General features: G+C 49.8%; 3 protein-coding genes across 3 annotated transcripts in view; all 3 read left to right on the top strand.

The window, feature by feature from the left end:
- CRIP2 (cysteine rich protein 2) overlaps nucleotides 1-7,169 on the top strand; it is a 15,060-nt gene extending 7,891 nt beyond the window's left edge. Inside the window, exons 2-8 of the mRNA XM_058030095.1 lie at nucleotides 1,240-1,334; nucleotides 4,015-4,072; nucleotides 4,537-4,677; nucleotides 4,854-4,922; nucleotides 5,951-6,045; nucleotides 6,298-6,355; nucleotides 6,921-7,169. Coding sequence (XP_057886078.1) covers nucleotides 1,240-1,334; nucleotides 4,015-4,072; nucleotides 4,537-4,677; nucleotides 4,854-4,922; nucleotides 5,951-6,045; nucleotides 6,298-6,355; nucleotides 6,921-6,988 — 584 coding nt within the window. The 3' untranslated portion in view covers nucleotides 6,989-7,169. The remainder of the gene's footprint in view (nucleotides 1-1,239; nucleotides 1,335-4,014; nucleotides 4,073-4,536; nucleotides 4,678-4,853; nucleotides 4,923-5,950; nucleotides 6,046-6,297; nucleotides 6,356-6,920) is intronic.
- Nucleotides 7,170-16,119: 8,950 nt separating this feature from the next.
- On the top strand, nucleotides 16,120-19,970 carry CRIP1 (cysteine rich protein 1). Its single transcript, XM_058030096.1, has 5 exons — nucleotides 16,120-16,200; nucleotides 18,840-18,934; nucleotides 19,028-19,085; nucleotides 19,245-19,292; nucleotides 19,620-19,970. The coding sequence occupies exons 1-4, from the start codon at nucleotides 16,161-16,163 to the stop codon at nucleotides 19,283-19,285; spliced, it is 234 nt and encodes a 77-aa protein (XP_057886079.1). The 5' UTR covers nucleotides 16,120-16,160; the 3' UTR covers nucleotides 19,286-19,292; nucleotides 19,620-19,970.
- A 7,877-nt stretch (nucleotides 19,971-27,847) lies between these two features.
- Nucleotides 27,848-98,276, top strand: TEDC1 (tubulin epsilon and delta complex 1). Its single transcript, XM_058030094.1, has 8 exons — nucleotides 27,848-28,027; nucleotides 28,967-29,045; nucleotides 34,728-34,930; nucleotides 47,481-47,639; nucleotides 53,523-53,621; nucleotides 73,850-73,936; nucleotides 77,053-77,265; nucleotides 97,036-98,276. Exons 1-8 carry the CDS (start codon nucleotides 27,848-27,850, stop codon nucleotides 97,390-97,392), a joined length of 1,377 nt encoding a protein of 458 aa, XP_057886077.1. The 3' UTR covers nucleotides 97,393-98,276.
- The last annotated feature ends 37,819 nt before the right edge of the window (nucleotides 98,277-136,095 follow it).

Genomic DNA, 136,095 nt, shown 5'->3' with positions numbered 1-136,095 from the left:
TGGCTTTGCACTGGGATGGAATTTTTGGGTGATGATGGCATTGTTTCGGCTTATCTTGGCCCTGTGACGTGCCCGGATGCAGCTGTTTGCCTTGGGAGGAGGGTGGCTCTAGAAGGCAGGAGCTGCCCTATGGGGAGCTCTTGACACCCATCTCAAGTGGATGCAGACAGGTGACATTTGCTGAGGTCTTGGGGGGAAACCCGACATCGCCGAGGAGGTCTTCTCATGGAGTGCAGCCAGCTCTGGTTGCACTTTTATTTGCTTGTTAAATATTTTATTTGGCTCTCCTGATTTAGTTTTACGGTGGCTTTAACGGGCTCACAGTGTTTTCCAGCTGTCTCTGCACATGTGCAGGGCAGAGGGAGGGCCAGCAGGAATCCGTGGGGGACACAAGGCAGCCCAGGAGCTGGGAGGGAGAGGGGATGGTGCAAGGCTGGGGATGCAAGAGGAGCACTGGCAGCCTATGCTGCCTCCCAGGGTGCTCCTGGACACCTACAGCTCAGGGCCAGATGGAAGGATTGTATTTGTATTCATACAACCAGCCTCAAAGCGTTTGCCTCGCCTGAATTTGCCCACTGGTGCTTTGTCACTGTTTTCAGTGCTGGCAGCCAGTTGCTCTGCAGGTTTGTGGCCGTGCAAGGAGGGTGGCTGCGTGCCCATCCACACATCGTGCCTGTTCCCAGGCTGGGTTGCAAGGGGCAGGTGTTTTCCAGGCCGCATGTCCATCCTGGGTGACCGTGGGGGCCATCTGCCATCCCCTCCTCCCGGGAGCATCTCTGGAGCTGCGGCTCCGAGCCCGGGGAGAGGCTGGCTGTGCGTGGGGGAGTGTGACTGCAGGGGCGGGGTGGGCATGGAAACGCCAAATATTTGAATGGAGTGAAGTCATTCCGGGTAACGTGGCGGGTAAAAATAGCCAGGGGAGCAGGGAAGAAAACGCTACCGTTGCTGGAGTGGCGCGTGGGAAAGCGCGGCTGTGGGACGGCAGCTGGGGACAGGGTTAATGTTCTTCTTCATGGCTGGTGCTGGGACACGGTTAATGTTCTTCCTCATAGCTGTGAGGGGTCAGAGACCCGGGTTTGTGCAGCAACCCTGGGGGCTGCAGTTCGGTGGCTCCTGTTCCTGCACAGTGTGAGCAGCCCCCCTTGAGTGGGTGCAGCCCCCCTGGTTCCCAGGCCTGGCTTCCCCCTGGCCTCCGCGGGTGCTGGGCAGTGGCTCACCCCTCTCTCGTGTCCCCTGCAGCCGAGAAGGTCTCTTCCCTGGGCAAGGACTGGCACAAGTTCTGCCTCAAGTGTGAGCGCTGCAACAAGACCCTGACCCCGGGCGGGCACGCCGAGGTAAGAGCTGCCAGGGCGGGCAGGGTGGGAGCCGTGCTGGCACTCGGGGGGGGCCTGGTGGGACGGAAATCCCAAAGCCAGGGCTGGGGCAGGTATCTGATGCCGTGTGGAGGCGCTGTCCCTGCGGCATGCAAGCCCAGGAGAACGCACTGTGGCTTCAAACGCTGCTGCTGCAACTCAGAGTGCTCTTGTGCACAGCCCTGGGCGAGCCACAGAGTGGTGCTGGCACCACGTGCGGTGACACTGCTCTGTCACCCTGGGCTCCCAGGCAGCTGTGGTGGGGCTTGGCGTGCCCCAGTAAGCCCTTGAAGCTCTGTGCACTGGGCAAACTTGTTTGGGCATCGCCCAGATTTGGGGAGATTTGTGTGCTGGGAGCCTGCGCTGACCTGTGGTTAAAAACACCAAGAATGGAGAATGCCTGGGTTTCCATGGCAATGAGAGCTCGGCACTGCTGCTCTCTGTGCTGGAGAGTGATGCCACTGCCCTGCACTGGGGAGTGTGAGGCGCCACGCTGCTGCCTGCAGCTGCTCGGGCTTAGGAGCTACTGTGTGTCTGCTGTGCAGTGTCCCGGTGTGACACCCCGGCCTTGCACAGCATCTGCCATTCCTCAGTGTCACCAGCTCCTTAGCTGGGCCCTGGCAGGCAGCACAGCTGGGCACCAGCAGGGACAGCCGTGCTGGTGGCCCCCAGCCCGTGGGGAAGCGGGGCCTGTCCTGCCAGCGAGGTGGATCTGTGCTCCAGGCCGGGTCAAGCCCAGATTTGCTGCTTCTCCATATAAGGTTGGATTCTGTTCCCATAGGGGATGGCAGCCAAGCCCCACTGACTCTGCTGAAGGCAGATTTGGCCCTTCCCTGCTTTTTCTCCCTCCTTTCGAGGAGGCTGGGGTGGAAAGGTGTCGCGGGGAGACCAGTTAAATGTTTACCCTCCCCTCTGGCATGGCAACGCTGTGAGCACGCTCATATTTATGCCTCGCAATATTCTGCAGCTGCCTTTGGCCAGCCCAGAGCCTTCTCCCTCCCTCAGCCTTACCTCTGCCTTTGGCACGGCCCCTCTGCTCAGCTGCCACCCTGCCCTGCCTGGGCAGCACCCCTTGCCTTGCAGCAGAGGGACGGAGGGCAGGAGCAGGGCTGAGTGGGGCTGAGCAGGCCATGGGGTGGGATCCTGCCCAAGCACGGGCTCCCAGTGGGTTTTCCACCCAGGGCAGTGTGTGTGGCAGCCCTGCTGCCCCCCCCCTGCTCCAGGCACAAACACTCTTTCTTTTCTCTTGGACTGGGTTCCAGCTGGCCCATGAGAAACGGGGAGTTGTGGGGCTTATCGCCTGCCTGCTGCCTTCCTGTGATAATCACCCCAGACGATAGCGGGGTCGATAGCAGCTGGGCTGGGACCAGAGCCCGTGCGGGGCCTCTGATCTTGGGCCAAGGCGAGGGGAGGGTGAAGCTGGGCTCCCACGGTGCTCTGAGCAGGAGAGCTGTGCACAGCATGCTCAGGGGCTGGGGCCATGCCTCGCTGGCTCCAGTGCCACGTGGCTGGGCTGGGGAGTGGAGGTGCCCATGGCTGAGCTGCCATGGCCACTGGTGCTCCAGCCCCAGGGCATGACCTGTGCACAGCAGCCTGAGTGCTTGATGCAGGCAAAACCCCCGAGGGTTTGATGCAGGTGAAACCCCTGAGTGCTTGATGCAGGTGAAACCCCTGACTGCTTGATGCAGGTGAAACCCCCCAGTGCTTGATGCAGGCAAAACCCCTGAGTGCTTGATACAGGTGAAACCCCTGAGTGCTTGATACAGGTGAAACCCCTGAGTGCTTGATGCAGGTGAAACCCCCCAGTGCTTGATGCAGGTGAAACCCCCCAGTGCTTGATGCAGGCAAAACCCCTGAGTGCTTGATACAGGTGAAACCCCTGAGTGCTTGATGCAGGTGAAACCCCCCAGTGCTTGATGCAGGTGAAACCCCCCAGTGCTTGATACAGGTGAAACCCCTGAGTGCTTGATACAGGTGAAACCCCTGAGTGCTTGATGCAGGTGAAACCCCTGAGGGTTTGATGCAGGTGAAACCCCCGAGGGTTTGATGCAGGTGAAACCTCTGAGTGCTTGATGCAGGTGAAACCCCTGAGTTGGAAGTGAAACCCCTGAGTGCTTGATGCAGGTGAAACCCCCGAGTGCTTGATGCAGGTGAAACCTCTGAGTGCTCGATGCAGGCGAAACCCCTGAGTGCTTGATGCAGGTGAAACCTCTGAGTGCTTGATGCAGGTGAAACCCCTGAGTTGGAAGTGAAACCTCTGAGTGCTCGATGCAGGCGAAACCCCCGAGTGCTTGATGCAGGTGAAACCTCTGAGTGCTCGATGCAGGTGAAACCCCCGAGTGCTTGATGCAGGTGAAACCTCTGAGTGTTTGATGCAGGCGAAACCCCTGAGGGTTTGATGCAGGTGAAACCCCCGAGTGCTTGATGCAGGCAAAACCCCTGAGTGCTTGATGCAGATGAAACCCCTGAGTGCTCGATGCAGGTGAAACCCCTGAGTACTTGATGCAGGTGAAACCCCCGAGTGCTCAGGCCAGGTTAGGCGGGTGCTGCGCACCCAGAACTGGGTGCATTTTAGGGTGCTGGCATGGCCATGGTGGTCTCTGAACAGCAGAGGATGAAGGGAACCGTGGTCACTGCTCCTAACACTGCCCTCTCTCCCCAGCACGATGGGAAGCCCTTCTGCCACAAGCCCTGTTATGCCACACTGTTTGGCCCCAAAGGTACGTCCCGGTGTGTCCCCTCTGCCTGGGTGCTGGGCTCGGGGCTGCAGGAGGGGCCAGGTCCCCTCATCCCCCAGCAACATCCCAGAAGCCAGCCTAGCCAGGGCTGAGCATCGAGCCAGGAAACTGCAGTCCCAGGCCAGCTGTCTGCTTGTGCAGAGGGAGAGAAGAGATGCTGGAGGGAAGGAAGGAGGGAGGGAGGGAGGAATCTATTCTGAGAGCTGCCTTTTTTTTTTCTTTTTTTTTTTTTTTTTTTTAATATTAAAAAAAACAAATTCCCATTCAAACAGAAGGTGGAGTTAGTCTCCTATCCCCTGGGTCAGGAGAAAGCAAGCTGGGGCTGAAGTGCAGCACTGGCCCCATGCCCAGCGGGGCTGGGGGAGGAGGGACAGGCGGCTGGGGGGACAGTGGAGACCCCGAGGGCTCCCAGGCCACCACTGCAGGCTCTCTGTGCCCCTCTGCAGGGGTGAACATCGGCGGGGCCGGCTCCTACATCTACGACAAGCCGCAGATCGAGGGGCAGACTGCCCCGGGGCCCATCGAGCACCCCGTGAAGGTGGAGGAGAGGAAGGTGAACGCTGCTCCTCCCAAGGGACCCAGCAAAGGTGAGGGGCAGGGCAGGACAGGCAGCCTGGCCCTTTGCCATGGGGCAGCCAGCGCAGAGCCACCGTGTGTGGTGACGGTGTGAGCGCAGGGTTTGTGTGTGGGGTCCACCCCACCCCGCTGTGTCCTGGCTGAGATGTCCCCCCACTTCCCAGACACATGTCCTCTTCTCTTCCAGCCTCCAGTGTCACCACCTTCACCGGGGAGCCCAACATGTGCCCGCGCTGCGGCCAGAGGGTCTACTTTGGTAAGGTGGCAAGGGGGCAGTGTGTGCTTGCCTTGGGGTGGCATGGCCCTGCAGGGTGACATGGCCCTGCAGGGTGACATGGCCCCACAGGGTGGCATGGCCCCACAGGGTATCATGGCCCTGCAGAGTGACATGGCCCTGCAGGGTGACATGGCCCCACAAGGTATCATGGCCCTGCAGAGTGGCATGGCCCCGCAGGGTGACATGGCCCCACAGGGTATCATGGCCCTGCAGGGTGACATGGCCCTGCAGAGTGACATGGCCTCACAGGGTATCATGGCCCCGCAGGGTGACGTGGCCCCACAGGGTATCATGGCCCTGCAGAGTGACATGGCACCACAGGGTATCATGGCCCTGCAGGGTGACATGGCCCCACAGGGTGGCATGGCCCCGCAGGGTGACATGGCCCCACAGGGTATCATGGCCCTGCAGAGTGACATGCCACCACAAGGTATCATGGCCCTGCAGGGTGACATGGCCCCACAGGGTATCATGGCCCTGCAGAGTGGCATGGCCCTGCAGGGTGACATGGCCCTGCAGGGTGGCATGGCCCTGCAGAGTGACATGGCACCACAGGGTATCATGGCCCCACAGGGTATCATGGCCCTGCAGAGTGACATGGCACCACAGGGTATCATGGCCCTGCAGGGTATCATGGCCCCAAGGGAATGGGCACTGTGCAGGAACCCTGGGGCATGTAGAGAGGCTGGGAGTGGGGTTTGGATCAGAGAGAGGTTTGTGGGTACAGAGGGATGTGCCTGAGGGGCCTTCAGGGATGGGTGCTCTTGGGTATACTCCTGGTGCAGGGCTTTATGTGCATTGCAGCCTCTGCTGTGTCACCTCCCGTGTGGTAATAGCTGTGCTCAGCCATCCCCTGTCACCTGTGAGGCACCAGAGGGGTGGGAGGGATGTGGGAGGCTGGAGATCCTGAGGGCTCTCCTGGGATTTTGTGATATCCCCGTGGGGAATGCTCCCCCTCAGCATGTTGCAGGGGGCTGCTGTGACCTTCTCTCCTTGTCCCACTCCAGCTGAGAAGGTGACTTCCCTGGGGAAGGACTGGCACCGTCCCTGCCTACGCTGTGAGCGCTGCAGCAAGACGCTGACCCCGGGGGGACACGCCGAGGTAAGGGGGTGCCAGCCTCAGAACCTGGCCTGCACTCCTGGGGATGCCAGCAGGGCAGGGCTGAGATGTCCCAGGCCACCCTGATGGCCTTTGCAGGAGGGCAGGGCTGGCAGGAGCAGCCCCTCAGCCTGGGGAAGCGCTGGGGTTGTCGGGGTGTCTGCAGGGGAAGGGCGTGAGAGGTGGGCATGCCCTGGGCACTGGATTTCCCCAGCCCCCAGCCCAGGTGACAGGTGTTTGTCTCTGCCCCCACAGCACGATGGACAGCCCTACTGCCACAAGCCCTGCTATGGGATCCTCTTTGGGCCAAAGGGTGAGTGAGAGCCTGGGGACACAGGGGGGACCCAGAGCAGGGACACGTGCCCCTGTTGCTGCTCGTGCCACCAGCCAGAGGGGACAGCTCCCTGGAGCATCCCTGTTATAGTAAACTCTTCCAGCCAGGTCTAACAAGCTCTCTGAGGTCTGTAACACACCCAAGATAGCTCAGCTACCCTTGGAGGCATGAAAATCAGCAGGATGGCTGCTGTTGCAGTGTTGGAAACAAAAAGGTTTATAAAAGGCAAAATAACAAACAGAAAAACCAAACCAGGTGCTAGACGTTCTTGCTCCTGGTAAAGCTCTTTACAAAAGCCTTTAGTTTCTTTGTTCACATCCTTTTCTGGTTAATTGCCCAGGTGGGACTTTCTGGCTTCTGTTCAATTTGCTGTCCTTAAGTTTGAGGTGAAGTCCCCCAAGTCCTATGAAGTGTCTCTTCACTTAATCGAGGAGAGAAAGTTCTGGGCTTCTTTCCTTTTAAGGGGACACAAGACAGTTTTGTCACTCCTACACCTGCCACCTTCCTGCCCTGTCCTCACCGTGCTGTTTCTCACCCCGTGCAGGTGTCAACACCGGAGCTGTGGGGAGCTACATCTACGACAAAGACCCTGAGGCAAAGAACCAGCCCTAGGCAGCATCCCTGCCCTGCTGCACGCTCTGTGCCCCTCCTGTACTAACCTGCTGCTCCCAGAGCCTCTCCAGGCTGCCCACGGAGCTGTGCCCTCTCTGCTGTCCCTACTCCTGGCAGGACAGCCCTGCCCTGGTTATTATCATGTCTCTAATATAAGCTTCAGTGTTTTAAGGCTAAGGTAGAAGGTGTCTCTGGTGGTTCCCAATGCGCTCTGCCCTCCCCAGCCCTCCCACAGCCCCCAGTGTGGGAGGCAGCAGGGCAGCTCTGGGGGTGTCCCCGTGGGCAGGGGATGGAGGGGGGCACCCAAAGGGCCGAGGATGGGGGAAGGTGGTGGCAGGAGTCCCACCACGGGAGGGTGCTCCAGGCTGTCCCACAGTGCTTGGGGTGAGGTTGCCCAGCCCTCCTCACCAGCAGCTGGAGATGTGTGACACCTGGCAGCACTGCCCTTCTCCTGGCCCTCCCCAGGCTCCATGCCCTGGCTCTGCCTGTCCCTGGGTCCCACTGTTGGGTCTGGCAGCTCCCTACATCCCTGTCTTTGAATCCCTGAGGGGCACCCAGGCAGGTGCCCCAGCCTGCTCTGCGGGCTGCTTTAGGTTGGTGTCCCCAGCCTGATCCCCCTGTGCCGGGGGCACCTGGCAGCTGCAGCCCTGGGGAGGGAGGGGGCTCTCCTCTCTCCTCTCTCCTCTCTCCTCTCTCCTCTCTCCTCTCTCCTCTCTCCTCTCTCCTCTCTCCTCTCTCCTCTCTCCTCTCTCCTCTCTCTCCTCTCCCCTCTCCCCTCTCCTCTCCCACCTTTGGAGGACAGAGCGCATTGGGCTGCTGGCCTGGGCAGCAGGACGCCCCCTGCTCCCAGAGCCTGAGGTTTCTCATTGTTGTTGTTTATTTATAAGCAGTGTAAATGTGCTCCTTGCTTTGGAGAATGACCCGTGCCCCCTCTCACCCATCCCCGTGCACGCCCAGCCCTGCTGCTGCCCAGGAGAGCAGGGGAGGCCGGGGCAGCGAGCCCTGGCTGCCAGCACCCGCTCTCCTCAGCCTCCCTGCGCTGCTGCAGGGCTGACTTTTGTTATTTGCTGACAATAAAGGTTTTGAGAGATGTGCTGTGCAGCTCAGCTCCGGGGGGAGGTGGGGGAGGCTGCGCACACCACGCAGCATCCCTCGGGCCCCATGACCAGGTTTAGGCATCCCTGCTGCCCCATCCCAGCTGGCTCCTCCTGGGGCCGGCCTGAGCAGCTCCAGCAGAGCCTGAGCTCCTCCCGAGGAGCTGTTCCTGTGCTCGGAGCACAGCAGCCCGGCAGGAAGCTGTGCTGGCCCTGCAGACAGCATGGGGCGGGGTGGAATGGGTCCTCCCCAGCTTTGGGGAGTGGGAAACCAGCGGAGAGAAGTTACAGAGCAGATGCCATTCTTCCTCCCCCGAGCCGGGCTTGCAGAGCAGGCACAGTGCCTGAGTGGGGCTGCCCTGGGGAAAGCTCAGCAGGGCAGGAATGCAGTGTGGGCATTGCCCAGCCCCTGGGGACCGCCCTGTCCCCAGCCGGATCGCAGCCCTGCTGCCAGGCCTGCTTTTAGACATTCCCCTCGGAGCTGGGGCTGCCAAGCCAAACCCCGGCTCTGGGAGCCGCTGCTGGGCCCGTCCCTTCTGTTACGTTCCTGCAGAGCCCCTGGGGCTCCCTGCTGGCCGTGCCCCTGGGGATGCCCCTGGCCCGTCTGCTGGGGAAAGCAGAGCCCCGGTGCCCGCCATGGAGCCAGCCCCAGCCCCGGAGCCGCTCCGTGCCCTGCAGGAGGGTTGGTTGGCAGCCTCGGGCACAGCACAGCTGGGACTGCAGCGGGCACAGCTGGGCAATGCAGCGGGCACAGCTGGGACATGCAGCGGGCACAGCACAGCTGGGACATGCAGCGGGCACAGCTGGCACATGCAGCGGGCACAGCACAGCTGGGGAATGCAGCGGGCACAGCTGGGGAATGCAGCGGGCACAGCACAGCTGGCACATGCAGCGGGCACAGCTGGGGGATGCAGCAGGCACAGCTGGGGGATGCAGCGGGCACAGCACAGCTGGCACATGCAGCGGGCACAGCTGGGACATGCAGCGGGCACAGCTGCGGGACGGGGCCCTCGGCAGCAGCGGCTTTTCCCTGCTGGCAGCATGCCGGGGCACGGAGCCCTTTCCCAGGCACGGAGGGCTGTGAGCGCAGCTCCCGGCTCGGGCACGGCTCCGTGTGTTCGTGTTTTGGGGCGGTTTCCATGGAGCCCTGACCCCGGCGTGCTTTGGGGACAAGGCTGCGGTGTAAATCGGAGCGGCGGCGCTCTCGGCTCCTCCCCTGGCCCGCGGCTCGGCCCTCGCTGCCGCAATTTGCCCGGTTCGCCCCGAGCAGCAGCAGCGGTGCGGAGCTGGCGGTGCCCATGGCTCCTCCGGGGCCCGGCAGAGCTGCCAGCAGCGCCCTCGGCACCGATCCATCTCCCCTTGCAACTCTTACTTCCCATCATTAATTAACGAGCTTAATAAGCCAGCCTCTCTGCTAGCCTGTGGCCGTGCCAGCAGGATCCCACCATGGGCTGGCTTCCCCCTCGATTCCTTTCTCTTCCTTTTTTTTTAATTTTATTTTTTATTTTTAATCCTTACATTTTCTTTTCCCCTTGAGACTGTTGCTGAAGGAATGCAATGAAATCAAAAATAGACCAAATCCAGCTCCGCTTCCCCACGGAGTGCTGGGAAGCCTGCAAGTATCACAGCACCCTGCTATGGCACAGGGCACAGCCTGGCTGCTCGGGCTCTGGGTGGGCAATGTCCCCACCCTCAGGTAGGTGGAGGGACACAAATTGTCCCCAGGGACAGCAGGTACCCCCAGGTGGGTGTTGAGAGCAGGAACCTGAAGGCTGTAGGAAGGCTTTGGGGTCTATATGGGATTATCTGCGTGTGCTGAGGGGCTGGGGCTGTCCCTGTGCTCGTGGGTCACTGTGGGGAGCAGGGCACAGTCACAGCAGGGTGGCACTTTGCTCAAGCAGGGAAAGCAGCTCTGGCCTCTGATCCTTGATGCATTTTTGTATTTATTTTTGGGAGGCCTATGTGAGCTTAAAGTGCTCCTTTACTTGAGGCTTGGAAAACATCCTTCCCCTCAGGGATGTCAAATATTTTATTTTTTTTTTCAGCTTGGACTTGCTAGTGGGATAAAAAAGTTACAGGGCCCTGGTGATTACAGACAAGCTCTCCAGGGTACAGATGAAAATAGAGAACAAAGTGAATGCAGCTTTGCTTGGAAATCCCCCGAGCCCTGTGAATTTGTCCCGGGCCATTTCACTTGCTGGCTCCCAGGTTTCCTGGTCAAACTATTCTGAGGACAGTGTGGGTGATGGGTGCCAGCCTGGGTGTCCCCAGGCTGCAGGAGGAGCAGGATTGTCACCTCCTGGCGCTTCTCAACACAAGGCTGAGGGTGCCCGTGGCACCAGAAACGGGGCTGCACAGCTTGTGCCATCCTTTCTGGCCCAGAAAAGGGATGGAGAGCGCACAAAGGCTGCTCCCAGAGAGGCACAGCACACATGGGAAACAGCAGGAAAGGAGCTGCTAGGGGTGGGAATGATGAGGGCAGCCCTGGGTACACCTGAGCCAGTCCATGAGGGAAGGGGATGCAGCCGTCAGGGTGTGGAGGGCTCCTGGGATGCAGGGACACAGCAGGACAGGATGGCTCGGGGACACCGGGGCCCAGAGCAGCACAGCCGGGCAGGGAAGCCAGACAGATTGAAAGCATTTGCTGGGAAGTCAATGAACAGGAGCCAAAGGGGATGAAGTGCTGGAAGATGTGATTTAAGATGGGATATTGAAAGTGACCCAGTAAGCACAGCTCGTTTCCACACGGCCCAGAGCTGCCTCAGCTGCTCCCTGGAGCCAGCACAGGGGCTCTCCTGAGCTTTGGCCTGGTCCCAGTGGGAGGGTGAAGAACTGGCTGTAAATACTGGAGAGGGTGTGGGTGGGCAGGCAGGGATGAAGAAGAAGGAATGGCACAAAACCAAGCAGGGGAGAAGGACTTGGGCTGTAAATCCCCTGCCAGTGCCCTGCAGTGTCACACAGGGAGAGCTGCAGGTGCAGGCTCTGGCTGTGGCCCCTGAGGGTGCTGCTGGCTCCCCCTCACCAGAGGGAACACCCCAGGATGCAGGAGGAGCTCTGCATCAGCCCTTAGGTTTTCAGCAGGGCGAGCAGCTGGGAACCATCCTGGGAGCTCAGGGGGCTCCGGGAGTGCCCAGGGGCAGGCTGCTGGGGGAGCAATACCTGTGCTGGGATGGAGGAGTGCAGGCTGCTAATGTGAGCAAACCTGTGACTCCTCCTCCTCTCTCCTGCTCTAGCCTGGCCCTCTGTCGTGCCTGGGAATGTCAGAGCACAGTAATCACATCCTTTTCACCTTCCTGCTCCACTGCCACGGCGTGACCACGCTGGGCTGCGTGCTCACGGAGAGAGCAAACACTTCTGCGCCCCTTTGCCTCACCTACAGTGAATTTTTAACCAGGAATAAAAGGTGTGGCATCAACAGTCTGGAGCCAGCCAGGGCAAGTGGTGCTGCCAGGGAGGCTGGGGAGGTGATCCCTGGCACAGATCCCCTGAGAGCAGCCCCTGAGTGCTGTCCACAGTCCCTGCCAGCCCCAGCACCCATGTGCATCTCCCTGGCAGGCAGAGAAAACCCCTCCTGGACACTGGGCAGCTTTCCAAAGCAGCAGACTTTGCTTCCTTGACAATCCTGGCCCCATTTGATAGCCACAATAGAAACAGGCAGGCCATGCCAGGAAAATGTACCAAATCCTCCCCCAGCAGGATTTAGCCAGGAGGTTTCCTTGGGCTGCCACTAATGGAAACTTGCAGAAAAGAGCAGATGGCAGCGGAGACTTTGGCCAGACTGTGCTCAGGGAGACTCAGGGAGCCTGGGTGGAATTGGAGGAGATTTTCCACATCTAGGCAGGGTTGGGAAGGCGGATGAGGGCTGCCACACCCTTTTGTCCCAGGGATGGAAGCTGCACCGTGTCCCTGCTGTCCCCACTGGGCAGCCCTGCGTGCTCCATCTGCGCTGAGGCGGGAGCAGCTCCGTGTTTGTTGTTGCTGGTGCAGTGTAACCTTAACCCCGTGGTGATAATTCACACCCTGCCTCCGAGGGTGAGAGCTGACCTGACACGGGGCTCTGGGGGCAGCCTGAGCTGGCCTGGAAGCGTTTTTACAGCCTCAGCTGGAAGCAGACATGTGAGTGCCCGTGCCCGAGGCAGGACAGCTCTGCACTGTGTCCCCAAGGGCACAGAGCACGGATTTTGGCGTGGCAGTGAGCACATTTGACAGGCTCAAGCCATTTGGGGCTTTAGAGCACAGTGGCAGTGTGCTGGTGTGCTGGTGGGTGTGCCTCAAACCCAGAGAGTGCCCCTTTCCAGCCCCTTCCCAAGCCCCCAAGGCCTCTCCTGCTGCCCACAGCTCCTCCCAGGCAGTGGTTGCCTGTCAGCTCCATGAAGATGTATCCCAGAGGTTTTCCTTCGGGGGTAATTTGCCCTGACAGCCGCCTCAGTGCCGTTGTTTTCCTGTCTGTCTGTAATGGGATTAGCCGTGTGCAGCTCCGAGGGGGTGGAGGGGAGCGGGGGCAGAGCCTGCCAGCCCCCGTTGCAGGGCACCCCGAGAGCTCCTCTTGGTGGCATCACGCGCCTGGCAGCTCCCCCAGCTTCTCCCAGGCTTGTTTTAAGCCACCCTATAATTTTCTTGTCAAATTAGAGTTCCACGCTGGGTTGTGTGGTGCATATTTTACAACAAATAAATGGCTGAGGGGGCCTTTGACATGCACAAGAGTGGGCTGAAGCGTGGCCAGGGAGGGAGATGTTGCAGGACTCGCAGTTGTGAGGGTGCTGGGACAATGCTGGACCGGGGTGTCACTGGTCCCTGGGTCACCCCTCACTGGTGCATCCTCTCCCCTCTGTGCAAGGCTGCTGGGGGCTGTGAGAACTGTGGGAGCCCCCACCCCAGTGCAGCAAGGTGGGGCAGGAGGGGGGGCCTGCAGCTGCTGCCTGGGCAGATGGACTGGTTTGCTACATGGATATAGCTGTTTTTTTCTTGCTGTGTTAGCAAAACAAACCCAAATTGGCTTATGTCACTGCCCTGCCTGCAAAAATGCCAGTGGCTTTCCCAATTGTTAGTGCAGCAGTCACCAGTGGCCAAGATGCTTGAGGGAGATACTTGGGCAGGCAGCTCTGGCACACCCAGGAGCTCTTGACTCGCAGCTCTGCCCTGGGAGCCCAAGAAACTCTTGGGGGCTGGAGGGACCTTTCACAAAATAGGGCACAGATGGAGCTGGGGAGCTGGTGCTGGCTCTTGCCAAGGGAGGGCATAGCCCTGGCCATAACAACACCACCCAAACAAACAGATGAGACAGCCCAGGTTTTCCAGGGCTGTTGCCATGCCATCGGGGAGCGCTGGCGCCTGATGCTTCAGGATAGAGCCTCACCCACAGATTCCTATCAGAGAGCATTGACAGCTGAGGCATGCTCAGTCTAATGGTTAAATTAGCTAGAACAAGGTCTGCAGATAAGATAAAGCTGTGCTTTGCTGAAGAGACTGCTCTCCTTGGCGCTGGCTGGGTGGTTTCCCTGTCAGTCTATGAACCTTGATTTGAGATGATGCTTTGGGTGGGACCTGGCTTTGCTGAAAATACCACCCCTGCCCTTCTCCTGCTGCTCCCTGATGCTGTCTCTGCCCAGCCCTGGAGCTGCCCACTGCATGACCTTGTCTGTGTGCGTGGGCACGGCACCATGGGCAGCGCCCCAGTGAAGAGGGATGAGCTGGCTGCTGCTCACTGCCACTCCAGGAATGCTCCCACGCGGTTGGTTTTGTGTCCTGGGGGGACCCTGGATGGCAGAAGGAGCAGTGTTCCCAAATGTCATCCTCTGCAGCATTTCCAGCCAGCCCCCTCCAGCACAGTGGGACTGCTCCAGCACAGAGCACTGGTGGGTTTTGAACACCAGCAATCCAAGTGTTTATGGACCTGCTCCCTGTAAAATGGGCCAGAGGCTGTATCCCATGGGCTCCCGAGATGCTGCTGTGCTCTGGGAGCACCTGTAGCCCTTCCTCCCTCCCTGGGACAGCAGCGGGCAGGGTGCAGGCACAGCTCCCATGGGGTGCAGGATCCAGGGCTGTGCCCCACAGCAGCCTTCCCACTGAGACGGGCCTGCTGGGATTCATGGAGGTTTGCAGGGCACACAGCTCCGTGCTTTGGCTCGCTCCTAGTGAAGCAGGCTGGATGTAGCCCAAGGTCCACGGGTTCTGGTAACCCAGCAGGGCCAGCCAGGACAGCCAAGAGCCACGAGGGGCCAGCAGGCACACAGCCCCATGCAGGCAGAGAGCACTGTGTGGCTCAGTGCTGCCTTCTTTGTGAGAGTGGCCCATGTCCTGTGCCTGCTCTCCTGAGTGAGCAGAACAATCTCCAGAGAGTCCTTGGGGACATGGAGAGGAGGGGACAGCCAGGCTGTGCTCCAGCCAGGTCACTTGGTGTGCGGTGCCGTGCACAGGCACCTGCTGCCCCAGCCGGGGTGGGAGCATTCCTGACACAGGAGGAGCTGGGCCAAGTGGTCCATGGGGACTGGCCACAGGGCTGGCCAGCTGGAGGGACATGCAGGAGGGCAGTTTTCAGCTGCTGGCCTGCCCAAAACCTGCCTTAAAAGGGATTGCAGCTGAAGGCATCTGTCTGAGGCAGAAAATGGCCCCAAAGCAGCCTGGCACCATCTAGGAGGGGGAGCAGGGCCACCAGAGGGGAGAGAGGACATCTCTTGTCCCCTGTGTTTCACCAGGGTGGGGGAAGAGTCCCGGCCTGGGTAACCCAGCGGGGTGCTCACTGAGTGTCTGGGTACAGGGGGATGTGGTGTGGCTGACATGTGGGTGCCAGCATGTACTGGTGCCTCAGGGCAGGGAGAATGGGGAGGAGGCAGGGTGGAGGCCCTTGCAGGACACTCTGCCTCCCCTCCCACACTGTAAGACACCGTCTCAGCATCTCAGCATGACTCAGGCCTCACGCCTCGCTGCTCCCGGTGACATCCTGCCCGTCCTGCCGAGCCCAGGGCTGCCCTCGGGGCAGGATGGTGCCCCCAGCCTGCAGTGGGGCTGCCACCCGTGGGCCCACAGACCAGGAACAGCGGCAGCAGCAGGCACCGTCACCAGGGGCATTGTGCTGGCTCCTGGAGCCAGGCTGGCTCCTAAAGCAGTCCCAGCTGAACAGGAACTTTGCCTCTGGGCACAGCTTGCCGCCTCTTTCCTGCACCCACGGGTGGATCCGGTGTCAGCAGGGCCCCGTTTGTGGCGGGAGGGATGCCTCGCATTTCGGGAGGCAGTCACCAGGCGTCCTGGCGCTGGCTTTCACAAGCCCTCATGACCTTTCCAGCACAGCAACGTGCCCTGGGGAGGATTGTTTCATACAAAACAGACCTTTGGATAGGCTTTTCATTTCCTTCACAGCCAAGCACAAAGGAACAACAAGTCCTCCCTCCCAATAAAATGACAAAGTCGGTGACACAGCTGGGCTGGCTCTCCACAGTGCCGCACCCACGCCATTCCCAATGTCCTGCAGGAGCAGGGTCACAGTCCTGAAGCTCCCGCCCGCTTCACCCCGCACCCCAAAATTCCCCACGGGCAGGAGACCCTGCCTGAGGCTCCACTTTTACACTCCCTTGGGAGAAAAACGTATTTGTGCTGGGAGGGGGCGAGCCTGGGTGGGCAGCACCCCGCGAATCTCTGTCTGGGAGTGGGGTTAATTCGTTAATGAGAGATGCCAACCACAGCTCCCACTCAGAGCGGGGCTCCCCCCACAGCCCACGCGTGGGCAGGGCCGGGGTGCGGAGGGACAGCGCTGGGTCTGGGGGCAGCGGGGCTCGGGGCGCCAGGGCTGTGGGGCTGTGGGGCTGTGGGTCTGTACCCTGCAAAGGGCGCTGGACGTGCAGCCGGAGGGGTGCAGGGGGTGCAGGGCTGGAGGGGGCGCAGGACCCCCGCCTCGGGAGTCCTCGCAGGGCCGCGCCCCGGGCTGTCCCCTCCAGCTGCGGGCGGGGTGCACATCTGGGCGGGGCGGAGCGCACATCTGGGCGGGGCGGGGCGGGGCGGGCGAGCAGTGACTTCGGCGGGGCCGGCGTGGAGCATCCCACAGGCGGTGCGAGCGGAGCCCCGAGCCCAGCCGAGCCGACAGCATGCCCAAGTGCCCCCGCTGCCAGAAGGAGGTCTACTTCGGTAAGGGCTTCCTGCCGGGCCCCAAGCCGCCCCCACCTCGGGGCACCTGTCGGGCACCGGTGCCAGGCTGGGCACCCTCTGGGCGCTCCGGCTTCTGGCCCCCGTGCTGCGCAGCCCATCTCTGCAGACTCCTGGGGTATCCCAGAACTGCTCAGCCCTGCGCTGGGGGACCCCGGGGTGCCCCGGGTGGGAGATCCTATAGATGCACCCCAAGGAGATGCCCGGCTGCAGAGGTGCTCTGGGTGCTTCCAGAGCAGAATGGAGCCCAGCCCCACTTCCTCCCCAGCACAGCCCGCAGCCCTGAGCCGCTCTGGAGCCCAAAGGGCCGGCTGGTAAAGCCCGCTGCTCTGAAAGCCCGGGCAGGTGAAGCAAGCACCTTCCCAATGGCAAATCGTGCCTTCGGGCAGGTGCCTGGGTCAGTGGGTGGCCCACACGTTGCTCTGTGTGGTTGAGCACAGCAGGATGACACCTCTGGGTGCTATTTTTAAGCTGCTGTTGTAGGGTAGGTGTGAGCCTCGTTGGGCTGCTGTCTGCTGCTGGGCTTCCCACAGATGTCTTCCCTCCAAACTGGGGCCCAAAGCTCCTGCCCCTTCTGGGGCCATGGACCTGCTGTCCTGTTTGAGCGTTTGTGGGGTTTGAGCTTCTCACTTTGCTATCAGCTTTGGGAAGGGGCAGGTTCCTCTGCCAGACCTCTCCACTTGCCTGGCATAGCTGAACTCGAGGGGGTTTGCTGGGAGCAGCTTAGAGACACTCCCTGCTCTCTGATTTACTCAAGATGAGGGATCTGGAACCCAGGTGCCATCACTGACTTCTTCCTCTGCTTTATTTCTGCTCTGCTTGTGCCTGTGCCCCAACGATTTGTGCTCAGCCAAGGAGCTGGAGGCTCAAACACAGGAGCTGCTCTCTGTGCGTGTCAGGGATGCCCACCCTGGGGAGCTGTGCTGGGGCTGGTGTGGGCGCTGCCCAGTGAGCTGAGGGGCTGTGGTTCCTGTGGCTGGGCAGCGCTGCCTTGCCCTGAACTCACTGCTCACAGCCAGGCTTTGGGACGGTGGTTCAGGCACAATGGAGTTTGTGGTTGATACCAGGAGGCACTGATGTGCTGGTGGCAGCGTGTGCCTTCCCTTGGTGTGGGTCAGTCAGCCAGAGCTGGGTTTGCTGTGCCCGCAGGTGTGGCCATGGAGCAGCTGGGACGGCACCGTTTGACCAAGGAGGGGTTTTGACCTTGCACTTATCACGCTTGCACTTATTACGAAATGTCTCCGTTGATGAGAGGCTGAGGAGGGTTCAAAAGCTGTTGGAAGACCAAGCTGGATGCGTGATTTCTGTGCCTGCAGATTATCCAGAGCGCTGGCAGAGGAGGCACAGCCAGCCTGGCTCTGGGGCACCCTGAGGCTTTGGTGCCTGGCGGTCCTGCTTGGGCGTGCCTCGGGCTGCTCTGGGCTAAATCGTGTCTGTAGAGAGCAGGGCTGGGGAGGAGGTGATGCTGAGGACCAGGGATGGCGTTTGCAGGAGTTTTGCCTTCATGCCTGAGTGCTGTAAGGAGCCTTAGCAGAGCTCCTGCCAAGTGCTGGTGCAAATGCATGTGCAGGAGGGGGGGAGGCTGTGCTCCTTGCAGAAACCTTGCAGCGACAGGAGGGTCCTGCCTCGGGCCAGGCTCAGGCTCCTGGGGGCACCCGGGGGAGGACACTTGCTGCTGCCAGGCTGCAGGCACAGGGGGCCCTTTGTGCCACTGGGGAATGGCAGCAGGGCTGCCTTGTGACATTTGGGCACTGCCCCCGCTGCCACCTCTGCAGCCACCAGCTTGCTCCTTGCAAAGGCTGTTGTGGACATATTTGGACTGCAAAAGGTGCTTCAGGTTGCCCAGGGCCCCCCAGGGCATGCACTACTCACACTGGCTTGGTCCCATTTGCAGGCATGGGGGACAGTGTTCAGACCTGGCTTTGACATGATTCTTGTGGACAGCTCTGTTTAATCACTTAATAAATTCCCAGGAGCTCGGCTGCCAACATGAAGAGCACACATGCCTGCAGAAAATACCCTTTTCCCCTGCTGAGCTCCAATTAAAAGGCCCCCTGTGCTCCCCCCTCTCTCCACAAACACGTCCTGGCTCCCATGCTGTCCCTCCCATGGCTGCCTGAACCCCTGCCAGGCTCCAGCTCTGCTCTGGTTTGCCATGGTGCCAGCAGAATCCGAGCTGTGGCTGGAAGGGACTGGTTTGTGTTGGCAGGGTGTGGCAATGGCTTTGCCTCCCCAGTCCTCGCCAGCATCCCCTTTCACCCCTGCCAGCTCTAGTGATTTCTTGGGCTCCAGCTCTCTGGGGAGGAATTAATCCCCTTGCAGGCTGATGTTGGAAGGAGGGAGGTCCTCAGGTCTTTGGAAGATGGGGTAGAAGCCAGTCCATCCTCATGGATGCAGCCCTGCTCACCCTGGGTGTGGCACCACTGCTGCAGATCCGCGTTCCTGCACGTGCACACTTGGGTCTGAGCACAGTGCCCTCTGTGCTGGACTGACAGACTTGAGAAAATGCCCAAGAATGTCCTCCCTAGGGCTGACAGCAAGGCAGCCAGTCTGCCCAAACTAACTTGTGCCTGTTCAGTGCCTGAACTCACCCACCTCCTTTCCTTTCCTTTCCATGGCAGCCGAGAAGGTGACTTCTCTGGGGAAGGACTGGCACCGGCCCTGCTTGAGATGTGAGAAGTGTAACAAGACCTTGACGTCTGGAGGCCATGCAGAGGTGAGGTTTGCTGCCCAGCAGCTCTGGGTTTGCTGCACCAGGGGGGCTGGGACAAGCAGAGGTGGGGCTGACGCTCTTTCTCTCTCCCTGCAGCACGATGGCAAACCCTACTGCAACCACCCCTGCTACGCTGCCTTGTTCGGGCCCAAAGGTGGGTGCCTGTGGTGGGGTTGTGGAAGGAGTGAGGGGGCTCGGGGCTGCTGTCTGGCTCAGGGCTGCTGTCTGGCTCAGGGCTGCTGTCTCCTGGCCAGCTCCAGCCTCATGTGCTCACCCTGCCATGGCAGTGCTGACCCCGCTCCGTCTCTTCCAGGGTTCGGCCGGGGAGGAGCTGAGAGCCACACGTTCAAATAAGCCTCAGGTTGGTCCTTCCCTCGGAGCTCCCCTCCTGTCTCTGGCTCCATGAGTCTGTCCTCCCTCAGGCCAGTGGGGAAGGCAGGCCTGCCACAGCATCCCTCTGGGCTGGCTGTGACTCCCAGCCCTTACAGCAGGGCTCAGGAGCTGGGTGCCAGCTGCTCATCTCCTCCAGCCCCAGCTGACTGGCAGCACCAGCTCCGGGTGCCAAAGGCTATTGCTTGGTGACCCCTTGGCAAAGCCAGCATCTGTCCTGGAGCACTGCTGTCCTTGGGATATCTCTGCTCCCAGCCCAGCCTGACTTCATCCGCTCCTCTCTTCCATCCCTCTCCAGGTCTGACGTCCAGGGTTCCCAGCACAACCTGAGGACAGCACAAACACACCACAGCAGATGCATTTTTGTTTTTAATTCACCCTGTACTAGACTAGCACGTTCAAAGCAATAAGTAACCAAGGCTGGGCTGGTGTGGAGAGAGGCTGTGCTCCAGATGGAGTGCAGCCAGGGTGGGGACGTTGGGTTGCCCTGCCGGCTAGGAAATTTGGCTGAAATTGCTGAAGGCTGCCTGGAGAGGAGACCGCGCCCTTCCAGCCCAAACCTAGCTCTGCTTCAGGCATCCAGCTCTCGTGGCCGGGCCACAGTTGTATTCTCAGTCTTTAATAAATGAAAAGATGCTTCCCTCCTGTAGCAGCTGTGTTCTCTGTAATGGGAGTCCCACGGGACATGCTTGTGAAGTGCTTGCCACCTGCTTGATGCCCCTGGCCTGGATTGAGGCCCACGCTGTGTGGTGGCCCCACGTGCCCTCAGCTGGGGCACAGAGGTGTCTTGCTGGGAGGGGAATGACTGTCACATCAAGACAACCTAGTATTTGCTGCTCCTGATCGGAGCAGCCACCTGAAAAGGCCAAGGGAAGCAGGAGGTTACTGCTGAGGCAGAGCCAGCCTCCCCCGGCAGGGACAGCAGAGCTGTGGTGTTAGAAAGCAGGAGCTGGCTCCAGAGCTTTGCTCTTTCTTGTTTCTATGGTTTTGCCCTCCTGGAAACACGGCACTGACAGATGTCAAAGATGTCAGCTTGAGGAATGTTTCTAAAATGATTTCTTAACCATGTCTTTCCCTAACCTGAACAACTGCATTTACATATTCAGAGATATCTCATCACCCACTGGGATATTTTTGTCTACAGTTTATGCATGCATTTCCTTAGAGGCTGCTCTGCATTTTACTGTGACATCAGCCTTCCTGGGACTTGGCCAAAACCCTCAGGGCTTAGAGACACATGTCCAGTGTCAAAATCCTTGGTGTCAGAAGCAGCCTGATCTGATAAGCATCTTAAAACTTCCAATTAAAACTTGCTTGGTGCTGCAAGGCGCCGCCTCGCCTCCCACCCTGACAGCACAACAAACACAGGAGTCTGTGTCAAAGGCAAACCCTGGCTATTGCTGCTCGGTGTCATCAGGCTTCCCAGCAGCCAGGACTCGTGGGGACCTCCTGCTCCCACTGCTGCCTTTGCCAGCAGCATCCCGGGGGTGCCAGCAGCATCCCGGGGGTGCCAGCAGCATCCCAAGTGTGCCAGCACCCATGGACCCGTGGCTCCTGGCCATCCACACCCTGTGTCTCTCTGCCAGCCTGCCTCTGGGCACTGGGACATGGCTTTCCCTGCCAGCTGAGCTTCAAAGGAAACTAGTGATAGGATCTCAGCAGCCTGGCGGTGCCACTGAGATAGTGTTTTCCCTCAGGCATTTAAAGAAATGGCAAACACAATCCCTGTCATGCTCAGGGTTGCATAATTGTGTCCAGTTGGGCAAAGGACCTGTGGATTTGGCCCAGGGTCCTTCCCAGCAGGGCCCTGCACTAAAATTTCAGAAGCAGCTTATTCCAAGTCCAAGGGGCCAGGCCAGCAGGGATGAGGAAGGAACCAGCGGAAGGAATGGAAAAGCAGGGCCTGCACAGGGGCAGGCTGGGCTGATCCAGCCCTTTTCAGTGGCAGTGGCTGCAGCTGGGGCAGGAGGCAGTGTTCTGCTGTTTGCTGTGTGCTGCTGTTTGCAGTGTGTGCTGCCCAGGGCTCCCTTTTGCTTCTGTCCCTGGCCATGGATTTGCAGAGTACTTGTGGTGCCTGGGGACATCTCTCCCTGTCCTGGGTGCACGCAGGGATGCAGGAACTGAGCTGTGCCAGGCCAGTGCAGCTGCAGCTAAGCCTGATCCTGCGGGTGCTTCACTCTGTGCTGCAGAGGGGAATATATGTGTGCATTAAAAAACAGGGGTTCCTCAAATATGGGCTGGGGACCAGCCCCTTGGCATGGATTGCCAAAATCTCCTTCTTAGAGTCCTGTTTTTCTGCTTGCCCCGCAGTAAGAGCTCCCACTGAGATGGTTTTTAGCCCCAGGACTTTCTGCTGGGATATTCTTTTCCAAGAGCCGTGCTTGTACAAGCCACACTCTCTGCCTGATCCAGCCTCAGGGCTGTGAGGTTGGGCAGTTCAGGCACAGGCCACATCCACAAGGAGCCTTGGTCAAAGAAAATATATGAGGAATTGATTTTTTCAAAAAACTCACTTTGGTCTCTGGAGAGGAAGCAGGAACAGCTGTATCTCATTTGATGGGAAATCCACAGCTCCCCCCTGGATGCTCAGTGAGGCTCGGCACGGCCGGCGCGCCGGGGAGGTGGGCTGTCAGCAGACACAATCCTTTCTCCTTTTGAACACTAAATCTCTGAGGCCTGAGTGTGACTGCACAGACAGGCAGCAGTGTGGTTTCCAGCGCCTCTCATCTGTGATACTTTTGGTTCTGAGCCTTGGTGGGAGCTTGGGACAGGCAGGAACGGTCCCTTCCCTCCCAGTGTGGTGATGCCCTGGCTGTGCTGCTCCTGCAGCAAGGACAGCAAGATGCTGAGGGCAAATCCCAGCTTCCTGCCCATCTGGGACAGCAAAAGTTGTTGGGTGATTTCCAGCATGGTGATGCCCAGCACAAAACTTGGCTGCTTTGGTGACCCGAAATGCCACCGTTGGTGACTCTGAGGAAAGGGGCCGTGCTTCCTCTGCCGTTATTTCCTAAGCTTGGGCTGAGATCAGTCTGTGGGCTGTGGAGTGATAGTTGCTATAAACACTTCATCACTGTGACAAAAAAACAAACAACATCAGAGTTCCTCTGGCAGCTGGGTGTGGGCGAGCCCCAACGCCCTGGGTAGGGAAGCAGAAGAGATTTTGGCAAAGACAGAAAACAGGATGGTTTAGAAACTTAACTGCTGCTGCTCCCCGTCCCAGCTTTGTGACTTTCTGTACAGAAGAGAAAAGGAGAGGGAGGAGAAAGAGGCCTGGGGGGCCCTTCAGCTGTGGGGGCACAGTGCAGGCAGGAGTGGCCAGTGAGGGTGATCTGACCTGTGTCCTCCTCTCAGCACAGACTGACAGACCTTCATCTGAAGCAGGGGACAGATGTTTCCCTGTGCCAGCAGTGGCAAGGGAGGTAGCTCAGGCTGGAAACCCTGCAGCAGGGCTCTCCTCAGGGTCATGCTAAGGAGGGCAGCAGGCTCAGCCCCTGGGCAGGGCTGTGTTCTGGCAGTGTGGCTGCAGCCCTCAGGTCACATCTGGACTAACATGTGCTGGGTGCCCCGGCCAGCACTGCCTGGCTGGGGCACCAATGGGGCCACTCACCCTCTCCTGCCAGCACTGATGGGGCACTGAGGTGACATTTCTACCACTTCCCTTGAGGTGGTTTGTGCAGCCTCTGGCTGGGGGAGAGTGGCCCAGGGGTTGTGGCTGCAGGAGCTTCCTGCTCTGTGCTGTGCAGAGCTCATGGCAATGAAGCCAGGCTGGAGCTGGGTGGTATCCAGTGCACCACTGCTTCGGGGATTTTTAAGGCTGATTTGTGTTAAGCTCAAAGAGCTCTGATATCTTTTAGGTCCAAAAAGTGTCTGCCCATGACCTAATGCCTCAGAAATCTGCCCTCTTCTGCAGACAGTGTGGTAAGAGAGGCTGTGCAGCGGATGTCAGGCAGCAGGAACTCTGCGGGGAGAGATGGGACTTCCCATCCAGAGCTGCAAAGCAGTGGTTTGGGGAACCCCCATCTCAGCAACGGAAACAGCTCTGCAGAGGTGAAAAAGGGGGGGGTCAAACCTTCTTCCTGATGGGGAACGACACCTCCAACAAACATTGACGATACTGAAGGCAGAGGGACTCTGGGTATGACAGCCAGGGGTGTAACTAGAAGTGAATGGGACTATGAACTGAGGCACTGGAACCTGAGGTCTAGCTAGGGAGCAGGGAGAGGAGGGCATAGGCTGCTCTACTCTCACCCCTTCCTGCTGCTGGTGATCCTGTGCTGGAGAGCAGCTGGGTGCAGAAAGCCTTGGGGTGTTTATCAGGTCCTGGGTGGCTTGCCCAAGCAGGGAGTGGAAGCAGAAAGGTTGACATCAAGCGCCTAGAGCTGAATTTTACTTTCACACTGACTTGTGTTATTTTCAACAAAAGAGGGAGAGTTTCCAAGAGGGAAGGGTGCAAGGACTTCTTCTCACTGAAGCCTCTGCCTTCTTTTGGGAAGACTTGTGTTAAAGGCGCTGGGGGAGGAGATCACAGGGAGTTTCCCTCTGTGCAGAGGAACTTGGCTATTAGAGTAAAAAGGCTGAAACTCCCAAGAAGAGAGTTGCCGTGACCTCAGACCTCCTTTCTAATTGTTCCCAATTCACTTATCATACTGAAAGCCCTGCATCAGAGGGCCTGAAACACCAACACCTTTCTTAATCATCCAACTGCAGGGAGCTGACCTTGAATTTTGTTGCTACAGCCCACACACAGGCCTGCTGCTGACTGACTGCCTGTGTCCAGGAAAAGCTGCACCAGAGCATTTGTGGGGTCATGGCAGCATTGCTGCAGCCCATCAATGTCCACAGCCCTGTGCTCGCTTGGCTCCATTCTGCCAGCACCATGGCCATGCCTTGTCCCACTCTGCTTAACCTGATGTCCCAGTGAGGGAAGAGCAAGTGTGTATGAAAGGGCCAGGAGGGCACGGGGAAGGAGCTGGAAATGTTCGCAGTGGAAAGTGGTACAGGTCAGGCAGACCTGCTCAGGGTGTGAAACGCTCTGGCCACCCAAGGCCTCCCTGGAGCAGGCAGGGAGGGAAGCTGTGCTCTGCTCTGACAGCTGCTCAGCAGATACCACTGCAGGAAGGAGAGGGGAAGGAGAGGAGAAGGAGAGAGGTGAGGAACTCTGGCCACCCGAGCTGGCGGTGGAGCATGGGAAGCGCTGATGCCTGGCTTGGGGGCCTGGCCAGGAGACAGGCTGGCTCCCGCCCACGCTTTCACGGGGATAAAAGCATTATGAATAAATCCCAAAAGACCAAAGGAGTTGTTTTTGCAGGAGGAGAGCTCCCACCTTGCCCTTGGCAGAGCGGGCTGAGGTGACATCAGGGAGCGGGCAGGGATGGCTGCTATCGCATACAATCGGCATGAGGCAATGGGACAGGAGCCATCCCCACCTCAGGCAGCCCTGTGCATGCAGCAGGGCCCTGTGTGTGGCGAGTTGCCATGGCACGGCTGCAAACAGGGCCCTCGGCCCACTGAGTCACCCGGCACCACAATGGCCGCGGCTGACACATGGCACTGAAATGGGCGGCTGTGGGGCTGTGTGGCACCACACGGGCCTGGAACCCAGAGAGGGCAAAGTCCAGTGGCCTCTCCCAGCTAAAGCATCCCTGGCTACTCAGTACGTGCCTGGACTTTCCCTTGCCATTGTTGTCCCTACTGCCATGCTCACCCTGAATCTGCCTCAGTGCCTGGGAGCCAGGGACCAGCTGATAAGCCAGCTCTGTCCTGCTTCCTTTCTACAGAGAGTGTCCTGGGGGCTTCCAGCCTCCATGATGACATCAGGGTTGTGTGCTGATGTCAGCCAGCCATGGCTGGTTTCCATCTGCCAGAATGCTATTGCCTGGGAGAGGGGAGTGAGGGCGGCCTGGATGAGCAGGGCTCTGCTGCCAGCAGGGTGCCATCGCCACAGCACGCTGGGGCTGTCACACTGTCACCTCCATCGCCTGTCCATAGCACAGGGGCCATGTCTGCAGCAGGAAATCATTGCCTTCCCCTGGGCCTCTCCCACGCTGGAGCACGGCCCAGGCAGAGCAGATAAGAGGGGCCTGGCGGGCCAGCAGCGAGCACCCGCTGTGCTGCTGGGGTGCTGGGAGCCTGGGATGCTCTGCCTGGCCTCCCGTGGCCTGGTGCCAGCCCTGCACAGTGCCAGCGTCCTGTGTCAGCTGTGCCCACGGGGCTGCGTGCCACGGGAGCCATGGCACAAGGGGACACTGGCCAGCATAGCGCCGGCCCTGTGCTGGGGCTGGTTTGGCCAGCGGGATGGAGGGTGGCACGGGGCTCTCGGTGTGAATCCCAGCTGCTGAGCGCGATGTTGGCTGGCCTGGGGGTTGGCTGGGGGACAGGAGCCCACAGGAGGGGTGATGGACAGAACCGCTCCCTGTGCGTGCACCGGGCCGTGCGGCAAGAGCCCTTGTCTCGGCAGCTGCCCTGGGGAGGAAAGGCCTAGACAGAGGAATGTGTGTGGGGACAGGGAAAGCTTTGAGCTGGGTTTATGGAGTGGTCAAGAAAACACAGGAAATTGGCTGCAGCTGAAGGTCCTCCTGCCTGGAGACTGCAGCAGGGACGGGAAAATAGACAAGCGATGTGTCATGGAGGGAGCAGACAGCGCCCGATAGCAGCAAGGCATGGGAAGCCAAGAAGGGTGCCAAAGACAGCACAGGATTGTCCCGGTTCGATAAGGCTCTGGGCAATAAAAAGGGACTTTATGGGCTGTGGGAAGCCAAAGGCAAGGAACAATGTAGAAATGCCAAGCCTGTAAGGAAGGAGAGCAAAGAAGTGGATAAAGATTGCTGAGCTAGAACTGGACAAGGGATAAGGAAAATGCTTTCCAGGCCATTAGGAAAGGAGGATGTGAGACAACAGCTGCTAGAGAAGATATTTTAAAAATCCTTAAGCCTGGATAACTCACACCCAGGGGTCCTTTCAGGGCTGGCTGGAGCAGGAGCCAGGATCCACAGGATGGGGAGAGCTCTAAAGCAGCACTCAGCACTGGAAAGGGCTGTGCTCCCCAGCACAGGGGTGGGAGGCCGGAGAGGAGCAACCAGAGGGAAGGAGTGCAAACACAGTTCACGTTGGCTGGAGGACCCTTTGGACCACTGTGATTTCTCTCCTCATTGCAGGCAGCCATTTGGCTGCAAGAGCCTGCTCCGTAGCGGGAAGGAATTTCACATGTTGTTTCATGTTCAGATACTGGTGGAAAAAAAAGTAAAGGCATCACGCTAGATGCACAGTGAGCACATTAAATGGGCTATGAGCTGGGGAACTGGCCAAGAAACCATCAGTGGGGGCTTCCAGCAGGTCTCATGCCCAGGCACGGGCAGGATCCCCGCGGCGCTGGCGAAGCAGACTCGTGTCCCTGGCACGGACCAGCTGTGCTCCCTCTGCTAACCCACAGCAGGAATCCATCTCCGTGCCAGGTTCTGGTTCTGTGAACCCTGGCCACGGCCAGGCTTCTCTCAGGAGCTCAGGCTTCTCCCACAGAGCAGCTCCGTTTCTCCTCCCCCATGGTCCCTAAGGATTAGCAACTGGGATCACTTCATGTCGGGGGTTGAATGCCTGGGGACCCGGGCTGGCTGCAGCACAGCCTGCTGAGCAGGAGGCAGGCAGGAATATCGCAGGGATACCGCAGGAATATTGCAGGAATATCGCAGAGATATTGCAGGGATATTGCAGGGATATCACAGGGATGTCGCAGGAACATCGCAGAGCTGCTGCCCAGCGCTGCTCCCCGTGTCCCCGAGCTTTTGCCATAGCTCTGCCGGCTTTTGCAGCAGCTCTGACCGCCAGGAAGGGTGGGGGGAGCTCGCAGGGCTTCCCGGGTGTTTTCTGCCGGGGCAGGAGGCGCGTCCATGGCTCGGGGTGGGGGTGACACGTGTGGGTGACAGCCCGGGAGCGTCCTGTGCCCCCAGGCATGAGCGCAGGCCGAGGGAGCGTCGGGACCACCGGCGGTCCGGGAGGTGCGGGGACATCCAGGGATGTGCAGAGACATCCAGGGAGATGCAGGGACAACCAGGGCAATGCAGGGACATGCAGAGAGTTGCAGGGACATCCAAGGAGATGGAGGATGATGCAGGAACACGCAGGGAGATGCAGAGACATCCAGGGAGATGCAGGGCGGTGCAGGGACATGCAGAGACATCCAGGGCGATGCAGGGACATGCAGGGTGCTGCAGGGACATGCAGGGTGATGCAGGGACATGCAGAGACAGGCAGGGACATGCAAGGAGATGGAGGATGATGCAGGGAGATCCAGGGAGATGCAGGGCGGTGCAGAGACATGCAGGGAGATGCAGACACACCCAGGGAGATGCAGGGAGTTGCAGACACATCCAGGGAGATGCAGGGACGTGCAGGGAGCTGCAGACACATGCAGGGCGAGAGGCAGGGCTGGCGCGCCCGCAGTGCCCCCTCCCCGCGGCCAGGGGGCGCTGCCGCGGGCGGGCGGCCCGGAAGAGCGCTCCCGCTGGAGCCCGGGGCGGCGGGAGCGGCGTGATGCGCGGGCGGCAGCGGCAGCAGCCCCGGGAGCAGCAGCAGCAGCAGCCCCGGGAGGAGCCGCGGCAGCGGGGCCCGGCGCTGTCTGCCGCCGTCGGGGCGCTGTGCCGGGCCCTGCCGCCCCACGCCCGGCCCGCCCCCGACACCCTGCGCCGCGCCAGGTTCGATCGGCCGCAGGCGGTGAGCGCCGGCCGCTCCGCCCGGAGACCCTGCGGGGCACGGGGCAGCGGGGACCAGCGGGACCCCCGAGTGCGGCGGGGCCCGGGGACACGCTCGGCTCTGCACGGCAGCGCCACGGGCACTGAGCCTTGGGCAGGCCCTGCGTGAGGGGCCGCGGTGTGACCCCGGCTCGCTATGGCCCCGGCTCGGTGCGGCCCCGGTTCGCTCTCCGCCCAGCTGACACGTGTTAGGGAATCTCAGCAAACTCGCCGCTCTGGGAAGGGCTGTGCTTCACCGTGGCTGTAACTTGGTGTTTCACCCTGGTCTGCGACACCTCCTCGGTGTCGCCTGGGGTTGCTGCCCTTTGCCGTACCCAGCTGGGGTCTGGCTGCTTTGCCTCCGAGGCTGCCAGATCGCACCCAGGGTACCTCCCTTCCTCGGCTATTTTAAGGGTTTTACGAGTGTTGACTGAGATTCCAGCCGTAAGAATCACTGTTTGAGTTTGTCAGCATGCTGTCCTTGTGCAGCCAAGAAACCATTCCCAGTTCCAGCTCATTCTGTCATGCCTCTCTGAGTTTGGCGCTGGTCAGATGTGTTCAGGTGCCTGTTTGACTGCGGCTGAGCTGTGCCATATGTGGCTGTATCAGAGCAGATTTTGGGCTGCTCCACACATGGGTCTCTCTGCAGGAGTGCTGAGTGTTGCTGTACAACATTAGCCCTTTTCTTTCTGGGTGCTCCTTTCTATAGATTCTGTGTTCACCAGGCAGGAACGTGAACATACGTGAACAGGAGCATTGACATACATGAACCTGCCTGATCAGGTGCTGCTGGCTGGGTCAGCAGATATGCTGTTCCATCTGTGATGTTCAGATATGGGCTTAATTGCCTAATTAAGATTAAATAATTAATATGGCAGATATTTTTCCTGCTGATCTCCCCTTCCACCCCTCTCTTTTGCAGAGCCTGGACTTCTGGAAGCTGCTGTATGTGCTTCTGAAGCAGATCCACGGGGGCAGCTGGACAGAGTCTGATGCCATAGGTAAATAACATCATTCTGGCTGACTGCAGTTTCCATCTGTCCTGGGACTGGTTTTGTAGCACCTTTGGCTCCTTTCTCCCTGTAGTGAGTGCTCTGTTTTGCACACCTGTGTCCCTAACTTACCACACCTCAGGTTTAGTGATGAGGAAACGTGCTGTGAGGCAGGTTGCTGCTCTTTGATGTGCTTTGTCCTGGAAACTGGGATGTTCCACAGGCTCTTGCATCCCTTTGACATTTTATTGCAGGTAAATCTCTGCAGTGATGTTATGCATTTCCAGTATCTGCAAAGACAGAAGTAGATTTGGTGTTTTCCTTTGGTTCCTTCTTTTCCCATTCCCATCCATACCATGAGTCTGTTGGTCATTTTCTGTCCAGTCCTGTGTCAGAGCCAGGAATTGCAACGTGAGAACCATGAAGGCAATGTTTTGGATTGAAGTTCTAGACAAAACAAGAAATGGACTGTGTGTGATTATTTTAGGGGGACTGTGAATAATGTCTTTAAGGACAAGGCCACTGCTTCAGAGAGGAGCTGAATGCAGATTGGCTTCTCAAAGCAGCAGAAACACCATTTACTTCTTAAATGTACCACTACTCCCCACCTTCTCTCTTGAAACATGTCTATCTAGGGCCTTTTCATTGTATGAGAATTGTATTGTGATGAATCAAGGTCTCCTCATACCAACTCCATTAAATATTCACTTGTGCCCTTGAAAGCAAAACACCCTAAACAGCACTGCATGAGCCCCTGGTTGGCTGTGAGCCTGGTGGCTCTGTAAATGGAATTAAGAAAGGTTCAGCATTGTGGAATGCAGAGCAAAGCCACCAGCATAGTTCAGCTGGTAGCTCAGCAGGAAGTCCTGTTACTCGCAGGACTGCTATTTTTCATTTGGCTGTTTTTATTTTTCCACTCATCCACAGTCTGCTGTGTATGGCAAGTCTGTTTATTGACTGTCTCCCACAGCATTGTGGATGTGGTCCTGCACATTGCAGCCTTATTGGGTCCTGGCTGCTCCCATACTGATTGCCTGTAGCATCTGGGGACAGAATTTCCAAGTGCACGTGGCAGGCTCCTGGCTCTGGGGACAGCAAACACAGCCTCAGCTGGTACATTGTGAGGTACCAGTGTGTGGTTCTGCTGAGAACTGCTCAGCTGCTTTCTGAGAAACCTTTTTAGTCACAACTTGGTGATTAAAGCTGAAATTCGGGCTGGAGAGCTGTACTGTTTTTCAAATGACACTAATTACTTTTGCTTGGCAAGTGAATGGGTTGTCTGCTCTGAACACAATCGATACTTTACTGCTTTTCTTCTCTGCCCCAGCTCTGGTCTCTTGTGTATTTAATGCAAATGAAATAAGCCTTGGGCATAGGCACTAAATAACTTTCTCAGGTTTATGTAGGATCCTGTTACACAACAGAGAATTGAAACAGATTCCTCTAATCCAAGTCTAGTGCCTTAGTCCACAGATCAAGCTTTGCTTTTCTTTGCTCTTTTGTACAACCTCTTAATTACCTTGGTTAAAATAAGGAGGGCAGCAGTTGCCAGATCCCAGAGGAAGGCTGTGAAGACTCCTTTGGTCTCGGGGTTACTGTGAGCATAGAAACAGCTTTCTGGAAAAGAGAAGCCATTCTCCCGTGATCTTGTATCCTTTATTTTTCAAAAGGAAACACTGATCTTGGGCTAGTTCAGGAATCCCACTGAAGCCTACCAGTCAGTGGTTATAAAATTCTGCTGCTGCTGCCTCCTGGTTTCTTGTTCTGTGAGAATTTTTCCTTCCCACAGTGAAAAGCACTTAACTGTAAACTTTGGTGTAAACTTGCTGTAAAACCCAGCCCCTTAAACATGTCACAGCAGTGGGCCACTGGACAGTGGAGAGTCAGAGTAAGCTGTGTGAATACTCTGGGCATAACCTTGCTGATGAAATCATGATTAGTGCCTTCATGCTGCTTGTTCTTCCCAGAGGCTGATGGACTCGGTTAACAACCTGCCAGCCACACCAGGTAGCAGTGCCAAATGCATTTGGATAGTTGGAGGACACATTTATTTTCTGGGATTGCTGTTCAGTTTTTATGGCATGGGAAAGAGGTGTGGAGCTGCAGTAGATTGTTTGTTTGACAAAAGTAGCAGAAAATGTTTTTCTGAAGCAGTAGTTTCCCATAATACCACTGCCTGTGCAGGTGTTCCTTGTCTGAGTGCATGAAGTCATGTGTCTGTGTCTCTGCTTGTACTTGGTTTGTAATTCCTTTCCATTTTAGCCTGCCAGCCTAGTGCATAGCTCTTATTTGAATATCATCTTGTAAATCACTGAAAATATTTGTCAGGAGTGGAAGAGTATAGTTTTAAGTGAGCTGAACCCTGAGGTTCATCCCCAGCTTGGTCTTACTTGCTGAATATAGTTTTATAAATACTATCTGTGGAGAAGGGGATTAGTTGGGAGCCTTGTGAAGGTCTTTCAATATAAATTTCCCAATCCTAGTGCCATGAGAAGATGTCAGAGAGGTGCCTGGTGTGTCTTTTCTACCTGAGTGATGTTTTTTCCTCTCTCTTGGTCACACATTATGGGAGAATCCATCTTGGTCCTGGGTGCTCACATAACTGCTATTTATACTTTTGTTGCCATTTATACTTTTGCATTTTAACTTGAGCACTCTGGAGATGGGGAAAACTAAGGGACTTCTCTAAGGTTACAGGAAGGCTCCTTGAGCCTCAGATCCATGCCTTGACTGCTCATTCCCAATTCCTGCCTGGCACACCAGCTCTCCCCTCTCCTGTGACAGCAGTGTGTTGCAGAGGGAGAAAAAGGACCAGAACAACCCTGAAATTCAGGCGGTGAATTGCCTTGGTGGATGTGGCCTGAGTGATATATCAGAGCAGGGAAATGGTGATAGAAGAAAATAAAAGCCACCTGACCTGCTCTCCTTTCCTCCACTTTGATATGTGATTTTTTAAGGAGCTCCTTGAACTGCAGATGGCAGCATGTGATGCTTATTTGCTTTGAAAAAGGAGGAAAGCATGTACTGACCATCCTTCCTTTTGGAGGATTTCTTCCTTTATCTGTTATGGCAGTTCCTTTCTTGACAAATGGACACAGAAAAGGAAAGGATGTCATGAAAATCCTGCTCATGTAGGAATGTTCACAAGTGATCAAAATAAAATCTGAAATATCTCCATGCTCCTATTGTGCTTGAAGGATTGGAGAGCACATCTGCAGTAAGATTTTTAGCAAGCCATAGGCATTTCTGCCACCCTGACATGGGGAAGGGAAGCTGCTTGTTCTGTTTACAGGGTCTGTGAAAAGGGCAAATGGAGTGATTTAGGTCTTTGTAGGAATGCCTGAACTGCATGAAACTGTAGATTCCTCTAGCTCCACCCAGCTGTGACAGCTGTCAAAGGGAAAGAAAAGAGCAAATCCAGAAGGATGCTCTCATGGCATGGGGGATACTCCTTCAGCCTCCAACAGTTTCCATCTCAGACTTTGCAATCCAGAGAGGATATGTTTGTGTTTCATAAGTTTCCATGAACTGCTGTTCTGTGAATCCAGTTTCTCCTTGAGCCTGAGTGACTCTTAGGAGTCCATGGAGTCCCACAGTGAGCAATTTCAGAATTTTGCTGCGTGTGTGAAGAGCATCTCTTTTATCATGTTTTGACTCACATGCTTGCTAACTTTGTTGGCTCACAGTTCTTGTGTTGAGTGTTGTGCAAACAAATCATCCACTCTTCACCAATTGCGCAGCACTCAGGATTTTGAAGAGTTTTGTCATATCCATTCTTGCTCTTCTTGGCCTACTTCATCGCTTCTTACAGTGCAGCTGTTCTGTTCTTGTGGTTGTACTTGTCCTTTCTCTTCATTTCTTTCCAAATTTTCTGTAGCCTTAATGGGAGAGAAGAAATAATCACAGGGTCACAGTGGGTACTTGTGTTCTGTTCAGTGTCCTTGCTAGGTTTCTCACACTGAGCTTGCCTTTGGATGCCTGTCAGAACCAGTTGTGATACTGTCATTAAAAACCTTACCATCTGAGATGGTGTTCCTGAGCCCACAGAGCACTTCCAGGTCCAGTCTCATGTTGTAAGTCGGTAAAGTTAGGAACATTTCTTTCTTTGTGCACATAATTTTTCATTTTTTCTAAAAATACTTTTATCTGTCTTTTTAAAGCTTAGGCTCAAGGTTCTGCAGTCCTTCATGATCTGCCTGCATTCTTTACTACTAATATCACAGCAGCACCAAGTTTTCTGTCACTGTCACGTTGTCTAAGTGTCATTTTGAGTTGTTTGAACAGCAGCTGTTTAGCACAGAGCCCTCATGTGAAACCACTATTTGTTCCTGCCCTCTGGTTCTTGTCTGCTGGGTACTTGTCATTGATCCAAGGCTTTTCCTCTCCCCCCACTGCAGTGCCCTGGTTTCTTTGTGCAAGCTGAATCCCAGTGGGAAGTCTAAATGTCTTGCACTGGTTGAATCTTCCTTAATCACTTGCTTCTTGTAGCCCTCAGAGAACTTCAGAAACTTTCTGAGCAGGTCTTCCTTTTACAGCTGTTGGTTCTTAGCCAGTATGTGTTGTTTTCATGGTCCCCCTAATTATGTTCTTTATTCTGTTTTTGCCTTAGTACAGAGCCAAGGTTTATTGGGCAGAGCCTTTTTTAATAATAACTTTCTCTATGTTTCCTCAGTATTTTACAGCCGTGCAGTGCCTGTCTTGTAGCTGTCAGGTAACATTTGCTGGTGTGAAGGAATATGGATCAGAGCATTCCTGAGAATTTAATAGCCCATGTGCTGTGCTGCGTTATCTCTGCTCTCTGGCGCTCAGAGATTTGCAGCAGGCTGTGAAGCTCCTATCTCTAAATTCCAGTTTAGTTCAGGAGTAGAGTGGTTCAGAGTGTTTACTAATTCATAGCATGCTTGGTGACTCATAAAAAATGAATAGGTGAATTGGAGTCCCATTGTGGTGGGGGTGGCTAGTTGCCTTTGTTCCCTTTGTTAATTTCCAGGAGGCCATTACCTCCTGGAAATTCAAAGTTGGGTCTTGATCCCAACTTTGAATTTCTTCTCTTCCCTGAGCAGCAGTTCCTGCAATCAGAATGGGGCAGTATAACGAAGGCTTTTATCCTTTCCCTCCTGTCCTTCACCAGTTGTTGATTGTTGCTTATAGATAAAACCTTATAAAAGAAAAGCCTTATAAAACATGGTTCAAACCTTACTATTCTGGCTAAACTAACCTGAGGAAAAAAATTATAAAAATAAAAATCAGTTTACATAACAATCTATTCTTATGAGAAAAGAGTTCACAGCTACAAAAATAAAAAGTCTATCCTGTGAGTCCATGAAAAAATATAAACTATTGGAAAGAAAAAAATTTGATCAACATGTACATTAACCATTACCAACCAACCAACCGAGTTTCAGTAATTAGCCATCCAATTAAATTCAAACAGGGTACTTCTAACACCATATAAAAGTAAGCCGTGTACAATAAAGATTCAGCCATTCCACACAGAAGCCCAAGCATCTCATCCAGCCCATTTCCATCTCCAGCTCAAGGCTACAATGACCCTTGATAAAGACCAAGTCCCCCCTGCCCTCCTGAGGCTGGGTGACGGTGCTGCCCTCTGGGGAGGCAGGCAGCGCCGTGGGGCTGGGTGGGTGCATGCAGTGCTGCAGGGGGTCACTCTGTGGTATTTTCCTCCTCCAGGTGCCCAGGTGAGGTTTGTGCAGTGGGCTCTGTGGTACCGCGGCTACGGGCGGCCCCAGCTGCAGCGGCTGCCGGCCGATGGCTCCGCGGGCAGCCGGGAGCTGCTGCTGGCCTTCTCCTGGCTGCTGCACCGCCCCGGCCTCCTGGAGCAGCTGCTGGCCCACAGCAGAGTGCAGACTGGGGACCACACCTCCGTGTGCACGGTGAGCATGCTGTGTCCTCCCCCTCACCCTGTGCACGAGTGACGGCAGCTGTGTCACCAGCGGGGTGTCGTGGGTGCTGGCCTGGTGCCTTGGCAGGGAAGTGACTGCGGCTTCAAAAATGGCCGCTGCCTGTTTCCTTTCCCTTCTCTAAGCTTTCTGTGTGCAAAGCTTAGGGGTTCTTTGTCACAGACGCATTTTATGTGTTTTTTCTCCTGAGAAGCCTCAGGAAAAAGAAACACAATAATTATCTGCTGCTGTGGAATGCAACAGGTGCGTCTTTGATTGGTCCATGTGGTTGTTTTTAATTAATGGCCAATCACAGTCCAGCTGTCTCAGACTCTCTGGTCAGTCACAAGATTTTATTATCATTCCATTCCTTTCCTTTCTAGCTTTCTGAAGAAATCCTTTCTTCTGTTCTTTTAGTATAGTTTTAGTATATAATTTTCCTTTAATATAATATATATCATAAAATAATTAATCAGCCTTCTGAAACATGGAGTCAAGATTCTCATCTCTTCCCTCGTCCTGGGACCCCTTTTAACGCCACCACAGTTCTTTCTCTTTATCAAACCCTGCCTGAATTCCCTGATTTCTATTTCCAGTGTGGGTGAGGCCACTGTGGAGGTAAGTGAATCTCTTCAGTCTCTCTGCTTCTGGGTCTTGGGCTCCCAGACTGAGCTGTGAGTGGTTCTGCAGGGCAGGCAAACAGGTTAGCAGTGAATGCTGGCTGTGTTGGCACTGTTGGGTAGAGCAGGTAAGGCAAATAATACTTTTTGCAAACAACAAGGTCTCAAATGGCAGCTCCTGCCCTTGAGGTCACTAATGACCTTTGAGAACTCACTAGAGCATGTTGTTTTTTTCTGTTAGTAAAAGCTGTTAGTACATAGAAAGTCTGTTCTGAAGTAGCCATCATCTAGTCAGACACTAATTACTGCTCAGTCTGCTTCAAGATGACAGGCTCACAGAATTTCTTAGTTTTTTGGCAAAGGACTTTGTAGGTCAGAAGCCCTACCTGCTGATTATCTTGTGGTGTCTAAGATTATCTTGTGGTCTTTCTTGAACCTATATATGTTTTTCCCCTGGTTTTCTGGAGCCTTTTTAGGGGGCAGCAAAGCAGGAAAGCTGCAATATAAAAACAGTGTCTTCAGAAAGAAAACACTTGTACAAATGGAAAACAGTTCAAGGGAAAGAATCCTTTCTGTAACAACGTTACAAGAAGTATTTTGAGGAAAGGGACCACTCTTGCTGCACTACAATTATTTGCTGCACAGAAGAGGAAGCACAAGAGGCTGAGCTGTGAGTGGCAGTGCCATCTACTTATGTGAAGGGTGCCTTGAGATTTCAGAAAAAAACACACTGCTGGACAACTTTTTACTTTCAACTTCTCTTTTACCTTTTTCTTGTTTTTCATTTGCAGTAGCAGTTTGTTTTTTTTTTTTTTTTTTTTTTTTGTTAATTTTTTTTTTTTAATTTCTGTTACAAAAGAGTGACAAGTGAAATGTGACATGAATTCAGGGAGTGGGGCAGCACCTGTGTTATTTTCTCTGAAGGCTTCAAGTTTTGCAATTCCCAAAAAGGGATGAAAGAACTATGGTAATACAATGTTATCTCTCATGGCCACACATACTGGTGTGTCTTTCACTGCAATTCTCATCTGCTGTACTCATGTTTTTTCAAAAAGCATGGGATGCATATTAAATGTTTTTACTCCATAACTCTCCCAAACAGTGTTTGGAAAGGCTTGAGAGTCTGAATATTTTTTTAATGGACCAGACAAAAATTGTATAGACTGGAAGTTGGAGTTAGCTTGTGTATGTAAAGCTCATTGTATTAATGGAAACATTTCTTGTATGGTGTTCATCCAGCAGTTTTGATGCTCCAATAAAAATAGATATTTACAAGGGAAAAAAAAAGAATATAGTTATAGCATGACTAGTGAGTTTTGTGATTCTGCATCACAAGAAAGTTAAAGCAAATGGAATTTTGAGGGAGAGGTCTTACTTTTTATTTGATCAACTAGGCATTGCAAAACCAATAAATTCAGCCTTTAGGTGCAAAGCAAATGAAGATCTGGGAATGCACTGGCAAGGATGCAAGGAGGCAGTGGTGGGTGAGGAGGAGATGGGTGGGTCACACACCTCATTTTGGTCAGTGAATCAGCTCCTTGGTGAAAACCTGCTGCTTGTTTGTTTCATAAAAGTGTTAAGTTTTATTGCTGTTAGGTATTGGTATTTGCTGGCTGTTGTTATTTGGTTATTTTCGGTTATTTTTATTCATGTGGCAAAGCCTGCTCATCAGCCAGTGTTCAGCAATAAAACCCCAAAATCTCAGTAAGAGAGGGGGAGGGTGAAGTCGTCACTTTGCTACCTGACATCTTGTAAGTTAACACACCAGACGTGCAGTCTCTGCAGTCTTAACTCTCTTCTATTTCAGTAAAGTGAAGGAAAAAGGTAAAAGAAGAGGAAAAAACCTTCACTCAGGAAAGATCTGTCTCAAAAAATAGGAGAAAGAGAAGGGAATGCTCTTTAAAACAATTGAAATGAAATTCTCAGTTGAGAACTTGAACAATCTTCCACTGAATGAAATCTTTAATGATTACAAACAATTTTCCTGAAGTGAAAATGTTGCAAAACAAAAATCCATGAAATGCATTTAGTTCTGTGCATGGCTGAGATCTCTGCCAAAATGAGCAAAGTGTAAAAGCCAGTACTTGCTGGAAAAGTACATCTGTTGGTCTACCAGTGAGAATAAATTTGGAGAGAACCCTTTGACTTCATTTAAAATGAAAGGAGTCTCAGTAAAAGTATGCATAGCTTTAGTTCAAACCGATATTCATGTGATTTGCTTTTAAAATTTTGTCTGAAATCCACCAAGATGAACAGGGTCTGTTGTGTGAGAAGAGAGAATGGAGCTAATCCCTAAATTAAGTGTACAGTCATGTTCTGACTGTTCTTTCAGCCCAAGTTTGAAACAAAGCCTGTTGAATTGCTGATAATGTGCCAAATACCCAACATATCAACGGCCAATTAATTTAAATAATTTCATTTCAGGCTACCACACTCTGGCCTTTTTTCCTTTGCAGTTCCTTAGCAACACTGTTTTCTTTCCCTGCAAATTGAACACTTCCATCAGCTCTAAAGGATTTTCAGAGGTACAAGGGTATTCATGACACATGATGGACAAGGAGCTCAAGCTCTGCATGGAATTCTTAATCTTTTGAACCTGAGCTGGGAAAAGCTTCCACAAGCTGACTTTTGCATGTACTTACCGTTTTCAGAACCAAGAGTTGAGTGATTCCTGAAATGATGAACTCAGAGATGATGAAAGGTGGTGAGAGGTAGTGCTAATGTAGTCAGAACTAACTCACTGTGAGGTAGCTGTGGCAAGGACAGGCATGGTTGGTGGCCTGGGGTGGTTCTGGGGGTTGGCTGCTTTTGTGTGTTAGGTGAGAGATCCCTTCAGGGCGCCTCCAGCTCGTGGTTTTTGGCAGGGCAGAGCTGCCAAAGGATCCTGGGGCCTGTGGCAGGTCCTTCCCTGGCCATGTGAATTTATAAACTGGGAGGGGGAACAGCTAAAGGAGCAAACTGTGTTGCTGAGCAGGAGAAGGAGGAGGGGACCCATAATCTATGATAAACTGGGATCCATAATCCATGATAAACTTTATTCAGGTTCTCTGAATTTACTGTGCTCGTCTGTCAGCAGGTTGGTGACTCCAGAGGCAGTAAGTGAAAGTTCAAACCTTGCCCTGGCCAACTCTTTAGAACAAGTAATCACAAACTCTGTTAGATCTATAAAGACTTGAGAACAATCTGAATTGGAGGCTCACATCGATGCACTGAAGTGTCTGCTTGGGAATTCTCGCCTGTTAATTGCATTAAAGCACCGGGCCAGTAATTGATGGACAAGGTTTTCAAAGGCTTTTGACACCCCTTGTGAATTTCCATCTCAGATATTCACTGCTGTGATGTCTCAACGTCTGCTGTTGCTTTGGTGATCATGTACTGGCACATTATTCTCAAATGCCATTTATTGATTCTTATTCACACAGAACAAATCCAAGTGTACAAGACACAGCTGAAAACCTGTAGTTGAAGCTGTCTCCTTCGCTGAACTTGGGAGGCACACCTGGGGAGTTCTCATTCTCTCTGAGAAGGATATAATTGATATAAACTTCCCTTTTTAGCACATTCAATATTTGACTAATTCTTATTTACCTCGCATTTTAAATTTCAATGATACCGCCCCAGCTTTCTCCAAATCTGTGATGGTTTGCCCAGGTAATAGCAGTAATTTGTGAGCACAATATTCTTCCTGTTTCCAGGCAGGAATACTGCCTGTGCTTCTTTTATTTCTACAGCTGAAATTAATCTGTGTGCCCTGTAATTTGATTATGTGTGGAGGCTGTTGAGCTTTTTAAATGGGTGTAGTGATGTTATATCCCTCATGATCATCAGGAGATGTTGTACAAACACTGGTTCTTGTTTCCACTAATTCCCCCTGTCTGCTTCTGGGCCTCTGAGTGAAATTGGATGCCCCTCCCCTTTTTGTGAATTTGTAGTAATCAAACAAATAGAGCTGTTATGTCTCTTGTGCTTGGAATTCCTGCATGTGTCTCCAGCATGCCAAAATGAATTCAGTTTAATTACTTCTGGTGGGCAAAAATGAAGATAAACATGTCTTCTCACCCTTAGGTTTGCAATTTGATTAATCTTTTGCTTGTCATGGTCTAGTTTGGCTCACTGGCTATTTCCAGTACCGTGTAAGGCTCATGCTTGGTCTAATCTTGTTGCAATGCCTTCCTTTCACAGAAAACCTGACAGTCACTGCTGTTCCATAAACCATGTTATTGAGGGAAGTGTTAAAGTAGCAGCCCAGCTCGATGCTCCCCCTAGTAGAAAACCAGGAAACCTTGGGCACTAGTTTCAGTGAAAAGTAGTTTTCTGCATTTTTTCCCATGTCTTCATCAATTCCAGTGAGGACAGAGGAGGGAATTTTATTAACCTTATTGATTCTGACTCAGAGGCGTAATTACTTTCCAGATCTTTATGGGCTATATTAGTCTGTCAGCTTTCATTTTTTGGTTTTCCTCCCTTATTCCCTCAGCTTACACTTCTATTCTCTTTGTCCTCCTGTCTTCCTAGTAACTCTCACCATTTATGTTTTTGCCCTTTTTCTGCTATTACTGTTGCTGGATTCAGTAGCTGCTAAGGAACACTCATTTTTTATAAGCCATCTGCTAAACCTGAGCAGAGGGTGCAGCATCCCTGAGGTTTCTCCTGCAGAATTTTCCTCACCCCAGTGTGGCTGACAAGTCTGTTGTAGCATACTTTGAACTTGTCAGGGTGCCTTCTTCCTGTGCTACACTGGAAGATGTGCAGTTACCAACATTTGTCTTTGCTTGACACAGTGAATGCACAATTAAGAAGTGTTTTTTTTTTTTTTTCTAGACAGCATGTCAAAGTAAAACACTGTAAAAGACAAGTCTGAACTGATCAGAAAGGCTTATAATTTATTGAATCTGCTGTGTCTCTGGTAATGTCTGAATTGCAGAATTTCTTGAGCTTGACATTACAGCTGACGTGTTCTGGATGGGGCTCAGCAGACAGGCCCTTGAGCTGTGTGAGGAGCAAATGCTGAGGACTGGTGTGCTGCTAGGAAGGTTTACCATGGTCACACTGGTACTTGCTGAAATCCAGCACAGGGAGCTCCTTCCCGGGCTGTTGGGGAAACAGGAGGGATTTTGAGACGTTTCAGTGCCTCTCCTGCCCTCCAGTGCCAGGGAGCAGCCAGTGCCTTTGGTACGTTCTGATCATCTTTGCAGCCTTTGGAGTTAAATGTCAGCATCTGTTTGTGGTGTCCCACTGTCAGCAACCTGGGTCTGAGGTTGAGGGAATCCTCTGAAATAAAGCACTTTTTCCTCAGGAGGAGTTTTCCTTCAGGCATGTGGAGAGGGGCATGGCAGGCCCTTACCCAGAGCTCTGTCTCCTCTCTCCTGGAGGGCAGGTGCTGTTCCCTGTGTTCCCCTAGCTCCAGGTGTGCTGTTGCTGCAGGGAGCTGCATCTTTCTGCCTCCAGGGGCTCCTCTCTTGCCACCATGGAGCAAATGGGCAAGGGGAACTACAGCTGCAGGCAGGGGGAAAAAAGCAGGGCAAGGCATTGTCTGTGTGTTGCATTTCATGAGCCTTGCAGAACGCTCTCCCAGTTAAGGTCTGCCCTGTCACGTGCTGGTCTTAGGATGTTGAGTTTCCATGTTCTGTCTGAATATATATTGCAGTGAGCATTGGGATTTTAACATTCTTTTTTAAAACCTTGCAGCTCCAAAGATTAGGCAGCGCTGCCGAGCTCATTGAAAGGCCTCGTGCTTTTGCTGTATTGCAGAGCTCTTAAACAGCCTCCCAAATGAGTGGGGAGGGATGGGATAAAGGACTGATGTGCTCTAGTGCCTCAGGCCCGTGGCTACTGCCAGAGAGGCTTGTTTGAACATGGGTAAGAGCTGTGTTCACATTTTCTGTCTTCCCTCAGCACCTTCTCTTTTTCACTCTTTGCCAAGAGTAAGCTCTTGGGAGTGCTGTTGTGAGTAGTAATTCTTACAAGAGGCATAGAAATTTAAAAGCTAAAAGGCCTTGAGGAAACACAGGACTTCACTTTTTTTTTTTTTAATTTTAATTGCTGAATGCGATATGAGCGTAACTTCAATGTTGAGAACACTCATGTTTGTGGAAAACTGACATTCTATGCAAATATCTGGAGATTTAATTGGTATGTGCACCATTTGGGAATGGGTTTTTACACCATCTATCTTTCCCTGCATAAATCTAATCTGGATCCTGTCTTGTCTATGAGGAAATCCATTTAGTGTTGTTTATGGTGCTATTAATGAAAATAGTGCTGTCCCTTTTGCATTCATCTGCTCAGATTGTTCCTTTTCACATTTTCCCTCCTGCAGATAGATATATGGCTATATTAATTAAGAAAGCATGTCTGATGCTGTTATTTCTGGCTATGGTGTTTAATTAGGAAAAAAAAAAAAACAACCAAAAACTGTGTTCTGTTTAAAGATGTGTAATTACAGAAGTTAACATATGTTATGTCACATCAAAACCAATGTCTGAATTATGAGTGGCTCGGAACGAGCACTCAGTAAAAGCTGCAGAAGCACTTTATTGGCTTGATTTATGTGACTGCCTTGCCTTTCCTGAGCCCTGCAGTGAGGATCTAAATGTGCTCCTACCCACCTTTGTGATACCAGGCTGTGGGCTGAGAGTAGTTAAGATCTGAGTTGTGGGTGAGTAAATATTTTCTGTCTTGACCTGGAGTCAGTCCCGTGGGCTGGGAATGGGCACTGGAGGCTTCGGCTGGCAATTGCTTTGTGTTGCTCTGCTCAAGGATTAGTGTCAGGGAGTTGACCTAGTGCATCTATCCATGGGTGAAACATCTTATCCATGTTCCAGCAGGCTTGTTTCTCCACGGGTAGCGTGAGCAGCAGATGGTTTACTGGTTGTCCAGGTGTGGAGGCAGAGAGCTGGTGCTCGGAGGGATTTGGAAGATGCCTGGGCAAAGGCAGAGCTCGGTGGGGATGAGCTGGGCTCTGTCCTGGGCCGACAGGTGGCAGCTCACAGTCAGAAAAGAGCATCTCTGGGTGAGCAAGCCCTGCCATGGCTGTGTTTTACAGCAGTGCAGGCAGCACGGCCCTTTCTATTCCAGTGCCTGCCCAGAGCACAGTGAATTTATTAAGGTAAGGATTTATAAGCCTGAAAGATTCCTATATCAGTAGGAATAGTGTAGAAAGTCGAGATGAATTTGCACAGCAGAGTGTTTCCTCTGCAGTCCTGCTAATGGCATATCGCTGGATCTGCGAGGAATTTTTCATTAAATCAGTTTTTGGAGTTTTAGTAAATCAAAATGTATGAGCAGAGCAAAATCTTTTCCATATCAAGTCACTAAAATCCTCAAATAGAGCAAGCAGTGGAAAAAATGCTCCCTTCTCATATGTCTGTAAACACACTGGTGCCTGTGTTGTTCTTTGATGAAGTATTTATGTGATGAAGTACTTGTTTAATTTATCTCCATCCACTGTTGGTACACCTGCTCTCTGATTTCTGATAACATGGGATTGCTTTGTATTTCAAACCAAAAAAGAACAGCTTCATTTCTGCTGTTGAAGTTGAAACTTCTTAATCTTTAATTTCTCTCTAAGCACATTGCTTGCAAGTTGTTTCCTCAGATGTATGGAATGTGGCTGAAAATTGATAAAGCACCATGTCTTTTTCACACCCTCCTTTCTCACACCCCTTATTCTTTTCCTCTGAGCACTTTCACATCTGATGGCTTTTTTCAGTTCACTGTATTTCATGACTCTGACTTGTCTGCTCAGAACAATTCTGCCAGGAGGACTTTGGCAGTGTTGGGGGTTTTTTAATGCACTTGCTGCATTGTCTAACCACAAGCCAATTCACACTTTTTGGGAATGATCTGACACCTTTTTTTTTTATAATTTGTCTTGAAATAGATTGGGATGGAATGTTTAGGGCAAAATTTGTGTGTTAAAGACTGAATTCTAGGCTGCCTTGCAAAAATTGTTAAATATATGCTTTTGAGGCATAAACCACGTTTAGGTCTGACTAAGCCAGAGATGTATTTGTGAGCTTGGGGTAGGTTTTGTAGTTTGTGAGCTACCTTAGCTGGGATGGGGATGGGTGGTACCTTGGATGGTGTATTTGTTCTGGGGCTTAGCTGTTTGTTTCTCCTGGCTCTTTTACCACAGGAGAGGTGGTTCTGCTGGAGTGTGGGCAGGGTGATAGTTCAGAAACTGGCTTGGAGGGAGCTCGTGTGAATATATGCTTGTCACTTTGATCAGGCTTGTGCTTGCTTTTCTTAGTCTTGCCAGTGAGTGGATACTGAAAAATTCTAACAGCAGTGCTTGGAGCTTTTAGCATAGAAAGCTCCTTTGGGGTGAGTTATGGTGGGAGTGAAATGAGGAGTTTCATTCTATCTTCTGCTTAATCAGTTTTCCTAAGTTACACTGCTCAGGGGTGCTCTGGCAGGTCCACACCTCCCAGTGTGACCAGCCCAGCTCAGGTATCACAGTGATGGGAAGAGCCTCAGTGTGGTGATGAGGAGGGCACTGATGTTTGCTCATGTGGCTTTTGAACTGCAGGGCTGTGGCACCAACTCCTCGAGCTGATCCAGGCTCGTCCCTTCTCTGAAATGGAATCAGAGAGAAGCATTAATTGCAGCAAGCAGTTTGCAAGCAAAATGATTCTCTGGGAAGTGGCTGTGGAATGATCTCTTCCAGAAGTGGTGTGGAGCATCCCAAGTGTGGGAAGGCCATTGGGGTCCCTGGGTAGTTGCCTTGGCTGCTCTCTCTGTGAACTGGACTAAAAAAATATGCACTTCTGTATCTCAGAGTGAGTGTAGGTGTGTACCTGGGCTGCTGCATAGGTTAGATAAATTCACACTGATACACAAAGCAAAGCCTGTAGCTTGGGCCGGTGTTTTAGTGATTTTTCACCCCCTGGGAGAGCGGTAAATAGTCTTAGATTGTAAAGATGGGACTGGAAATTGAGGTCACAGTATAATATGCAAGACCTTTTTTTTTTTTACCTTGTTTACTTTATGCCGGGCTAAGTATTTCATATCAAAAGTAAATTTTTTGTGCAGTTTGTGAAATAAATAATGGAGAGATCCTGTTAAAAATGGATTGGCTGGCTTCCTTATTTTAATATTAATAAGGCAGGTTGCTACAATAAAATTAGCTCTGCTGCTGTTTGTCACTGTACTGCCAAAGCAATCGAGTCTAATGCCATTCCTTCCTGAAATAAATCCCCAGGAGAGCAGTATTTGTGCTGTTCTGAAACCTCTAACCAGGGAAGTTGGAGTAGGACTGTAAATTATGGACACTGCAGATTTTAATCTGGGATTCCCAAGTCTGTCTTTGGCCTTGTGGCTTTCTAGCTGCTTATGTGAGGTGTTTTAATGTTCTTTACACGTGGGTTTTCTCTGTTGCCATGACTAATGTCCAGCTGCTTGGCTACCATGCTAATGGGCAGCTTGGTGATCATATCTGCATGGTGTCCTGGTCCTGAAACCTTCCTGACTGGGGCAAAACATCTGAGCTGTGGAGGTGTTGGGAAGGATGAAAGTTTGACAAGAAGGTCTCACAGATATGGATGCTTGGCAGAAAGATTTTTGAATGTAAAATCTGAAGAAGGAATAGAGATGGAAGCAAGTTTTGATACAGAAGAAAAGAATTGCTGAGCCAGCCTTACTGGATAACCAAGGAGGCAAAGGGTGTGTTAGTTAGAAGGGGTTTTTATGGCTCAGAGCAAAGGATAAACCCACCCCAAACAAGAAGATGTTTTTACCAAGCAGAAAGCACAGGCAAACTAGCCTGCCAATGTTGCAAGTAGAAAAAAGGTCTCAGAATTTTCCACTGCACGACAACTGAAAACCAACTTCTAGCTTAAACTGTAATGTACTAACTTTTAGTGACTGGAGAACAGTAACATGAATATGGTAATTATAGCAGTTATGATAGGCTATAGATAATAGTTAAGGTATTGATTGGTTCTTCTGTATTAAGATGCTCAGCAAAGAAAAGCAAAATTATATAATGCAATGTGACCAAAACCAAAGGGTCTCCAGGCCTGCCTGCAGCTGGAGCTGACAGCTGTGGGCACAGCTCTGTCACCCATAACCCTGGACTGCTGTGACCTCTTGGATGTAATAAACTGCATTTTGGAGAGCCCCTGGAGTCCCACATCCCTCATTCAGGCTCTTACATGGAGCTACTTGGCTTGGGCTGCAGTGTCCTAGGACACAGTGCCTTGGTTTGGGAGCCTGGAGACAAAGGAGCAGAGGAAGAAGAGGGATGTTGGAGTTGACACAAACTCTTTTTTCTTTTTTTTTCCTCTTTTTTTTTTTTTTTTTTTTTTTTTTTTTGTTAAAGATGAATCTGTGCCTTTAAAGTAGAAGCCCTTTTCCAGCCCTGCACCTCTGTGATTTATAGCATTTGTTCATCTGAGCCACAGAGCAAAAGGGAACAGGCCTGTAATACTGATACAGTTTGGTATGTGACCAGAAAAGCATTTTTGTGCTTATGAATAATAGAGACACTCATTGTAATAGAGGCCCTGTCAGCTGGAGATATTTAGGTTAAAACAAGTGTTAGGGGGTTATTTGATCATGGTTGTAGACACACTTCTGTTGAAATCTTCATTTTAGGCAAGATTAAATCTCTTCATTTTACAGTTTGCATTGTTAGTTTAGGATCCAAATTGGAACTACATCCAAGCTTTGCCTGCCAACTGGATCTTTTGAAGATTTTCCTGAACGTGGAAATCTGTGAAGCAGGGAAGCACATATGCTTAAATACCATCAAGGTCTGTGGGTCCAAGTATCTGCCTAAGTGTTTTCTTGCAAACAGTCATGTTTCAAATAGGCTTTTAAAATTCCTACTTAAAAGAAATGTCTTGAGAGCCTAAGAACTGGGAGACACTTTCAGAATGGCAAACATCCATTCTGAATAACCAGGTCTTTGCAGTTCTGTGTTATTTCTACTTCTTATGACATGTTGTGGTAAAAATGTTTGGAATGATGGGTTGTGTTTATTGTGTGTAATTCCTATAGACTGCATGAAAAGGAAAGCTCTACTTTAAATGGTATTACTGGCATCAGAGGTAAAACTACCCATGTCTTCTTCCCCTCTTAATTTGCAATCTGCAGGAGTCTGGGCTGCAAACGGAGAGATCTGTCTGGACATGTGAATGATCTCTTTGTGCAAGGGGCTGGGGGAGGTGGAATTCCCCGTGTTCCTGGGAAAGAGATACAGCAAATGTGCTGCAGGAATTTCATGCAGAAGATGAAGGTGTTGGCTGGTGTTGGGTTTTCATCTGCAGCAGAAGGAAAGTGGGACAAGATGAACAAATGGAAGCTCTTGGCTTCTCTGTTCTTCCTTCCAAATTACTCTGGAAAAAGGCAAAACAAGCAAGACAGATGATACAACTGTAGCTGGGAGTGCCTCTGTGGAGTCCTGGTCTCTGCCAGCTGCAGGATTTTTTCTTTTCCTCAATCCTGCCAGACAGGAAATGCTGGATGGAGGAAAGAAAATAGCTGGGCAAGCACAGGCCCACTATTTTGTCCCTGTATAAGTTATTGATTTACAAAATGGGGTCTCAGGAAGACACTGCAGGAGCTAAATCTTATTTATGTTCTTTGACATATTAGAATGCAGTCAAAATACATTTTTTCCCATCTGAGTAAAAAACATGCTTGCTGTCTCAGGAACACTGTGTCTTCCTGGGTATGGAAAATGAAAGATGGGAGGGGAGACAGCTCACCACATCACAGCTGAGAAGCTGATATGTATTCCACACTTCTCTACTTGTTTAGGCTGTTCCCAGTCCTGTGTTCTAATTTCTCTGTGCTGCTGGAATTGACTTCATTTTAGGGTGATTTTCTTCTTTGGCCTGAATGTCTTGTATGTTCACTGATGGATGACTTGAAAATATTGAAACTAATTAAACCAGTCTGGTATCCTTTCCTGCTTTCAGTGTGGAGATGATGTGCCTGAGAGCCAGGAAGGCCCAGGTGAAGCAGGAGCTGAAGGCAGAGTGGATGTTCGCTACCTGCAGTGGTTGCACGGGAGGCTGAGGTTGCAGTGGTGCAGTTTGCACGCTCAGCACCAGGAGCAATGCAAACTTTTGCACAAGGTAAATGATTCTTCTAACTCACCGTGACATAGTTGATTATTTAAAAGCCTTGTCAGCTGGAGCTAAATGTACAAATTATTCTTGTTTGCTAGTTCTGCATTTTCTGTAGGTGAGAGTGAATCACTCTGAATATAAGCACCTCTGTCTTTCCCCAGTGTGGCAGAACCATGAGAAAATGTAGCATGTTCAGTGTTGGTAAGGCTGTAATTGTATAAAAGTCTCTTTTGCAGGTTGGCACATTAGTCACTTCTGCAACCAAAGGCTGCTGCTGTTTTTCTCAGAAAATGCCTGGTAGAAACAAGACAGAGCATTCTGGCTCCCCAGACAAGAAGTTGCAATGCAGAACTATAAGTTCACGGGAAATGTGGATTCAAAATGTTAAGCATAAATATTGAAAGTAATAGCAAAATAAAATGCAAAATCTCTCTCCAAAGTACCAGGGGACATCTCAGCAGAACCCAAAATTTACCTGCTTTTATATCAGGAATCAGTAATGGTCCCTACACTGCTAAGGTTCCAGTTATCTTCCTGTTCATGAGTGTTTAGATGCCTGTCTAATCACAGATATCTGGGAGCATTATATCTGTTTAGGATGGAACCAGCTTTCAGTCCCAAAGCCAACAGTGGTGGTGACTCCAGAAACAAATTAAAAAATTCTTAAGTTCTTAAGATAGTCCTAAAAGTTATTATGTAGTGCTTTCCCTAGGTTCCCCTTTTCCATTTATATCTCTTTAAATAACTTAAATTGAGACAGCTATTACTGCACTCAAAACCTTCAGAGAAAACCTTTTTTTGAGACTAAAAATGGTTTGGGGAAATTTCTTCCCAAAGTATACATCAAAAAGTTGTCAGAACCATCTTCACCTTTGAATGAAGATGCTTTCTTGGTTTTAATCCTGTGTCTGACAGCAGTGCTAAAAGCTATAATGAAGTTACATTTTTTTCTTTCCATGAGCTAGTTGCTAGGGCAGATGTCTGATAGACAACCCCAGTGAGTGTGTGCAGCATCCAAAATAACCTTTTGCTTCTCACTGACCACTGCTGATGTGCTTCCCTGGTGTGGGAACAAAGGGGGCAATTCCCTCCAAGTGCCCGTGCAGCCCTTGGCTTTGTGCACTGTGATCACAGACCCTGCTGGGGCTGGGAGAGCTGAATCTCACATGGAATGATTGGCATCTCCTCCCCCTGATAAACTACCTCTATTTAAGGTAGGCTGGTTTTTCCAGTAGGTGAGGCAAAGGCCTCCATAACTCATCATCAGTGCTCTGATTTATGTGAGACTTGACAGTAACAAATCATTAGGCAGCTCCAGTGCCTCAGCCTGCAGTTAATGAGGCTGAGGAAGAATTAAGAGCAGGTCAGACCTGGGGCTTGAGTACAAACAGAGATATTCTCAGCACTCCAAATGAGCCTCTGAGCTAATGGAGAGATGTGCTGATGGGGCAACATGCTAAAAACTTGTTGGCAGGGGAGATGAGAGATGATGGCCCTCCTGTGGAAGTTGCACTTTGAAATAAACTTGGACTTTTTTTGCCCCCTTTTGGCTATCTAAGGCAGAATGTGTGTGACGGTGTTCACAGGGGTTTTCAGGTGAGGGAAGAGACGAGAACGTTGACTCCATGTTCAGAAGGCTTGATTTATTATTTTATGATATATATATATATATATATATATATTACATTAAAACTATACTAAAAAGAATAGAAGGAAAAGTTTCATCTCAGAAGGCTAGCTAAGCTAAGAATAGAAAGGAATGAATAATAAAGGTTTGTGTCTCGGACAGAGAGTCCAAGCTAACTGGGCTGTGGTTGGCCGTTAATTACAAACATCCAAGATGGGCCAATCACAGATGCACCTGTTGCATTCCACAGCAGCAGATAATCAATGTTTACATTTTGTTCCTGAAGCCTCTCAGCTTCTCAGGAAGAAAAATCCTAAGAAAGGTTTTTAATGCAAAAAAAGATGTCTGCGACAAATGTGTGCTAAAGTTAGGACAGTCAGACAACTGCAAGAGGCAGGTTAGTTATGCTGCAGGTCCCTGGACCATGATTTCCAGAATCTGGAGGAATAAGCAGGAGGGAGGTGTGTGTCTCTGTTCATCCAGTTTCCCAAAGCTGTCATTACTGCCTTCTCCAGCTGTCACTGCTGGGTGAAGCTGAAGGCAGCAGTGGTGATTGTCACAGTCAGAGTGCCACCATGGGGGTGCACAGAGGAGGATGGAGCTGAGCCCAGCTCCTCCACATGTGAACCCACACTGGCATAATGTGTGCAGCTGTGGGAGTTCTGTTCAGAGCTGTAATAAAGTGCAGTGCTCTGATTTATACTTTAGTTTGAATTAAAAGCAGGAGAATGGAAAGGTAAATGTGGCTTTGGAAGGACATCATTACAGTGCCACATTAATGTTAGCATTTAGGGTAACAAAATATAAGATACTTGCACAATTTAACAGCTGTATAAACAATAGTTGATATTTCCTGACTCTTTCTAGAGAAATTGCTTTTACCACTGCATAAATTTCAAAACTTTTAAACTCTTCTATGTGTTAGAAGACTGAACTGACCCAGTATGACCTCTATATGAGTTGCTGCTTTCCTCTAATAAACCACAAACACAGTATGCAAAAGGCTAATGAGTGTTATGTTTTTTAATTATGTTGGCAGATTTACAGAGGGCTTTCTGTACAAAATGATAATTAGGCTTTTACTCTCTCTGTTTAATAACGTAGCAGGTTATGTGTCTCAGCTGTGGAACAATCTTATTTACTGCTCATCAGGAGCTAGAATTTTTGTCCACTGGTGGCGACACTTCTGCAGATTTCATTCTGTGACTCACACAAGCTCTAAAATGCCATTTTCTCTATTTGGGCCTTTCTGAGAAGAACACCACACAGCTGGAAAAAAATGTTCTTACTCAGAAGATGACTGCCCTTCCTTCCACTCTGCATTTTTTAGTATGAGTATTGCCGTGCCCTCTGTCTACTCCATCCTGCCTGCAGCCACCTGAGGTTGGTGGGCTGAAGTTGTGCAGTCCCCAAGAGAGGGAAACCTCCCTGGAGCTCCAGCTGCTCCTGTGCTGGGAGTTGCTTGTTAGGTGGCCTGCCTGGCTGTTCCTCTGTGCTGCTGTTCAGTGCCTTCAGCTCCCACCAGGCATGTTGGAGCTCACAGAAGCACACATGTCCTGCTGTAGGAGGGAGACTTCCTGAGGGAGATCTTCGCCTCTCAGTTTCTGAGGAGGTTTGCAGCCTGAGGCAATGAGCTGTTGAATAACATTTTAATGGCTTCTCAACATGGACAGGTTGGCTTGCTTTGAAAGTATAATGTAGTAATACCATTCTAATTCCCTGGAAATTCTCAGTGGTACATATTTACCTGGTGTGCCTTCAAATGCATGGGAACGTGGAGAATAAATTACTGTGTTCAGGCACGTCTCTTGGTTCCTTCTGTTCTCTTTCTTCTTTCTGTCAAATGCCAGAAGAATCTGTCTGCCTGAGTTTTGATCCCTCTTGAATTCATAGGAGAGAGCAGTTGTTTTTATTTGGTCTTTGAGTTGCCATTTTGCCTTAGAAAATGTCAATAAGAAGCCTTGCACGGTTTCAGCAAAACAGGAAGGAACCTGTATAGTTTAAAACTTTCATTTTTGGGGGGCTTGCTTAAATGCACTGTGCCACAATTGGCATGTTATAAAAAACAGAGGAACAGGTGAGTTTCTACAAAACTGATGGATATCCTGGGGATATTTTCCATCCTGAAGTAGTGAGGGTTAGATCAGGCTCAGAGATTTTTTTTTAAGGAGGTGGATATCTGATTGTGAGCTGTGCATATGGGTTAGTAAGAATAAAATAAGGTTAGATGGAATTCTCAATGATAGAGGAAGAGTTTAACATAACTGGAATTTTCAGATCATGGTAAAGCAACAAAAATGGTTTCAGTCTGCTTGGAAACTAAGAGCAAGAGTTGTATTGTTAGTAAGAATGCAGAGCAGCACTGGGAATTACTACCTACAAATGGAGTGGTTTCTTGTGCCTCTCTAAGGTATTAAAATATAAAATAATTTATCTGTTAACAATATAAAATAATATGTAGTGGAGTAGATTGAATGGGTTGTATCTGTGTATCTGAGGTAGAAAGAGTAAAGGACAAGGACAAAGTCTTGATCTCTGAATAATAGAGGGCAGGGACTGGTGCTGGGTAATTACCTCATTGTCAGTAATTTATGAGTGAGCTAAACTGCAATTGTTAGATGCATCTGTAGCTTGACATGAAAAATCTACCACATTGCTCTGGGAATTGCTTCCTTGTTTATTTATATATTTTTTGTCTGTTTGGTATGAAAATCTTTGCTTTTTTCCCCTAAGGTGAATTTGCCATTAGATCTCAGAAGCATATTCTTTAATGCAGTAGAATTAGAATTTTTTCCTCTCATGCAAACGTGTGTGAACCATGAGCAAGCCCCCTTTTCATCTTCTCTAGGTGAATTAGGCAACCCTGCAGGGACAGCAGCTTGAGTGAGCTCAAGGGCATTCAGGATTGGTGCTGAGTGTGGGGGCTGTGCCTGTGCTCCCTTGCAAAGGTTAACTCAGAGCTGCCTCCACCTCAGGGGATTCCAGTGCCCAGGAGCAACAGCTGGGCATGTTCTGCCTCTCACCCTCTCACCTCTGCTTCTGCTTTGGTGCTCTTTCCCTCTTTCAGCCTTGTTTATCTTCTGTTAGGCATCAGTTAGAGATAGCAAAAATATAAATACTGGATTATTTGGGTATCCATCCAGTGTGGTCTCAGGGGAGCACCCTACTCCTCTGTTGTTACAGCTTTCCTGTGTTTGCTTTGGGCTTCACCCAGGGATGCTGCTGCCTTGGAGAAGGGGCTGAAATTCCCTGCTGGGGCCGGGGCCCAAGGGTTTGGCAGCCAGAATTACACAAGAATGCAGCAGGGAGAGAGGAGTGGCAGTGGAAAGGAAGAACATTGTGTGGGGAGGTGCTCTTTTATTTTTAAACTCGCATAGCTCTGCACATGTGACAGATGGTTGTCACCAGCAGTGAGTTTTGGGAAAGGAATGCTAAAATATTCTGAAGTTTCATGGAAGGGTTGATAATTACCCAGTGCCTGTCAACTTTAAAATAGTTGTCAATACCCAAGTGTGTGATAAAGTTCGTATTAGAATAAAGGAAGAAAAGCAGGAAACATTCTCTGTCTTCTGGCAGAAATATTAATGAAATATGAGTGATTGTCTGACAAATGTGCACTGCTATCTTGTTTGGCAGCTGCAGTTATTACAGTTACAAAGGGATCAGCTCTGAATAGGAGGAATTGCTTTTTATTGTTCCCTTGACTAACTTGGGAAGCTTCTTCATCAAGTAATTGATGATCCTATCACCAGTGCAGCTGGGACAAGGTCTTGGTAAGCAAAAGCCAACAGTATAGAGCAGCAAAAGAGAACCTTACTGTAACTAGGTAGCATTTTCTACTTAAAAGAAAGAAATAAAAATTATTCTGAGGGTATACTTTAGCTCACTTCAGACTGCTGCTCTCTGTGTAAATGGTTTCTCCTCTCATGCCATGCGCCCAGCCGTGTGTGCTGTAAGGAAAAAGACTTCAAGACAGGATAAAGAGAGAAACCTTCAGTTTTCCTGTGGCAGCAGTGGTTGCAATTCCTGCCTGTGGTTCTGGCAGTGCTACCAGATGCAGCATTTTGTGAAGTGTTGTGGTGCCTGCTCCTCCTCTCCATTCTGTTGGTGGTGGCACTCACGCTTGTCCATGTCCACAGGAAAGGCTTTGTGAGCACTGGTCACATCACCCTGCCCACCCACACAGCTGTTGGGTGGTAGTTAATGACCTTGATGGTCTGCTCCTTGCACTGACAACTGTCTTTTAAATCAATCTGTTCCAGATCCATTCATTCACCAGTGGCTCCCACATGGACCAGAACCTTGGACATTTCTCTGTCACAGAAGCAGATCTCATTAGACATCCAGAGAACTACAAGCAGGTAATGCTTCTCCTGTAATTCTTGGATGCTCAGTATGCTTTACACAAACATTGTGAAGACTGCATTCCTTTTAACATTTTTTTAAACTTAGTTTCCAGCAGAAATAAGGGCTTATATGTTGAATTTTCAGTTTCTTCACTTATTTGTATTCACCAAATTTGGTTTGATAGAACACAAGCCCAAAGGTATCAGGGTAAGTTTTATAAAAGCTGATAGACAAGAAGTGGGAAGAGACCTGACTGAAAGTGCCACAGGAGAAAAATCTTGTAGAATAAAACACTCCAGATAAGTTGGCTGACTTGCTGTATCCTGCAGTAACCACAGTCAGGCACAGTGTCTGCCTGTGGCCCTGCCTGAGCAAGACAGAACCTCTTAGGAAAACATCATTTTCCCCAGTGTACTGTTTTTACCCTGAAGGATAAATTCCTACTGCTCTCAATTACTCAATTATCATTGGTGTTTCAGTTCATTATCTGAACTAGTTAATTCGCTTCTTTTAATGCAGTATAATACATTTGTTTTAAAAAATCACTTTCTAAAAGTTCATTCAGTATGAAACTGAAACAAGATGGAAATTTCAAGCTCATCCCTAACAAAATCAATATTTGGCAAATTTCTGCAGTCTGTCCACACCTGTTTGCTCAAAGGAGATATTCTTTCTGCTGTTTGCTTAAGAATGAAAGTGGGCATTGTAAATATTCTGCACAAAGAAATTCAGGAAAGTAGATTTGAAGGTGGGAGGATAGTTTTATGTTCAAAGCCCCTAAAGTAAAGTGCACGTTAATCTTTCATTGCTGAGTATTTCTTGCATGAACAGTTCATATCCAGCCTCTTGGTAAGATTCATCTGTTTAGAGCATTTTCCTGGAAAACTACTGTTTTTCTGGAGCAAGTGGCCTTAAGTCAGCTTGAGATTTCTTTTTCACTTGTGCTTCACTCCTGTGGTTGAATCAGCAGCTCAGAGCACACAGCAGCACCTTGCTCTGTGCTCTTCCAGATTTTAGCAAATGCCTGTAAAGGTCTGGCAGGCTGGTATTAGAAACTTCCAGCTCTGCAGAGGGACTTTGCAATGACCTTTTTCCCCAAAGCCTTACTCTGAGTGTGTCACTGATCTGTTGCAATGAAGCTTAATGGTACTCTTGGTATTTGGTTTTGACTGCTTTGGTAATGAATCAGTGCAGGAGCTTTTCCTTGCATTCTGCTCCCTTTCCTGGATGCCTGCTCCAGGTGTTCTGTTCAGGGCAGGCTCAGGATGAAGTGGAAGGAGTTTTTTTCTGTGTGGTGAGCATTGTGGTTAGGTAGAGTGCTGTAGTCAAGAAGGTTTAGTGGGCAGCTGTGTTGTTTAATTAAAATGAACAAAGTCTTCATTCCACCTCTCCCAGGCTCAAACAGCAAATACGTGAAACAAAACCAGGGTGATGACAGAGAGGCAGGGTGACAGAAGATGTTTTCTTTAAATAAACTACAGGTGGCCACAGTCTGTCTCCAGTTTCTGGGCTCTGACAGGTGCAGTCCCAAACAGCCTCAGCTCCAGTGTGTTGGAAATTCCTTTCTTATGTCCCTTATTGCTCGGGCTGATCCAAAATTGGAATTATTTGTCAGTATAATCAGCTGTGAAATTCTTAACCTCTTAAAGCTCTCAGACCTATTCAAGAAAGGTGTTGTAAGCTGCTCCCTTGAGCCTGATTTTAAAATAAACAGGAGAAATTGCAGGAAGTCATCCCAACACTTGAGTATAGATGCTTTTGAGAGCCTTATAATTGTTATGGCCACCATTTGAACATTCTTTGTTGATTTTGTCTCCCCTTACCCTTGTTTCCCAAGAGCAGCTTATGGAAGTCACATACTCAGCATGTATGAAGAGCCTGGTGCAGCAAGGTGGTATGGGCTTGAAAAGGCATTGTTGTTTTGAGTGTCACTTTTCCAGATGGATCTAATACTCCATATGCAAAGCGATCCTGCTTTGGTTGGAAAATGTAATAAAAAGCCTCTAATTTTCAAATATCTTGCTAAGATTAAGTAAATTATGAGTGTTTGAATGGCTTGGTTTTCAAATATTGGTGCAGATGGCAGCACTCCACCAAATGTTTTCTCCAACAACTGTGAAATTGTTTTTTTGTCTTTTCAAGTAAATGAGACATTTCTCTTAATGTTACCTCAAGTAAGAACCTGCTGCATGGATGAATAAAGAGTCAGTAAGCTTTACTATAATGCAGCCCTCTTGATGGAGGAGGTTATGAATTCCTTCTCATCCTGGGCATCCTTCAAAGCCCAGCAGTGCAAAGTGGATTGCAGCATCAGAAATTTGCTATCACAGAAGGGACTTGAGCTCTTCTTTTTTAAGCCTCAAGTTCATTTTAATCAAAAATACCCTGCGAGAGAAGTTGCTCTGTTTGCATCAAAACAAGAGATGTTTAGTCTGACAGGAAAAGTGTGATAGGATACAGATAGCTGTGAAGTCAAGCTTCACTTTATGAAATGTAAAAGTCACGCAGCTCCTTTTCTATAGAAGATGCATATTAACTTACTTAAAATGTTCTTTCCTTGGATTTTTGACTGTAAAACACTTTTAGTGCTTTTATGTACAGGGATTGTACTGGACATTATTATTCCTCTATCATCATAAACGTCTTTGTCAGATTCATAGGGCTGGAAGCCTTCCAAACCTAATGGTTTTAATTATGTTTTTCTCTAGTGAGGCATGATCAAGCTCCAGCTTCTCCCGTGGTTTGGCTGTGGTTGTGTGCCTGTGTGTGGCTGTGAGCTGCAGGTCACTGCAGAGTTTGGTTCCTGTGCTGCCTGGGGCTGGCACAGGAGGGGAGGTGCTGTTGTTTCAGCTGGAGCTCAGTTTCCACTGGAAGCTCAGAAGCTCCTTGGTCAGTGGGGATGGTTTTGGAGCTGTGGGCCTGAGCTTGTGCTGGACCACACAAGTTAGGGAGCTTGGGGGGGTCATTGCATCTTCTTGTGGAAATCTCCTGCGCTTATCACTTAGTCCAGAGCACCCTGAGTCTCTTGTGTTCTGATGCATTTTCCAAGCTGATGGATACTGCTTGTGCTCAAATGGCTCCCCCAGCAGCTGGGGTGAGGCAGGGGGCTGTTTGCCAGCCTGAAATATCTCCAGGGCAGGAATGGAGTTCTGGTCTCTGGCACTGCTGTTGATAGAGCTGGGAAGCACAACTGGGAGAGCACACAGGTGATGTGGCCACATCTGCCCCAAACTTTCCAGGGCAGTAATCCTTTCCAATGGTCTCATTCCTCTTTCTTGTCTATCAAGTCCACCTGTATTAACTCTGCACAGCAGTGTTGCCACTTCTGAAGTTTACCTTGGGCTCAGAAAAGTGTGTGTTGCACTTGAGTCATTAAATTAACTTTCTCACCCTATTGTTACTGTATAGAGATCAATGAACTTTAAATCAAAGCACCTTAGTCCTTCAGTTTCCTCTGTCTCTTCACATACTGCTTTGTATGTGGAATTCAATCTTAGGAGAGATTAGAAGTTGAAACTCGGGTCATTGGTGCAATGTTGGCAGCGCTGGAGTGATCACTGAAATTGTAATGAGTAAAGATGACACCTTTAAATGCCAGTAAATCAATTTACTGAGTGTGACAGCAAATAAATAATGCAGATGTCTGCCAGATGGACATGCAGTGAAATTTATAGAACTTGGATGTGAATAGCTAATAATTTTGTTTCAGAATTTTATGAAGAATGTTTATGTTTGTTGATCATTAACATGTTTTAAAGGTGATTTATTTGGCATAAGAAGCTAAGGTTCTTGGTAGCAAGTAAATGGGAGCAAACAAATAGTCTGTCTGACTTTGCATACATAATGTATGGTCAATTCCATGCCCATAAAAGATTCAAGTGAGCTTTAGCTCTCCAAGCAGCAGGGATTGGGTGGGATGGGGTAGGATGTGCAGGCACAGCACTGATCTGCTTTCTGGGCTGGTGATTTATCAGGAAAGGACACCAGTGTGAAGTTTCTGTATTGCTTCCTTCAGTCAGGTGGCACCCATAATTTCTTATTGGGTCATTTGAGGGATAACTGATCAAGATGTAAGGTAGGTTGTCAGGGAAGCCTAAATCTCGTTGCTGTTTCCATTTAAAACATCTGTCCCAGATGGCTGTTACAGATGGGTGACACAACAGGTTTATTCTCTGTGAGTAACAGGCCGTGGTTTGAATTCATGCAAAGCACTACAGAGCTGCTGTTCTTGCCAGAGCAAGTGCACTCACGTTGGAAGCATGAGGAGCTGACAGTCTTGGAATTCTCAGAAATGTTGAATGTGCATTTTACAGTTACTTTTTCATCAAAAAGTTGAGTCTTCAGTTGGTGTCATGGGCTCTGCACTTGCATAAAGTGCCCCTTATCTGCTGCAGTTTTTCTCTGCCAAAGAGACAAAGCAGGGATTTCAGTACATCCAAGGGACAGCACCACCTCCTGGAACGTGTGTGGGGGCAGAGCTGCCAAATCAGCTCTGTCAGCTGACACAAGGTGTTTGTCTGGCTGCTGAGCAATCACTGTGCTGCTGCATTATCTCCAGAAATGGACCCCAGGTTGTTCATCCCCTGGGATGAAAATGGAATAACTGTGGCAGGACAGTTCCAGCTGCTGTGTCCCAGGCTATATTTGGTGTCCTTGTGTTGGCTGCCTGGGGCTTCCTGGAATGTTCCTGGTGGTGACAGGCACTGCAGGCAGGTGCCAAATGAAAATAAACAGTTCAGCCCCTCTGATAAGCTTGACACCGTGTCACGGTATTGATTTGACACAGACCTGTGCTGGTATTTCTGTAATCAGCCCTGTTGTGGTCTTGTATGGTGAGGTGAAGGATATGTAACCTTATTTGAATTTCAAAGAGCCTGTTAGGGAGCCATCTGATATTTTAGAATGTCCTTCCATCTGTTGTACAAGAAGCAGTTCAAGCAACGCATTTCTCAGAGTGTAGATACCAATGGGAAAAAATGACATTCATTCTATAGGCTGTGATGCTGCTGGGCAGAAGATTTAAGGCAGGAAATGAGGGCTTGTGCTGCATGTAAATTCCAGAAAAAAGGTTTGGTGTTTAGTGAAAAAATGTCCTTGAGCTTCAAGGGCAAGCTGCCTTCACTGGTATAAATTGTCATAGATTCATGATCTTCTGTGGTGCTCTGGCAACTAATTCTGTTTGGTCTGGCCCTCAGCTGTTTATGTGTTCATTGTTTCATTCCCTTGGTAAAAGCCATAGTTCTGTCCTTTCTGTCCTTGGCTGGGATCAGTATTTTGTGTTGTAGCTCCTGGTCTAATTAAGGACAGCTTTGTCTATTTGTAAAAAAAAAATTGTGTTTTACTTTCCTAGAAGAAAAAAAAAAAAAAACAACCTGAAATTTCTCAATTGGCTCCTGCATAAAAAAATAAGATAGCATAAGAGTAGCTGCACTGGGGATTGTGAGTGTTTGTGAAAACCTGAGGTTTTCCTGGTTTGGTTTTCTTTTTGGGCCTGTTCTGTCCAAAATCCCTCCTTGGCCAGTCCTGATGTCTCAGAAATGTTCCTGGAGTTTCATTTTACCAGGAGCTGTGCCAGGCTCTGGGTGAGCTTTCCTCACAAAGAACCAGTTTCCAAGGTGGGCAGAGACTGTGTTGCTGCAGATGAGATTCTGAGGGTGGAGAACAGTTTTCCCCAAAGGAGCACAAAGGTCTGTGACAGTTCTTGGAGCAGTAGCTCAGAAGAGACAGCCAAGCCCTGGAGAATCTAAACACAATGAGATTTTAGACTTACTCTATAAACTGCTGGAATTAACTTAGTTTGAATCAGTAGTGACTTCTGACTGTTTACCAGATCTGCTTCCAGGGCTTCAGATGGACCTGAACCCTTGGATTTTGGCATTGTTAAATTTTCAGAACAACAACTAAACTGCTAGGTTCTGTAGCAACAACATTTTTAAAATTTTCTTTTACAGCTTTTTAAAGCTACAGGTTTTGCTGGTCCAATGCATCAAAATTTTTACCTGTTTCTAAGCAAGTTTGTTTTTCCTTGATGATTAGTGATGGCTGCATGTTAAATAAGTTCTTCAATGATTAAATGAAATTAAGTTTTAGAGCTGCTGACCTTTAATAAATTTCAAGGTTCACCAAAGAATTGTATGTTAGGCCCATGGACACACATGTTTTGAAAAGGTCAATTATGACAAGTTTTTTGAATTTGCATAATTATGCTCACTAGGACACTTGGAATAAAAATAGCAAATGCTTTGTCCTTTTAAAGTGTTTTCCTCTCTTCCTGTCATTAACTTGCTTTTACTAAGCCATTCCAACATTATTCATTGAAGGACACGGGGAATGTGGGCTGTGTTGGGAGCTGGAGCAGGACTCTGGGGAGGGATAGGATGGAGAGTGAAGAACCTTTTTGCTCTGGCCCTTGTCCAGTGAAGTCAGGAGCTGGGAGAGGCACATGGACAGGGATTTTGAATGAGGCATTTTGGAAGCAGGGTAGCTCTGATGTGAAAGAATTCAGATGATAGGGGTGAGAAGAAACCAAGTGAGGCATGAGGGGCTGAATATAAACAGGAAGACTGAGGTTGGAGAGGGGAATTAGGACAGGGAAATTACCCTTGATGCTGCTCAGTGAATGGGGAGGATCTGTCTAAAGCCTTGGCTCAGTGTGTTGCTCCTTGTGGGAGTCTGAGATGTCACCCTCTTGCAGGAAATGTCATCCCCCCTCCTGTGATGCTCTGAGTGTTCAACCTCCCCCTGATGCTGCAGGAGGAGTTTTCAGAAGTGTCTTTCCAAAACCATCAAAGTTAGCAGTGATCTGAAGGGGAGCACAGTTTTGGAGTGTGAGGTGTGCTTGTTAGGAGCCATGGTGAGAAATGCCTGTTTGTGTTCACCGCTGTGCTGAAGGAGGTGAGGAAGGGTGGGAGAGCCTTTGGGGGAGGAAGGAAGCCTCAGCAGCTGGGGCAGTTCTCCTCTGTCCTGGAGTGCTGCCAGACTCCTGTGCCTTTGGATTCTCAGGTTAACTAAACTTTACATGGTGTCAGAACCCAGGACATTCCTCTGGCTGCCCTGGGTGATTCCAGACCCTGGCAGGGGGCTCAGAGACCTTGGCACAGAGTCACAAACACCTGTGCCTTTGATTTTAGCCCATGGAAACAATTACCAACTTTGTGTGAAGAGTTACAAGCCACAAGGGCTTGAGCAGAATGATAGTGAATTTGTCACAGGGCGAAAAAGTAGAATTTTGGGGATTTACAATGGGGGTTCAAGGGGCAAGATGGAGGAATCTGGGCATGTCCTGTCCTTCTTGTCCTTCTTCTTGTCCTCCATCTTCTGCTGTGATGGTGACACTTCTGGATTAGTTTAGAGTAGAGACAGACTGTCTAACATAGGTGATAGATATTGGAAAATTATTGTAAATAAAGCACACATAGTTCTTAGTATAAAAAGCCAACACCACCCCAAGGGCAGGGACTATGCCACAACCCGACCTGCTGGACTGATCTCAGCAGGTCAGAGAGAGAATGGAACCGATCAGAGTGAATAAACAACCTTGAAAAGCAGAACTGAGGAACCTCCACTTCTTCCGTCGCGGGGCTGGGAAAAAAGAGACTTTTCAATACCTCAGGAGCACAGAAACCCAACACCATGCAGGGCTGAGCACGGGGTTGCAATTGTTGAGCTGTGCTGGGTAGATGTATCCATGAAATGCTTTATAGTAACTCCTAAATTTCCTGAAAATCACGTCTTGGAAGTCTCAGTTAAGGCATCCAAAAGCAATGGAAGCATTTTAGTTACATCTCCTTGTTTTCATTTCCCGTTTGCGGCCCAGCAGCGACGCTATTATCTTGTCTCACATGGGTCATTAGGGAAGATAACTTGTTTATCTTCAAGATAAAAATTCTGCCTTTAGAATGGGATTTGAATGATGTGTGACAAATAAGGCTGTGGTTTCCCTCTGAAGAACAAACAGAATAATGTGCCATTGGAAAGGAAAAGGAATAGCATGTGGAGTGAGCACCAGCCAGTCTGTGCCCTTGGTGAGACAGATTATGAAGGGAAACATTTTGGTTGCATAATGCTAGACCTTATACACATGGGAGGGTCAAATTGGTGCTGTTCAGGCAGCTTGAATTCTGGCACTTTTTAACTTTGAATGCTAGAGTTTCCAACTTTAGCATTTATCCTGCTGGGCTGTGCATTAGAGGTGTAAAACACGCTTCCTGCCATGTGCTCTGAGCAGCACTGCCAGTGAAAGGCAATGCTTTTTTCCCCCCTGTTAAATGACTTAATGTTTTGTGTTGCTCTTCCAACAACAGTTACTTTAGACATTTTACATGCATGGTAGTCAGGCTGGTGAGAAATAACATGGGAGCTGGCATTAATATTGCAGAGGAGAGCAGATCTGATGATGCATTGCATTATATATGGGGCTCCAGCACCTAAATGCAGGAGGCCTGGAGGCTCACACAGGAAAGCTTGAGGGAGCTGAATGATCCAGAGTGCTGGAATTGTGATGGTGGTTGCTCAGGAGGTTGAAAGGATGGGTTTAATATGAAGTGTACCCTTGATGCTGCTCTGTGGTGAGCAGGGTCAGGTGTGTGGGCAGCCCTTTTCTGACCCTGCCAGAGACTCCTGGACTGCTGCTTTCCCCTTGGTGCCCTGCCATCACCCAGATGGATGGTGGAGGAAGAATGGACTTTAAACATCCCTGGCTTCTGGTGGTTGAAAGGTTTATTCTCTCTCTCCAGCTGTCTCTGGTGTTTTGGTGGTGTCATGTCAGGAGCAGAATGGCTGCTGTGCTGCTGTGCACCAGAACTGCTGTGCTGTGGTGTTGTTGTGAGGGTCCCCAGGATGAGGTGAGAGATGAGAATTGACTCCCAAGTTCTCAGAAGGCTGATTTATTATTCTATTCTATTCTATTCTATTCTATTCTATTCTATTCTATTCTATTCTATTCTATTCTATTCTATTCTATTCTATTCTATTCTATTCTATTCTATTCTATTCTATTCTATTCTATTCTAAAACTATACTAAAGAAAGAGAAAGGAGACATCAGAAGGGCTAAACAAGAATGAATAATAAAAACTCGTGACTGACCAGAGAGTCTGACACAGCTGGGCTGTGATTGGCCATTAATTAAAAACAATTCACATGGAACCAATCAAAGATGCACCTGTTGGTGAGCAACCTCCAGAGCACATTCCAAGCAATCAGATAATTATTGTTTACGTTTCTTTTCTGAGGCTTCTCAGGAGAAAAATCCTGGCAAAGGGATATTTCAGAAAATATCATGGTGACTTTGCTGTGCTGGGATGGGTGGAGTTGCAGAGCCCCCAGGAAGGGGAAGCTCTGTTGGAAATCCACATTTACATGTGTGTGAAGATGCTCAACACAATCCCTTGAAGTGCTCTGTCTTCCTAGTGGGACTGCTTTGATGCCCTTTAAAATTCAGGATAGTTACTACTCGTTGCTTTTCTGTGAGAAGGCTCTGTTGGTTTGAAGCTTGGTGCACTGAAGGTTGTTGGGGTTGGAAACAGCTCTGGTGGATTTTGTTCCTTCTGCCTGTGTGCCTGGGAACCCTCCCCACCCTTCCTGGAGCAGCAGTGGGTGCTGTTTTACAAGAGGTGATTTGCTGGTTGTTCTGTATTTCCTGCAGAATGGGAGAGTGGCTACTGAGAAAACAATTTAAAGCAGAAATCCAAAGAACGCTGGGCAATTTAGAAATCATTTTTCTCCCTCACATTTCACTGCAAGGCAAGAGTAAGTGCTAGGAAAGCAAAGGAGCTGTCAGTGACAGCCTGTGCTGCCCACCCTGTGCTACATGGCAGGAACAAAGAATATTTTTCCTGCCTTTTATAATGATTCACTTTACAGGAGGAGAGGGTAGGCTGCCATGTCATTTTCCTTCCGAAATGCTGTGGGCAAATGGTTTTCAGTTCCTTTCCTGACATTTTAACATAAAACATGGTTTGCTGTAGGAGTTATTAAAACCTCTTGGAAACAGTGGATCTGGGTACTCATTTGCAAAACTGAGGCAGAACAGATTCCAGCCTTGTCATCCGTGTAAATTCAGGAAGAATTAGAGGTCAAATGGCTTCAAAGCTGCTTTTAGGCAGTGTCTGCTTGTAGCCAAGTTCCTGATCCTTCTTAAGAAAGGGAGGGCTTGGAAATCTCTGCCCTGCTGTGCACTGTGGAAGCAAGAGCAGTCAAATTGTGTGAGATAATTTATATTGGGAGTGTCTAAGGCAGACTGAAGTCGATTTTAGAAGGGAAGGCTGAAAATAAGTTTAATATAAATGACTTGCCTTTGAATCCTTTGTGTGGTCTCCTCTTGGGGCAGGCAGGGGACCAGCTGTCTTGGGTGAGGAATTCTCTCCTGAGTTCCCTGTTCATCCCTGTGGTGCTGCTGCTGCTGGTTTTACTCACCCTCCTGAAGTAGGGAGGCTTGGCTTCCAGATCCTGTCTGGAAAATGGACAAGCACTTTCCAGAGCCATGGAAAGGTGGAGGTCAGAGTGGAAGTTCAGGCTTGACAGGAGAAAGGAGAGTTAATTGAGGGAGAGTGAAGAAATGTATAAATGACTCTTCCTCATGCTGTAGGAAGAAAGAAGCGTCTGCAGGAGCTAAACTGCTCTAAATCTCAAAAGATGAATATGATCAAAACAATTCTCTTTCCCTGCAACTGGCTGTGGCATCAGATGGTTTCTGCTGCTCTGATGCCTGCTGTTCCCAGCTGGTTCAGTTCCACCTGCTCTGGGACAGGCACTTTCCACCTCTGCAGTGCCTCACACCCTGCTGCTGGTGGAGTGTCCCATCCCAGGAGGAGGCAGGGACAGGTCATTAAGGAGCTTTGAGGAAGGCAGGAGGCCCAGAGAATGAGCCTGTGTTTGTGTAGCACCGAAGGAAAATCCCAACATCCTTGTGGCCAAATTGGTTACAGGGCTGTGCATAAGGGAGCAGTGGGAAATTGTTTGGGCCACTGAGCTCAGATTGGTGTCTGGCTGTTTGTGGGCTCCCTCTGGGCTCAGCTGGTGGTCAGTACCCTTTACCAGTAGCTGGGGGCTCAGGAGTCAGCAGTGACAGCATCCTGAGCACTGCCAGCTGGAACGCTGGGAGGGCAAGGCAGGAATGCTGCCCCCCTGCCCATCCCTGTCAGGACAATGCAGGAATCCTGCCCCTCTGCCCACCCCTGTGATTGCAAGGCAGGAATCCTGTCCCTCTGCCCATCCCTGTCAGGACAATGCAGGAATCCTGCCCCTCTGCCCACCCTGCCCCTCTGCCCATCCCTGTCAGGACAATGCAGGAATCCTGCCCCTCTGCCCACCCTGCCCCTCTGCCCATCCCTGGCAGGACAATGCAGGAATCCTGCCCCTCTGCCCATCCCTGTGATTGCAAGGCAGGAATCCTGCCCCTCTGCCCATCCCTGTGATTGCAATGCAGGAATCCTGCGCCTCTGCCCATCCCTGGCAGGACAATGCAGGAATCCTGCCCCTCTGCCCATCCCTGTGATTGCAAGGCAGGAATCCTGCCCCTCTGCCCATCCTTGTGATTGCAATGCAGGAATCCTGCCCCTCTGCCCATCCCTGGCAGGACAATGCAGGAATCCTGCCCCTCTGCCCATCCCTGGCAGGACAATGCAGGAATCCTGCCCCTCTGCCCATCCCTGTGATTGCAAGGCAGGAATCCTGCCCCTCTGCCCACCCTGCCCCTCTGCCCATCCCTGGCAGGCCAAGGCAGGAATCCTGCCCCTCTGCCCATCCTGCCCCTCTGCCCACCCCTGGCAGGGCAATGCAGGAATCCTGCCCCTCTGCCCATCCTGCCCCTCTGCCCACCCCTGGCAGGGCAATGCAGGAATCCTGCCCCTCTGCCCACCCTGCCCCTCTGCCCACCCCTGGCAGGGCAGTGCAGGAATGCTGCCCCCCTGCCAGCCTGAGTGCTCAGTGTCCCTGTCCCAGCACAAAGACCAGGAACAAATCCAGTCAGCTCTCTGAGGTGGTCAGAGCTGGAGCATGGACCAAGCCCTTCTCAGAGGTGCTCTGTGACAGGAGAAGAGGCAGCAGGCACAAGTTGGAACATGAGAAATTCTGTCCAGGTAAAACAGGAAAAAATTGCTGTGAATTGATCAAACTCTGGAACCAGATCCTGCAGAAGGGGTGACATCTGTGCTGATGGTGTTCTGGACTTGCTGGGCAGAGCCCTGAGCACCTTGTTTTGAGCAGCAGACTGGATTAGAGACCTCCAGAGGTTCCTTCCCAGCTGTGTGGCTCAGCAGTGCTGGCATGGAACCATCTCCCTCAGCTCCCAGGCACTGGCTTATCATCAGCCATCAATCTCTTAGTTGTTGAACTTTTTACCCAATTTCACTTTCCTACTGCCCCTTCTTGGGAAGGATGCTCTGAGGTTTTTTTTTTTATTACTCCAGACAGGTTTAGTGCTAAAATATTTCTTTAGATATTTTTTTAAGCAAGGTGGCCTCTGGCTGCAGTTAGTGTCCAGTTGGAGGGAGCTGGCAGCATTATATAGCAACACTAAAGCAAATCATTCTACCTCATAGCATTATTACCTTGATCTGAAAATATCCCCAGGCTGCAATTTGTCACTAATATTGCTTTCAGCTAAACTTATCCATACAAAAAGAAAGGAGTTAATAGAGCTGCAGTTCTGTAGTTGCCATCACCATTTTTTTGGGGATGAGTTATTGCTTAGCACATTTTACTGACCAAGCTTATAGAGTTCTTGGACCTTGAAAAATGATGCAGTGGTTTATCACAGACTCCATAAATTGTTGGACTATGTAGCAGCAATATGTTAGACTCCTCCAGCACTGGAAAGGAAGGTGTCTCTGAGGCACATGAAGCACAGGATATCCATACTGCACTGGTGTGAACACGTGGTTGTGACTGCCAGCAGCAGAACTGATGGAATGGTACTGAGCTTCACTGCTGCTCCTGTGCTTTTGCTTGTTTTATGCCATACTCAACATAATTTGAATGCTGTGACAGTGACAATGACAGTGATATACTAGAATGTAATTCCACCTGAGACAATGCAGCTGGAATTAATAAGCTGGAGAGACAAGGCTGAGGTATTTTGTCATCACTTTTTTTCATTCCATTTTTTTTGTTCTTTTCCTGGTGGAAGTGCTGGCAAACCCAGGGTGAGGAGCAAGTGTCTAGCTCAGGGGATGCTCTGGGTCAGCACAGGGAGGACAGGCAGGCACCGTGGTCCCATGTGCTACAGCAAAGGTTGGAGCAGCACCATCCCTGATGCCTGTAAGCTGAAGATGAAACTGCCATGAGCAGCTGAAGCTGGTGTGGTGAGAGGAGTGTCCTGTTTCCACATCCAAATCCCCTGGTCATGCTGTGCTGCCTCGTGCCTTTCTGGCAGAGGAGACTCAGAGTGTCTTACTTGCTGATAGCTTTTGGTGATGGAGTCAGAAAGGATCTTGCTGGTGCAGCCTGGTGGATCTTATCTGGGGTATTGGACCCTGAAGGAGCAAATTCAGTATCAGGGGAAAAAAAGTTTGGGTGAGGAGCTTCAAAACTCCTGACTCATTTCTTGAATCGTGCCTTGAAGCTCACAGTAGTCACTAGAAAGGGCAGAGCTGCTTGAGGAGTCTACCCTGTTGTTTCATGCCAAAGAGAAATGAGTTATCAGCTTCTGACAGGAAAGAAGCTTCTCACTCTTCTTTTGTGCCAAAGTGCAGCTATTGATGAGGGCTGATCCTGAAGTGCCCCAGAACTATGATGATCTTGTGATCCCTAACTGGGGCCATTTAACCCATGCAGAAAGTCAAGGAGGACAGGACCACTCCTCTCTCCAGCCTCACTGCTCATTAAAGAAGCAGGCCACAGTTAAATTCATATATTGCAATGGCTCTGGCCACAGCTGAACTGCTGCTGGAAAGCTGAACTGAACTGTGCTGCTTTTCTGGGTGTGAGAATGCAGCTCAGATTGTGAGGAGACTGCTAGAGCTGTTTTTACAGCCTTGTAAAATTAAACTTTCTGTGCAATTGGCCCATAATGTTAACTCAGCTCTCCTGGCAGGTATTTTTGTTTTTTTTAAATAGCCAAGGAAAATAGAGTTATAAAATCAGCTGTTACTCATGTTTTGCGAGAGATTTGGATTTGTGGTTCTTTTTAAAGTTTGTTGCTTAATTTAAAGGAGTATGAAAGAGACTAGCGAGAGAAATTAATTGACATGAGGAACTCTAGCAGACTTTAAATTAGTAGTTTCTCTAGTCAGTAACACATTTTAAAATGTGTGAAAATACCTGCATGCACAAACAGTCTATGATGGCTTGTCAAAGAGCTAGGCTGCGAGAAACTGTACTCATATCAAGTGGCAATCTTAGACTAATCCACATCTTGAACACATTTTTAAATTAATTGTCTGTGGCCTGTTAAATTATATATATATATATATATATATATATATATATATATATATATATATATATATATATATACTGGGAAATGGGCAAGTATATGGGGGAGGGAAGGAAAAAAATGAGTATGGATAGATAATGCTTTGTTCTGTGTACAGAAACAGTCTGAATAAAAGCAGAAGAATAATGGTCTTTTTTTGACATCAGCTGCATGGGGGTTTTGGTTGGCAGTACAATAATAACAGCTGTCAGGCAGTGCTGTGATACAATTTGATGTTTTTCTTTGAAATCCTCTAGCTGAGATTCCTCTAAAGTAAATTGTGATTTTTGGTACCTACTGGATGTGCTTTAACTGAGCTACAGGTACTTGGTACTGCCTGAAAATTTGGCTTTTCAAGGATGCCAGGTTAGGCACCCAAAGTCATTGGTACCTTTAGGGAAGAAAATATGTACCTTTTTCATTCTTCCATTATTGATCTTGGCTGTTGAAGTGTAAAACTTCAGGCTTCTTTTTCCTGGTATTTTCCCCATGTTTTAATAGGTTTCCATGGGGAAAATGCCAAGTGGTCCCTTCATTGACCCATTCCTCTGCAAATGAATGTCATTGATACATCCCAGTTCACTGCCTATCAATGTGAAAGCCGTAATACAATTTTTATCTGCCAAATGCCTCATTCTGTTTGTTTTAAATAACGTTTTCTCTCAGTTGCATTTTAAACAGCTGTTTTCTGAATCCCTCCACAAATAGCAGTTGCATTTTATAATGATGGTCTTTGCCATTTAAGTTTTTAACTAGTGGTTTGATTTCCTGCTCTCTGAGATAGCTCAACTGGAGTTTGAGCTGTGGTGGTGTGATACTGGTGTTGGTGGGTTTAAAGGTCCCATATTTTGGTTTAAGTGTTGGAGATTTTGCACATATCTGGGCATCTGGAATTATACTCAGGCACCCAAAACTGCTGTGTTTTGTATTTTATGTATTGTGTCTTCTGCAAAAGATTGAAGTCCTGCTTCTGATCCACTTCTGTCCTCCAAGAGCCTTTCAGATCCGCTGCCTCGTGGTGCTTGAGCTGCACTGCTCCTCCTGCTCTGTCTTGGCTTTCAGTGGTATTCCACAGGCAGAGAAATTAGAGAAGGTCTTTATTGGCCTTGTGCCCAGAGGCTTCTTGTTGTTCTGTGGGTTTGTGCTCTTCAGCTGCTTGTATTTCACACTACTCTAGCGTGACTTTCTAGTTTTCAGGCCTATTTATTTTTGTTTTGGCCTTCAAGGGATATGTGGCAATGTCTTAAACCGGCTTTGCTTCTGGAAAATCACAGTGTGGAGCTGAAACTTGGAACACTGAGTGTGTCCACCTACAGTGGTGTTTGTTTGTCCCAGCCTGAGATGGCTGTGATACTGAGATTTGCTCAGTTTCTTTTGGTGAAACTTAGCCGTGCCAAAGTTCAATTTGGGTTGTGTGGGCCATTTTAAACCAAATTTAAACCTGAAAACCTGCTTGCTAAGAGGTTCTAAATTGTAAAGGTTTGCAGGTTTTTTCAGTTAAGGTAGTTTTGTATTGGTAGAGGAGAAAATGTGTTGAATTCTTTCTGTTTCATCTGATGCTTGGTTGGGTCTCTAAAGCTTTAATCCCAGTTATGGTTTATTTCTGGTACCATAAATGGTATAACTTCCATGAATATTGATCCCTTTTTGCATTTTTTTGGAACGGACTGCTCCACTTAGCTTCTCTCCTGTGCCTGTGAGATATTCAGAACTGGAATTCAGATTACCCAACTGCACATTGAATAAAGTCCTTCCCTATTAAACAATTATTGAATAGCCTCTGTAGCTTCCCGATACAAGCTTTCTTGCTAAGCCAAGCCTGTCTCAAGCCTTGAGTAATTCTCCAGAGATGTTGGCATTTGGGTGAGGTTTGCAGGGCTCAGGAGTGCAGTGCAAATTTTCTGTCTACAGACATATATGAACAGTGATGAATTAGCAGTGTTTTGTCTCTGAGCCAAGAAACAGAATTTATTGCTGAAAGACCATTTTTTTGTCTGTCTAACAATAAAATGATTTTCTGAACATTTAGGCAGGGCAATTTTTGATTAAAAATAGTTTTGCCAGTGCTATGGATGAGCTGTGGGCATCAGAGATTAAATACTTGTTGCGGGGAGCTCTCTGGAACTGAGCCTGTGAAAAGGGTGCATTATGCTGCAAATTTATGAAATATTGATTTCCATAACAGTCTACAGGCACTAATGATTTTTCTAATATGGTGGTAAATAATATGAAAGAGATTAATATCTCTACAGAAGAAGTAATTGCAAATATGTTTAAACAACATACGAATTACACTTGGGGATGCTGAGGAAGATTCAGCTTTGGCCTCTTGGGATGGGCAGGGCTGGAAAGGACCTCTGGAGGTACCTTGTCCAACCTCCCTGCTCAAGGAGGGAGCACAGGGCTGTGTGCAGAGTATCCAAAACCACCTCATTGTCCTTGTCACCTTCTGCTGCTGAAGCTCCCCCTGTTTCCTGAGGTCTGTGATCTGTGCTGAGGGCTGCACGTTTGGCTTTGGAAGTCACAGCCACGTGCTGGAGGAAGCAAGGCATGCTCTTCACAGAGTTAGCATCCTTCTGCATCACACTGGGGTTTCCTGGCAGCCTGCTCTGAGCCAGCTCAGCCAGGCACGCTTCACCCTCTGTAGCAAAGCTGTTGCTTGCACCAGGGGTGGTTTCTTTACAGAGGCTCAAGGAAGTTGTTCCTGCAAAGCTTGTGCTCTCGGCATTCATTATGGAATTGCCTCTCCACAGAGATTAGCAATTTGAATTTGTCGTTACTTTTTCAGTCAGTGTAAATATTTTAGAGCAATAACTTCCTCCAGAAGAATGAGGGAAATGGATTTGGTTGTCTTGATTTTGTGTAGAGGGAAACACAATTTTCAGGCATTATCCTTAAGCATCACTTAGATACCCACGTGAGGCACTTTTTTGACTCACTGCTTTGCTTTTCTTCATGAAACAAAATTGATGCTCTTCTACAGGCTTCAGTCTTTAAATTTCATTAGGAGGTGTGACATCAGGTCCTCAGTTCACTGAAAATGGGCTGGCAGCTTTAGTTACAGCTTGGGTGTTTGTTTTATGTTTTGAGAGGTTGGTGTAGCATCAGAGGTGGAACTGCTCATGGCATGTGTGTGAACTCCTGTAGGTAGTAAATGACCAAGAAGTGGTGTTGTAAACCACCATGGGTAAATGAACAAGGACTGGTGCTGTGTTTGGGGGTAAATGAGCAAGGAGTGGTGCTGTGTTTGGGGGGTAGATGAACAAGAAGTGGTGCTGTGTTTGGGGGTAAATGACCAAGAAGTGGTGCTGTGTTTGGGGGTAAATGACCAAGAAGTGGTGCTGTGTTTGGGGGTAAATGACCAAGAAGTGGTGCTGTAATTGGGGGGTAAATGAACAAGAAGTGGTGCTGTGTTTGGTCAGGATGCAGAGGCACAGTTTGGGCTTTGGTTTCTGAAATGCCAGCTCTGGGATGTGTGACCTAAGAAAACATGGACAGCTGTGGCCTCAAAGTCGCAAAAAGCAGAGTTTGTTAAAGAACACAAAATGCTCATGAGAAGCTCGTGCAAAGGATGAGCTTGGGGGAAGGAAGCTGCCTGACAGAAATATTCATTCCTAAGTGTAGGTAGGCATGTCTGAGTGAAAGCCTGTCACCCCTGGGGCATGTGGACCCTGTCTTTGTGACCAAATTCTGGGCACATGGACATACAATCCGTTGTCCCTTCCCAACCTTGAACATTTATTTGTTTTTGTGATTTTTGCTAAGGTATCTCAAGGATATTTGCAGTACATTATTTTTTTATTGCGTTCTGCTTTATTCTCCATGCTGCAATAACATCAAAGCCTTGCAAGGCCTGTGAAAAAACGATGGCAGAGGATATTGGCATTCAGGAGCAGTGCCTAAAGTCCCTCAGGGTGGAAACTCAAATGTTGGCTATTGCAGGCCTGCCTGAGGCTGCCACGGTGTATTGCAGCTCTGCTGGAAACTGTCCTCCAAGGACTGCTGGAGTCATCCCATTACTGATTTATGGCTCAAGCTTTCCAGCACACAGTGCTGGCCTGCTGTTTCTGAGGGTGTTAATACCTGAGTGAAAGGTGAGTTTGCTGTAAGTGGGTTAGTCAGATGGGTGAGTCGACTTTTGTATAACTAATGAAGCAGTTAAAAAAAAAAAGGCAAAACAGCACCCAAATGCAAAAGATCCCAAAGGGTTTGAGATTAGGAGAGTGCTGAGGGAGCTTTGATTGTTGTTAAGGTCAGTTAACTGCAGCAGATCCTGTAGAGGTTTGGTGAAGTTTCAGAACCATATCCTTTCAGTTGTGCTGTGAAAGCATGTGGCATATGGTGCTTCTAACATTCTGGTGAGAATAAAGATGATGAGTGTGTTTTTATTAAGATCACTCTTTTTTTGAAGGCTCAGAATGAAAAACTCCCCATCCCAACCTTCAGCCCTCTTCAGCTGCAATCGAGTATTCATACTGCAATCACACACAGCTCGTGACCACATTACAGAGCTACTTTAAAGTCAAGTAACTTCGCTGTTGCCTGAATATTTAATCAACTTTTTGGCTGGGTTTTCTTGCAAGCCTCAGATTCCATAATGTAAGCCATTTGTGCTGTAGATGTACCTATGGAAAAAAAAAAAGGAGAAAAGAAAAAAGGAGACAGAAAGCCATTCTTCCACCTTTTATATCCCAGCTGAGCTTGAAACTGGCAGAATCATTAAGCGTAATGCCAAGTGTCTGGTGTGTGAGCAAATGTGTAATAATTGTATTTTGGATCCAGCAGTGTTTTAGGGCAAACTGCATACAATTTCCAGCAGTTACTCTTGCAAAGTGGTTTCCTTTCTTTGGTTCCATTATCTTCAAGTAATATCTGCATAATAAAATTGCAAACTCAACTCATGCTTTGTACTTACTTAAATTATGTTATGTACTAGGTAACTACAGCAAACAAAGCTAGTAGAAGATAGTTGTCGGTATAAAATGTAATCCATAAAATGGATTTAGCTGGTACTGGTCTGGTCTTTATCATTCTCCTCAAGGCCCTACACTCTTTGTGGTCATCTTAAAAAGTTGCCCTTGGTGTCAGATTGGTGTTAAAATTGTTCGTTTCAAAAGTATGGTCAGGACCAAAATTGTTAAAGCTGGTGAGCTCTGACTTATAGCAAATTTGTTCACCACATTATTCTTTACAAGAGCTTTTTTTTTACTGATATGTAAATATTTAGTCTTGGAATGTCTCCTTCACCGTATGTGTGTGTGCATACATGTGTATCATGCATATATTTGTGAAAAAAAATATACTTTGTGTACCTATAATGCAGCATCTCTCCTTTGAGTGCTCTCAGACAAAGGGAGGGATTCCTCATGCAGCAGATGGTACAATTTATGAAATACATAACATTTTACAGGGAGTTCTTCTATGCTGTTTCAGAGTGAAGGGATGGATAGGGAAAAATACTTTTGGAGAAACAGCTTATTTTGGTGGTCAAGAAGCATGGAAGATTTGAAGCTGGTCATTCACGAAGCATGTCTATCAGAGCTGTGTCTCTTTGTTCCCTCAAAACAATAGGAAACTCACATTTATGTGTGGAAAGGCTGATGAAGTTGGTACATTTGGGGTGAGGGACAAATCAGTGCTACTGGGAGCAGTGTTTTACTTCACCTTTCCCCATCTGTTTTTAGAATGTTCTTGTAAAGCCACCCAGTGTTGTCCCATGTACCACCCACACTCTTTTTATACCTTTTTCAGGCTAAGCACACATTTCATGCAGTCCTCAAGAGGCCAAGGTTACCTGATTCCCTCTCTTTTGTCTCCTCTCCTGTAGCTGTTGCAGCTCCTGGAGTCTGAGACCACGCAGCTGGAAGCCTTTCTGGAATGGAAGCAACTGGAACCAGTTTACTGGCAGTGGATGGTAACAAATCAAACTGATTTTGAGGGGAACATCGTTTTTGACTTTACCATAGCTGGCTACTCCCAAAGGCCCTGAAGTCCCACAAAATTAAATGTTGCAAACTATCTGTTCAACAGCACTTGAGAGAAAGGAAAAAAAAACCTTGATAAAGTAAGGAATGTTTTCATAGTTCTGTGATAGATGAGTAATGTACTGATGGACTCTCACAATTAACAGACAGATATCATGTGTAGATGTTCAGAAAAGTTTTATAGATTTATAGTTCTGTTTTACCCCTTGCATTGTTATCAGGGGACAGCTGGGTTTGGGACATCTGGGAGGGTCAGCTTGTCACTGTGGCAGATCCTGACCTCCAGTCAGGACCTGAGGAGGTAAACTCCACAGTTCTCTTTCATTCCTGTTTTCTTCAGTGGGACTCACCCAGCTAAGTTGAGGAATTGCAGGGCAGAATGGCAGAATTTCATATAGTTAACACAAATGAAAAGGTCTGATCTTCATGTTTTTTAACAGTTTTTAAACATAGCAGTTGCACATTTTTGTAAAATTAAATGGCTTTTCAGAAGAGGGCCTCTAAGCTTTATTGCAGTCTTGAGAACAACTAAATTTGCTGGCAGCTGATATTGAAAACAACTTCATTTTTCCCCAGCCAAATAGTGTGTTGACATTGCTGATTTCCCCTTGAACTGTGTTGAATGATCATAAGAAAATCAATAACCCGTTCTCTGTGCATCTTAGGATTTCTCAAGTGAGTGCAAACGATGCCATCCATCTCACTTCTCTCTACCACTTTTGCCCATTCAGTGTTGCTGAAATAATTCTTTAGCACACCACATTAGCTCTATGAGCTTACAGAATTCTGAGAATCAGTTGAGCTGACTGCTAATTGCCCATGTGCCTTTTTCTACACTTAAAGCAGGGCAAAGGGCAGTGTGAAATTGCCTCACCTGTCTGGAAGAGTACTTCCAATTTCCATTAGTTCTCTAATGGTTTTTGCTTTACATGTTTACCATCTTAGGGTTTTTTGGAAAGCATCAACATTAGCACAGGCCTGGCTCCCAGGGGGAAAATATAACTGCAATTACTTCTGTGTATCCACCAAAACGTGGAAGAGTGTTGAAGAGTTTTAGCCTGATTCTTGGAGTTAAGTTCTAAAGAAATACTTGAAAACTGACCAGCAGGATCTTTTTAAGCTACTCAGTGTGCTGGATGGTGAATTTGCCTTTTTCTTTTGTTTCTCTGCTGATGGTGGTTGTTCCTGTGTGCAGTGGGATGTATGGGGATGAGGTGTGCCTGGAAAAGACAGTAGTTTTCTCTTTGTACCAAACTTGTGTTTTGCTTTGCTGATCTGATGGATGGGGTGGTTCTTGCACAGAGCATGGCATGAACTGCAGTAATCACAGAATATCCTCAGCTGGAAGGGATCCACTGAGTCCAACTCCTGGCCCTGCACCAGACAGCCCAAAAATCCCACCACGTGCCTGAGAACATTGTCTGAATGTTAATGTTACTTTACAATTCTGTCATTTAATCAAGTACAAAATAAGGCATAAACAGAAGAACCCCAAACAGCCAAAGGCCTTTGCTTTATCTCTTTGCAGGTTGTTATCCTGTCCATGTCCCTGCCACGTCTGTGTTCTCAGGAGCTGGGCCATGGCGCTGCTTTGTGCCAACTCCCAGCACCAGTGCTTGCCTAGAAAGGAGCTTCTGCAGGGTGTCCTGTGCCATTCTTAGCTGTCTTATGAAGCTTTTTCTTGCATGAGTCTAAGAATCTCTTGCTCTGAATTAAGCCAGTTTTTAACCCACCTTCTGAGAAAAGAGAGAAAGAGGAGAAAAAAATAAAATTTCCCATCCTCTTTATAGCAATCTTTTATGTAAGTGAAGGTTGTTAGCATGTCACTGCCTTCCCAGTCCCTGTTTCTAGGCTAAGCTGAAATTTTGATGTCTTTACATGTCCTTGTAGGCCATACATTCCAGCTTTTGATCTTTGTTGCTGCTTTCATCTGGGACTTCCCCTCCTGTTTGTCTGTGTTTAACTTCAAGTGCCTCACCTGCATGTCAGCATTACAGTCAGCACTCTTCTCTCCCTGGGACTTGTGGTTATGGTTTGTGACACGGTGCTTGACTTGAGCAGTGTGACATTGGTGGCTTTGGCTCTCTGACATCTCCTCCAGCAGTGCTAATGATGCACTTGGCTTTTCCTTGCTCGTGTACAGACCACGCTGCTCAACTGCTGAATTTCCTGCCAGTGTTTCTAAATTACCCCTTCAGTTGCTAAAGATAATTTTGGATGCAAATTATGTCCTTAAAAGAGATTATGACCTCTCCTATTGAATGTCTTCTTGATAACAGTATGGAAATAAATATTTGATATTCTGTGAGTGAGGCCTATGTCCTTTAGTTATGCTGTGCTATTCAGGCTTGAAAAATGTGTGTTTCTGCACAGTCTGTGCACCAGAGTGTATAGATGGGCTCTGAATGTTTTGTTTAAATGCTTTTGGGTTTTTCTGTGGGTTTTTTTTTCCCCCTTGAGTATTTGAAATAGCAGTCGCTACCTTGGAAGGCAATTGCACAGTTAATTATCAAACCTGCTCGATGGTCATGGTCAAGCAGAGCTGTCAGCTCCTGACCAGTCTGGAGCAGGGATCCCTGGGTGTTTCTCAGCTTGTGGAGTTTTCTATGGGCACAAGTGACCCTGTGGGTGTTAGAATGGGGGCTGTCCTGAACAGTGTGAACGTGTACCTCCCTGCTCATCACTTTGTTACCAAAAGCCCTAGGAGTGCATCCAAGCTCAGAATTTGAGAGGAAGGGCATGTCTAGAGCTGCTGCAGTGCTGATCACCTCCATCTCAGGAGTGTTACTTTATGCTTTAGTGCAGTGCAGAGTAGCTGACTGTGCAGTGCTTTCTAAAATAAGCTAGGTTAGCAACATAAGTTTTCTGTTAACTTGGAAATATGTTATAGTGAACTGAGGGGGTTCTCTCTTAAAATAACTCTGAAATTGTGGAGCAACTGTAGATTGAGATGGCAGCAGTGAATTCCTAGCTAAGAATTACCACAAGGATGGGGGGAACCATTTTAGCTCCCGCTGAAAAGTAACTTTTATTGTTTTTTGTTTAGGAAACTGTGTTGGATGACATGGCTGAGGAGGGAAATATGTGTGAGTCCCAGGATGCTGATGTGGAGAAAAGAAGGCTGCCAGAAGTGACCTCCTGCTGCCCCTGGGCTGCCAGGCTGGCTGGGCAAATGGACAGGTTATCCAGGGACCTGCTGGCTCTGCAGGAGCAGCTGCATCAGCTCGTGGCTCAGAGAAAGGCTGCCTGGTGGGAGAAGGTAAGGGCTGGGGTGCTGCTCATCATCCCTGCAGATGGTTTAATCCTGCACTTTTCAGCTCTCTGTCCATGGCCTGTGCAAGGACAGGGCCCTGTGGCTGCTCTGTGCCACCCTGGCTGCAGTCACAGTGCCAGGCTGCAGCTCCCTGGGGCTTTGTGCCCACAGCCTGCCCAAAGAGAGGACAAACAAAACCAGTGTTCTCCTGGAAGGGCAGGCTTCAAAGCACAGGCACTGCAGAGGAGAAAAGAGAAAGAAAAGAGGAGGAGTCATGGCAGCCCCCAGAGGGGATGGATGCAGCAGGCTGAAAGCAGTGCTGATGGTCACAGTGAGAAAATGAAGTCTTTACAGGGAAAGAGGCCAGGGCTTGTCATCTTTCATTGAATTAGGACTCTTTGAAATGTCTGATGGGGAAGGAAGAAGAGGAATTTGAAACCTGTGAAGTGAGGGAAGAGACTGAGCCCAAGATTTGATGGCAGAACAGCCTGGCTGTGGGAGGCTGGCTGTGGAGGAAAGCAGATGATATGAAGGAAGGGTGCCTGGTATTTGATGTACAAGGATGGGGAGACACTGGGAAGCACCCAGAGCTCTGGTGGGGCATAAATAAAGGAGGTTTAGGTAATGTAGATGTGGAAGGTGAATCTGAGTACCAACATCCTGGCACAAGAAGAACAATGAAGATGCAGGCATAAAAAACTCGTGATTCTTTCCAGGCAGCAAGGGGAGAGAAGGCTGCCAGAGAATCCACAATACCTGTGGGTGGAGAAAAAGTAAAAGAAACTGTTGGGATGACAGAGCAGTAATAAAATTGCTGTATCACCACTTTGTGTCTGTCTTAACTCAGGAGAAGGTTTTTTTGGCCCAGAGTATTTGATTTTTTTTTTCTTTTCAGGACAGAGGGGAGTGTGTGGTTTTAGATTGGGGTGTTGGTAGACAGGATTGCAGATCAGCTGACACAATGGAAAATGGCAGGTTGTCAGATCAAAAAGTATCTGCCCAAGAGTTCAAAAGGTGGCTGGAGTGGGAAAAGTGTGTGCAGAGCTAATTGCTCTCTTCCACCTTAAGCATAAGGAGCTAATTAGGATCAGTGGGACAGGGAGGGCGCCAGGAGCTGCTGCTTCACACAGAGTACAAAACTTCTTCCCACAGGGCACTGTGGGTATAAGCATTGTACATGGGTTTGAAATCTGCTGTACACGTTCTTGGGAGTTGAAATCCATCAAAGACTATAAAATATGCAGATACAAATTGCAACCTTATGAGTTAGTGGGAGAACAAATCATTGCAGGCTGGGGGAATATCCTGAGGAAGCATATCCATGTATTTACATTTGTCTCAGAGCCTTCTCTGGGCACTTGCTGTCACTCACTGTCAGTGATGGGATACTGGACTAGGCAGATCTCTAGAATCATCAGATTTGCTTGTTCCTGGGCAAAATGGACATGACTGTTGTGGGACCACTCAGACCTTGAATTCTAAAAATAAAATTTCCAGTGCATGATTTCTAAAGCAAGATATGCTCTGACTTCTCTTATATGTTACAATATATATGATGTTAGGTGTTACATAATATCACACTGATTTTTGTTTTTTTTAATAATTAAATTCAGGGTTTAAGTCCAGAAAGATTTAACTGATGATTTCTTCTTTGAAATAGATGCACTGATTGGATTTGAATAATGGTTGGTCTCGTTCCAGTGTTTCTGAGATTCTCTGGATGTCATATGAGTTTGTGACTGTGATAAATGGAGTGCATCTTAAGTGTGTTGTTAAAAGGCTGGTTTACCACAAATGCCTTCTCTTCTGCATATGCCCTGAAACAGAATTGTTTTGTAATGCTACATGACAGCATTTTTTGGAATGCTTGGGGTCAGATGACTCTCCATCAATCCACTTTATATCAAGCCTTGCTTTGCATAGTGCTGCTGCTTTTGTGATGCTTTCTTTCTGTGGTCTGTCCTTTTTTCCCACAGCCAGGATGCTTGCTGAATGCAGGCTCCTCTATCAAGTGCATGTTTCTGACCCTTTCTTTTCCCTGGAGAAATGAGCTTATCAAATCTTTCCTTCTATATTATTTTTTAATCAAACAAAGAGAAGGCACAGCAGTAGCTGAAGCCATTATCACTCACTTTGTATCTTGCAGTACTGAGACATCTGGAAATTATCTTGGCTCCTACAGGCATGCCCAGCTGAGGGCCAGCACAGTTTATTACAGCTCCTATGTCCACTACCTTGTACTTGACAAAGAACCTGATAATCCACAGAGAGTTTGTGTCTGTTGTTGCCAGTAGGGCTGATGTCTGTGCCAGGGCACTGGGTAGGAACTGTTCTGAGCACCAGAACTGAGGGCTGAAATGTCATGGGCAAGGGGAGAGACAGCACAATTCCTGCAGGGGGGATGGAGGCTGGGATCTGCTGAGTTCCTGAGGGAGGGAATGATGGCTGAGATCTGCTGAATTCCTGAGGGAGGAATGGTGGCTGGGATCTGCTGAGTTCCTGAGGGAGGAATGATGGCTGGGATCTGCTGAGTTCCTGAGGGGGGAATGATGGCTGGGATCTGCTGAGTTCCTGCAGGGAGGAATGGTGGCTGGGATCTGCTGAGTTCCTGAGGGAGGAATGGTGGCTGGGATCTGCTGAGTTCCTGAGGGAGGAATGATGGCTGGGATCTGCTGAGTTCCTGCAATAGGGAATGATGGCTGGGATCTGCTGAGTTCCTGCAATAGGGAATGATGGCTGGGATCTGCTGAGTTCCTGCAATAGGGAATGGTGGCTGGGATCTGCTGAGTTCCTGAGGGAGGAATGGTGGCTGGGATCTGCTGAGTTCCTGAGGGAGGAATGATGGCTGGGATCTGCTGAGTTCCTGCAATAGGGAATGGTGGCTGGGATCTGCTGAGTTCCTGAGGGAGGAATGATGGCTGGGATCTGCTGAGTTCCTGAGGGAGGAATGATGGCTGGGATCTGCTGAGTTCCTGAGGGAGGAATGATGGCTGGGATCTGCTGAGTTCCTGCAATAGGGAATGATGGCTGGGATCTGCTGAGTTCCTGCAATAGGGAATGATGGCTGGGATCTGCTGAGTTCCTGCAATAGGGAATGATGGCTGGGATCTGCTGAGTTCCTGCAGAGGGGAATGATGGCTGGGATCTGCTGAGTTCCTGAGGGAGGAATGGTGGCTGGGATCTGCTGAGTTCCTGCAATAGGGAATGGTGGCTGGGATCTGCTGAGTTCCTGCAGAGGGGAATGATGGCTGGGATCTGCTGAGTTCCTGCAGGGAGGAATGGTGGCTGGGATCTGCTGAGTTCCTGAGGGAGGAATGGTGGCTGGGATCTGCTGAGTTCCTGCAATAGGGAATGGTGGCTGAGATCTGCTGAGTTCCTGCAGGGGGGAATGGTGGCTGGGATCTGCCGAGTTCCTGCAGGAGGGAATGATGGCTGGGATCTGCTGAGTTCCTGCAATAGGGAATGGTGGCTGGGATCTGCTGAGTTCTTGAGGGAGGGAATGATGGCTGGGATCTGCTGAGTTCCTGAGGGAGGAATGGTGGCTGGCATCTGCTGAGTTCCTGCAGAGGGGAATGATGGCTGGGATCTGCTGAGTTCCTGAGGGAGGAATGGTGGCTGGGATCTGCTGAACTCTCTGCAGGGACCGGTGAGCATGTGGGCAGGAGTGGCTGCATTGGTGCCATTTGCAAATGGCGTTTGATGCAGGCCCTGTGTCCTGGGTTGACTATATGATGCTTTTATCCCAAATCATCTGTTCTCTTTATGCTGAATAATAAGTTTTGCACCTTTAAGACTTTTTCCAAAGAGTGAAGAAGCAGCAGTTTGTTTTCAGACACTGCTCTCACTCCTCCACATTCCTGCTCCTGTACTGTGGTGTCTGTGGATGGACAGACAGCGGGACAGAGCTCTTCTTTGCTTTAGTTAGTTTAGCTAGCTGAGGCAAAGAACTTCCCTGTGGATTGTGGGGCTGAATCCCTAAGAAGCAGCAGCAAAGGATTATTGAGGGTCCCTGTGCCGAGTAGGGAAGTGGTAAAACATCAGAAAAAGTGCCTGGAGATAAATCCAGGCTAACGCATCTGAAGGAAGCATTGTAATTTTACACGTGTTTCTTTGGATTGTCGTGGCACTTGAGTAAGCTCTGTGGAAGGGTCAGTGGTCAGAAACACTAAACTGGATCCTATAACTGTTAGGGAAGCAGAAAAAAAGCAAAACTTGAAACATTCCCCTCTCTTTCTGGAATGTGATGTGGTGGTGGTCCCATTCATAAATTAAAATAAAAGGTGTTTGAGCTGGAAAGGAGCAGGGAGGGGATGCAGAGATGACCTGAGTTGTGAAGGGTTTCTCTGAGGAAACTTACTGGGCTCCTTGCATAAGAAGAGGAGAGAATGCTGAGTGCATCACAATGGAGCAGCAGGAAGCATTTTTTATGTTCTTCTGATGCTCCTTGGTTTTTGTGTGGGTGAACCTAGAGGAAATTACTCCACCTGCTCCAAGACTGTGGTTTGGCCTTGAAAACCTGTTGAAGTGTCTTTCATTTAGGAAAGCCTGAAGTTGATTAATCTGTTTAGTTTGGACTGTGCAGAGGTGCTTCAGATGGGTTAAAGTCATTGCTGTGCCATGATGCCTGGTTTGCACCATTGAATGTGATTTATGATTCAGGATGTGGTTTCAGGGGGAATGAATCTATTTGTTGGAAGTTTGATCACTTGCACACTGTGATTCTGGTAGTTAAAACTATCAATCTTAAGTCTCTTAAAATTAAGAAAATTACTTTGCTTGTTTTTTTTATAATAAAATTCTTCATTTTCTTGTTTTCTTTTGTTTGTTTCTGCCTACCCCCAGCTGTTTCTTTGGTTATGTGCTTGGAATGACTCTGAAATGATTTAACCTTTCAGGGACATTCACTAGAAGACATTTGAATGCTGCCATGGGATTTGGGTGATTTGTGAAATCCTGATTAATAGGACATTTTAACTGATACCCATCTCTAGGCAGCAGTGTTGAGTGCCTTGGAGGAGAAAAGGCATATGACAGAGGTGTGATCTGAATATGGGGCTTTCTTTCTGTTAGCTTTGCTCTTTTCTGTGCAGTACTGGGCAAATAATCATTTCTTTGGTGACATTTTGGGGATCTGGAAATGAACAAAAAGGGGAGGGAAATGGTTAAGCTTTAAGAACATTTCTTCTCTCATAAACAAACTTAATTCTAAGAGATGAAATCTCCTAATCCCAGAAGAGAACTTGTTTGTTTGCTTTTTCCTTTCTGAATATTCTGTTACCTGCTCCTCTATTAGAGGGGAGGATTGGATTTCAGTCTGTGTTAATACATTTGGCATCCACAAGCTGAAATGCAGAGTGGTTGACTCCAAGTGGTAATTGTTTCAGTTTTTGTCACATAAATGCTGGTACCATTCCCAGCTTTTGCTGATACTTGGGATATTGTATGCTGGGAGCCTCTGTGTTCTCCTGCATTTAGAAGCAAGGCTCCTTTGGGATGGTGGGATGGAGCTTGCTCATGCATACATCTCTGAGGCACAGAGCAGGAAGGCTTGGAGCCATTCATCTGAGCTAGAGCAGGCTCTTTCCACAGCAGAATTCCACCCACAAGTTCTGGTGGCTGTGCTTGCTTGGCTGGTGGTGTGTCTGAGCAGCCAGGTGAGACTGCAGCCCTGACCTGGACCAGACCTCCATAGTCACCGTGGGAGGCCACTGGAACCTATATTTTGTCTCTCTGTTTTTCTCCTGATCCATCTCCTCCCCTCCATTCAGTAATCTCCAGCCTCCCCAAACCCTAGCAGCTGTGTCCTGGGTAGGGATGGGAGGGTGCAGGGCTGCCCTTTGAATTCTCCGTGGGCTGGGGAGGGGCTGGACAGGACAGGGATGTTTTGTTTTCTCCTCCTGGGGACAGGGTGGGATGCAGGGGTGGCAGGAGTGGCCAGGGGCACCCAGTCAGGTGAAACACAGAGGCACTTTCAGTCCATCCCAGGAGTTCTGTGGTTCACATAAATGTTTTGCCATTGCCAGCTCATTGCAGCACAGAGACCTTGAGAGTCTGCAAAGGAGAGATCTTTCTTCTAAGGTTCTTACATTTATAAAAGACTGAATGGTTTTTGATTCATTTTGATTTAAGGCTTCAATATTTAGAGTAGGGAAGCAGCTCCAGGAGCTGATGCTGCAACCTGATCTTACTTCTCTTTGTGGTTGGGGTTTTTTTTGTTTCTCTTACCAAGACTTAGTTGAATTTTATCAACTCAGAAAAATGCAGTTCCAAAGTTTTTCTTTATGCCTCATAATGATTGGGGGAGAGGGGGGTGAGGAGCTGTGGGTCCCTAGTAGCCACTGCTAGTAGAAGATAAATCTTGTTGCTGTCTGCAGCATGGGAATGGTGAGGGGCACCTGGGCTGGCTCCCTGGGCTGAGTTCCTTCCTGCACTGCTGCAGGGCTGGGTTGTGTTTCCCCTGCCTTAAACCAGGGATTTGTGGCAAAGCTGCAGCTGAGCTCTCGCTGAAGAACTCTCTGAGGCTTGTCAAAACCACCTTTTTTTTGGTGTGGGGGGGTTTTTCTGTTATTTTTCTGTGAGCAGGCTGTTCCCATTTCATCTTTGCTGTTGCTGCTGTTGATTCTGGTTCCCTGGGCTTTTTGCTAATATGAAGATGTTAGTGTAGTGAGCAGTTAATTATCCACGCTGTCTGGGGTGCAGGAAGTGGAGGAGTGCTGGGGAATGGCTCAGTGCTGGTGGATTTCCTCAGTCAGCACATTCCCTTTCCTGCTCCCAGAACGTTTTTGTGCTCCACTTTGTATTTGCGAAGCTCCATCTGGAGCCCTGAGCAGCTGTCAGTGGAGCTCCTCATGCGAGAAGGAATTGAAGAAGCAGCAAGACCACAAGAGCAGCTTTGGGAAGGGCATGGTTGGCTGGGCCCAGATGCCTGGGCAGGGGGGAACCCACAGAGATCAACCCAGACATCCATCAAAGGCAGCAGTGGGGGCACAGACAGGGGGACGGCAGCGAGGGACGCGTCTGCTGGCTCTCATGTGCAGCTCTTAGTTAAATGTAGGATTAAATCTGCTGCTGGTGGAATTGCTGTGGCTCTAGCAGATTTGGCCATTAGAAAACATGAAGCTGCTGTAAACAGTAGGGAGTAAATACTGATCTTTACGTTTGCTCTTTGCTCTTGGATTTCCTTGCATTGGCTTGTTCCTCACTCATCAATATTCCTGGCAGGAGATCTGAGGCTGCTTGTCTGTGCTAGGTGCCTGCAGAGATCCAGGTGGAAGGCAGAGTGCTCTCTCTCCTGATGGAAGGAGAAAGGGAATCACACCTGTGCACCTGGATCTCCTTTGACAGCAGGGTCTAAGATCTGCTTTAGACCTGAAGTCCCAGTTGGCCTGGTTTAGGGCTGGGGTGCATGTGAAAAGTTACTGTACAGAAGCAGAGCTGGAAGATTGTTTGAAGGACTCTTGCTTGCCAGGCTTGAATAGTCAACGTTGAGCTTGCAGCATACCAAGGGTTGGAAAGAGAAGTGTTTATTCTTCATTTGCAGATGCAACTTTTTGTGCAGATTGCTGACAGAGTGACGAGCTCTGAGTGCGAGCCACAGAGGCACTCTGTGTACCAGTGGCTAAATCAGCAAACTGATTTCAAACACACACAAAAACCATAACTGGAAATAAATTACCTAGCCTGACATTTTTCATGGGGCTTATGTAGGCTAAAAGACTGCAGCTCCTTGGGGAGGAGGGGATCATGAAAAACTCGAGTGCTGTCTCCTGGTCTGTGTGCAGAACTCTGGGGTTTGAAGGAAGCAAAGTGGGTGAAAGTTTTTCTTGCTTCCCAAAAGCTTTCCCTTCCTTGCCAAAATGCAGAATGTTTGCTCAGGTGACAGGATCAGTGAAAGTATAATAAATAACCAGGGTTAATATTTTACTTGCATTATTTACGAAGATGTTGGCTACTGACCAAGGCAATGAAACATGTAATAAATGCAGCTGGAGAATTATACTCCAGTAAATTTCAGATGAGCTTTATTTAATGATACAGTGTAAAAAACCCCATTGCAATGAGAGAAGCCACTGTTTTGTAGCCACTGTAAATGTTTTAGTGCATTTTTAAGAAATAAGTATAGCACTTAGGCTCCCACAGCTAAAGCACACAATAAAACAAGGATGAAGACTTGGAATGTCAGCAGGGCTCAGATGCACAAGACATGGAAGCACAACCCCCAGCACTGCTATTTTTTGAAAAGCTTCGACGCTGATGGGTGGGATTTGAGGCACCAGAAACCAGAGAGTTACTGGATTTTGTCTTGTATAAAAGAGCCACAAGGGCAGCATTTGGGGGGTCACAGCTAATTCTGGCTGGCAGAGGCTGGGTTAAACCCCAGGCAGGGGCTCATTGTAGCCAGCTCCACCTGGAGCTCTGTCAGGGTGTTTCACTGCCCCTTTAGGGTGGGTTTGCGTTTGCTGGGGTTTGTTTTGGGGTTTTGTTTTAGGTGAGTTCACAGAGGTGCTTTTAGAAGGATTATTTGCATCCAGGCATTCAAAGCTTAACTCTTGTTTCCTTTGTTCTTGAAACCTTGGCCTTGTTCTCTCAGTTGCCTGCCTGAAATCAAGGGTACTTGATCATAAGAGAAGAAAGCATCCACCTTGTTTGTGTCTTTGTCCCTTGTGCTTGGGGAAGAGCTGACATAAAAGTACATCTGTAATTTAGTGTTGTCACATATCTTCTCTCCAGCCAGAAATGCATTCAAATAAAGCCTTAGTACTCTTCTGAGCTCCAAGCTCAACAATTTCCCTGCAATTTAGTGGCTCTCTCAGCCCTGAGAGCTGTTTGATTGTCTCCCTTTGCAGGCTGGCTGTAGGACCTGGCCTTTGGCTGCTGTAGGAGTCCCAGGGGCCATCCAGGCAGCCTCACATCCACCTGCAGCTGCTGCTCACCCTCAGACTGGGAGGTAACAGACCCTGTGGATGCACTGTGAGAGCAGTGGCTTTAGAAAATATGCACTGAACCTCTGGAAGTGTTTTCTGTAGAAAATCTCCACCTGGGAGTTGAAGTTCCTTTTCCTTGTGCCATGGCTGTGGGTAGGCTGTGCTGCTGGAATGACCCTCACTGCTCTGGATCCCAAAAGTTTGGGATAGGAGCTGCAGGGCTGGCTGCTGGGGGAGGTTCTGCAGCGCCCCTGGAAGGGACAAGGGTGTATTTTCTAACTGGGAACAAAACCAGTTTGGGGATGAACAAATTCCCTATAAGTCATGGTGGTTTTTTTGGGCTTTGTTTTTGTTTGTAATTCTTGGCTAAGAAGAACCCTTTTCTGAAAATTTGTGTGACTAGGTGGTAATACCTTCCTCTCATCTGGGTATTTTAGGAGTGCTTTGTAGGAACATTGCTTTTGTTGGCTGTCCTTACAAGGACCCCATTGCTTGGATTTCAAGTTTCACATCCTGTTCTCTCGAAGCAGGATGATTCAGACAAGTGCAGGGCACAAGCAGCACTCTTTCTGAAGTGGCTACTTCCATGCTGTGCAGTGATAAAAGTGTTCTAAAAGCAAAGTGGGACCCTCCAAGCCTCTGCAGGCCACTTGGATCCGAGATGATCTATCATCAGTGTTTGTCTCTGCTGCCCAAGATAAAAGTTTGGTAGAACAAATTGAAAAGTAAGTGAGCAATTTATTATCCAAAGCAATCCTTGTCTGTTGCCTTCCTTTGTAATTTGTAGTTGTCAGGGTCTTTTTCAGAGTAGCACAGCAGCCTTTTTGCAAGTGTCTAAATTACTTACACTGACATATTCTGGTTTTCATATCATATATTTTAAGTATGTGCCTATTCCTGCTTTAATTTCTGTGATTTTCTAATGGAATTCAAGGGTTTGGGAAAGTCTAGAGATAAAACTGTAGTTAAAAAGAAGTGCATTTTGAAAGGCTGGAATGGTAGAATGGAACTTTTTAAATTACTGTAAAATGCTTGAGATTTCTAATTTGAAGAAGAAAAAGTTGCTGCAGTAATATAATTACATTTTTGACTCCTGTTTGGTTTTTTCCTTTGTTTTCAGTTGCTCTCCTCAAAAGTTAACCACTGGGAAGCAAAGTACATATGCCAAAAAATCAGAAACTGAGAGTACAGAAAATATTATGGAATAGGATCATGGAATTACAGAATCATTTAGATTGGAAAAAACTGCCAAGATCATGGAGTCAAAGCCAGCACTGACAAATCCAACGCTAAACCATGTCACTTAGTGCCACATCTACATGTCTTTTTAAATTCCTTGGGGATGGTGACTCAGCCATTTCCCTGGGCAGCCTGTTCCAGCATTTGCCAACCTTTTTAGGGAAGAAACTTTTCCTGATACCCAACCTAGACCTCCCCTGGCACAGCTTGAGGCCATCTTCTTTTTTCTATTGCTTCTTCCCTGGGAGAAGAGGCTGCCAGCCCCTGGCACCACCTCCTTTTGGGGAGTTTTGGAGAGTGAGGAGGTGTCCCCTGAGGCAGGACACCTTTCTGTGCCTCTGTGGGTGTATGGGGCTCTCAGCTGTGCCACACGGGCTCACAGAGCTCTCACAGGGCTCAGCTGCTCCCAGAGGATTCATCTCCCCTGGGCTCTGCCTGTGCTGCAGCTCTTTGCAGGCTGAGCACACAGGCAGGGCTTTTTATCAGCTGTGTGCCTTGTGTTGATATTTGGGGGGGCATTCTGGTAAAGACCCTTAAGAATATTAATGTTGTTGTCTTTCCTTAATCCTGGATCCTTTACCTTAAGCTAAATTAACTTTTCTGACTCCAGTTTAGAGACTTGAGTCTTAAGTACAGAGCCATTGGATTGTCTTAAAGAAAAACCAAAGTGAAAAGCTCCCAAAACAAGCCAAGCAAACCCCAAGAAAAATCTGTTACCCATCCTGACAAGATCAGGTCACTCCCTGTTATGAAATTATCTGAGTCAAATGGTTTAATTAGCATCTGGCTTCCCATTGCTGTGCTTCCTCACCACCTTTCCTTTGGAGAGAACAGTGTGGATCTGAAGGCTTTGGAAGTGCTCTGCAGTATGTGATGTTTAATTGAAGCAGGGAGCAGCAGTGCCAGCTCTTCTCCTCAGATGCAGCTAAGGGTGTTCTGGGTATTAAAATTGTATTTTTAGTTATCAGATCTGTTCCTAGGTAAGATAGGTAACCAGCTTCTCCCTGGTATTCCCATGTTTGGAATGACAATAGGTGCACCAGGAGCCAGCATTCTGATGGTGAATGTCTTGCTTCAAAATGCATAAGATTGGAGATGCATACATTCCAGATTCCTCCCTAATTGCAGGAAATTGCAGATCCCAGCAAAATTGGGAATGCAGCTGCTTATATAATTACATCTTCTGTCAGTTGCTATAGCTCAGCTTTACAGCCCTTCTAAAATATCTTCATAGTTTATGGGACAAATAATGCCCCTGTTAATGTTACTTTGGGATCACCCCTTTCATTTATTCACCACTAGTTCCAAAGGACTGGGATTTTTCCTCATGCTGAACTAAAAACAGTGTTAAAAATTAGTGATTATATTAAGGCGAGGTTTTGCTTTAGCTGCTGTAATTATTAAGCCAAAAGACATAATTGCAGTTTCTTCCTGTTGCTGGGCTTGGGTTTAGGAAGAAGTACCAATTCCTGCACCTCAGGTCAGTTTGATTTTGGTTACATGCAAACCTTTCCATTTTATGGCCTTTGGAAATAGAGGGTAATGGGTCATGGAAAAGTTGTTAGGTTATTGGCAGCTAAGTGTTGCTATCTGCCACTGGTCACTGAAGGACAGATAAGACAGAGATCACAATTCAGAGTTTAATGAAATGTGCTGGCACCACTTACACCACCATCACAGCTGGGAAATGGCTGAAAGGTTGGAAAGGATTAATGGAAGGGCAGTAAAGGAATGAATTTGGTCTGGCTTCTTGAGAAGTGAGAAGAGTGTAATTCAACCAAGGCCAAGTTCATAGCTGGACCGTGTTCTGCAAATTCCTGGGCAGAAGTGGAATTTTGAGGCTGTTAGGCTTTGGATGGAGCATGGTCTGAGCAGAGCCAGTGGCTGAGGTGGAGCTTGCTGGAAAGGGGTGTGTTTTGAACCATAACTGCATTTCACTGCTGGGGTGGTGCAGTGATAGGGCAGTGTTTTAATCTGCTGCAGTCTGTGTTTAGAAACCCAAAGCTGTACGTTTCTAGTTTACCAAAATGTAGCAGAACATTGCAGAAATTACCAGGTGAGAGACTGGAGCCTGTGCTTTGTGATAGATTAGACTATTCAAACACTTTATTATGACTTTAATCCTCCAGTGCATGAAAACTGGCATTAAATGGGCTATTTAAAGTCTCTTTGTGTACAATCAATGCTCTCACGAGAAGAAAGAAACCTCATTTAGGCAGGACAGTGTGGGAAGTCTTCAGCTATTAAAATAGAAAGCGATGGTTTCTAGCTTTTTAAACTGGTTAGTCTTGAATGTGTAGAAATTGCAGCTGAAAATTAAAACCCTTGAAAGCTGACAGCAGAGAAGCTTGATTCAATGAGACAAGGTTTATAGAGCTGCAGTACTAACTCTGTAACTTCCTTACAGGCTTGGAATTACATTTTGGGCAAGTTCCTATAAGACATGAATTTGAAATTAGGGTAAGGTGTTTTTTATAGTAGAACACCTGCTTACTCAGTGTTGTGGTGTTTCCAGAACAGCTGATTTCAGATATTGCTTTTGCTTTAAACTTGTGGGCTTTTGTATACAAGCAGCAAATGCCTTTAGATTATTTTCTGAAAGTTGGGGGTCTGATTTTCCTTCTCAGCAAAAGTCTGAACTTCATGGGCTCTGCAGGGTCCTGTCCCTCCTGCTCTATTACTTTTCCCAGCAGTAGGAGCTGCAGGATTTGATTTTCCATCAATTATGCATTCACAGCATCCCTTGAAATGGTGCCTTTCTCTGCTCCTCTGAGCCTGAATGGGTCACTGTGTGCAGCTAAGGAAGGAAAGCATTTGTCATACTCTCAACCATCATTGTTAAAAAAAAAAAAAAAAAAAAACAAACCAAACATTTTTGTTAAAAGAAACTGGTGCCCCCACCAAATTATTTTTTACTGATAAAGGAGGCTAAAGCCCTCACCTTATTTATGTGTGAAAAAAGCTTTGTTTTTATGGCTTTGGGGTCACACAGGCCCTCCTGGGTTATTGATTTTTGTTCTGTACATAGAGAAGCAGTGCTGGCATGTTCAGTTCCTGCTATCTCTGATGACATTTGAGACAAACTGTGCTTGAGCATCCCCTTTGGGTTCTGCCTTCATGGCCACTCTGTGTGCAGCAAGGTACAGAATGCATGTTGGACAGTGAGGAAATCCTTGGACAGGAGCACAAAGGGCTGGTGGGTGGGAGTTGTGGCATCCCTCTGGCTTTTTTGGTTACATTCTGCTTTCTGTTCATATCTACTGGTATTTCTCCTGGACTTAGAGGGGACTCTGCTCTTCCCCCTACTGTGTTATTGATACTTCAGCTTATTCTTTCCTTTTGCTCATTTCTTTTGTACTTGGTGCTGGTTTGTAAGTGCTTACAAGGAAGGCTTTCTTAAAAGTAGTCTGCAAATCCTTGTTTATCCCTTTTCCTGTGTCCTGTTTTCTGTATCCCACATAGACTGTCAGCTGGGATTGCAGCTCTGCAAGGCATTTCTTGGAGGGTGGTAGGGAAAAACCACTAAACTGTAGGGCAGCACAAGGTATAAATAATAATCCTTTATGAGGTGTTTGCACTGATTAAAGACAAGTGCCTGTAAGGCTCAGCCCCTGGGCTGATTTGGGTTCCACTCTGGAAAGGGAGAGCTCCTGAAGCAGTGTTAATTTGCCATTCCTGGTTTCCAGTGCCCAGCTGTCAGGATTTCTGCTCCATCCCAGTGATATCTCCATGCTTATCCTGCTTTCATTCCTCACTTGCAGATCTTTATCTAAAATTGATTCTTGTCTGTTGAATGAGAGTCTGCTCAGTTTGCAGGGAGGCTGAGAGCCCTGGGCAGCTCTCCAGGCTGGTGAAGCCATTGCTGGAGATGTTGTGATGTGCTGGGGAGTGTCTGACCCTTCATTGATCTTGTATTGCCCAGCATGGAATATTTCACTCCATCCTTATATTTCACTCCATCCTTTTCAGCTGCCCAGGCACAGGGACCTTCTTAGGCATGATGGGTTTAAAATAAAACTTGGAAATGAGCAGCCTTCAGGAATACAAAATTCTGCAAGTCAGATGCTGTTTGGTGTTTTCAGAGCTTATGAAATGTGTTGGGTTATTATGCCCTGATGGCAAAGGAGCCTGACTTGGTGGCTTGGATATTGTGTCTGTTTATATTTCCTAATTTCCTTTCACTCCTCAACCCCAAAAGACAAGATCTGAGATTTTTCTGTTTGTTCCTTGTGTCTGGGAGCACAAAGGAGGCTCATTGTGTTTTCTGGCAAAGGCAGTCATCACAGTCTGTAGTATCTGTGCAGCTTGGCAAGGATAATTTGCATTTCATCCTCTATGCATATGGGGTCTTCTCCCTGTTCATAAGGGAAATGTGAGAGGAGGAGTGGACAGATAGGACTGGAGACAGAAAATGTGCCATTCCTAGGCTTGTGCAGTGTGTTTTTTCTGAACAATACTGTTCTAGATGTTTCTGCAAAACTCCTAGAATAATGTGAAGGGATTGTGATTTAAAAGTAATGACATGATTCTGGTCTTTATCATCCCCTTCAAAAGAAATTCCAGCCACTTGTTTGCAATTCCTTCTTTGAAGCTGGCAGCAATACAATCAAAAAATGGAAATGCTCCTATGATTCCCCCTCCTGCTCCTGGAAATGGATGTTTGGACCTTTCCTTGCTGCTGCTTTTTAAACCTGCATCTCTATCTAGTGGCTTCCTTCAAGGGTGCAACTGTGAGGCTTTCAGGTTGCCATGTGAGGTTTCAACAAGCTGAAATGTTGACTTCCAGCATTTGGGAGATTGTCATTTCAGCTAGGCCATTACTGGGAATGATTTAAGGAACATGATGTGGTTATCCAGATCTCTCAGCATCTCTTTGGGATGTCTTGCGTGTTGGTTACATTCTCTCCAAATAAATTCACATTCAGCTTTCTTTTCAGCAGAAAAGCAAATAATTTGTGTGTAATTTTTACCGCATTTTTTTATTAGTGAGTTATTAAAAATGGGAGAGAGATCAGCCTCATTCCAGACCCTGTGGAATGAAACACAGAGCTCTGGGAAGCTCTTTACCAGAAAGGTGCGGCCAAATGTGAGGGAGCTGAGGGCTGGAAGGTCTCCTTTTGGGAGGGATCAGGTGAGCTGAGTGTGGCATCCAAGCAAGAGATGGAAGCAGAGCTTCAGTAGCAGGAGAGCTGGGGCTGTCCACAGGGCACATTGTGACATGGTCAGGAGAGGTCAATGTGGGTAACACTGCTGTGGCCTGAAAGCTGTGCAACATGCAAAGAAACTGGAAGGCAGCTCACTCAAAATATGCAATGTTACCTTTGCCACGACTTGCCCACTGAAGTCATTGTTACAAGATTTATTCAAAGCCAGAGGATGCCCAGGACTGAAAACAGGTGAGGTGGTACTGGCTGTTCTCTTCATCCAGCCAGCTGCCTTTGGGTAGGAGACATTTCAGAGCAGGCTGTGCTGAGGAGGTGCTGGAGGAGTTAATCATGTGTGTGGGTGTTTGCAGGCTCAAAGCCTCTCCTGTGCATTGGTGCAGGAGTTAATCCAGCACGGTGGATTGGCCAAGCTGCCTGCTCAGCCTGGTGTCTGGATGTGCCTCCCCTTTGGCTGTTCCCCTTTCCAGCTCCGTACTGGCCCATCCTTTTCTGCTTTGGCCATTTTCCTCAGTCAGATCAGCCTGGGTGCTTTGTGAAGGCAGCATCCCAGTGGTGTCCCAGGGAGGTGGTCAGTCCTTCCCACAGCTGCTGGATGTCCTGCCCTTGGTGCCACCGTGCCACCAGCTGTGTGCCCACCCTCAGCCCATGTTGCAGAGGTCTGTTTGATTGCAGTGCTGATTCCTGTGCACGTTCCTGCTTGTGGGCATGCCAGCAGGAGCTGTGCAGCCCTCAGCACCCTGGCAGCTCTGGGGAGCACAGCCCAGGCTGGCTGTCACTGTGGTCCCTGCTCAGCCTGCTCCCAGATGCAGCACTGCTCCCTGCAACTCCACTGGTTTGTTTGCTTCTTCTTAGAACATCTAAATTATTACAGTTTTCTTGTTAGTTTTTAGTTCCTAGTACCTTTTGAAGACTGAAGTTATCTTAAGGAGAGCATCTGGGACACTGAGGGCAGTTTGGCCGTTGTCGTGTGCCAAAGAGCAGCCATGAAATGAAGAGCTGGGGAGGGAGAGGCCAAGGCACTGCAGAGCAGGATGTGTGTCAGGGTGGAGATGCTGATTCTCCATCAGCTGATTCCCTCTGTGTTTGCAGTGGAATTTCTCCAAGTGCACCGGGTCCCTTTGGGATGAGGATGGCTCTGTGCAAGTGAAAAGATGATTATCATGTTGTTGTATTTATTTGGAGAGGATGTGCAGCGGTTTTCAGACAGCTCCACGCACCTAATTGGGAATTCAAATTCCAGCTGGTAGATTGAGGCTGAAAGGCAGAGCTGTGGGATGGAAGCGGGCAGGCACAAAATGCTGAGGCTCCTAATCTTTTACAGTATGTTTGTTTAATACAAAGTGGTCTATTGAGATTGTTTTGCAGAGTAGAATAATCATTGTGTGCTGACTAATGGGAGACAGCAAGCTGTTAAAGAGCATCAATTAACCATACAGGAGGAGATTATTGAGTATTTTCACAAGCATTTAGGGTGTGAAGAGTAAAGGATATTGCTTGAAGGTAACCCTCGGAGATTTTTAGCAGTTGAAATCTATAAACTGCAACAAGAGTATCTGTGGCCATGCATATGTTTGCAGAGCCTTCCAAGAACAGAACTGGAGTTCGCTTTGCAGTTCCAGATTGTGCTGATAGGAAATAAATAGTGCTTTGCTGAACTTATGTTATTTAATATTGAGAATTTTAAAGATTTCCCCTCTTAAATTTACATAATTTATCTCAGGAAACACTGGTCCTCTTTGTAGAAGCTAGCATGTGCAACATCCTTCTGATGCTTGGGTGCAGGTGCTGTTACACTCCTGTTCCCTGGCTCTAGGGCTGCTGTCCTGGTCCTTAGAACTGGTCCTGCTTGCCTGAGTAATTCCCATCCCTGCTGCTGCTGTGGGTCAGAGCTGGATGCACTCAGTGCTCAGAGGAGCATGCTGCTCCTCCATCATGTGCCTTGCTTAATGGATAATAAAATTCTCCAGTTTTGACTGGTGGAGAGTATGAAAACCTATGTTTCATTAAGAATGCTTTTATACAGCCTTACTGTGCTTCTGCTGGAGTTTAATGTGAAAAATAAATAACATCTTGTGGGCTCTGTTTGCTGAGTGATGTTGTTGTTTGTAACTGATGGGAAATTTTTCCCATCCTGGATTCCAGTGTTAAATCCACTTTGTGCAAACATCATTTTCCATTTATTCATTGGCTGCGGGGAGACCAAATAACATTGAATTCATTTTTTCAGTGTCGTTCTTTCTGAAGTGGTGTTAGAGGATTGCACCTCAGTTATTCTTACAGGCAACAGCGAGAGATGTCCCTGGGATTCCTTGGGGATTATGATAAAGAGGGACCCCTGGTTCTTGGACAAGGACAAAGATAGACTTCTCTCTGCTTCAATTCTCTGTTCAAATGCCTTAATCAACAGAGGTCTCCTTTAACAGATGGTTCTGCATCGATAAAGCCTTTAATGTCTTAGTAAAAATTCAGAGAAATTTACTCCTTTTCTGATTTGATTGATTTTCTTAATCTTCTTTAAGCCGGGGCTGAGGGGTGAGAATAACTCATCAGAAGACTATGGAGAGGATTAATTACTTGGCTGCAAAACTCCTGAAGATATTCTGCAGGAAGATGTGGGATGAAGTTGGTGTCTGGAGGAATTTAGCTGTGACGGCAGCTGTCACACCTGCAGGGTTTCACTGTCAGACAGTGCACACTGATCCCCTGCATGCCATCCCCTTCTCAGCTTGTTTCAGTAATAAAACCTTCCCCCTGATCTGGGGGATAAAATTCCTTTTCTTCTCTGACCCTGAGCAGCTGCAGCTCCACAGGGGAAATGCTGCAGGTGCTTCACTACCTCAGGACCCTTGTCCTTGCAGCTGGGGCTGCTTTGAGCTCTGCCTGATCTCTGGTGCTTCAGAGAGCTGCCAAAACATCCCTGGCTTTACAGGCAACTTGTCAGAGCCGTGATGTCTGAGACACAGATATCTTAATGCAGATCTGCAGATTTCAAACCCCAAGGAGTTGTTCAGCTTCACCCACAGGCTGGAAGGGGAGGGGTTGCAGAGCAATTTCAGGGCTGGAAGGGGTATCATTAGCACTGAGCTTGACCTGAGCTGAGCTTTGGCCAAAGGCTTTGTCCCTGGAGCTGCACTGAAGCATTTCATGGTTCATTATCCTCACAGTAGGAAACAGTGTCTTACTCTGAAGCTGAATATCTTAACTCCAATTTTGATCTTCTTATGGCTTTGTCAGCAAAGTCTGATCTTTACCACTTTCCCCCCCCCCCCCCCCTCCTTTTAGGAAGTAAAACAAACTGTGTGTCTGTCTCCATGAATGGAATATTTTGACCTCTCTAAGTTTCATATTCTGAGGTTTGTTTTCTGGGCTGTGGGTCACTGGATGCCCTGCCTGTGACTCCTGCTCTCTGTTTCCCTGTGTTTTTTGAGGCACAAACTCCAATACTGTGCACAAGTCTCAGGAGAGCTCTGGGATTTGTGCAGGTTGCAGAGGCAGCATCGCTTTGGGGAAACTTTGCTGCTTTTTGACTGAGTTGATTTGGCAGCTTTGTGCCATAGCAGAAACAGAAAATCCCATTGGGCCAAGAGCCATTTCCCTGAAGGCCTTAGCAGGGTGCCTCTTTTACAGATGTTTCTCCACTGACAAGTGCATTTTGAGATGAGTCACTGAATTCATATTTAATCCACGAGTAAAATTGGCAAGGCAATTACCATCTTGCAAGTTCTTCAAATCAAATTGTTGGAGAACATTAAATCAAATGCTTTGGAAAAATCCCAGTATATACAATTGCTTTTATAATCCAGACTGTGATGCTGTCACAAGAGAAGCTTTTATTTTATTGGGACTTGTCTTCAGTGAAAGTGTGCTGCCTGGTACTCGTTTTGGTCTTGGCCTCTGCTTGACTCTGCTCCATTATTTTCCTTTTCCTAATTGTTATCCCATAATGAGAACTGAGAATTAAGGAATTGCTTGCTTACAGTTGTCACCCCTACTTTTCAGCATTGCCAAGTGCAAGGAAACATTTGCAAGCCAAAACAATGCTGCTGTTCACGAGGCAGTTGATCTGTCATGAGAACCTGGTGGCTCAGAGCACAGCAGGGATATGCAGGTGGCTCTGCTGGCTCTCCCTTTTTGCTCTGGAGCCACCCCAGCCACTCCCCAGAGAGAGGGAAGCATGCTCACACCTTGTGTGTAATTCATCCCTGGAGGGGCTGCTGGACTGGGAATGTGCAAGAAGTGACTGCAGGCAGCTCTGGGTCCTGGGGCTGCTGCCTGGCTGAAAGCACAGCTCAGCTTCATCTGCCTTGCTCTGCCACACTCACAGCTGGCTCCTCTTTTTGCTACATCCCAGTCCAAACGTGATGTTTGGTGTTGTTTGCTGGGGGAGGATTTCTTTCACACAAATGTACCCTACTCTTCCCTGCCTGTTCTTTTTCTTCCCTCTACAGGTGGCAGCAAGAGAAGAGCTGCAGAAGGAGAGGTTCTCTGCCGCTGCTAGAAAAGCACAGGAAAGCACTGAGCTGAAACTGAGGGGTCTCACATCCCTCTGTGCTCCACAGAAAACCAGAATGCACGGTTTGTGCAGGCTGGTGCTGAGGAGCAAACAGCCTGCCAGCAAAGTGGCCTCTGGTCAGTGTGTGTCCAAGGATGCTGCTGCAGCTCTCAGGGCTGCAGAGGTGATCAGAGAGCTGCAGCTGAGGGAGGCCAGCCTGCAGAGAGAGCTGCAGCAGCTGCAGCAGCAGTGCAGGACCAGGCTGGATGGCATTGCAGAGGGCTTGGAGGGAGTGATTTGTATCTCCCCCTGAAGAGAGAAACCTGGGCTGGGAGAGGCAGAGGAATAGAGTGGCTTGCTCACATTGTGCAGCCTGGCACGGGGCAGTGTGAGCTGAGGAACCAAATGGAATTTTTAATTCTGCAGCCTGGGAATCATAACTTGTTACTGCTTTGTGACTTGTGCTGGGGCCACAACCCCAGTGCTCTCTCTGCAGCCCCTTTATTGCTAACCCTGCCAATTAAATCCTGCATTGGGCCTTGGTGGGAGTGTGCATAAATCTCCCTTTTATCTTCTGGATTTCTGGTTCTTCTGCCAAGCCCTGGGCTCTTTACAGTGCTCAGCTGCGAGGCACGGTGTACACTGAGGCTGTGCATTGAAGTACTAATTGCATTCAATATTTCCCAGCAACTGGAAGAGTTCATTAGTCAGAAAAATCCAAGTATTGGAGAACATGAAAAATACCAAGGCTTAGAGAGATTGGAAATATTCAAGAGTGTGTTGTTTTAATTCAGCTGCTCGGAGTATTTGTGGCAGCTGTAATGTAGTCACAATAAAGAAAAACAAATGCCTAATAATAAATAAAGCACTGGGCTGATTTCATTTACTGGTGTGATGCACTTGAATTAATTGGGTTCTCAAAGAGAACAAACTAGAAACCATTCCATCAGCTCCTGAGTCACAGTGAGATGGATAACTTCTGGGCCTGCTATAGGAAGTTTCTGTGGTGCAGAAATACAACTCCAACTTCCACACTTGAGGAGTCTCCAGGTTCTGTCTCTGAAGGCTTCTTCCCTTGGAACAGTGAAATGCTTTTCCTTTGGCCTTAATTTCCTACCCTTTTCTGCTTTGCTTTCACCAAGGAATATTTTTATGTTCTAGCTGTACACTCTGAGGAATAAATAATATTTCAAGAAACCCGTCTGCTTTTCACTTGTGAATTGCTGCGAGCAGTGGGATTTGGTTTGTCTGGGGAAGCAGCCCGTGGGAGCAGGGTGTTTGTGTGTGCTGTGCAAGGCTGTCAGTCACAGCCAGGGTTCCTGCTGGCACTGGCAGTGACACAGTCCTGGAGCAGGAACTCCCTGTGGGGCTGGCAAGGTCCGTGTCTGGGGCAGGCTGCTGCTCCTGGAAGAATCTCCATGGCTTTGAAAAGCCAGCGCACACCACTCTGCTTTCCAAAGCATCTCTGTAGGTGCAGGGCACCTGTTTCAGGCTGGTACAACTTTGGGCAGGTGTTGGCTCCAGGACTGCTGACATTTAATGCATGAGAGTCCTCATTCAGGCCGATTTCACAGAAAATTATTAATGAATGGGAGTGAAGCAGTATATCCCAGAACTAACAAGAGTGCCAGCACCAGTCTCTCTCTCTTTGAGTATTTTATATCCTCCTTTAGCTTTTATACAAGGAAAATTTCATACTGCATCACATTTAGGCTTAAAACGTTGCCCTCAAAAGATCTTTCCTTCTCCTGGGATCCTCAGCAGAGAAGAGTGGGCAAATATTCTTGAGCGTGGCAAGAGCCCTCAGATTCAAGTGCAGCTCCAGCTCATGGCTCAGTGCTGAATACCAGGATCTATTACCCTGCTGTGCCCTGACCCTGACAGGAGTCCCTTGGGGGTGACATTTCCTGGGGTCAGCCCTTTGTCACCGCACACTGAGTGCCCTGTGCCTCTGTCCAGCCGAGGGCCCCTTCAGCAGGGACTGCAGCTGGCAGCACCTTGCCCCTGCTTCACCCTGGAGAAGCGGTTTTATCTCAGGGTGAGAAAGGCAGTGCTCAGTGTGTGTGTGATGTGCAGAAGTGCCCACAGCTGTAGGAGGACACAGTATGGGTAATGTAGAATGTAATCTTAGCCCCCAACGACTTGCAGCTGGACCCTATTGCTAAAGATCAGGAGCAGGCCTGATGATAACAGGCAACACCTGTAAGAACAAGAGGATAAAATAAGAACAAGAGGCATAAAAGAGTGGATTGGTGGGAACTGGAGTCAGATGGCTGCTGCAAGGACCAGGAACAGTCAGTGCTTAGAGGAGATGCCTGCGAGAAACTTTGAGGAGGTGCCTGCGAGAAACTTTGAGGAGGTGCCTGCGAGAAACTTTGAGGAGGTGTGCAACTCTGAGGCTATGGAATCCTTGCAACATAATGATAATAGAACTCTTGTAATAGATAAGACAATGTTGCAACATAACTTTAATAGAACTGTTGTAATATGTAAGACAACACACAGTGACTGGCACTGACCTGCATGGCACAAGCCACTGTGCTGGAGTGGCCCCGTGGGAGCTGTCAGGAGAGCTGGAGCTGCCTGTCCTGGAGTGTCCATCAGGATTGCTGCACCTGAGGTAGCCCCGAGGTTCTCACCTTTCCCCTGGGCTGCTGTGCTGTGGGTCTTGTTAGGATCTGCTGGCTCCCACTCTGTGTGGGATTTTTGGGGTCGCCTGTCCGTTGGGAGGAATGATGAGTCTGACTCCATGTCAGAATGACATGATGAATGATGAATCTGACTCCATGTTCTCAGACAGCTGTGTTATATTAAAGAATATAATGTACTAAACTATACTAAAGAATACAGAAAGGATACAGACAGAAGGCTAAAAGATAATAATGAAAACTCGTGACTCTCTCCAGAGCCTCAGCACAGCTGGGCTGTAGTTGGCCAATGAGTAGAAACAATTCACATGAAACCAATGGAACAATGTCCAGACCACATTCCAAAGCAGCAAAACACAGGAGAAGCAAATCAGATAATTATTGTTTTCATTTGCATCTGAGGCTTCTCAGCTTCCCAGGAGCAAAGTCCTGGGCAAAGAGATTTTTCAGAAAATGTGACAGTGACAATTCTGCCCTGCCTTTTGGTTCAGGTACCAATTAGCTTGAACCAGAGCAGCTACTCTGCAGGCCCTGGTGAAGGTCAGCAGTCTGTTCTGAGCTGGCAGTGGTTTCAGATAAAATATTGCAGCCTCTCCTTCCTTTCCCTGTTTTTCAGCACAGAGTGCACAAGATGCTCTGATGGTGCTCTCCCACACAGAGTTTTGGAGGATCATTTTTCTTTTTAAAAATCACAGCGCCTCCCCAGGAGCTGGGCACACAGGGGCTGAGCTCTGGTTATGCCCTGGTGACTGGTCACAGCTTTTGAGGCATATCCATGCATCTGGAATAGAGCTCTGCAGTCCTCATGAGCTTGGTGAGCCATCAGCTGTCTCTCCAGTACTGCTGGGAGCTGATGAGTGACAAACACCACGTAATAGCCTAAGAAAACATCCCTGGATTAACACCAGCTGCAGTGAGGGCAGGAAAGTGAACAGAGTGACCACAGTTACACTGAATGTGGTGTAACCCAGGAGCACCTGGCAGAGGTGCTGCATGTGCTTGTCAGGTACCCCTGGCGAGGGTCAGGCAGGGCAGAGCTGTCCCATGTTCACCTGGTGAGAGCTGACAGCACAGCCTGTCCACGTGGAGCCCCATCACAGCTGCTCCTCCTGGGCTGGGAGCACCTGGCCATGGCTTCATGCTCTGCTGGTGCTTCACTGCAGACAGGCTGGGATGCTGAGATGATGCTGCAGTGTTCAAACCCACACTGCTTGATGGAACTCAGGACATCCCTCTGGCTGCCCCAGATTGCCAGGACCCTGCCAGGGGGCTCAGAGACCCTGGCACAGAGCCCAAGGCACCTGGGACTTTGATTATGACCCAGGGAGCAAGTTACCAACCTTACATGAGGATCTGCAAGCCACGAAAGTCTAAGTAGAATATTAGTTTGTCACAGAGTGAAAAATAGATTTTTGGGGTTTTCAGAATGGGGGTTCAGAGGGCAAGATGGAAGAAACTGGGCATGTCCAGCCTTTCTCCTTCTTCTTCTTGGCCTCCATCTTCTGCTGTGATGCTGATGCTTTTAGATTGGTTTCGAGTAGAAGCTCACTGTCTAACATAGGTGATAGGTGTTGGGAAGTTATGGTAAATATTGTACATGTAGTTTTTAGTATAAAAAGATAACACTGCCCTGAGGGTGGTCAGAATGCCTCTGTCTGTCCTGCTGAGCAGACCTCAGCAGGCCAAAGAAAGAATTTTATAGATAAGAATTTTTATAGATGAGAATTTTATAGATAAGAAACAATAGACAACCTTGAGAACAAGGTTGAAGAGCTCTGACTCCTTTGACCACCGGGCTGGGAAAACAGACTTTCTGACAGACCTTGGGGTCACTGTGACCAGCTAAACCCTGAGACTGCTGATGGATTGTTTTCCAGCAGAGCCTTAAGAGAAGTTTTTACAGGAGTTGTTCAGGCTGTGATGGGGAGCATGGAGGTGTTTGTAGGAGAGCAAGCGCCGTTTAACCCATTGCTCTGCTGGAACTGGGGCTTGCTTTCCAAGCATCTTGCTAGGAAAATGGAATTGGCCATAAATTATTGGCTGATAACTCTGGCTCACGCTGTGTTGCTGGAAATGTTCCTCCCCAAATAACTGAGCCTGGCTGAGCTGGCAGCCAAAACAGGAGGATCCCTTTGGGAAGGCACCCGCAGCCACTGACAGCGCTGAGCCTGCTGGAAAATAAGGGCTTAAAGCAACCTGTGCTCCAAATAAGAGCTGCTGTGAGCAGTGATTTCCAGCCTGGAGTGCTTTGCTTCCCTGTGGGATTCCTCCCCCAGCCCCTGCTGGAGGATGAGCTGCTGGCATTTGGTGTGAGCGTGTGTGTGGCAGCGAGGTGCAGCTCTGTGGGAGTGAGCACATGCCTGGTGCTCTGCTCCCTCTCCTCTGACCCCCAGCCCCTTCCAACGAGAGCCTGGGGTCTTTCACCCTCCTGCTTCACCTCCCGGAGCCAACAGCTCCTATGGAGCAGTCTGGCAGGGCTGCTGCTCCTCGGCTCACAGCCAAGCCCTGGTTTCTGGTGTCTCACCTCTAGGCTGGGAAGGTCCTTGTCCTTGCAGCCCCTCCACACCCAGCCCGTGTCCCAGCCATCATGGCCAGAGCCCTGCTCCTCTCCCTGAACTGTTCTGTTCCCCTGCTGCTCTGAAATGGGAGGCGGGGACAGCAAAGGTGTGAGCATCCAGTCACCCAGGAAAGCTCCTGGCCCAGCCTGGGAATGTCTGGCCTGGCCTCAGCTTCTGTCTCTGATGGGATTTGTGCTCACAAATGGTGTAAATTTGTGCTCACAAATGGTGTAAATTTGTGCTCACAAATGGCTCTGCCAGCCCCACCATCACCCGCCAGCCGTGAGGTGACCTTGTCCCCCTCAGCTGTCACCTTCACTGCACTGCTGTCACCTTCACTGGCAGCTGTGCCAGCTCATTTCCCAGTGGGAATCCTGGGCTCTGCATCTGCTCCTGCTGGTTTGCTTCCCTCTGAAGGGCTGGAGAGCCCCTGCCTTGCCCAGAGCTGAGGTGCAGGCAGACACTGAGGCTGAGCAAAGGGAATGGCAGCAGCTGGGGAAGGGCACCCCCGTGGTTCCCTGGGCACTGGGAGGGTCAGCAGGAGTGGGGGGACAGGCAGGGCCCCCCATCAGCCTGGCCTGGGAGAAGCTGAGCTCTCCTGGTGGCTCCTGCTTTCATTCAGCATCAAGCACAGCTGGGAAATGTTTGAGCATGGCCGCCTGCATCAGAGAGCAGCAGCGAGGGATTTACCGGGGTGGAGTCAGAGCAGGCTCTCAGGCCCTGCTAATGCTCCTTTCTCCCATCTGAGCCCATTAAATCAGCCTGGCTGCTTCACAGGATGCTGCTTTGCCCTGCAGCAGCCCCCAGCTGAGAATCCTCTGGGGAGAGCCCAGGGCTCAGTGGAGCAGGGCAGGGAGTGGGGCATGAGCAGGGCTGTGCCAGCCTTGGGCTTGTCCTGGGAAGGATGAAAGTTTGACAAGAAAGTCTCACAGATAGGTACGCTTGGCAGAAAGATTTTTGAATGTAGAGCCTAAAGAAGGAATAGAAATGGAAGCAAGTTTTGATATAGAAGAAAAGAATTGCTGAGCCAGTCTTGCTGTATAACCAAGGAGGCAAAGGGTGTGTTAGTTAGAAGGGGTTTTTATGGCTCAGAGCAAAGGATAAACCCACCCCAAACAAGATGTTTTTACCAAGCAGAAAGCACAGGCAAACAAGGCAGCAAAGTTGCAAGTAGAAAAAAGGTCTCATAATTTTCCACTGCAAGAAAACTGAAAAACAACTTCTGGCTTAAACTGTAATGTACTGACTTTTAGTGATTGGAGAACAGTAACATGAATATGGTAATTATAGCAGTTATGATAGGCTACAGATAAAAGTTAAGGTATAGATTGGTTCTTCTGTATTAAGCAAATAAAAGTATATAATGCATTGTAACCTAAACCAAAGGGTCTGCAGGGCTGCCTGCATCTGGAGCTGACAGATGTGGGCACAGGCTCTGTCCTGCTGTAACACCTTGGATGGAATAAACTGCATTTTGGAGAGCCCCTGCAGTCCCACATCCCTCATTCAGGCTCTTACACTGCAGGAGCCACCAAACACCCTTGATGTTACAAACACAAATCCAAGGGAAAAGCTGGTGTTCCCTGCCATTCCAACTGCTCAGCTGGCAAAATCTCCAGCACTTGGCAGGGCTAAGTCGAGGACTTTGCTTAATCCTCCCAGCCTCTTGTCCTCCCTGTGGCACTTGCAACTCTCGTGGGCCCTGAGCCAAGGGGTGCCAGGAGGACACAGGGCATGGGAGATGTGGCTGTGGGAGGGCAGGGGCAGGGGTTTTATTGGGGTGCTGTTCCATGAAGGCTCCTTGTAGGGCCAGGCTGGCTGCAGTGTGGGTGGGAGCTGCTGTGTCCCAGTGTTGAAGATTGCCATGCAAGATGTTTTCCATCCCCATCTGTATGGCAGATTACCTTTGTCAAGTGGGCAGTTTGCCTTATCTCTCTCTTTGAGTGACCACAGTCACACCTCCCTCGGGAGGGGACATTGCTGATAACAGACTATTGAATGTCACTGCATGGCTGATAAGAACTACAGCATCCCATTGGGAGATGTGAGCCCAGAGGGAGGAGCCAAGCATTCCTACCTGGATACAATCTGAGGTTTCAAACATTCCTGCCTGGATACAATCTGAGGTTTCAAACATTCCTACCTGGATACAATCTGAGGTTTCAAGCATTCCTGCCTGGATACAATCTGAGGTTTCAAACATTCCTACCTGGATACAATCTGAGGTTTCAAACATTGCTACCCAGATATAATCCAGAGGTTTTGAGACACCAGCACGGGTTTCTCCACTGGATTCCTCAGAGGAACAGCAGCTGCCTCTCCTTCCACTGGATCTTCAGAGGAAGAATCCATCCTTCTCTACAGGATCCCTGCTCCAGCAGAACCACCCCTGACACTGCAGGAGGGCTGAGCCACAATTCCAATGGGACTGCCACCAACACCCTGACCCACAGGATGTCAGGTTGGGTTCTGACTCTGTCAGTGTTGTTCTAGTGTACTGCATTTTTATTTTATCCTTTTATTTTTTCCTTCCCTATTAAAGAACTGTTATTTCCTGCTCCCATATTTTTTTCCTGAGAGCCCCTTAATTTAAAATCTATAGCAATTAAGAGAGGTTGGGAGGGTTTACATTCTCCATTTCAGGGGAGGCTCCTGCCTGCCTTAGCAGACTCCTGTCTGTCCAAACCAAGACACCCAGCCTGAGGCTCCTTCCTGCTGCTGTGGCCCCTGGCAGGGAGGGGTGGAAGGGAAGGCTGTGTGTTCTCTCCTCTGGCAGGCCCTGGAATGGCTTTGCCAGGCTGCACCATGGATGACATGGCAGAGCCTTGGGCTGAGCAGGGGCTCTGCGGCTCTGGTGTTCATCCTGTGGTGGCACAAGCTGGCCTGTGACCCCCTGAGCCAGGGGAATGAGCCTTGGCTCATTGTGTGAGGGTGGGAGAAGCAGGAGCCTGAGGAGGCTCACTCTGGAAGAATGCTGTGCAGCCCTGAGGTGTGATATTAATTCATCAGTGTCCTCTAAGGAAAGGAGCTTTCCAATTAATTTTTATAGAAGTATCTTTCTTGTTTACACTGATTAATATTAAAAATGCTAATATGTATTTTTTAATGCTAACCACTGGCAAGGAGACCATGCTATCACCCTTGATTAATGCTAGCTCTCATGGTGTTGACACAGTGCCTTCTCGCTTCCCAAACCCCTTTTAAAAATGAAAACACATTGTAAATCCCCAGTGAGGCAGCCTGAGGGCTGGGCAGATGTCCTGGCCAAGGCTGTGTGTCTGTCCTGCCTGCTGGGTGCCACCACAGGGGCCAGGGCAGCATGCCAGCCTGTGCTGTGCTCGCTGATGGCTCCTGTTAAACCCTGCAGCTCCCCTGCAGCTCCAGGGCATGCATTTATTTCAGGCTTGGAGAGGTTTCCATTTGTATTCCCCCATTTCTGTTGCTACCCTCTCGAGGCCAAGGCCAGCAACCAAAGGCATCATAACAATAAAGCTCAACTGCGAGATATTTGCTTGGCATCGTTGCAGCTGCCAAAGTGCAATATTAATTTTGGCTCTCAATGAAGGAAATATTCTTCTGATTAGCCACGGGGGCAGCATTTGTTCTAGAAATCAGCCTTTAATAGGCCTGTATATCATGCTGTAATTCAGGTTGCTAAGGCAGGAGGAGCTTTCATTGACATGGTTGGGGTCCCAGCCTGGGCTGGACACGGGTGAGCACAGAGCTGGCTCCTGCTGGGGAGGCAAAGCCATGGTGGGATGGAGGGGCTGAGGGGAGAGGGTGGGGAGGGCAGTGGGGAGGGACAGTGCCACCCCCAGGGGCCATCCATCGCTGTGGGGACAGCCAGCCCTGGGGGGATGCACTGCCCTGCTGTGCCCCTGGGGACAGGGACAGGGATGGGGACAGGGATGGAACAGGGATGGGGACAGGGACAGGGATGGGGACAGGGATAGGGACAGGGACAGGGATGGGGACAGGGATGGGGACAGGGATGGAACAGGGACGGGGATGGGGACAGGGACAGGGATGGGGACAGGGACAGGGATGGAACAGGGATGGGGACAGGGATGGAACGGGGATGGGGACAGGGACAGGGATGGGGATGGGGACAGGGATGGGGATGGGGACAGGGAGGGGGACAGGGATGGGGACAGGGATGGGGATGGGGACAGGGATGGGGATGGGGACAGGGACAGGGAGGGGGACAGGGATGGGGACAGGGATGGGGATGGGGACAGGGATGGAACAGGGATGGGGACAGGGATGGGGACAGGGATAGCGACAGGGACAGGGATGGGGACAGGCATGGGGACAGGGACAGGGATGGGGACAGGGACAGGGAGGGGGACAGGGATAGGGACAGGGATGGGGATGGGGACAGGGATGGAACAGGGATGGGGACAGGGATGGGGACAGGGACAGGGATGGGGACAGGGATAGGGACAGGGACAGGGATGGGGATGGGGACAGGGATGGAACAGGGATGGGGACAGGGACAGGGATAGGGACAGGGACAGGCTCCCCGGGCTGGGGAGGAGATCCCAGCCCCAGAGTGGCTGGAGAACACTTTGTGCAAGAGCTGCCCCAGCCAGGGCCGTGCTGCAGTGCAGGGACAGGGGTGGCACTGAGCTATGCTCCCACATCAGGGATTCCTCTCTCCCCTCTGGTTTATTTTCTTTGGAGATGATGGTGCTTTTAAACCAGCTCTCTCCCATCCCCTTCAGGAGAGACCCCGGGCAGAGATTCCCAGAGATAGCCCTGAGGCAGCCAAGCTGTGAGTGTTGAAATGTGGGCATTAAACACTGAGCCTGCCCTGAGGAGCCTCTGGGGGCATCCCCTGTGCCAGCCTTGCAGCCCAGCAGTGCAGGGTCTGGGGGCCCTGGCAGCTCCCTGCCCAGCAGCAGTGCCCTGCATTTCCCCTCTCTCTCAGCCCCATTTCCTCACCAGGCTCTGAGCTCTGTTTCTCTGCCAGGAGCCCTGCAGAGCACAGCAGTGCCTGTGGCAGCCCGGGGTGGGCACAGGTGGGAGCCAGCTTCCATCCCCTGGCTGCTCAGGCGGAGGCAAATGCCCTGGGCAATGCTGAGGGAGCAGATGGCATTGAATTGCTAAGAGTAAAGATGCTTTTTTAAAGTTTGGGGTTTTTTTTTTTTTCTTTCCCCATCAGTTGCTCAGAAATTGTCCTGAAAAAGTGGGTTAGAACAGAGCAAGGAACAGGGATTTTGCTGTTTTGGCTGCAGGGACTCTGTGTGCTAATGAATTATCAAAAGGAGCCGTGTCCCCCTCAGCGTCCTGCTGTGGGAGATGCTGTGACTGCCACTCATTGTCCCCTCTGGCTGTGGGGACAGGGGATGTCACCAGGCTGTGCCTCCTGTGCTGTGCCAGTCGCTGGGCATGGGAGCCCAGCTGTGGCTGCTGGAGGGTGGCACAGGGGCTGCACTCCCCTGCCAGCCTGGGTGCCAGCGGGAGCCCTCAGTTTGGGAATGGCATTGAGATGCTTGAGCACATCCAGGGGAGGGCAACAAGGCTGGTGAGGGGCTGGGAACACAAACCCTGTGAGGAGCGTTTGAAGGAGCTGGGGCTGTTTAACCTGGAGAAAAGGAGGCTCAGAGGTGACCTTATTGCTCTCTACACCTTCCTGAAGGGAGGTTGTGACAGGTGGGTCGGTCTCTTCCACCGGGCAGCACTAACAGAACCAGAGGACACAGCCTCAAGCTACATCAGGGAAGGGATAGGTTGGATATTAGGGAAAAAATTTCTTCACCAAAAGAATAATGAAGCACTGGAATGCTCTTCCCAGGGAGGGGGTAGAATCACCATCTCTGGATGTGTTTAATAAAAGCCTGGACATGGCACTAGGTGCTATAGTTGAGGTGTCAGAGCATGGGTTGGACTCGATGATCTTAGAGGTCTCTTCCAACCTCATTGTTCTGTGATTCTGTGGTTCTGTGTGATATGGAGGAATTTTCCTCAGCTGTTTCTGAAGAACTGCCGCCATCCACTCCTCGAGACGAATATTATCCCCACAAAGTTATTGTTTCATGAAATATTTCTTTAATACTATCACGTTTTAACGCCATTTCAAGCGTGGTTTTGTGTGGGAAGCACGAACCTTTAGGGATGCTTATTTGATAAGGAAACCCTGCTTATCTGATAACTGAGGACCTTTCCTGACACTCAGAGTCCCCAGGGCCGTGCAGAGCCCCCGGGCAGGATCACCCAGCCCCGTGTTCGTGTGCATTGTGTGGAGCAGGAGGCAGGGGATGTGTGCAGGGAGCTGGGAGGTTCAGCCCAGCAATCTGCATTTCATCCTCATCCTGCCCCTCTGTGCACCCCCACACCTCACGTGGCTGGCATTGAAAGCCGGAGAGAAATTAGGAATTATTTCAGCTAGACCTGAAGCTTTTGGTCATCTCAGCCTCCAAAATATTTGGTGGAGGGTCATCCAGATAACACCCCCAAAGTGCAGTCTGGAAATATGCAATCAAATAATCAGGTGGCCTGGATTTCAGCTAGGTTTTTGTTGTTGTTTTTTGGTTTGGTTTGTTTTCATTTTATTTTTGGCAATTGCTGCTGCCCTGATCCCTGCCAGGCTGACACTGTGTGCTGACACATTCACACACGCAGGGAAAATCCCTGGCATCTCTGCCTGAGCCGCGCATCCCTTCAGCTCCAGAAACAAACCAACACAAGATAAAAGGGAATTACGGGTGCCATAAAAAGGATTATTTTTCCGCAGGACAGGCCGTGCGCCTTCAGCCCCGTTCCACAGAGCATCTCTGAGCCTCGCTGAGTGCCAGATGAAATGGGCTAATGAAATGGATTAGGATCTTAATAGCGCATTGGATTAGTGCGGCTCTCACCTCGGGCTCTCTCTCGTGTGCGTTCATGGGCGCTGCGGGGACAGCGGCCGAAATGAGCGCGTTAATGAGCCAGAGCTCGGACAGGGCCGTGTGTCTGTCCGGAATGGGAGAGACGTCTGTCTGTCCAGGAAAGGGAGAGCCGTGTGTCTGTCCGAAATGGGAGAGCCGTGTGTCTGTCCGGAATGGGAGAGACGTCTGTCTGTCCAGGAAGGGGAGAGCCGTGTGTCTGTCCAGCCCTTTGGGGAGAGCCGTGTGTCTGTCCAGGGCAGGGAGAGCCGTGTGTCTGTCCAGGAAGGGGAGAGCCGTGTGTCTGTCCAGCCCAGGGAGAGCCGTCTCTCTGTCCAGCCCAGGGAGAGCCGTGTGTCTGTCCAGGAATGGAAGAGCCGTGTGTCTGTCCGGAAGGGGAGAGACGTCTGTCTGTCCAACCCGGGGAGAGCCATGTGTCTGTCCAGGAAGGGAAGAGCCGTGTATCTGTCTGGAAAGGGAGAGCCGTGTGTCTGTCCAGCCCTTTGGGGAGAGCCGTGTGTCTGTCCAGGGCAGGGAGAGCCGTGTGTCTGTCCAGGAATGGGAGAGCCGTGTGTCTGTCCAGCCCGGGGAGAGCCGTGTGTCTGTCCGGAATGGGAGAGCCGTGTGTCTGTCCAGCCCTTTGGGGAGAGCCGTGTGTCTGTCCAGCCCTTTGGGGAGATCCGTGTGTCTGTCCAGCCCTTTGGGGAGATCCGTGTGTCTGTCCTGCCCTTTGGGGAGAGCCGTGTGTCTGTCCAGGACAGGGAGAGCCGTGTGTCTGTCCAGCCCTTTGGGGAGAGCCGTGTGTCTGTCCAGCCCTTTGGGGAGAGCCGTGTGTCCATCCAGCCCTTTTGGGAGAGCCGTGTGTCCGTCCAGGGCGGGAAGGGGCGCTTCTCTGTCTGGAAGGAAAGAAAGGGAAAAAAGAAAAAATAACAAAAAGAAAAAAAAATAATAAAAAAAGAAATGTTAACATTTTTTGTCCGACGGTGAAAACAGAAATAAAAGGCCGGTTTGTTGTTGACCGATCACCGTAGGAGGGCCCGGCATTGGGGATGGATGGCGAGGTGTGAGCGCGGCTGCTGAGCCCTGCGGGAGTGCACTGGGATAATTCCCAATTCCCGGGCGCTGCCAGCTCGGTGTCACCGCGGGCTCGGCACAGCCTCGGCCCCACGTAATTAACGCAATTAACGTAATTAACGCTCCCCGGAGCCGCACGGGTGCCATCAGTGTCTGCCACTCACGGAGGGGATGATGCTGCCGAGGGCTCAGGAGGAGGCGGGGAGGGATCAGGGCAGGGATGCAGGCAGGGATGCAGGCAGGCAGGCATGGATGCAGGGATGGATGCAGGCAGGGATGCAGGGATGCAGGCAGGGATGCAGGGATGCAGGGATGGAGGCAGGCAGGGATGCAGGGATGGATGCAGGGATGGATGCAGGGATGCAGGAATGCAGGGGTGCAGGGATGGATGCAGTGACGGATGCAAGGACACAGTGAAGGATGCAGGCATGGGTGCAGTGAAGGATGCAGGGATGCAGGCAGGGATGCAGGGATGCAGGCAGGGATACAGTGAAGGATGCAGTGAAGGATGCAGGGATGCAGGCAGGGATGCAGGCAGGGATACAGTGAAGGATGCAGGGATGCAGGCATGGTGCTTCAGGCTGGGATGCAGGCAGGGATGCAGTGAAGGATGCAGAGATGCAGGCTGGGATGCAGGCAGGGATGCAGTGAAGGATGCAGGGATGCAGGCATGGTGCTGCAGGCTGGGATGCAGGCATGGTGCTGCAGGCAGGGATGCAGGCAGGGATGCAGACAGGGATGCAGTGAAGGATGCAGGGGTGCAGGCATGGTGCTGCAGGCAGGGATGCAGGCAGGGATGCAGGCATGGTGCTGCAGGCAGGCATGGTGCTGCAGGCTGGGCACTGAGGTTTCTGTCCACCACAGCTGTGCCACTGCCTGCCCCCCGCCTCTGGGGTGCCCAAATAACTCCTGAACAAATTCCCATAATGTTTGTTATTTCAGTGTCAGGCAGTAAATAACACAGAGCCATAAACAGTTAGGATGCTGTAGGGAGGCAGGGTTATAAATTGCTGATGCAATAACCCATCACATATCCTTAAAGAAGGGGTTTAAAACATTTAAGCGAATAAACATGCAGAGCTGGCCTGGTTGGGGTTTGGGGTGCTTTTCCCATCAGATTGGCTGCAGGATCCAGTAGATCCAGAGGAAAGCAGCCCACAGGCTGTGTGCCAAGGGCAGGAGTTTCACTGTCCTGCCCTGTGAGAGGTCTCTGAGTGGGGCTTTTTCTGCTCTTTGTTATTTCAAAATGAAACCACTGGAAGGCCAAGCCCCTGAGTGCCTTCCTGCTGGAGCTCTGCCTTGTTCTGCAGTCTGGTGGATGCTGTCCAGCCGTGGAGTGCTGGGATGAGCAGCACCCAGACCCTGCCTGCCTTCACTGCTGGCTGTGCAGGTGCCTCTCCAGCACCTGAAGCCCCCAGCATCCCTCCAGCACTCACAGAAAACAGAGAGAGGGACATCTGATGAGGGAATGGCTTCAAAGTGAAAGAGAGCAGGTGTATTTAGATGTCAGGAAGGAATTGTTCAATCTGAGGGTGGTGAGGCCCTGGCACAGCTGTGGGTGCCCCTGGATCCCTGGCAGAGCTCCAGGCCGGGCTGGAAGGGGCTCTCAGCAGCCAGGAGGGGTCTCTGCCCCCATTTCTGACTCTGCCAGAGGCAGCAATGGTTCCTGCACCTCCCCTGAGCATTGGGAGGGGCAGGCCAGTGAGGCAGCAGCTTTTGGCCTGGCTGTGGGGCTGCTGCTGCCTTCCAGCTGCACAGGCACAGCTGCCCTGCCTGGAGGGGCTCTGGGCAGGGCTCTGCAGTGGGAGCACAGGGAGCAGCTCCCATGAAGGATGGCACAAGGAGGCATTGCCACGTGTGCAGCCCCTGATGGTGCGGGCAGCACAGGAGTGGCCACGGGGGCAGCTTGAGCGCTGGAAATCTGCACTGTCCCGGAGGGGGATCCTCACCCTGTGAGCCTCCAACCCCGAGGAGCCACAGAGAGGAACGAGGCACCAAAGGAGGAAAACAAGAGAGAAAAAGACCAGGGAGCTGCTGTCAGCAGCAGCAGCAACAACCACAGAGCCCGTGAGCGGGGAAAACAGGAGAGCCCCTGAGCTGGAGGCTGGCACTACCCAGGCAGCTTAAATAGGTACAAAACAGCTCTCAAGAAGCACAGAAAATTAGGAATTAACAGCCCCTCTGTGCCCAGCTGTGCTCCCACAGCCCTGCCCAGCGTCCCTGCAGGTGAGGGACATTCTTTGGCATGTGCCTGGTGTTAAATACAGATCCTGGGTTCTGGGAATGGTTTCAGCAATTTGGCTCACCGCTCCTGAAGCAATTAGTCACTGGAACAACGTTGGCAGCGCCTGATGTCAGCGCGGTTTCCATGGCAATGGGCAGATTCCCCAGCAGCCAGGAGTGAGCTGGGAGGGCAGGAACAGCCCCAGCCCCAGGCAGAGCTTCCCAGCCATCCCAAAGCGCGGGGGCTCCCGTCCCTTTGGTGCTTTGTCCCTTGCTGAACGGGAAATGATGGCAGGAGGGAACCCCAGCCCAGGTAAACCCCCGAGGGAGTGTTTACACCTCCCTGTGCTCTGCAGCAGCTGCCCCAGAGCACAGACACATGACAGGCTATTTATTCATGACAAATGTCACTAGAAATTATGTGAAATGCAAGGTCAGGTGAGTTATGGCCTAACTTGTATCGTATTTTAGCACACCAGCTCTGTCAGAACATTAATTCTGCTCTGTTCCCTAAGTGCTGGAGCACCAAAGTGACATCTCAGTGTCTGGGACCTGCAGGGCTCCAGGTGTCCCCTGGGAACCTGCTGGGGTGGCAGCAGAACCAGGGTGTGACAGGCAGGTGTGACAGGCAGGTGTGACAGGCAGAGTGTGTGTGACACCAGGGTGTGTGTGACAGGGTGTGTGTGACAGGCAGGGTGTGACAGGGTGTGTGTGACACCAGGGTGTGTGTGACAGGCAGGGTGTGACAGGCAGGTGTGACAGGCAGGTGTGACAGGGTGTGTGTGACAGGGTGTGTGTGACAGGCAGGTGTGACAGGGTGTGTGACAGGGTTTGTGACAGGGTGTGTGTGACAGGGTGTGTGACAGGGTGTGTGTGACAAACAGGTGTGACAGGCTGTGTGTGTGACAGGGTGTGTGTGACAGGGTGTGTGTGACAGGCAGGGTGTGACAGGGTCTGTGTGACACCAGGGTGTGTGTGACAGACAGGTGTGACAGGCAGGTGTGATGGGGTGTGTGTGACAGGCAGGTGTGTGTGACAGGGTGTGTGACAGGGTGTGTGTGACAGGCAGGTGTGACAGGCAGGGTGTGACAGGGTGTGTGTGACAGGCAGGTGTGTGTGACAGGCAGGGTGTGACAGGGTGTGTGTGACACCAGGGTGTGTGTGACAGGCAGGGTGTGACAGGCAGGGTGTGTGTGACACCAGGGTGTGTGTGACAGGGTGTGTGTGACATGCAGGGTGTGTGTGACAGGGGGTGTGTGACAGGGTGTGTGTGACATGCAGGGTGTGTGTGACAGGGGGTGTGTGTGACAGGGGGTGACAGTGTGACGTGTTCAGTGTGCAGATCAGGGGACAGCAGCCAGAACAAGGCAGCAGGGAAGGGCTGGAGCTGAGGAAAGTCATTCCCCACAAATGCCTCTTTCATGGCAAGGATTCCATGCAGGAGGCGCAGGGGAATTGAGCTGCTGCCACAACAGAACCTGGCAGCCTGAGGTGCCTCTATACCTGCCGAGAAGAAGATGATGATAATAATAATAATAGTAATAATAATAAATAGTAATAAGAATAGCAAGAGCAACACGAGGAAATGGGTACTTAGTGCTCTGAATGGACTGTGAGGCTGATCCTGTAATTTGTGTGGGAGCTGCAGGGCTGGCTGGTTCCTGGGCAGGTCACAGGCAGGTCCTGCTGCCTGCAGAGCCCTCAGTGCCTGCCCTGGGGCCAGGCAGGTGGTGCCAGCTGTGCCCTAAACCCAGGCTGGCACTCAGAGCTGTGCTGGAGCCTGGCCCTGGGCAGGGACAGCCCTGGTGGCTCCCTTGGTGGGGCTGAGCCAGGTGGGAGCCCTGCCCAGGTACTGCCCAGGGCTCTGTGTGTCTGCAGCTGCCAGGGCTGCCTGAGGAGCTCCTGGGAGCACTGGGAAGGGAAATGGGAGCAAAGCACTTTGGTTTTGGGGCTCTTTTTGTGCTAGCCCTGGGCTCTGGGTGGGGACAGTGGCTTTGGCTGGCAGCAGTGGTGCCTCTGGGGCACAGCACAACAGCTCAGCAGCTTGGCTCCCTGTGCCACAGCCAGCTCCGTGCCAGCTGTGCCACAGGGACACATCCTGGCAGCCACACAGACCATGGGGCAGAGCACCAGGAGAGGCTGGAGGTCTCCAGGACAGCAGCATCATCACAGTGATATTTATCCAGCCTCTCCTGGTCTCATCCCAGAGCACCCACACCCACAGCGCTGGCTTAAAAGTCACAGGCTGTGAGATTAATTGTGCTGTCAGTTCTATTTTCCAGCAAATGAACTATCCAGAGAGTCTTTCCCAAGGTCCTCTTTCCAGTGGGCAGAAATGTCATTTCAACATTAGGAGAGAAATGTAGGTGGGAGCTTTGTGAGGCAGAATTTATATCCCACTCTCTCTGCTTTAAAGCTGGAGCTAATTGGAGCAAGCCTTAATGGCCAAGGAGAGGATGTGTTTGATTGATTTGAGTTATTTCATAGCTGTGGGGTGAGCCAAGCCCTAATTGATGCACAGGTGAGGGGAGGGGTGATGAGACTCCCATCTGGAAGGAGCATTGGGCTCTCTGGTGTCCTGTTATGCTTCAGATTTGGTCAGAACTTGTCCTGCTGGTGGGGTGTCCATTCCACACGCCAACCTCAGTGCCTGCTTTCACCAGCCCTGCAATGTGTGCTGCTGCCCTGCCAGGACCTCAGCAGCCCCTGGGCAGTCTGTGCTCACAGTCTGTGCTCAAATTCTGTGATCCCCTCTCTTCCCAGCACCTGCCTGCCCTCCTCAGCACCTGAGCCCCCAGCACAGCCCATCACACCCAGCCTGCCCAGAATCAACTAGAAATTCGCTTGTATTAGCTTAAATACAGGTGCATTTTCAACAGCCCACTAACCTTTCCATCTCGAGTCTTAGCTTATGTCTTAAAAATCCACTTTTGGTATAAGTCTGTCAGATTTAATCCTTTTTAAATATCCTTTTCCCTGGTGAGGCAGCAAGATTTCTCAGGCAGCCCTGAAACTTGCAGATAAGATTTTGCTGGAATAAGACATCCAGATGAAATGAAGTCTCTATTGAAAGCAGCCTTTTGGGGGGTACCCCGCTTTGTCCACGCTTGTCTAAAAGTTCCAAGCATCGGTTTTCTCACAGGACAGCTCATTTAGGTGTGGCTGGACAAACACCAAAGGAGATTTTTGTGCCTCACAAAGGAGGGGAGCCTTGGCAGCTGGTGTGTCTCTGACAGCCTCTCCTCTTGTGGGCAAGCTCCATTGCTGCCACACATCCCCACAGGCTCTGCTGGCATCTCCTGGGCCTCTCCTTGTGCATGGAGCCCTCAAGGAGCCACAGGAAGGGACCTGCAGGGCAGTTGTGACCCCGGTGGACAAGGCCCGGATGGCACCAACCTGCCCTTGTGCATGGAGCCCTCAAGGAGCCACAGGAAGGGACCTGCAGGGCAGTTGTGGCACCGGTGGACAAGGCCCTGATGGCACCACCCTGTGCCTGTACATGGAGCCCTCAAGGAGCCACAGGAAGCGACCTGCAGGGCAGTTGTGGCCCTGGTGGACAAGGCCCTGATGGCACCACCCTCTCCTTGTGCATGGAGCCCTCAAGGAGCCCCAGGAAGGGACCTGCAGGGCAGTTGTGGCCCCAGTGGACAAGGCCCTGATGGCACCAACCTGCCCTTGTGCATGGAGCCCTCAAGGAGCCACAGGAAGGGACCTGCAGGGCAGTTGTGGCACCGGTGGACAAGGCCCTGATGGCACCACCCTGTCCTTGCCCAGCCCCCAGGGAGGTCACACTGCTCCTCCTTTTCCAGAACCTTCCAGCATCACCAACGTGAGGGCCTGGAGCACGTGGTGTGTTCCTCCTTCTCGGGCTCTCTGTGGTCAGGATAAACCTGAGGTGTTAGAGAGTCTCTTTTTCCCAGCCCTGAGATCAAAGGAGGAGTCAGGATTCCTCAGCTCTGCTTTTCAAGGTTGTTTATTCTCTGTTGTCTCTAACATTCTTTCTCTGACCTGCTGAGATCTGTCTGGCAAGTCGATCTGTGGCACACTGACCACCCCTGGAGCTGTGTTAGTTTTTTATACTAAGAACTACGTGTACTTTATTTACAATAATTTTCCAGTACCTATCACCTATGTTAGACAGAGTATTTCTACTCTAAACCAATCCAAAAGTGCCACCATCACCCAGAAGATGGAGAACAAGAAGAAAAAAAGAGGAAGGACAAGGCATGACCAAATCTCTCCATCTTGGCTGCTGAACCCCTATTCTAAAAACCCCAAAATTCTACTTTTTCACCCTGTGACAAATTCACTGTCATTCTACTCAAACCCTTGTGGCTTGTAACTCCTCACACAAAGTTGGTAATTGTTTCCATGGGCTAAAATGAAAGGCACAGGTGTTTGTGACTCTGTGCCAAGGCCTCTGAGCCCCCTGCCAGGGTCTGGAGCCCTCCAGGGCAGCCAGAGGAATGTCCTGGGTTCTGACACCTCCTGAGCTCTGGGATCAATGGCAGCATCCAGGGGCAGCTTGGGGCAACCATGGGGAGGGTGAGGGGACAGCAAGGAGGGGCTGGGGGCACAGGCACAGCACAGGGGCAGCAGGAGGGTCAGGCTGGGCTGGCCTGCAGTGCTGAGAGAGAGCGTGCTGGTTTCCAAGTTCTCAGAAGGCTGGTTTATTATTTTATTAGTTTATTATTTATATATTAAAATAAATGATATGTTAAAGCTATACTAAAGAAAGAGAAAGGAGACATCAGAAAGCTAGAAAGGAATGATAATAAAAACCCGTGACTGACCAGAGAGTCTGACAGCTGGACTGGGATTGGTCATTAATTAAAAACAATTCACATGCTGGGTAAACAATTCTCCAAATCACATTCCAGAGTAGCAAAACATGGAGAAGCTGAGGCTTCTCATCTTGCCAGGAGAAGAAATCCTGGTGAAGGGATTTTTCAGAAAATATCACAGTGACAGTGGTTCATGTTCATATTCAGATGTTTATTATTTCTTATCAGTAAAACAGTCTCACAACCATGAGTTGAGCAGCAAGGCACAAAATGGCCAACAATCTCTTGTTCCAAGGTCTCCTAAGACTAAACTATCCAATGAAGAGCTGACACCTGGATTATTTTCCCCTTTTAACCCAATAACTGATCCCAAAGAACTGCAATGGGGACTTTTCTGCCCAATTACAAAATGCCACCCAAACCCATGAAGAAGAAGAAGAAGCATGAAGAAGAAACCCAAGACAACACCCTGTGCCCTCCATCTGCTTCCATCCACAGCACACTGAAAATCCCAAACCCTAAATTTCTCACCAAGTGATACACCTGCACTATTCTCTATGATCTATTGCACATTTTTGTGGGTTCCAGTCTACCTTGAAGTGTGGGAAACTTTCTCCATGGATGAGGGTCAGAGTCAGAGCTTCCCTGGGGGTCAGGGCACCCCAGACCAGACACAGGAACATTCCCTTTTCTGCCCTGGGTTTGCACAAGAGCAGGGGCCTCTGCCCTGTCCCCGTGTGCCTGTGGAGGGGCTGCAGCAGGGTGGGGGCTCTGTGTCCCAGGGTCAGCACAGGAACAAGGAGCACTCACAGTCCTGGCACTGTGGGCTGGGGGAGGAGATTCTCCAAGCATAGAGAGCTTTGCTTGTGTGTCTCTATGTGTGTGTGAGCTATTAATTTTTTTAAAATTAATTTTCTGGTCAAGTGTGGAGCTACCTGCTTCTGGGTCACTAAAAATAGCTGTAAACAGGGCGCTGAGGAGGCTGTGTGCCTGCATTTCAGGGATGGCATCACCATTCAGAGACGCACACTGCAGCTAGATTAAAGGCTTAATGGCAGCAATTAAACTTCCTGCAGGAGTGATTTCCTTGCTGAGCTTTTCTGGCAGCAAACCCTGCGGTGCCAGCATTCCTCCAGCACAGAGGAGGTGAAGAGGGGAAGCCCAGCACGAGCCCAGCCAAAGGTGCAGCCTCTCTCCCCTTGGCCAGCCTCAGGGTTAGATCAAATCCATCTCAGCAGCATCTCTGGTGCACCAGATACTCTGCAGAATCAAGGAGGAATGAGGAAAAGCAGTGGGCAGGTGTCAGGGTGCCAATGGGCTCCCTGGGAAAAATCCACCCACGTCCAGCAGCTGAGGAAACCCTCCCCATTGAAATGAGCACGAGGTTCAGCTCAGGCACAGGGGAGCGGGCCTGGAAGCCACCCAGCTGAGGAGCTAGGGGTACAGGACATGTTTGGGTGGCTCCAGCCACCTCTGCAGCACGAGGATGAGCCAACAGGAGCCAAGCAGCTGTGTTACCTTCTCAGGTTGCTGTTGATAATTGCTGCCCTGAGATGTGCAGGATGTCTCGGCCTCGGCCCGAGCAGCTGAAGAATGAGTCTGGACTCTTCACTTTTCAGTCTTGAGGTTGTTTATTAATTCTTATCTATAAAATTTTCTCTCTGCCCTGCCTAGGTCTGCTCAGCGGGGCAGCCACAGGCACTCTGTGTTGTCCTTTTGTACTACAAACTATGTATAACATATTTACACTTAATTCCCAATACCCATCACCTATGTTAGACAGTGCCCTTCTACTCTAAACCAACCCCAAAGTGCCAACATCACAGCAGAAAATGGAGAACAAGAAGAAGAAGGAAGGCTGGACACGCCCAGATTCCTCCATCTTGTCCCCATAACCCCCATACCAAAAACCCTAAAATCTACATTTTCACCCTGTGATCATTTTGTTATTACACCATTCAAACCTGTGTGGCTTTCAGGTCCTCATACAAAGCTGGTAATTTGCTCCAAGGGTCAAAATCAGATCCCCAGGTGCTCTGGGCTGTGTGCCAGGGTCTCTGAGCCCCCCGGCGGGGTCCCAGCAACTCTGGACACCTGGAGGGATGCACTGAGTTCCGACATTACCCCCTCTCCAATCAGAGCCAGCTCTCTTGATTCAGTGGGAGGACAAAAGGAGAAAGGAGGATTGAGGCAATCAGGCAAGGGCAAACCCCTGTGGTGCCGTCACTGGGATGTCAGGTGGGCACTGACACGTCCTGGGGGGCAGGAAAGCCTTTGAGCCTGGTTAACAAGCTGGTCTGGGGCAGAGACACACAGCAAAGAAAGCAAAAGCCATATTTCTGCTCATCTTTACAAACAGGGCTGCTGACAGCGAACTCTGTTGTAAAGCACTTTGCTGCCTGAGGATGAAAATTGCCAGATGAAAGCTTTGTATATGATTTTTGCTTCAAGTACAACTGTTATCATTTTAAGTGATCTTTAGTGCCTGATTTTGACATCTTCTTTTCAACCTTGCAGGCTTGTTTTCATTGGCCTGAAGAGCAAATCTGCCCATTTCTGAGCTGGAACAGCTCTCTGGTAGGAATTGCAGCCAGGTCAGAATGAAGGCTAACGCAATCTTGTTTGTGCGGAAATGGTGCTCGGATGGAAACAAACGTAACGAGGGCCCCAGAGAGCAGCCACAAAGTCAGAGCACTGCACTGCTATCCTTTTTCATTACAGCAGCAATGTGTGCTTCCTTTGAGCTGCCCATTAATTTCTAAGTCTTCAAAAGAGAGGAAGCAAGAGCAAGTCAAGGAAGGAGGATCAATAAAACCAAAGGAATGAAAGGCAGCGAGACCAGGCTCATATGGAGGTTAATGTCCAGCTCTCAATAATTACACCTTCACTGCTGGGGCACTTTCAGCGTTCAGGAAAACAGAGACCCCTCATTAACTCATGGCTGCTCTCCTTGGGATCACCAGTGGAAAGATTTGAACCAAAAGTAAAGCACGATGAAGTTGTTCTGGTCCAACGGAGAGCAGAGGAGGGGATGTCCCCAGCCACGCCAGCAGTTCTCCAAATGCCTGGGGATAGGCAGCAGATCTGCCTGCTGGTGGTTATGAGAACCTGGAAGTTGGGGCAGAGGGGTCTGTGATGCTTTCTGCCGGGCAGAAGGGGCAGTGGGATGCTGAGCAGTCCCTCACCACAGTGGTGCTGTCCCTCAAAAGAGCAGAACTGCTGGCAGGAGAGTGGGTGAGCAGTGCTGCTCGCAAACAGCCATCCCCAGGGATGTGGCTCCTCACCTGCACCCGCTGGGCTCTCCCCAGGCAGATGTTGCCTACTGCAGCCAGGAGTGGAAGCTGCCTTTGTGGGGACTTGAAGCAGCAGGAGAGCCCAGTTCCAGGGAGCAGCATCAGGACCATAGCTGGCACTCTGGTGGGATCTTCTCAGCTCCCAGCTTGGCCCTCTCTGACCCAGTTCACAGGCACTGGTGGGCACACGGTGCTCCTTCTCCCCACCTGGGCCATCAGCCCTGCACAGGACTTGTGGGGAGCAGGGGCAGGGGGAGGGTGGCATCACCAGGGCTTGGGCACTGTGCTCACTGCCACCCACCGTGGATGGTGTCCCAGCCCCTCTGCTTCCATCCCCTTCCATTTCTCCAGGCAGTGGGAAGCAGCTCCAGCCTGGTTCAGCAGCTGAACCTGGGCCAGGAGTGACCTGGGCAGCGCTGCAGCTCCAGACAGGCACCTAGGTAGGTCAGCCAATTTTAAATATGCCTCTGTGGTGAAAATAGAAGAGAGAGCATCCATCACCTTCAGCTGGTATAAATGCATGTCCTCCTTCTTTCAATCACACCTGCCTGCCTCTTGCACACTGCCAGCCTTTCCTGCCCACAGGAGGATCCTGTGTCTTTTTCCTCGCTCTGTTTAAATTCGCCTCCTTGGAACAGCGGCATCTCCACTAACAGTGAACATTTTGTTATTGCTTTGCTTCTCATCCCAATTTCCTGTGCTTCTCGTGCCATCTTCTCCAGACACCTTTCCCTTTCTCGTTTCCCAGCTATTATTTTCTGATTTCTAGCAGCTGTCAGCCTAACTTCTGGCTAAATTGTTCCCTTCACTGTTTCTACAACACTGCTTAAAGAGCTCTTTCACTTTCCATTCACAGCCGTTTAGTTATTGTTTTTTTCCACCCAGTCAGTTTTGCTGGTAATTTCCCCTGATTTATTTCAGCATTTTTGAAGCAGTGAGAGGCTCTATTGCTGGCTGGGGCTGCCCTCTGCTCCTCCTGACTATAATCAGATCACAGGCACTACTCCCCAAGCAATTACCTCTTCTTCAGCAATTAAATCAATGCAGCCACAGAGCATCCTCTTGCATCTGGCTTAATGGTTTCTGTATCAGGATTTGTCCATCTGAAGCCTCTGGAAGTTCTCCTGACACTCACCCTGGTCACACACATGGCCCAGAGGAGGTTTCCCCACGGCATCACAACCCAGACACTGTGGGTGGGAGGCTGCTGGCACCAATTTCTGCTTTAATGCAGCAGACATTTTGCCCTTCTTTCTTTCTACTTGCCAGAAATTTAAATAAATTGTAAATTGCCAGATGAAGCCACGTGCGTGAACGATCACAAGGTTTTATTGCAAGACCATCGCCCCAGGCTGCCCAGTGTGCAGCCCTTGGATCTTGCAGGCTCATCCATTGCCAGCTGCATCCTCTCCATGACGTTAGCCTGCAACTCAGCAGGAGCAAGAAACATTTCCCAGGTGCTGTACAACTCTCCTACAGCCATAAAACAAGTGGCTGGGCCCGTGTGCCCGTTTATCCTGGATCAGATGCAATCCCCACACGGGCTCCTGCGCCCCCGTTGCTCAGCAGGCCTGTTAAGTGTTTTTGCTGCAAGGCTGTGAGAAGAATGATTTATAGCCCAGGGATTTAGTGACATCTTTTTCTTGTTAAAGCATCTCTTTCTCATCCAAGGTGTAGGACTCGGTGTCTTTCCGACAAGAAAAAAGAAATTCCCTTTTTGTCTTGCTTTGTCCAGTGGCATCTTAGAAGGCTCTTTTTTTAATTTTTTTTTTTTTCCTATTGCATCTTCAGCACAGATTTTGGCTGTGCAGGTCCAAGCAGAGCTGCTCCTCAGAGCTGAAGGGGAATGAAAGCCTGGGCCCTTCAGGTGACTTTTGCTGCCAACCTGCTCAGCTCCCTTCAAGGCCAGGATTGGCAGGGGAGGACCTGAATGACCTTGTTTTTCACAGCATCTCCTCTCCTTTGGTGGTGTCTGTGCCAGAGCCAGCAGCTCCCATGGGAACAGCTCAGCTCAGGTCACCTGTGGCACCTCAGAGGGGAGGGAAGCTCAGAGGGACCCCCAGGCACAAAGAGCCCCAGCCCAGCCCTGCTCCTGGTGTGCCACGAGCTGAACCTGCCCCCATTACCTCTGCTGCTGGTCCCTGCTCCTTGCCTGCAAAAAAAGCCTTTGGAGAAAGAAACCAACCCGCCCCACAAAGAAATAAAGCCTGCTTTGCCTTTCTGCCCCAATTCCAAGCAACCTTTAGTGCCAGGAGCAATAATGAATGTGTATTTTTTCCCTGGGAAAGGCTTTCTGCCTTGCCGTGGTGCCAGCCCCAGAGTGGATGGTTCAGCCCCTGACCCACTGCTGTGATTGCCCTTGTCCTGCTGCCTCTTTGTGCCCTGTGGGGGTGCTGGGGGAGCAGCTGTGGGGGTGCTGGGGGTTACAGGCACCTCTCTCCATGGCTGAGACATTTTACACTGGCTCGGTCTGTATCTGCTGCGTTCTGCACTATATATTTTCATTACTGGGAAGAGCTGAGGGCTAAGGATGCTTAAACTGTAATAAATACATAAATTGTTCCTGAGGACTCCCAAACACCCTGATGGAGGCCTGGGGAAGACACAATTACCTTCCAGTGTAATTGAAGCCCTCGGAGAGGTCACTTTATTTTCATAGCCCTGAATTTTTTATGACGAATGGTTCCTAATATGCAGCTGACAAAGATGCTCATATGGTGTTGCTAAGTGAGAATATGAGAAAAGGGAGGGGATGTGATTATGGGGCTGCAGAGTTGTCTTTCACAGCACCACTGGCCCCGCTCCCTGTGCCAAAGGCACAGCAGGGCTGGAGGGGAGAGGGGCAGGCTGGATGTGGGGCCAGCAGCAGGATTGCACCCGAAACACTGGGCACATTTAGTCTTCCCTCCTGGACCCTCAGCAGGACCTGGATATGGGCTGGTTCCCCCAGTGCCACCACTGGGTGTCCTGGGTGGCCGTGGGGTGGCTCCCAGGCAGTCCCTTGAAGCAGAACCATGGAACAGTTTGGATTGGAAAGGGCCTGAAAGATCATCTCGTTCCAGCCCCCCTGCCATGGCAGGGACACCTTCCACTATCCCAGGCTGCTACAAGCCCCATCCAACCTAGCCCTGAACACTTCCAGGGATGGGACACCCACAATTTCTCAGGGCAACATTTTCCAGTGCCTCACCATCCTCACAGTCAAGATTTTTTTCCCTCTATCTCACCTAAATTTTTCCTGGTTCAGTTTGAGCCCTTCACTCCTCCTCCTATGACTACAGTCCCTGATGGAGAATCCCTCTTTGGCTTCCTTGGAGGTCCCCTTCAGACAGTGCAGCTCTGGGAGAGGAAACTTCATCCCTTGTGAATGCAGAAGCTGCTTTAGCTGTGGGGTTTGTCTGCTGCATTAACTCCTTGGGACTACAGTTTATTTAGCTTTGAAATGGAGCTGGGACTCTGGATGGAAGGGACTGACAGCTCAATTTTTCAGGAATTTATTGTCCCCAGTATTAATTATATGACCCACTTTGATTGCAGGCTTTTATCTTTGCCTGCCACTCGTTTTACTGTAAATCTCTGTCCGGGCATTTTGGCTCTGGGGTACCCCTCAATTTGGTTCTGTGTATTCATTAGCACATTCTGATACCGCAGTAAAACCTTTTTGCATAAAAGTGGCTATTCATTTTCTGGCAGTAAGCGTAAAAGACAACCAGCGTTACCCATAAAAACAGCAGTTTATTCCAGCAGCAAGTGTCTCCGTGGGAAGCAGAGGGATCCCTGCCAGGGCAGCTGCTGGGGTGCTCAGAAAGTGCCCACTGACCAGGAGACAGCGGAGCCCAGGGCGGGCACTGCCGTGTCCTCCTGCAAAGGGGAGGCTGGCACGGCTGGGAGGGCACCCTGGGCACCCTGGTGGCAGCAGCTCCTCTCAGACTGGCACAAAATTCTGGTTGTTCTTCCCCCCCAGCCCGGACACATACAAGGTGGTGTGTGTCTTTGTGTGTGTCTTTGCTGCTCTTCGCACTCCTTGTTGCCGTGTCCCCCGGCACAACAAGCGCTTCTGGCACTGTGGTGTTTTCTGAAAAATCCCTTTGCCAGGATTTCTTCTTCAGACAGGATGAGAAGCCTCAGCTTCTCTGTGTTTTGCTGCCCTGGAATGTGATTTGGAGAATTGTTTACCCAGCATGTGATTTGTTTTAATTAATGACCAATCACCATCAGCTGTGTCGGAATCTGAGTCTGTCATGGATTTTTATTATCATTCTTGTCTAACCTTCTGATGCCTCCTTCCTCTTTCTTTAGTGTAGTTTTAGACCATCATTTTCTTTTAATAGAATATCATAAAATAATAAACCAGCCTTCTGAGAACATGGAGTCAGATTCTCATCTCTCACCTCGTCCTGGGGACATCACAACACCACAACACACTTGCCATTTTCTCCCAGCTGATGGTGACAGGCTCTATTATTGGGCTCATTACCAAGGCAACAGGCTGGTGCTCTGGGGCCCGGGCTGCCCCTCCTCAGGCAGCAGCACCAGGGATGGGTCCCCAGAGCAGGTCCTGCTGCTCCTGGGGGCTCGCAGCCTCCCTGCTCCCCAGCCCCAATCAGGCATTCAGGAAGGGCTCATATCAGAGGATGTAATTCCACTCCCACACGCTCCCCAGAGAAATGAGAGTTAAACAATGAAAAGATTGATTTTCCAATGAATGTCAATTTGTTTTCTAACTGAAATATCAAATTGCAGAGGGCTGGGAGGAGGGGAGCACGGCTCAGTGCAAGAGGGGACTTGTTTTAAATGGGCAAACAATTAATTCCCAGATTCATTACAACGATTGTAAGTGAGGGTACATGAAACAGTAAATGCATTTAATTTGGAGCCCAGCATTTCCCCTGATGAGCTCGGCAGCTACAATATGCTCTCGCCATTGGAGAAGCTTCCCTTCCACTGCAAAATTTAATTACCTCTTCATTACTCCAGGAAATTGATGGGAGACTGACGCAAGGCTGGAATCTTCACAGGATGCTCCCTGAGCTGCCTCCTGCACCGTGCTGCCAGGGCTGCTGAGACAAGGCTGAGTGGGAGCTCACACCCAGAAAAGTGCCCGGATCCCTCCTGTCCCCACAGTGTGCGTCCCTTTCTGCAGGACAGGTGTCCCTTTCTGCAGGACGAGTGTCCCTTTCTGCAGGAAGAGTGTCCCTTTCTGCAGGACAAGTGTCCCTTTCTGCAGGACAGGTGTCCCTTTCTGCAGGAGGAATGTCCCTTTCTGCAGGACGAGTGTCCCTTTCTGCAGGACAAGTGTCCCTTTCTGCAGGACAGGTGTCCCTTTCTGCAGGACGAGTGTCCCTTTCTGCAGGAGGAATGTCCCCTTCTGCAGGCCAAGTGTCCCTTTCTGCAGGACAGGTGTCCCTTTCTGCAGGACAAGTGCCCCTTTCTGCAGGACAAGTGTCCCCTTCTGCAGGAGAATTGTCCCTTTCTGCAGGAGAAGTGTCCCTTTCTGCAGGAGAAATGTCCCCATCTGCAGGACAGGTGTCCCTTTCTGCAGGAGGAGTGTCCCTTTCTGCAAGAGAAGTGTCCCTTTCTGCAGGACAGGAGTCCCTTTCTGCAGGATAATTGTCCCTTTCTGCAGGACAGGTGTCCCTTTCTGCAGGACAGGTGTCCCTTTCTGCAGGACGAGTGTCCCTTTCTGCAAGAGAAGTGTCCCTTTCTGCAGGACAGGTGTCCCTTTCTGCAGGACGAGTGTCCCCATCTGCAGGACAGGTGTCCCTTTCTGCAGGATAATTGTCCCTTTCTGCAGGACAGGTGTCCCTTTCTGCAGGATAATTGTCCCTTTCTGCAGGACAGGTGTCCCTTTCTGCAGGAGAAGTGTCCCTTTCTGCAGGACGAGTGTCCCCATCTGCAGGACAGGTGTCCCTTTCTGCAGGAGAAGTGTCCCTTTCTGCAGGACAGGTGTCCCTTTCTGCAGGACAGATGTCCCTTTCTGCAGGACGAGTGTCCCTTTCTGCAGGAGAAGTGTCCCTTTCTGCAGGACAGGTGTCCCTTTCTGCAGGATAGGTGTCCCTTTCTGCAGGAGGAGTGTCCCCTGGGTGTCCTGGGTGTCCTGGCCGCCCTGCAGGGATGGAGGCCCCGGGCAGGGCAGGGCTGGATGCCCCATGCCAGCTCCCCAGTGTGCCCAGATGTGGCCGCAGGCAGCCAGGACGGGGCTGCTGGCAGAAACAGCAGCTGGAGGACAGGACAAGGCTCCTGCACTGATGCCACCCTGCAAAAGGGCACAGAGAGGGTGGGTGCTGCTTTCTGCTCCGCCACAGCACCTCAGTGTCTCCTGGTGTAGACCCTGAGGGTGCCAGCTCTTGCATCAGTGCCTGGCAGCAGCTCTTCACAGCCCGTGGGCCTGGGAGAAATCAGCAGGATGGCTGTGCAGTAAATAAATGGATCCAGGCAGGCCAAATTGACTTCCCAGGTAATTATTTCATGACCAACTGTGAGAAACAGGGCAGAGAGAACAGCACAGCCTCCACGAGGGCTGCTCCAGAGCCTGCACATCACAGGCGCGGCAGGGAGCTCAGGTTAGGATCCAGCTGATGTGACAGGAGATGCTCAGTGGGGATGATCACGGCCCTGGCCACCCCTGACACCCAGCCCTGCTGATGGCTGGGGAGGATCCAGGTGCCAGGCACTGCCCCAGAGCAGGCAGCACCCCAGGGGCACCCCCAGGGACAGCTTTTGTCCAGCAAGGATAAGGAGAGCAGCATCCCTTTGCTCAGGTGCTGATTTATGGGTTTCAAGTGCATGCAGCTGCTGTCTCACTTCCACACTGCCTCCAGCACTTTTGAGGTGCTTCCCCTGGAAAATCAGCTTCAGACAGAGCTGTCAGCAGTGCCAATGTGATAACAGCTTCTGTTGGCAGTGCTGGTAAACAAGTGCCTTGGAAACCTCCGCTGAAAATAGAGTTGTGGCTGTCTGCTGCTCTCCTGAGGAGAAAGGAGCATTTCCCCCCACCCAGGCACTTTCCCTGAGAAGCCCCCAGATCCCTCAGCCTGCTGGTGGAAAATGCAGCAGTGCCAGGGCCCAGATGGAGCCCGGGACCTGGAGCCTCCCCTGGGAGCTCCTGGGCTCCCCAGGCTGCAGCAGGGCCAGAGGCAGAGCTCAGCTCAGCTGCTGATTACCTGCCCATCTCTTTTAAGACAGATGATCCATTTTATGGGCTGCCGTAAAAGCACAAGGAAACTCACACAAATCAGGCAAAACTGCCACTTCCCCAGAATGATCCTTCCTGCTCCCAGCAGCAGGGACCCACGTGGAGCCCATCAGCAGCACTCCTAGCAGATGCTGGCTGATGCTGGGGTCCCAGAGGCTCAGCTCCCCTGGCAGGGCTGAGCAGGCATCAAGGCAGCCTGGATGCTCCCAGGGGTACCCAGCCACCTCTAGAGCCTTTGGATAAACTTTGGCTTCCCACAAGCAGATCCATGTCCTGCAGACTGACCCACTGGCTTCCAAAGTGCTCTTTCTGGTACAATATATTGCAGTTGTGCACAGAAAGGTGATTTGAGGTGTTGGAAACTGCCTGGGGTTTGGGGAAAAGGCATTTTTGAAACTACTTGTTTTACTGCAGAGTGAATGGGGAAATGGCGCCTGAGGTTCCTGCCCTGGCTCCCCCAGCTTTGCTTTTACCTTCCAGCACTGCAGACATGTTGAAACCCTCAGACTGAGGGGGAAATATGATTCAGCAAGAGCACTACAGCACCTTGTAGGTATGAAATTAACGGTCTCTAATTAGGGTGGCAATAATGAGAAGGTATTTAATAATTAATTTCTTCCTATGAATTATTCGGTGTGTTCTTAACTCCAGGGCTCTGTTCTTTGGCAGAGAACACCTCTGAGCCCTCATGGGGCATCCCCTGGGTGCTGCTGGCAGCAGAACCCCCTCCGCACCAAATCCCAAAGGCCAGAGGGGCAGCCTGGGGAGCTCTGAGCTGCTTCCCCAAGCACAGCCCCAAATGCAAATCCCTTCAACCACAGAAAATCTCCTTTCAGGCAATATTTCAGCCACAAGAGGCTTCTGCTTCTGCAGAGGGAGGGGAGGCCTGTCATCCACATGCCGGTGTTCATGGTTTGAGCCTGTTTGCTGTCGTTAACTCCGAGTTACTAAATTTACAGACGAGCATGGAAATCAGCCTTGGCCCTTCCCAGGCCTTGAGATGTTATCTGGGTTATCCACAGAGGGTCTGAGCTCAGCTTGCAGAATAAATGAGTGTTGGCTGTAGCTGTGGAGCCATCTGTGCTGCCAGGCTCCAAACCCGGGGAAGCCTCGTGCTGGGGGCTGTGGGTGCTGGCGCTGGTGCCAGCCATCCCAGTGCCACCCATCACCCTGCCACCCACCACCCTGCACCCATCACCCTGCCAGCCACCACCCTGCCCACAGCCTGGGCTGCCCACCTTGCCCTGCAGCCCTGTGAGCCCGGGCACTGCAATCCCCTGGTGCTATATTGCACTAAATAGTTATTTAATTGTTTGCACTGGGTGTTTTGGTAATTTGCACTGTTCACACGGTTTGTATCCCAAAACTGATTGATTAAAAATGTGGATATTGATCTTGTACCGATATCCAACTGTGACAGACAAAGACTCTCTAACAGTTTCAAGTTGGAAAATGTGTATTTATTGTGGGATAGCTCCCTAATACACACTGCAATTTACAGGTGATTACAGAGTCCTTTTATCCATACAAGTATTGAATACCCAAAATACAAATGCATATTCATAACTTTGGTACATCCCATTCCCCACTTCCCATGGTAATTAGTTCAAAAGCTGTTAAGCATGAGTAGCTTGTTCCTCAAAATGAGTCGGTGGTCCCTTTCATGGGGAGGGGTCCCAAAATGAGGAAATAAATTAGGTCTTCCTCGTTCTGACCTTTCTACCTTTTCAATGCAAATGTGACAAATGAACCCTTGGTAGAACTCCCATTCCCCATCTTCGATTGGTTTCAGAACAGAGGATGCCTACAATCATCTCATGTTCCTAGAAGCCATTTATCATTTAAAGCTATTTATTTCTATATTCTTCATTATAAACCCAGCTAACCAAACATTATGTTGACAAGCAATCAATTATTAGTTAACTACTGACTCTTAACTCCATCAAGGCCTACCCATTTATTTTGATTCACTCCAATAAAGCTTATCTGTAACTAAAACCTCAGCTCCTCTAAAACCCCTAAACTCCTTAAAGTTTATGTCCCATAACCTCACGGTTGTCTTCTTCTTCTTCGTGTTCTTCTTTGTCTTCTGTCACAGACATTTTTTCACAGAAATCCTTTCTTTGGGTTTTGTGCATCTTCTGGGAAGCAAAGGCACCAGAAGAAGAATGTAAACAATTGTTATCAGCTGCTGTGAAATGCAATAGGATGCACCTGTGGTTGGTTCATGTTCCATGTTTATAATTGGGGGCCAATCACAGGAGCAAGCTGGGGACAGAGTCCCTGGACACAGAACTTTGTTATTGATTCTCTTCTAGTCTATTCTTAGCTTAGCAAGCCTCTGCAACTTCTCTCCTTATTCTTTTTAGTATAGTTATAATGTATTATATATCATATATCAATAAATCCAGCCTTCTGATCATCAAACAAGATTCTCATCCTTCTGTCACCCCAGCGACCTCCTCAGGTCGCTGTAATAGTCTTCTTCTTCTTCGTGTTCTTCTTCGTCTTCTTCTTCGTCTTCGTCTTCTTCTTTGCCTTCTTCTTCGTCTTCTTTGTCTTCATTGTCTTCGTTTTCATCTTTGTCATCTTCGTTGTCTTTGTTTTCTTCGTCTTCTTCATCTTCTTCTTCATCTTCTTCTTCTTCTTTGTCTTCTTCTTTGTCTTTGTTGTCTTCTTTGTCATCTTTGTCTTATTCGTCATTGTTGCCTTTGTCGTCTTCTTCATTGTCTTCATCTTTGTTGCCGTCTTCTTCTTCGTCTTCTTCGTTGTCTTCTTCACTGTCTTCTTCTTCTTCTTCTTCTTCTTCTTCTTCTTCTTCGTCTTCTTCATTGTCTTCTTCCCTGTCTTCTTCACTGTCTTCTTCTTCTTCTTCTTCTTCTTCTTCTTCTTCTTCTTCTTCTTCTTCTTCTTCTTCCCCTTCTTCTTCCCCTTCTCCCCTTCTCAGTGTTATCCCTGGTGGTCTCTTCCCAGGTCAGTCCTTCCCCCCACCCCTCCCATTGGTTGTGGCCCTCCTCCTCCGCCCCCCATCCCCAGGTATAAAAATCTCCCTCCGTGAGCCATCAGGGCTCTTTTCCATGCGGGGTTTTCCCCTCTGGTGGTTCTCAAGTCAATAAACAGAGGACACCCATTCCCATGTGGAGGAGAGCGCTCCCGATCTTTTGCTTTCGTCCGTGTAAGACCGGGGGTCCATAGGCTGGGGTCCATGACCCCAGCCCACCCAGACACGGTGTTACCCTGGGCTTTCCAAGCCCCTCAGCCTTTGGCAGCCTCCTGGGTGAGGGGCTGACACCAGCAGGACCATCTCTGATTGCATTTCTGGCTGTGCTGGTTTGCCTGGCCTGCTCAGAGCCCCGTGTCAAGGCTCATCTCCTGTGAGGCAGAGCAGCTTCTCCCGTGGGGCTGGAGCTCAGTTCAATTCATCACCCACCTCAGAGCCCACAGTGCCAGCCCTGTTGCCATGGCAGGCTCTGGCTGCTCTTTTCACTCCCCTCACCCTTCAGAAAGGCAGCTCAGAAGGTTTCTGCCTCCATGGAGAACCCTGAGCAGCCCCAGGGTGCTGCAGGCCGCTGGCAATTCCTCCCTGCCAGCCCTGAGTGAGTTCCCTGGCAGAGGGCACACAGCCCTTGTCCCACCTGGGCTCTGCACAGCACTGAGCAGCCTCCCTGTGCAGGCTGGCACCCTGACCCGGGCCCCTGGCACCCAGGGCTGGCTCAGGCCACAGGGGCACTGCAGGTGTGTCACTGACACGTGCTGGTGGCCCCCTGAGCATCCCAGCTTGCTCCACTGGCATCTCCATCCTCGTCACATGTCCTGCTTCACTTCAGCTGAGCCTCGCTGTAGCTTTTGGGGAATGTTGGGAACACTTGCTGGCTCCGTCCCTCTCCCTCCTCCCTGGCTCTGTTTCCATGGTTGTTTCTCCCCATGGCTCTCTGTGGCAGGGGAAGGGTGATGTGCCAGGGCCTTGTGCAGCTCACACATCCTCCAAGCTGCTTGGTTGCCACGTGGGCTCATTCTCAGTCAGCCCTGAAAGCCTCAGCATCTGCCACCCCATCGTGTAAGCCAACCCTTCCAGCAGGACCCCTGCAGCTCTGTTCTTGGTGCCTGGAGAGTTTTCACCCTCACATTGCTCTGCCCTTTCATGCATTATGTGACTGTGATCTGCAGCACAGAGCCCTGTGCTTAAACCTGCTGCACTGGGGCTGGTTCTGCCCAAACCAGCAGAACACATCCCTCCTGCAGCGCACTCCTCCTCCCTGGCCTCTGCTGCTGCTGAAGGAGCAAGGGACCTGCCTGTCACAGCTGTGCCTGCCTGAAGATCCAGCCTGGCACAAGGAGCTCAGTGCTTCAATCACAAATAATTTAAAATTCATAGCTTTTTTTTAAATTATTTTTCTCCTGTGTGCTCGTTATTGAGCAGAACCCCCATGGTTCTTTGCTGCATAAATCTGTTGGCATAAAGCAATCAGCACGCTTCAGCCCTTGTCCTGCCTGGCTGGACCCTGTGGAAAGGATGAATTTGGGGCAGGGAATTCCTTTTCTGGCCCCAGTGGGATGGCCAGCATGGCCCAGCTGATGGCTGCTGGAAATGCACAGCCACAAGGTTCCCATGGTGTCCCAGGCAGATTTTCTCTCACACAGACATGACTCACTTGCAAAGCAGCCAAAATAGGCTCAATCTGTTCCTGGGATTCCCTCATACAGGTGTCTCTCCTTTTCTGGAGTTTTTACAGGGACTGCAGAGGGACCATTCACCTCCTGGCTTTGTAAAATGAGTTGTGCTGGACATTTACATTATCGTTACATTTTCTTTTTCAGACACATTTTAATTAAACAAAATTTCCTTTCATTTTGTCCTTTTTCTGGTTGATCAAGAATAGCATCAAGAACGTAGATAAACCCAAGAGAAAAAGGTCATTTGCAAAGCAATAATTTTATTTTTTTCCACCTTCTTCTCCACTGGCAAGGATTCAAGCAACCACCCACAGGCTGGTTTCAGTTTGAATTTAACCAAGTGCCAGTGCAGTGCCTCCTCCTCCTCCCACTGAAGGATTGCTCCTGCTGCTCTATCCATGCAGTGATAAAAATGATGCTGCCAAGCTGGGATGCTGCTTCTGGGATGGGCACGTGCTCCCAGGTGGGCACTCTGGGGCTTCAACTCTTGGCACGTTTTGCTCTGTTTTGTCCCACGGAGCTGGCACATGGCACCTGGCAGCAATGCTCTAAAGAGCAGCAGAAGCATTGATTTCCAATATCCAGCAGTGCATTTCCTCTCACCCTCTCTCCAAGGGGGTGCAAAGGGCAGTGCATCCCACAGGAGCTGAGGCAGCAGCTGAACCCAGTCCAGGTGCAATCAGCTCTTGTGCTCCTGCCAGCCCTTTCAGGACCCCCACTGCTGTGCCCTGCTGCTCCTGCCCCCCTCTTCTGCTCTGCCCTGCCATTTCTTCCCTTCAGGATTGCCTCCCAGCAGTGTCCTTGCTAATTTCTCTTCAGGCTGGCATGGCTCCTCAACAGCACTACCTCACAATGAGCTTTTCTGAGCTATTACATGGCAAGGGTTTAATTTTCTTGCCTTTTTCCCTCTGCCTTCTGAAAACCTTTACCTGCAGTATCCTCTCGCTCCCTCCCTCCTGAGTTTACGTCTCAGTGGCTGTGATAAATGGCAATGGAAATAATGCTCTGGATTTTCAGGAACTAATCAAGCATGATTGGGCAGCAGCACAAAGGCAGGGCAGCTGCTCAAAGGAGCAGATCCCAGGGGAAGGAGGGATTGAAATCCCTGCCTAGCCAGGAGAGCAGGGAGAATGGAGGGGAATGCTGGCTCACCTGGCCCCTGTCCTTCCCCCACTGGAGGGGATCAAACCCAGCACTGTGAAGCATTAGGCATCAAGAAAAAAATTTCCCTCTCATTTTATTCAGCCATTGATTTGGTGGAGCTGGTTGCAGTTCAGGCATGCCCTACACGGGAGAAGTCATCCCATGGAGAGCCTCTGCAAGGAATTTGGGAGCAGAGAGCTCCTGATATCAGCAGCAGGATGAAAAGATTTTGTGAGTTATGTGCACCAATGTCAATCATGCTTCCCCTTGGTGCTTCCCTTCCTGCAGGAGGTGCAATAAATCACACACATCTCCTCAGTGCAATCCTCTTCTGCTTGGCCTTGGAGGCAGAAGATGAAGCCCGAGCAGCAGGTGGGTGGGGAAAAGCAAGGACTGCTGTGAACATCAAGGAAAGCACCTGCAGCTGGGGTGAGCCAGCAAACCAGCCCTGCCTGAGCCAGCCCAAGGCCCAGACAGCCAGAGAGGCTTTAAAATGTCCTGGGGAAGAAGCAGCTCTGTCTAAACCCATGCATGATGTATTTCTGCCCAGTTTGCATGAGCTCAAGGAGGCTGCATCCCTCAGCAGGCAGCTCTTTGATGGATCCTGGGCAGTGCCCGCTGGTGGGATTGGGCAGGGAGCAGCTCCAAGGCAGCAGGAGCAGAGGCAGAACATGAGGAGGATGAGGAGGGTGTACCCCAAAGCTCAGGGAGGTCACCTGGACATTGGGATGCTGCTCTGAGTTAGGGCACAGAGCTGTGTCTCTGCAGCTTCTGAATTCTTTGCTGTTATTTATGGACTCTTCCCTCCATGCTCTTATTTATGCTCCTCAAGGCAAGCTGGGCAGTGACCCACTGCCTTGTGAAAAATCCTGTCATGCTCATTGCACCTGATTTAGTGCCTGCTAAGTAACAGTCTGCAGATAGGCTTGGGGCAGCCTCACATCTCTCTTTTGGAGAAATACAGCACTTCCCTGGACCACAGCAAACTCTCCTCCCTCCAGCTTTCCCTCTGCCACAGGGAATGAGTTTCAGAGATTTTCTCAGCTCATTATTCTAAACATTTCCTGTTAGGTGTCTGATTAGAGTCTCACAGGCTGTGTTGTGATATAACATCTGCTTCTGATGGGGCTGTGGCAGGCAGGAGAGAAATCCCTCGCATTTAGATGGAGATAAGAGATAAATCTGGGCTGCACTGGGGAAAGGAAAAGCTGCTGGGGGAAGCCCAGGTCCCTGAAGGCAGCATGCAGAGAGGTGACAGAGGTGACCTGCTCCCTCAGGAAGCACTGGCAGCTCTGACTTGATGCACATTTTTCAAGCTGACTTTCAGCCTGCACTAAGACCCATGAGCAGGCCATGAAAGGAGAGAGAAATTGAAGCTTTCCCTGGTTTTGTGTACAAAACATAGAGAACCTCTGGGAGTTTGCAAATGGTGCAGGAGGAGCAGCAGCAGAGGGTTGTGCTTGAGGTAAAATCAGCTCATGGTCAGGACCCTCCCCTCATATGCCACATCAAGGGCTCACTCTCTGCTTGTCTCAAGTGCTACCACACCTATGACAGCCTTGAAACCTCAAAGTCAGATTTAATTTTAAGAAGAGGTTAGCCAAGAGCAGCAAACAGATCTCTTCAGGTTTGTACTCAAAAGTTTTTAAGCTTATTCCTTCTTTGGTGATTTTTTTTTTGTTTTATTTTTTTTTTCCTGCTGCCTGTAGTTGCATTAAAAAAATCTAAACCTAAAAACCAAGCAAAGTTTCTGATTAATCATTTCTTATGTTTGAAGAAAAAAGGCTTTGGTTTGGAATTCTTCTGAAAACAGAGTCCTTCCATGCTGGGCAAACAGAGTTACCTGGCAACGAGGCAGGGGAAAATAAAGGGAGCAGGAGGCAAGGGGGGAGAGGAGCAGAGCTGTGCCCTCCCCTGTGCTCTCCCCACGTCCTGTGGGCTCAGGTGCAGGGGTGGCTGTCCTGCTGGTGCCTCTCCTGGGCCATCAGCACCTCCTCCTCCTCCTCCCCAGCACTCATCTGGAGGCTGCTGGGCCACGAGCCCCTCCTTGGCAGGGACAGTGCCCACCACCCATCTTGTTCCATGTAAAGGCAGCAAGAGACCCCATGCACAGGACACTGCTCAGAGCAGCCCAGAGCACCATTTCCAGCTTGTTCCAGACAGTTTGTTCCAGCTACACCCCGGCTCTTTGAAGAGTCATCAAAATCTGTCTTTGAAATGCCACACGATGAAACAGCTTGATTGCAGTTGTGGTGGAACATCTGAGGGTCAATTACACTCCCTGCATAAAAAACATTAGGGCATCCTGTCCTTAATCTTTTTTATGGCTTTGCCCGCTTTAAAAGGCCTGTATATAAACAAGGCTTTAAATAAATAGACTTGGAAGCATAATCTCCTCACACAGATTTTTACAAAACTCTGTGCAAACCCTCTCAATCTTCAGGACAAACTAAATGGGTTGAAACCATTAGGTTTCTCCCTGTAAAGTGGCTTTTAGAAATGACCCTTCTTTGAGCTCTCTGGGTTTTCCTACCTGTGCTTTTAGATGTGTAGGCAGA

Source organism: Melospiza georgiana, chromosome 9 (assembly GCF_028018845.1).
Source record: "Melospiza georgiana isolate bMelGeo1 chromosome 9, bMelGeo1.pri, whole genome shotgun sequence".
Lineage (NCBI taxonomy): Eukaryota > Metazoa > Chordata > Aves > Passeriformes > Passerellidae > Melospiza > Melospiza georgiana.
Note: the sequence above shows the minus strand (reverse complement) of the source record. Positions and strands in the feature narration are given on the sequence as shown.

Bases quoted from the DNA above. Each gene is read 5' to 3' on its own strand.
- CRIP1 (XM_058030096.1), top strand. From the start codon at position 16,161: ATGCCCAAGTGCCCCCGCTGCCAGAAGGAGGTCTACTTCG. The intron at 16,201-18,839 runs GTAAGGGCTTCC...TTTCCATGGCAG, and splicing joins CCAGAAGGAGGTCTACTTCG to CCGAGAAGGTGACTTCTCTG. The intron at 18,935-19,027 runs GTGAGGTTTGCT...CTCTCCCTGCAG, and splicing joins CGTCTGGAGGCCATGCAGAG to CACGATGGCAAACCCTACTG.
- TEDC1 (XM_058030094.1), top strand. From the start codon at position 27,848: ATGCGCGGGCGGCAGCGGCAGCAGCCCCGGGAGCAGCAGCAGCAGCAG. The intron at 29,046-34,727 runs GTAAATAACATC...TTCCTCCTCCAG, and splicing joins GACAGAGTCTGATGCCATAG to GTGCCCAGGTGAGGTTTGTG. The intron at 47,640-53,522 runs GTAAATGATTCT...AATCTGTTCCAG, and splicing joins AATGCAAACTTTTGCACAAG to ATCCATTCATTCACCAGTGG.